The sequence below is a fragment of the Mesoplodon mirus genome (assembly GCF_964341445.2).
Source record: "Mesoplodon mirus genome assembly, chromosome: 2".
Classification (NCBI taxonomy): domain Eukaryota; kingdom Metazoa; phylum Chordata; class Mammalia; order Artiodactyla; family Ziphiidae; genus Mesoplodon; species Mesoplodon mirus.
The window spans coordinates 137,401,462-137,545,640 of NC_138977.1; the positions used below are offsets into that span (position 1 = coordinate 137,401,462).

A 144,179-nucleotide genomic window follows, 5' to 3' on the forward strand; every position below is an offset into this window, starting at 1 on the left:
CTTGTTGTAGATACTGAATACTGTTTTGCTAGAGACTCCTTTGCTTATATTTGTCTTATGTTGTTTGGGTCATAATATTACTAAGAAGGAACAAACATTTAGTTCAAGTTTGGCTATATTAATCAAATGTTACATGGGTTTTCTGCGTTTAGAATAATACCTCTTGAACATAACAAGTGATTAATTTTTAAGACTTTTATTGTGAAGTAAAAAATATTTGGAAATGATTTTAAAAATTTCAGTTAGAGTCAATAATTCAATAATCTTTATAAAAGAAAGCACCACCTTAAAATTTACATTCATAAGAAACAATCTAAAATGCATATGCTAAAATGATTTAATAGTACTTACAACATTATCAAATCATGAAATTCAGAAACGTTTTTTAACCACAGATCTAAGTCGGGGTGTCAGGCTCAGACGTCTTCAGGGCTAAGTGGGAAACACAAAGTAGTGAAGTAGTCTAATACAAGAGCTCGGAGTCTGGTGGATTATGGCAAACTGGGGAATGCATACCCAGTCTAAAGACTTTTCGAATTCAAAAATTTTGGAGATATTATGCACACTGAATAAAACAACTGTGGGACAAGCTGTCCTGTACTGATTGCCAGTTTGCAACTCTGGGCTAAATGAATTTCTAGCAATTTATGTACCCAATCTTCAAAATGGCAGACAGCACTCCTTTAGGCAGTTGTGTGGATATATTCTTAGAACATCTGGATAAGAGAAGAAATTTTAAAAACACCTCTTTCACATTTATTTGGGAGAAATTAGTTATGCCTAAGAGTAATAAAGCTGAAATGAAATTTCATTCTTTTACCAATAGAAAGTTACATACCATAGTACATTATTGCTTAGTAGGAAATATTTATGTGAAAAATAAAGTACTGGTTTCACTAAAGCCATTGCTCAGAAAGCAATCACCTCATTAAATACATAAGAAAATACTTGTAATTCAGTTAACAACAAGGTTTACTTTATCTTTAAAGGGTATTTTGTTGGAGAACTTTAGTAGATTTCATACTTTCAGTGAAAAGTAAAGGTTCTAATCTGAACACGTAAAATTGCTATAGCTCAAATGGCTGTAACCATGTTTGTTTGTTATGTCAAAGTAGTTTTTACAGAATTTACAACACTGTATGCCATCAGTGACTTCACATTAATCATTTAAAAATAGTTTTTAAAAATTAAGGTGATGGAGGCATTAGAGGGACAAATAAAATCTCCTTTAAAAAGCTACAAAGGCATCTTATAATTCAAATATCCTTACTAGACTAGGAATACATATTTTAAAATAACCCACAGGCACCACACCACATATTTCAAAAAAATAAAACTCAAATATATTTTTTCTAAACCCCAAATATTTTCTACTTTTAAAAACATTTTAGTTCTTGGCTTGAGAAGTTTAACATAAAAAGAAAGCACCAGGAATTCCCTGGTGGTCCAGTGGTTAGGACTCTGCACTCTTGCTGAGGGCCCAGGTTCAATCCCTGGTCGGGGAACTAATATCCCACAGGCCGTGCAGTGCAGCCAAAAAAGTTTAAAAGTAAAATAAAATAAAAAGAAAGCACCAAGTGTAGCCATATAATATTCCATTTTAAAAAGTTACTAGTTATCATACCTTTTCCGTAAAATAAAGTTTATACAGACAGATCAATTTTATATGTGGCCATTAATTTCTGAAATTAAAAAACCAAAGCTGTTAAGTACTTGGCCTAAAGTTAGATGTTTAGCAAATTCAGAGTTTGTATACAAGAAAACGTTAAGAAACAGTTATTAATTAATGCAATAGGTCTTTCATTATTTCAGTGTTCATGAATTGAATCTTTTCAAGTAGGGGAAAAATGTTTGGCATTTTTTTCTAACCTAATATTTGGCAAAGTTTTAAAGTTTAGCCAAGTCTTATGCATCCTATCTGCATTCTCACATTCAATTTAATTATTAAAAGTACTTAAGTAGAAGCAAAAAGGATTTTTTAGTATTAAAAGTTAAAACTGATTTTACACATGATAAGTATCCATGGCAGAAAATTAAAGTTGAAAATAAGATTATAAATTCACTGTGGATCCATAAAAGAAATAAACATGTTTCTCGAATCAAGTCAATAATAGAAATGTCATGTAAGGGCATATATACAGTACAGGGTGACATATTACAAACTAAGTTTGATTTAGCATTTCTTTAAAAACCAATAGGGTTTCTATGAATACATTTGTTTTAAATTATTAAATTATTCATAATTAAAAATTTAAAGTTTACATAAATAGTAACAACAGACTAGATATTGATTTTATGGGATTCCCACAAATAGTACAAAACAGTTCAGCATTATTTCATCCAAATATTGGTTTACAATTATTCAAATGTATTTAAAGATTATAGTTGACTGATCTGTAACACTGAATTCCAGACTAAATTGACAGCAGTTAGATATATAGTGCTGTCTGCTTGTTCTTCACATCATCAAAGGATCAAACTCCTTCCGTAAGAAACATGATGGCTGCACTGGTTACATATGTGATCCCATTAGTTAGCGTATTTACGGAGGAAGCGTTCAAATGCATCATAGATGGCGCGCCTAAAATTAAATATGAAAGAAAAACTACAAGTAATTAGCAAAAAAGGGGGACAGACAGTGTTTTTACTATAAGTTATTTCCAAATAACCTGTGTCTTGCAAGCTGACCTCCTCTCCAAATATCAATAGCTGTGGAAGAGGCAGGTATGTGAGGCTGAGTGTTTGGATCCATGTAACTTCACCAGTACTGGAAAACTTCAAATGTACTTCCAGCCGATGGTTCATAAATGCCATCTTTTCCTATGAAGCACTTTTTTGCACCTTTAAATTTATATATGTATACATTTATGAATAAAATATGAAATGATAAAATGAAAAGGAACTGGTTTCTTTTTATTCTGTTACTTGTTGAAAATTAACTGGCTATAGAACTTTTTAAATGTAATATTATTCAATCTACTGCATAGATTATGATATAGCAACTGAACTTAAAAGCCTTAGTTTCCTACATTAACACCACTAGGTATTGTAGTATTTTAATTGGAAAGGAAGAGTCAAACTGATCTGGCCCAGGTTCATAAGATATTATTTTTAAGGCTTATTTTTTTTCCTATTGTCAAATACATTTTCATTGTAGAAAATTCAGAAAAAGGGAAAAAAGTCATAATCCCATCACTCTAAGATATCTACATTTAATCTTTTCCTACAAGCTTTTTTTTAATGCTTATGTCTGTATTTTCACCCAGTTTAAATGATAACTGAGATCATATTAATCCTGTGTTATACTTGTTTGACTAAGCATTTCCCCACATCCTTAAAAAGATATTAAGATTGGTCTTCCCTGGTGGTGCAGTGGTTGAGAGTCCGCCTGCCGATGCAGGGGACACGGGTTCGTGCCCTGGTCCGGGAGGATCCCACATGCCGCGGAGCGGCTGGGCCCGTGAGCCATGGCCGCTGAGCCTGTGCGTCCGGAGCCTGTGCTCCGCAACGGGAGAGGCCGCAACAGTTAGAGGCCCGCATACCGGAAAAAAAAAAAAAAAAGATATTAAGATTAACTTTAAAATTGGCACCTGCTACAGACTGTGATTTCCAATTTGTTGGAAAGACAAAGCTTTGTATAATGTTTGTGTGTATTTGGCTCAAAAATCTATAAAATGAGGTCTAAGGTTACAATATGGGCTTGTGTACATGGTATGAGGAGGGTTAGTAAAGATATACATATGTATTTTAAATCATTTGAATAGTGTCTTATTCATTTGTATTATCAATCAGTTCTAAATAACTTAACCCAAATTATTAGAGCATATAAAGGATTGGCTTGTTTTATTTTTAAATCTGGGGAATGAATATCCTGAATTTGTAAAATTCTACTACTCCAATGTCATCTAAACTTTTTTTTTTTTTTTCTGGTACGTGGACCTCTCACTGTTGTGGCCTCTCCTGTTGCGGAACACAGGCTCCGGACGTGCAGGCTCAGCAGCCATGGCTCACGGGCCCAGCCGCTCCACAGCATGTGGGATCTTCCCGGACCGGGGCACGAACCCACGTCCCCTGCATTGGCAGGCGGACTCTCAACCACTGCGGCACTAGGGAAGCCCTAAACTTCATTAGTTTTGAAGTGACTAGTGGGGAGTAGGAGAGGCTAAATGGCTTAGCAGTTATTCTACCAGAGCATGTTATTTAATCTTTTTAATTTCCTGTGTTTCTGTGTAAAGGTGATATTAAAAATAACATATGAAACAATTGCTCTAGTACCTGGCACATGTTGCTAGCTAACATTTATCTCTTTTTCAAATGAAGCCTTCAGATTAGCACTTATGAGTTTTTACTTCTGACTTCTATTCTTCCTAATGCCTCTCAGCCACACTCCCACGTAGATACATAAAATAGTAAAAGAAATTTGACAACGATTTACTAAAACAAGCATGTGCGTTCCCTGCATTCACATGTGTAACAGAACTTTAGACTCTTGAGCAACCCTAGCAACACTAAGTACTCACAGTTTTCGTTTGTTTTTGTCTTAGTTTTGCTGTGCCAGAGCGTCACTTGAGTACTGGATAAGTAGTCTGCTAACTCACCAACTAACAGGGACTCAAATGCTTGATACATGAGTATTTTTTTTAAAGATCATACTATAAAAAGAAAGGGTTACTATATTCCTGAGGACATTACAGACTTGGAGAATTAGACTGTACCTCAAAAAGGTGATATCTATAAACTGAACTACATAAGCAACAACATACAAAGAATTATTTCTTAGGTTAAAAAGAACTAAAACATGTCAAACATACAGCACACGCAGTCTTCTATTATACCACTATCCAGCTGGCAGTTTTGGAACACTGCACAGGGCACTAGTCTAAGCACTTTATGTGAACTAATTTAACCATTAATGATAAATATTCCAATGATACCTGTTACAATCAAATCTGAATAGAAGTAGAAATAAAACAGCATTATCAAAAAACTAGAATAACAGCAAAAAGACTTTATAAATTTTAGCAAATACCAGAGTCATATAAGGTTATTAACAATAAAACCAGTATTTCACTTCTCTTTTAGGGTTTAATATTCACCTGCTACTGAAAAACATTGCTAGATTATTCCACAGATACTCAGGTCATTCTGAGAGAAGAACATTAGAGTGGAGTGAAAAATTCACGATGAGCCAAAGTGAGTTTTGCAAACCCTAATGTTCCTCCTTACACCCTAAAACACCTGGCTATTAATATTTGAAGAGGGTAAAACCACACAACAAAGCATGCCTATCATATGCTATTTCCTATTTCTCTAGAAGGAAAAGAAAATAAGAAGACAAGATAGGAAAGAGTATCACAATGGGAGAATTGAGAGAGGCAGGAAGGAAATAAGAGGGCTAAAATGTATAATAAAAATACCCAATCTTTATATTTGTTGAGCCAAAAAAGTCCCCAAAACAAACAACAAATAAATAGACACCTGTTAGACCAATCATCTTACCTGAAGAGTCCTTGTTTAAAAAGATAAGCACTAATATGACCCCCTTCTAGATATCGGATTTCACAACCAGGCCAAATTTCTTGTAGACTTCGAACTCCTGTTCGTGGAATATAGGCATCTTCTTTGGCTTGAACCACTATGATGAGGCTTGGGTCAACTGGAACTAGGTACAGGATTTTTTTAAGATGCAACATATATACTTTTAAGAACCTCTAAGAATTTTATATAAATACTAGTAATAATACTGGAAAATAAAATACACCATACAATGCAGTAAGTAAAACATTTGCTGAACTAAAACTTTTGCTTATTAAGTTAAAAAATCAACTATACTATACCATAACATTATAATATTCATCTCTAATACAAAATTGAGATGAATATTCTAAAGAAGACACAAAACCCAATGTTTTTAAAGAACTAATAAAATGGTCTTAGATTTTCATGGATAAAATTTAAATATGATACATTTACATAACCAACTTATCTTAGAAAACACATTGTGGAGCCAACAATAAATATATTCTTGAAAATATTAAATTATCTTGTAAAGCATCCTTAAAAATATTTCACATATTTTACATATCATCAGCATGATTATCACATATCATCAGCAAATATTCTCAATTTCATATAAAAATTAATACCTGAGAAATTTGCTACATGAGTACATTCATCCATAACTCCTTTCATAAATATTAAAGATTCTTTCTGAAGAGTGTTTCTTCTTCGTTCTTTACTGAGTAGGTGGTGTGACTGAGGATTACAACGCATATAACTACTTTTGTTGGTTGAAAGTGTTTGATTGAAGCACCCCATCCTAGAGGTATCTTGCAACAAGAGTCCTTCTGATGTGGCACTGATAGATGTTTTACTAGATTTATGGCACTCAGCAGCTTTTTGGGACACAACTTTGTCCGCCATATCTAAATTTAAAGTTCTAGAAACCAGGTTAAGGTTAGTTAGCTTGTCTGCACTGCTAGGGAAGTGTTTCAGGAACTCTTGTCCCATTTTGAAAGAATCTGTCTGATTATATGAAAGAAAAGAAAATGTCATTTAATAAAAAATAGGATTTTATTTAACAACCTTGTTAAAACAGAGAAAACACAAATGTCCATCAATGAATAAATGGATAAACAAAATGTAGTATATACATACAATAGATTATTATTCAGTCTTAAAAGGGAATGAAATTCTGACACATGCTACAACATGGATGAACTTTGAAGACATTATGCAAAATGAATAAGCCAGACACAAAAGGACAATATTGTATGATTCCAATTTTATGAGGTACCTAGAGTTCTCAAATTCATACAGACAGAAAGTAGAATGGTAGCTGCCAGGGGATGGGAAGAGGGGTGAATAGAGTTTTGTTTAATGGGTACAGAGTTTCAGTTTAGGAAGATGAAAAAATTCTGGAGATGGATGGTGGTGATGGTTGCACAACAATGTAAATGTACTTAATACTACTGAACTGTACACTTAAAAATGGTTAAAATGGTAAATTTTATATTGTGTATATTTTACCATAATAAAAACAAAAAGAGAAAAGAGATGTCAAAATTTAACTGAGAATGAAGATAAATGATACTTTATTGCTGAATGTTTCTTACTAAATAGTAAAGAGTATCATTTAGCTTGTGACATGTGTTTTGTTTTGTTTTGGCCTGCAGGATCTCAATTCCCTGACCAGGAATTGAACCTGGGTCCCCAGCAGTGGAAGCACGGAGTCCTAACCACTGGACCTCCAGGGAATTCCCACCTGTGTCATGATTTTTATTGCCAAAGTTTTGAAATCCATGATTTGCTTTAACCTTAGAACTTCTAAAATTCTTATGAGTGCATCCTGGCAGTAATACACCAGCCACCCCAAATCCCTTTCTCAGGCTGAACTAAGAAAAATTAAAAATTATCAAGGTTGGACGTCCCTGGTGGTGCGGTGGTTAAGAATCCACCTGCCAATGCAGGGGACACGGGTTTGAGCCCTGGTCCAGGAAGACTCCACATGCCACAGAGCAACTAAGCCCGTGCGCTACAACTACTGAGACTGTGCTCTAGAGCCGGAGAGCCACAACTACTGAGCCCATGTGTTACAACTACTGAAGCCCGTGTACCTAGAGCCCAAGCTCCCCAAAAGAGAAGCCACTGCAATGAGAAGCCCACGCACCACAGCAAAGAGTAGCCCCCACTCGCCACAACTAGAGAAAGCCCGCGTGCAGCAACGAAGACCCAATGCAGCCAAAAAAAAAAAAACTTATAAACACGTTCAATTTCACTTATCCTTAAGTAAATTTTTTTTTTTGCTGAGGGATGCAGGATCTTAGTTCCGTGACCAGGGATTGAACCCATGCCCCCTGCAGTAGAAGCGTGGAGTCCTAACTACTGGACGGCACCACCAGGGAAGTCCCTACTTAAGTAAATTAAATAAAAACTATACCAAATTTCCCTGTCTGGTTGACCAAAAAACCATGTAAGTCTGATAACACACTGAATTTGTGAACTTATGGGGAAACAGACACACATGTTCCTGCTGGTAGTGTAAACTCACACAACTATAATTAGACAAAATCTAAGATTACAACTGCTTATACCCTTCTACTCAGCAACAACATTTCTAGGAATTTGCACTTGTGAACTGATGTATGTACAATGTTACTCATTGCAGAACTGTTTGTTAATAGTGAAGGATGAGAAGCAACATAAATGCCCATCAACAGGATACTGGTTAATAAATCATGGTACATCCGTCCATATAATAGGCTGTTATGCAGCAGTGAAAAAGAAAAAGGAAACATTTGTGTATTGTCCATAAGAAAAGGGAAGAGAGAAAAGTTGAGATTTCTTTCGGTTTGAAAAAGTCCTTGAAATACTAAATAATATAGTGGGTTATTTGTTGACAGAGATAGGACCTAGGCAAACTGGGAACAAGGGTAGGAATTGTTTTACTATATTTCTTTTTATGCTTTTTGATGCTTGAACTATATGACCATACAACCTATTTAAAAAATAAAAGAACGGGGCTTCCCTGGTGGCGCAGTGGTTGAGAATCTGCCTGCCAATGCAGGGGACGCAGGTTCGAGCCGTGGTCTGGGAGGATTCCACATGCCGCGGAGCGGCTAGGCCCGTGAGCCACAACTACTGAGCCTGCGCATCTGGAGCCTGTGCTCTGCAACAGGAGAGTCCACGACAGTGAGAGGCCCACGCACTGTGATGAAGAGTGGCCCCCGCTTGCCACAACTAGAGATAGCCCTCGCACAGAAATGAAGACCCAACACAGCAAAAATTAATTAATTAATTAATAAACTCCTACCCCCAACATCTAAAAAATAATAATAATAAATAAAAGAACGAAAAATGGGTTGAAGGCAAGGGAAAACAAACAAACCACAACAACCTGGTTAGCAGAACAAATCACTAAAGCTATCCAGCTCACAGAAATATAAAAAGGAAGGAAAGGAAGTTTAGTAACATCGGGAAATGGAAGATCAAAGCATCCTAGAATTATTCAGAGCAGTACATCAACAAATTTAATTTCTTTTGATTGGGAATACACAGTTTTTAAAACAAAAAAAAGGAAGCTGGCTTGATATTTCTTGAATATTCATAACTGTGAACTAGTTCTAACTAAGACAAAAGGACTCTTGTATACAATCACCAAGAGTCTCAGAGAAAAAGGTCTGGAGAAGAATACACTGTCATTTCAGACAGCCAAAATTTATGAACCTCCCTTAAAAAATGCATGTTAGGTTTTCTCATAAGCTCTCAAATATAAGTATCTTTCTGATTATATGTATAGTGGGACACAGGAACTAGCTAACAGGGAGAGTTATTTTGTAATAAAGTTCTTAGGCAAGTAGTAACTGCCCTTTGAGACTCTGCAAAATAGACCTATTTTACAAGAGTGAGCCGCCCTCCCCCCTGCCTCCCTTCCCCCCTCCCCCGCCTTCTCCTTCCCCCACCCCCTCCCCCCACCCTGCCGCCTCCCTCTCCCCCTTCCCCGACCAAGCTGCGCAGCACGCTGGATCTTCTTCCCGACCAGGGGTCAAACCCGTGCCCCTGCAGTAGGTGTGCAGAGTCCTAACCGCTGGACTGCCAGAGAAGTCCCCTAAAAGAGTGAGTTTTATTTTGATGTAATTACAAATAAAAAGTCCTCGTTGATAGTAGAAAGATTCCTTTTTTTCCCTGAGGTTTCTTGAGGTTCTCAGTAACCTTTAAACTGAATGTGCAAAATTTTTAAATTCATGAAAAGAAAAAAACATTTCTGAAAAGGATTGGTCACCTTAGGAGAATAATAGAGAACCAACTAATTTCCCTGATAACTGGTAAATTAAGGTATATGAAATGAACTATGAGGTAACCAAATAATTGATAAGGGAAGTGGCTTTTTTTTAAATCAAAGTATTCCTATTAATAAATGAAAAAAGAGGTTAGAATTAGAGTATCAGCATTTTGCAACACTCAATATAATAGACACAGACATTAAGCATCAACGGCTGCTTACACCACAAAAAAGAGCAGCCACACATTATCTGCTTCCTATACTCCTACCAAAGAATGATAAACTGAGTTTAATCAAGCCTCTAGACCTAGTTGCCAATTTGCAGGCAATAGAGAGCACGGAGGAATATGCTAAAGTGTACCATGAGAATGCAAACAAAAATCTAGACTGTGAGAAACTCTACAGATAAATAGCCCAAATTCTTCAATAGGTAAATTATAAGGAAAAGAAAAGTATGAAAGGGAACTTATAGATAAAAGACACTTAAAAGACCCATAAAATAAAAGAACTGAAGTGTCCAGGGATGCATATTTGACAGAAGGAAGTCATCACTATAAAAATCAGGATAATGATAACTAAATAGTAGGGGGAGAAAGGTCTTCTGATTAGGACACGTGAAAGTGGTTTGTGGGTTGGGTGCTAAGTTCTGAACTGGGTGGTCAAGTTCTATTCCAATGTGTTAGCTATTTAATAAATGTAATAAGCTATGCACTTGCTTTGCATGATTTTCTATATTTTATTTTAAAATGAAGAATTTTATTAAGTAAAAAATAGTACTGTTTTTTAAAAATCTGCAATTCAGGGAATTCCCTGGCAGTCCAGTGGTTAGGACTCCGCGCTCTCATTGCTGAGGGCTGGGTTCAATCCCTGGCTGGGGAACTAAAATCTCACAAGTCACGTGGAGCGGTCACACACAAAAAAGTTATATTTGTTAAAAAAACAAAACAAAACTGCAATTCTTTTTAAAAATCTGAATCATTAAACATGATCAACATTTCCCCCACAATGTTCTGCAGAAGTTAAAAATACTTACTCCACAATATTCAAGCATGTGAATAATTTCTTCTTCATAAACTGTCTGTGTATAATACTGCTTTTCTAGCTCCCTCCAGTTAATCGATTTACTTAGCACGCCCTGCAATAACAAACTAAATTAAGATCAAATCACACGTATAAAGCATGTTGTCCAATAGTTTTTATTATTATTACTGTGCAGAAAAAACTTAACAAAGCAGACTTGAGATTTCCTATCTTTAAACAAGCCTGGGGCTTCCCTGGTGGCGCAGTGGTTGAGAATCTGCCTGCTAATGCAGGGGACACGGGTTCGAGCCCTGGGCTGGGAGGATCCCACATGCCGCGGAGCAACTAGACCCGTGAGCCGCAACTACTGAGCCTGCGCGTCTGGAGCCTGTGCTCCGCAACGAGAGGCCGCGATAGTGAAAGGCCCGCGCACTGAGATGAAGAGTGGCCCCTGCTTGCCACAGCTAGAGAAAGCCCTTGCACAGAAACGAAGACCCAACACAGCAAAAATAAATAAATTAATAAACTCCTACCCCCAACATCTAAAAAAAAAAAAAAAAAAAAAATCTATTTGTAAACAAGCCTGCTTGTGAGGTTGGCCCTTGACTAGAGTCTGGTAACTTGACTAGTAAACAGTTCTTTACCCTGATATAAAACTTCCAAAATGATAAAGTGGGTCACTGTGCCTAAACTGCTTATACAAACAATGTAGTTTCTACGGAACACCTGCTTTCCTTCTGGAATTTAGTACATGCTAGGCAGAGGGTGCCTAAGCGACTGATATAAAGCGACTGATATAAACCCTGGACTCCTAGGCTCAAATGAGCTTCACTGATGGACAACACTTTGCACATATTGTCATAACTCATTGCTGAGGGAATTAAACACAACCTGAGAGACTCTACTGGAAGTTTATGCCTGGTTTCCTCTGGACTTTGCCCTGTGTGCCTTTTCCCTTGATTGATTTTGTAGTGTATCCTTTTGCTGCAATAAGTTTTAATTGTGAGTACGGCTATATACTGAGTCCTGTGATTCCTTCCAGTGAATCAGCAAGCCTGGGGGTGATTGTGGAACCCTGCAAGCAATTACCGTTAATTATATATAATTATCTAAACATTAATTGCAATTAAATTACCGTAGTGAAGACCCCAGATGCTGTGGACCAAGACAGACATGGAATCAGTGGCATGGGCTTAGGCCAGCTGGATACTGCTAAGGAAGCCATCTGTAACATGATAACAGAGAGGTTCAGTTTAAAGTTTACATTCACTAAAATGAAAAATATTTAATATTAAGAAGTACTTTGTATAGTAGTTGATGAGACAAGACATGAACACAAAGTCTCTTAAACACTCATGAGAATGTCTAGCAAACTCTCCAAATTCCCCAAACCATAAAACTCAACAATGACATATAACTGCTCCCTAAAAAAGCAATAAAATGTATTAGGAAATTTTAAATACCTTAAGACCCATCACAGAAAGCTACTTTCTACTGATAAATATAGAGCAAACATGCTGGGATGTAGATCCTGGGCAGTAGGCTAAGCACACTCATTATGTAAGTGACCTGCTCAGATAGAGCAAAATCTCAACCATAAAATCTCAGGCTTTCGACTGAAAGATGTCAAGAATTTGGTGAACTACAAAGCAGATTATAACTGATATAAACTGATATAAAATGATGTAATATGTTTAGAGAAGGGAAATGTTATTTTTGGCTAGAGGAATCAGAGAAAGCTTCATGAAATGGTTGAGTCTTTTAGGGGAAATGAAAGATGGGGTGTGGTCTTCCATATAAAGGAGACAGTATAATCAAAGGCAAGATGGTGAGAAACACAGGGTCTGGTAGGGAAACAGGCAATATACTTCAGTTATGCTGGTCAGTAGGGCACATGTGGCCAATGGGGTAGGGGAGATAGGTAGGGCTAGAAAGACTGATCAGGATCAGATTAGAGGTCGCTTTGTTCTGTAGATAATGGGGAATTAATAAAGAGACCTGAGCAAAGGAGTGTTATTGTCAAGTGATTCAATGAAGCTAAATAGTATTTTATAACATTGATTAGAGAGGGTGAGATTTGAGGTAGGGAAACCAGTTTATAGGTAGTAGTCCAGCTGACAGTTATAACACTCCAACCTAGGTCATAACAATGGAAACACTATGAGTTAGGAAAAGAAATCCTTTCCCACTCTTCAGTTTCACTGTCTTTAGTTGTTTTGAATTTGAGTTTTTGAAGCTAATTTTATCAGTTTCACTCTTTGGTAGTTGTTTTGAATTTGAGTAAGGTTTTACACTTAATTTTATAATTCAAATGACTTACACAATATATTTTAATGTACTGTATGACTAATATGTCCAGAAAATGAACCAGAGCATGTTCCTGGCCCTCAATGAATCAATTGCTTTATAGAGAAAACAGACTGCTAGACAAGTAATCACAGTAAAATGAAATAAGTACGTGTTATTGAGAAACGAAGTATAGTCTGGGATAAGGCTGGGAATCTGGAAGAGTTTCTCACAGGAAGTAAGCTCTAATCTGGAAGCGGAAGGACAAGCTCTTACTCGGCCAGGTGAAAGGGAATGAGGGAGCACTAGATGGGTGCCAGCACCTGGCATAGCTAGTGCCCAGTTCAATAGCAAAACCTGTGGAAGGTTTTAAGCAGGAGAGAGCAGAGATCAGATTTAGGAAGACCACTCTAGTTAACAGTGTGGAGAAAAAGCCTTAAGAAAAAGGTTAAGGAGTGAGAAGACTAGACAGAGAAACCAATTAGGAGGCCGTTTTAGTACACTCTAGAAAGCAAAGGTAAAACAGCTTGATGGAGAGAAGAGATAAAGGAAAAGTGTCTTCCAAATTAGCTATCTTCACCAATTTAACAGCAAAATAAGGCATTTATAGTTGACACTTGAAGTTAAGTTTATAATCAACTTTTAATAAAATATTAAATCTAACACCTGAGATATAGCTGTGGAGTAAGTAGTATAATCAGTGTCTACATAAATCATACAAAAAATATCATTACTTCATAATTGGAATGAAAGTTTAGAATCTGTTTCTGCTTTCACCAAAACTAAAATTAATTCTACACCTAAAGTGAATTTTTAAATAAATAGATTCCCTAGATCTTCCCCCCACCTCCCACACTGTACAGCCCCTTTCAGTGCTCACAGCCCACAGGTAAGGAGACTGGGCAATGGTTCAAGGCTGCAATTTTCTCTGGCATGTGTACACTATGAGAGGCTCACAGAGGAGGATGTGCCATAAATCCATTAATTTGTTTGATTCCCTAGATTTTATAAACATAACCACAATTAAATATCAGTTAAAATGAAAATGCTTACGTGTCCTCCCATGGATATTCCAGTCATTCCTAGAGGTCCATAACCCTCCCTCTCCAGCCAGTGCAAGAGAGCTGCAGATTCTAAAACAAGAGCTCCTCCCATCACAAAAAGATCAGACACGTTTTTTAAGCTGGACCTTCTAGCCTCACAAAACAAAAGAGAAAATTATTTATTTTATGTATTTACATTATAATATATGCAAATTTACAACAGGCAGACAGAATACATGTTTTTCCTTTAAAGGACCAGATAGCTAAGTAAAACAATGGAATAAATGGATGGAATTGGAATGCTGCTAACATTGTTCTGCATATTAATCACCTAAAACTTATTTTTTTAAAAAGCTGTATCTAAGGACTTCTCTGGTGGTACAGTGGTTAAGAATCTGCCTGCCAATGCAAGGGACATGGGTTCAAGCCCTGGTCCAGGAAGATCCCACATGCTGCGGAGCAACTAAGCCCATGCGCCACAACTACTGAGCCTGCGCTCTAGAGCCCGCGAGCCACAATTGCTGAAGCCTGCGTGCCTAGAGCCTGTGCTCCACAACAAGAGAAGCCACCACAATGAGAAGCCCACACACCACAAGAAAGAGTAGCCCCCGCTTGCTGCAACTAGAGAAAGCCTGTGCACAGCAAGGAAGACCCAACGCAGCCAAAAATAAATTAAAAAAAAAAAAAAAAAGCTGTGTCTGCTCTACAACATATAATTTTCATTGAGTTTCAACTACCAAACTATTTTAAAGTCCAGAAAAGAATGTCTTATTTACTTGATATAACTGAAAACTGTTAAAATATGTATGAGAAAATAATATTTCTATACTGTCAATTTTTCATTAAATTACCACTATTGATATAAGGAAAAACAAATTTATAGTTGTCCCTTCTAAGAAAAAAATAATTACAATAGAACATAAAGCACATTTTTTTAAAGCAGTGTAAAATAATTCACCGAATACTAGGCATTTTTCACAGAACTAGAGCAAAAAAATTTTTAATTTATATGGAAACACAAAAGACCCCGAATAGCTAAAGCAATCTTCAGAAAGAAAAATGGAGCTGGAGGAAGCAGACTCCAGCTGATCAAAACAGTATGGTACTGGCACGAAAACAGAAATACAGATCAATGGAATAGGATAGAAAGCCCAGAAATAAACTCATGCACCTATGGTCATTTAATCTATGACAAGGGAGGCAAGAATATACAATGGAGAAAAGACAGTCTCTTCAATAAGTGGTGCTGGAAAAACTGGACAGCTACATGTAAAAGAATGAAATTAGAATATTCTCTAACACCATACACAAAAATAAACTCAAAATGGATTAAAGACCTAAATGTAAGACCAGGTACTATAAAACTCTTGGAGGAAAACATAGGCAGAACACTCTGACATAAATCGCAGCAATATTTTTTTCTATCCATCTCCTAGAGTAATGGAAATAAAAACAAAAATAAACAAATGGGACCTAATTAAACTCAAAAGCTTTTCCACAGCAAAGGAAACCATAAACAAAACAAAAAGACAACCCACAGAATGGGAGATAATATTTGCAAAGAAAGCAACTGACAAGGGATTAATCTCCAGAATACACAAACAGCTCTTACAGCTCTGTGTCAAAAAAACAAACAATCCAATCAAAAAATGGGCAAAAGATCTAAATAGACATTCCTCCAAAGAAGACATACAGATGGCCAAAAAGCATATGATAAGATGCTCAACATCACTAATAATTAGAAAAATGCAAATCAAATCCACAGTGAGGTATCACCTCACACCAGTCAGAATGGCCATCAGCAAAAAGTCTACAAACAATAAATGCTGGAGAGGGTGTGGAGAAAAGGGAACCCACTTATACTGTTGGTGGGAATGTAAATTGGTACAACCTCTATGGAGAACAGTATGGAGGTTCCTTAAAAAACTTAAAATATAACTACCGTATGATCCAGCGATCCCACTCCTGGGCATATCCAGAGAAAACCATAATCTGAAAGGATACATGCACCCAAATGTTCATTGCAGCACTATTTACAATAGCTAAGACATGGACGCAACCTAAATGTCCATCAACAGAGGAGTGGATAAAGAAGATGTGGTGTATATATATATATATATATATATATATATAATGGAATATTACTCAGCCATAAAAATGAAATAATGCCATTTGCAGCAACATGGATGGACTTCAAGATTATCGAACTAAGTGAAGTAAGTCATACCGAGAAAGACAAATAGCATATGATATCAATCATATGTGGAATCTAATTTAAAAGAAGATACAAATAAACTTATTTACAAAACAGAAACAGACTTACAGATATCAAAAACACACTTACAGTTACCAAAGGGGAAATGTGGCGGGGGAGGGATAAATCAGGAGCTTGGGATGAACATACACACACTATTATACATAAGATAGATAACCGGGACTTCCCTGGTGGTGCAGTGGTTAAGAATCCGCCTGCCAGGGCTTCCCTGGTGGCGCAGAGGTTAAGAATCCACCTGCCAATGCAGGGGACACGCGTTTGAGCTCTGGTCTGGGAAGATCCCACATGCCACGGAGCAACTAGGCCCGTGTGCCACAACTACTGAGCCTGCACTCTAGAGCCCGTGAGCCTAGAGCCCGTGCTCCGCAACAAGAGAAGCCACCGCAATGAGAAGCCCGTGCACTGCAACGAAGAGCAGCCCCCGCTTGCCACAACTAGAGAAAGCCTGCGTGCAGCAACAAAGACCCAACGCAGCCAAAAATAAAAAAATAAATAAATTTAAATTAAGAAGAAAAAGATAGATAACCAACAAGGACTTACTGTATAGCACAGGGAACTCTACTCAATATTCTGTGATAACCTATGTGAGAAAAGAATCTAAAAAATAGTGAATAGATGTATTTGTATAACTGACTCACTTTGCTGTACAGCAGAAACTAACACAACGTTGTAAATCAATTATACTCAAATAAAATTAAAATCTTAAAAAAAGAAACAAGGCAACAACAACAAAAAATAAAATAAATAGCAATGTAAAAGAATTCAAATACTAGGCTCATGTATTACCGAAATCTTAAATGTTGCTTATTTTCACAAAATACATGATTTATGAATATAATGTTAGAAAATTTTTATAATACATGTTTTGATTAATTTAAATACACACCAATTCAATTGAAACTTTCTGTTTTAGAAACTGATTTTATGTAAGTACATTTCTTTATAAGAAGCACTTAAATATATATTTTTAGAATCCAGAACTATTCTTATATAATTATAAAAAATATGATTTTATTACTAAAGTGACCAAGTTACAATCTATCTTTTTAAGTCTTTATTGAATTTGTTACAATATTGCTTCTGTTTTATGTTTTGTTTTGTTTTGTTTTGGTTTTTTGCTGTGAGGCATGTGGGATCTTAGCTCCTTGACCAGGGATCGAACCCACACCCCCTGCATTGGAAGGTGAAGTTTTAACCACTGAACTGCCAGGGAAGTCCCTATAATCTATTTTTTAAAATTTAATTCATATAAAGACATACTCACATAATTAGCTCCTATATGAAACCTTGCCAAAGTGTACAAAAATTCATTTTGTCAATGGTTATTTATTATACGCCCATGTAGAATAATTATGTGCAAAGATCCAGGTACCACAAGAATGCAAGGGGGCCAGAATTCTGTTTTTCAGAAAAGATGGTTAGGCTACCAAAAATTTTAAGATGGCTGAAAATTCAGCATAAAGACTGGAAAATGAAGATAACACATACTTACATTTGGTCCTTGGGTTTCCTGCAGCCATTTAAGAATGTGGGTCAAAGAGAAAGTTTTTAAATAATTAAACACACTCTGTGTCTCGAAACACATTAACTTAAGCAAAATAGTTAAACCTGAAGGCAATTTAATGCTGAAATAACTATTTTCCAAATAGGCTGTTTAGGAGTTCTCAGGTTTTTCAACTTAATTATTTTTCTTTTTTAAAAAAGCTTCATTGAGACATAATCACATACCATACAATTCACCCATCTAAAGTGTACAATTCAATATTTTTAGTAATTCAACAGGGTTGTGTAATCCCCAACTTAATTTTAAAATGAAGTTTATTGGTTTCTTTTTTTCACTTATAAAAAAATCTAGAAAAGTCAGAAAATCATGTTAGAAGAAAAACTATTTTATCTACAGACAACCATATTAATATTTTGTTGTATTTCTTTCCAAAATTTTCCCTTAGGCACAGTTTCCAAATAGAAAATAATGGATTTTCTATTTTAGGTTTTTTGCATACCTATGCCATACCATAGAGTTTTATATCTTTTTGCATTATAAATACTTTTCATTCATTACTGTAAACTTTTTAATAATAACTGTTAAAATTTACTGCATCCTTATTATTTACCAGTATTAACTATTCTAATACTCTGAATTATTCCCATTTACCAAGGAAAAGTTGAGGTACTAAGAGGTTAACTAACAGGTTCAAGGTCATACAAGTAGTCAGTGGTAAAGTAATAAACATAACACAACTAACTGTACAACATTCCAATGCTATGAACCACAATTTACGTAACCATTTTTCTATTGTTATACATTTAAGCTATTTCTAATGTTTTACTTTTATAAGTTATAAGCTATTAAATATCTTTCCTCTTTTCTATCATTTTCTCTTTTCTTAATATTTTATCCTTAGAATAAACTTCCCAGAATCAAAATGTCAAGGGATGTGAGATTTTTAAAGGTTCCTGATGCATATAGTAAAAATGCTTTCCCAAAGGGTTGAACTGATTTTCACAGTCATCAGTAACAAGAGTGCCCATTTCACAATAGCCTTATGACTACTGTGGTTTATTTTTTAAATCTTTTGTAACTGTTCTTTTAACTTTACATTTCTCTTATTACCAGCAACGCTGAACATTTCTTTATATCTGTGCATCAGTTTCATTTCTTCTTCTGGGAATAGTCTGACATAATCTTGAAAATTAAGTTAAGAACTGTTCTAAACCTCAACTGATACTTAAATGTAAATGTGTTTAAAACATGAGGGTTTCCTTAATAAGTCAAACACTTGACTTATTAATATTAAAATCCAGTATAAATCTCAAAAGAAACAGAAGAGCAGTTTATCTTCATTATACAACAGAAGCAAAATCCTTAAATTGCCTTTTAAAAAGGTGTGAAACAATTTTTCACTTCTTTTCATTCTTGCTTCTTAATTCTTAAGCATTTTCTGAACTGACTAAATTTAACTGGTTTAGAAAAGCTGGTTACTATCATTCCTTTTGATGACTAAATCTATAAATAAATAAATAAGAGAAAAGATTTCTAGGTATCACAAAAGGATATAATAAGGGTTTTCTAACAGCAAAGAAGCCATTCGGGCTTCTTTAATCATAGGACGAGCCATTAGTGTTCGTCGTCTCCAGTAATGCTGAGGAAAGAAAAGATGATGTACTTAGAGAATATAATAGATATATTAGGAGTGTGGGATTAACATATACACACTACTATATATAAAATAGATAAACAACAAGGACCTGCTGTATAGCATCAGGAACTCCTCTCAATATTCTGTAATAACCTGTATGGGAAAAGAATCTACAAAAGAATGGATATATGTACATGTATAACTGACTCACTTTGCTGTACACCTGAAACTAACACAATATTGTAAATCAACTGTACTCTAATATAAAATTAAAATTAAATTAAATTAAAAAATATAATAACCACATCTGTTAAGGAGAGTAACTTAACAAATTAGGGATTAAGATGTTATAATAAAGTCTTACATGATCTCCTGTTCCAGCAAGATGAATGCATACAGGTCTATATTTGCTGTTCCATTCTTTAGGCACAATAAATTGGAACCTATTTAAAATAAAACATATCAGTGAAACTAAAAGCCTTTTAATACAAACTTTGAATTCTTAAAAGTGTCAAAATTAAATTATTTGGGAGAAAAGGTCATTCAGAATTTTGACATTCAAACTGTAATTGACTTGCTGTTTTCCATGTCCTGTTGGATGAAAGTACAGGTGCTTTATGGCATGATTATTCATCTATAAATTCTATTTCAATAGATATTAGCAATGTAGAATTGTGTATTTAAAATATCATGATCATTTAGTAGTTTAAAAAATCTGAGTTTTCAGGCACTGATGAATTTTCATTATCATTTATTTATTTATTAAAATGCATTAAAATTCTGTTATAATGGTTATGGGAATGTAATAAAAATAAACATATGTTTTGGTAGAAAAACAAAACAAAACTGTAATTGACTGATTAAACTAATGTTTGCCCAACTGGCAACAAAGATACTGTAAATTTGCTTGGTGTTACGGTATTAAAAATTCAATTACAATATAAGAACAGAATTTATTGCAATCATTTTTACCTTATTCAATATCACAACTTTATATATGCATAATGAAATTTTCTTATTTTTAAAGACATCAATATATATGATTAAGTCCTAGAAAAACAATTCTTTAGATAGTTCCACTTTTTCTCCTTGCAGGAATAATGCTTGGCTGTACAAGCTGTTGATATCAATAACATAGTTCATGTTATCTTTTTTCAACTTGGAGTGTATAACAGGATCTGATTTATTAAAACTTTTATGTTTGGAGGTAAAAGCAAACCACACCAGAAAAAATATAGTCTTCTCTATTTGTAATCTTCTTATCGTAGTATCTTAGTCCTCTCATTCAATGTTTTTTCCTATATGACTTCTTTTTTTATCATTGTAGTAAAATATATATAACATAAAATTTACCATTTTTACCATTTTTAAGTGTACAGTTCAGTGACATTAAGTACACTTACATTGTTATGCAATCACTACCACCATCCATCTTCAGAACTTTTTTATCTTCCCAAACTGAGTTACTTCTCCTTTCAATTTCCTTAGCAGTTGACATTTTGGAATTATTATCACAGTAGAACACTGCACTCTGTCAGCTCAAGGTTTGACCTTAGGCGGTTGTGTTCTCAGGCAACATAAACCTGAATTCTGAGCTTACTTTGCCTGGGCAAGGGAAAATATCACTACTTATCTATTGTCAATAAATTGTTGAATAGAACATAGACAAGAAAATTTAGGATGGTTTAATGATTATATCTGTTTTGTGCTCATGAAAACTAACTCTTAATTTTCAGTTTCATAATCAAAACTACCAACGTTAACAACTCTGCTTCATTTAGCATTCCCAGCACTGTCCTGCTTCTTGAAATTTTGAAGATTAAGCTGATAACAACTTAAGTTCAAATGTATACTAAAGTTCTGTATTTTTATTCCGTCCCACCCCACATTTAATGGAAAAATGCTAAATAATTATTGCAATTAATAATAAATAATTTGGGGCCTCCCTGGTGGCGCAGTGGTTGAGAGTCCGCCTGCCGATGCAGGGGATACGGGTTCGTGCCCCGGTCTGGGAGGATCCCATATGCCGCGGAGCGGCTGGGCCCGTGAGCCATGGCCGCTGGGCCTGCGCGTCCGGAGCCTGTGCTCCGCAACGGGAGAGGCCACAACAGTGAGAGGCCCGCATACCGCAAAAAGAAAAAAAAAATAAAATAAAATAAATAATTTGAAATAATATGGCATTGATATTATTGTAATTGTATAAGTGAACGTAAACAACCTACTACTTTAACTTTCTGAATAAAAATACTTACCTTGCAATAACAGATTCAACTGGCATGATATCAGGCACATAGTGGGCCATGGGGGAAACAAAGTGTCCATCTAGGATCTTACAGTCTGACTGCTCTTCAATCTAAAAAAAAGCAAAACCAAGATGTATACACAATGACAGTGGTATCTAGGTCTATCATAGATGTTTTCTGTTAAAAAGTTCTATTCAATTGTAACTTTTTTTTTAGTGCCTACTAAGTATCCTTTTGCTCCATTCTGCTTTCTAAAGGCTCCTACACACATTTCATTTCCTTCTACGTTCTCTACTTGAGTCTACTTGGGAAAACAAACTATAAGTAAACCTTATTTGTACAATGACATACAATAACAAAATAAAATATTTGTTACAAGAATTCAACAATATAAAGATAAATATAAAAACAATTTACAAACAAATTATAATTTACCACAATCAAATAAGGGTTGACATTATATATGTTAGAATGGCTTGTTTTCAGGTAACCTATTGATGAAATGAGTCATGTCAACACATTAAATAAGGAGAAATGTGATAGTTACATATGTAGCAAAGGCATTTCCTAATATTCAACACCTAAGTTTTTTTTTCCACCTCAAATAGTTATTTTTTAAATAAAAAAATCTTTATCAGGCCAATAGTCAAAATTAAATTAGCAGTAAAGCATCACATATTTTCATTCAAACCAGAAACAAAAAACTGTATTTTTAGAAGCTAAATATATCAACCTCTTTAAAAAACACAAATACTAACCAGTTGTTTCAACATCATTCATTAAATAATCCACATTTTCTTTGCAAATGACTTAAAATACTACTTTATCATGAAGTAAGTTTCCATAAATTTTTTTTTTAAATTATTTTTTGGAAAATAATTTGTAAAATTATTTTCAATCATTTATCAGGTCTCATTAGCATATCTTTTATTTCTAAACCAGTGTCAGGCTGTGCTGATCATACTGTGCCTTACAATACCCATTGATATATGACTGAGATAGATTTTACTTACCACTCTTCCTTTTCTAGTATTCCTGATCTGACTATACTTCCCAAATATATATTTGAGTTCTTCCCCAAATAATTTTAGGATCTTTTTATGGACCTTAGCTCTAAACTGAATATTTTAATTGGGATTGCATTGCATTTTTTGAAAATGGTAAGGAGACCTAACGTGTATAATACAAAATTTTTAATCCAGGAAGTGTTTACATTTTAGTCATCTTTGTGCCTCCTACAGTTTTAAAGTTTTCTTTTATCCATTTTAGAAGAATTATTTGACAAAAGAGGCAGCACAAACTAATGTGAAAGGGAATAATAATTCAACAAATAGTGTTGGGATAAATGGCAATTTGGTAAGAAAAAAACACTTTCAGAGCCATATATAAGACAGATTTAAAAATTAAGCAAGCTACAACTCAACACTAAAAAGAGGAATAACCCAATTAAAAATGGGCAAGGGTTTCACAGATATTTCTCAAAAGAAGATATACAAATGGCCAATAAGTACATGAAAGGATGCTCAACATCACAGTCATTAGGGAAAGACATATCAAAATCACAATAAAATATACTTCACACCCACTAGGAAGGCGAGGGCAAGTAGAAATATTGGTAAGAACGTGGAGAAATTGAAAGCATTATACACTGCTTGTGGAAAAGTAAAATGGTGCACTTTGGAAAACAGTTGACAGTTTGTTAAAAATTTAAGCATACAATTACCATGTGACTGAGCAATTCCACTCCTAGATATATACCCAAGGGAACTGAAAAAAATATATCCACAAGAACACTAGTACAAGAATATTCATAGCATTATTATTCATAACAGTTAAAAAGTAGAAACAACTCGGGACTTCCCTAGTGGTCCAGTGGTAAAGAATCCGCCTTCCAATGCAGGGGACACAGATTTGATCCCTGGTCAGGGAATTAAGATCCCACAAGCCACGGGGCAACTAAGCCTGCGCGCCACAACTACTGAGCTTGCACACCTCAACTAGAGAGAAGCCCGGGTGCCTCAAACGACAGAGCCCATGCACTCTGGAGCCACAACTACAGAGCCCACGCACCCTGGAGCCTGAATGCCACAAGTAGAGAAGAGAAACCCCCGCATGCCACAACTAGAGAGAAGCCCTCATGCCACAACAAAAGATCCCACATGCCTCAACGAAGATCCCATGTGCCGCAACTAAGACCCGATGGAGCCAAAAAAAAAAAAAAAAAAAAAAAAAGTAGAAACTCAAATGCCCATCAACTGAATAACGGATAAACAAAATGTTGTACATATACACAATGGGATATTATTTAGCCATAAAAAAAATGAAGCAGTGGTACATGGGACAACATGGATGAACCTTAAAAATTTGCTAAGTGAAATAAGCCAGAAACAAAAGGCCACATGTTGGATGATTCCATTTATATGAAATGTCCAGAATGGGTGAATCCACAGAGACAACAGATGAGTGATTATCAGCAGGTGGGAGGCTGGGGAAGTGGGAGGTGACAGCTAATGGGTACAGGGTTTCTTTTGGGGGCAATAAAAATGCTCTGGAATTAGATAGTGATAGTTGCACATCTTGAGAATGTAATAATAAAAAACAACAACACTGAATTGTACATTTTAAAAGGCTAATTTTTCTGTATTTGAATTATATCTCAATCTTTAAAAACCAAGAGTGAGAAAGCAAGAGAGAGAAGGTCGGGGAGAGGAAGGATATCTGTAAGAAAGCATTCTAAAATCCTAACAGTAATTCCTCCTTGGGAGGAAAATGGAATTAGGAGGTGGAAAGTGGCATAAATTAGTTTTGATCTTTACTTGGTATGTTTTAAATTTGTTCAAGCCTATGACTTTTTAATAGGAAAAAAACAGAGAAAATGGAAATATTTAGCAAAATTTGAGGGAGAAATGTTCTAAATCCAGAAGATACAAAAGGAACAGCTATGTGGTATAGAGGAGGGATTTCCAATTTATAAGATCCTGTTTTTAGCAGTGAAAGTCTTTTGAAAAATGAAATCTGCTAAAGACATCCAATATATAAAAGCAACGAAAGTAGTTACTGTGGTTGAAGGCCATGAGGGATGTGAAGCCTACCCAGCTGCAGGCCCTCCCCTACAGCGCTTCAAGTATCCAATTACATAAGCCTAGAAGTGTTTTACAGGAAAACATGGCTGCTTAAAAACAAAACTATTTCAAATATATTTTTTCATATTGTCTAATTTTATATCATTTTCTTTCTACCCTTCTCTCAGCAATTAACTATATCCCATAACATTTCCCTGATGTTATTTAACAGTTGTTTTGCTAGTAACTTCTCATGTGCTGATTCTCTCAATAGAGCACTTCCCTGTATTACTTGTAATTCTTCTGAATGTTGAATAACTTAACTCTCTTGAGCCTAAAGGTAAAAGATGAGGCTCAAAAAGATCCATCCCTAAATATTTTCTTGTATTTAGTTAAGTATTAAATATATGCTCCCATATAAACATGCATATAGTTATTATAAGCATTCAGTTAGGGTACATGATAGCATTTAAAAAATATTAAATGAAAAATCTATATTGTACTCATGTTTTAGAGTTTACTGTTATTATACTCCAACATTCAGCGCACTCTTGCCACACAGTTATATAAAACCTGAATTTCTATAATTGCATTTCTTTCATCTGAATACCTTATCGATGTATATTGGATAATCACTTGAAACCAGATTCTGACATCTTTCTCGATTTCCAATAATCTTTCTGAATTCAAAGAGTCTATTATGGGAAGGGGGGGAAAAAAGGAAAAACTTCAGTATTCCCATTATATTGAGACTGATGAAAAGTAATTAAAAATTAGCAAGTCCAGTTCATAAACCATGTTAAAATTTAATTTTAATAATTAAGAAAAAATTAGGCTTTGGTTTTTTTCAAGCTTGACATTTTGTCTCAGAAAAAACATGAGAAATATCATTGCTCCAAAAGTAATTAACATATTCAAGACTCAAAATTAAAGGCACAAATCCCTAAAATTATTTTTCACAAGTTCAAGTACTTCCATGAGCTACAGTATATCACAGTTTTATAGTCATTACAAATTCAAGTTACCCAAGAAAGTTTAGTCCCTGAAATCTGTAATCGATAAAAAAATTACCAAAGTTAAAAATCTATGTCTGAGAGCTCTTTATTTTTAAGTCTGAATTACTTTTAAAACAGTTCAATTTATGATTATATGGGTTAAAACTTAAGAGTAATAATTAGATAAAAGAGAAAAGGAAATAATTTCTTTCTTATAGAGTAGTTAATGTTTAATTTACCAATCAATTTATAGTAAAGGATTTTATAACTGAAATGAAGTTTCAAATGTTTACTAAAACAACAAATTTAGAAGAGGCATTCAGAAAAAATGCTTACCTTTTGAGATCCTCTGGCCTTCCCCATCCTCTGATAAAAAGTTTTGTAAGGAGAAGTCTTCGATATAGAATATCTAACTTGCTCACACCCATTAGTAGCAAACAAACATCTATAAAACAAAAATTTAAATGACTTTAAAACATTTTATTTTACTCGGCAGGTCAACTTTCTAACCACCTCTACAAATATCAGGTAAAAATTAAACATCGATCTACTCTCTTGGCAACTTTTAAATACACAACACAGTATTGTTAACTATAGTTACCATGCTGTACATTATATCCCCACAACTTATTTATCTTAGAGACCTTAAAAGTACTCATTACAAGAAAAAAAACTGTAACTATGTGAGGTGATGGATGTTAACTAAACTTATTGTGGTAAACACATCACAGTATATACATATATCAGGTCATTATGTGGTATACTTTAAATAATACAACATTATCAATTATATCTCAATAAAACTGGGGGGAAATTTAAAAATGAGATTAAACTAGAACTTTGAATGTATTCTCTTGGAAATAAGATACAAGATACAGGAAAAAAGAACTTGGATGAAAGTAGAGAAGATGAAGTAGAGCCCTGAGCTACAGTAAACTCTGAATTCCTCTAGGGCAGGACCTTCCCATCCTCAGTACAGTGACTGACAGTAAATATTCAATATTTGTTGAATAACAATAGGAGTGGCTAATACCTATGTAGTACTAATTTATCTGCCAGGCACCATTTAAAAACTACACACACACACACACACACACACACACACACACACACACGTACGTTCTTGCTTAAACCTCCCGACAATCTTATGAAGATATAGTACCCCAAGACAAGGAAACTGAGGCACAGAGAGGATATGATTTACTTAAGGCCACACAACAAGTGGGAGGCAGACCTAAGACTGAATCTCAGGCACATGGCTGAAGATCTGCTATACTATACTGCCTGTCTTCTACTCTACAGTGCATGAAAAGTAGTAATTAATCAGTGCTACTACTTATGTACCACTTATCTGTCTTTCCCAAACATTTCTGAAGTTTTAAAAAAATATCTGCCTCCGTCTTTTCAAACTGAATGGTGTAGTTTTGATTTCCAGGCAAAATCTGATTCAGGTTCAGGGTTTATTCTACTTAGAAAAGTGGAAAATGGAAATTTGCAGCTCCATCAGTGAGCTTTAATAAGGGCTTATCTATTACTTTGAATGCTTTTTGGGGAACCACCATTTATGTCATATTTTTACTCTTTGATTTGTAACAAACTACAACTTTAACTTAATGCTCTTCTTTGTTTGCATAAGTGTACAATCTAACCCACCATCAGTCGGACTGGCACTTTATTATTTTTATGACTGGACCAGCAAAACCAAATCATTCATACTGCCCCTTACAATTCTCAGGACCAAGAATAAACATTTACTAGATAATATACTTGTTAGGCCAGCGGTCCCCAACCTTTTTGGCACCAGCGACCGGGTTCGTGGAAGATAGCTTCTCCACGGATGGACAGTGGGAGAAATGGTTCAGGCGGTACTGTGAGCGATGGGGAGTGGCAGAGGAAGCTTTGCTCGCTGGCCTGCCTCTCACCTCCTGCTGTGAGGCCTGGTTCCTAACAGGCTTCAGACCAGTACCGGTTCACGGCCCAGGGATTGGGGACCCCTGTGTTAGGCAATACAATCAATAGCCAGAGTATAGTATCTAGTATTTTTTAAAACTGCCCACCTCTCTTTTTCCCAATTTCCATGTGTTATTCATTTTTTATTCTTGATTAAATTTGCTTTTGCATAATAATGCTAGGAAAAAACCCATAATGCATATCCAGCTCTGTTTATTACACTATTCATATCTACTACTATAAATAAACAAACTGGTATTCTAATTACTAGATTCCTATGAATTATCATTAATCAGTTCACCATAGCTCAGCCATTATTGGATGGCCTAAATGTAAGTTTCTGAATTTTTAAGAATGAGTATTACTTTTTTCATTCATGCAACAGTATTTATTAAGTGCTTACTCTATGCCAAGAATTATTTTAGGTCCTGTGCTACAAGATGATCAAGGCACGTTCTTCCTCTCATGGATCTTATACTTCAGGGAAAGAAAACAAATTATTTTTAGGAAAAAAAGTAAGCAAGACTAGATGATGACAACATTATTATCATAATATAACAAGACAACATGATAAAGACCAGAGGGCTCCTTTGATGGTCAAAAAAAGCCTCACTTAACCAAAGAGGTAACATTTAAACCAAGACCTACATGACAAAAAAGAGCTGCCAAATCTTTAAACTGCAAATCTCATTAAAATCATGTAAGTTCTGAAGTCTATTCATGTACTATGTTCCAATGAAATTAGTTAAAAACTATCTAGTCAGTGAATAAAGCACAGGAACAGATAACTTATACAAGAAGAAAGGCAAGTGAGAGTGATCACATATTCTCTTCTTCATTTTCTAGTTTAAAAAATGTTCACTGTAACATATTAAAATTCAAATAATACAGAAGTATGTATAGTAAATTAGGGAAAAATAATCTTCCTGTTACCTCTAATTCTACTTTTCAGAGATATTACTGCTAACAGTTTAAATTCTGTCCTTCCTGACCTTTTTCTTGTTGACATTATTTATTTACATATACACACTTTAAAAAAATTTTGCTTGAGTTATGTAACACATTTTTGGCAGAATTCAAACGATATAAAAATATACAGAGTAGGGGCTTCCCGGGTGGCGCAGTGGTTGAGAGTCCGCCTGCCGATGCGGGGGACGCGGGTATGTGCCCCGGTCCGGGAAGATCCCAGGCCCACATGCCGCGGAGCGGCTGGGCCCGTGAGCCATGGCCGCTGAGCCTGCCTGTCCGGAGCCTGTGCTCCACAACGGGAGAGGCCACAACAGTGAGAGGCCTGCGTATCGCAAAAAAAAAAAAAAAAAAAAAAAAAAAAAAAAAAAAAAACAGAGTAAAGCTAAGAAGTCTCTCTTCATTTCTGCTAAGCTTCCTCTCCTCCCAAAAGGTAAGTGCTATTAATGCTGTACTCTTGTGACTCCTTGTTCTATCCATTTATATACATACACATATTTTAGGGATTTTGGTGTGTGTGTGTGTGTGTTTAGCTATTTTATTTTATTTTAAAAAAGATTTATTTATTATTTATTTAATTTATTTTTGGCTGTGTCGAGTCTTATTTGCGGCACGTGGGATCTTTGTTGCAGCGTGCAGGGTCTTCATTGTGGTGTGCGGGTTTCTCTCTAGTTGTGGCATGCGGGTTTGGGGTTTTGTCTTCTCTAGTTGTGGCATGCAGGTTCCAGGGCACGTGGGTTCTGTAGTTTGCAGCACGCAGGCTCTAGTTGAGGCGCGCGAGCTCAGTAGTTGTGGCACCAGGGCATAGTTGCCCTGAGGCATGTGGGATCTTAGTTCCCTGACCAGGGATCGAACCCATGGCCCCTGCATTGCAAGGCGGATTCTTTACCACTGGACCACCAGGGAAGTCCTGGTGTGTTTCTTTAAACAACTACAGTATTTGTATTTTTTGACATTTCTTCCTCACCCTGATTATTTATAAATATCTGCAAAGCTCTTTCAATTTCAGGATATACAGGCCTACCTCATTTTTTCTATTAATGGGTGTTTAACCTATTTATATTTTATTATTATGATAATTTTTCTATTTTTTTTGTTTTATTGACTTCAGTTTTTTTATCATTCATATTTGTTTTACATTTGAGTGTATGTAAATTTGAAAGTGATACATTTAAGATGCAATATATCATAACAGCTAAAAGCATATACTCTAGAGGCAAACTCCCTTGGTTGAATCCTTTACTATGTGACTTTGAGCAAGTCACTTATCCTTTCTGTAACCCATCTGTAAAACAGGGATAATGACAGTACTTACCTCAGATTGGTATGAGAAATAAATGAGTTACTATACTTGAAGCACTTTAACAGCACTTTGCAAATTTAAGTGCTATACTTACTAATAATAGCAACATTATTATTGATTATCCTTATAACTCTATTTAATACTCAAACCTGTATTTCCATGTTCTATATAATATTTATTAACTCCTGATGATAACTAATGAAAGATATATTTGATCCCTTCTCCCTACCACCCAAGTTTAGTTGATATTTTTTTACTGCTTATCTTTATAACTTTAAGTATACTAATATCTCTAATCCTTAAATGATAGCTCTATAACTGATTGTGAAAGCTGAGGAAATCTGTGTACTTTCTTTTTTTTTTTTTTTAAGAAGAAAATTTTTTTTCAAACAGGTTCAGTGGTATGTGTGCTACAGCAAAGGCTGATTGTAGCAGTTTCCTTTCAAACCTGCATTGATGTATAAATTAGACGTTTTTTGGGAATGATTAATTTCTGGTAAAATGTAGATTCAATCCAACATTACACCAATTTTTACATTTATTGTAGACCCTATTTTAGTACTAGAGGTTAAATTTTCATCACCAAAAAATGAGAATATCCTTACAGCTACTCCTAAGGTAATGAGCTGTGAAATTAATTCCTCGCTATTGCTTTGAAAATATACCCCTAGGTTGTTAAGAGAAATTCCGACTTCATCCAAATCTGTTATTTAATTCTTCAGTCATCATCTGCTGTTGGCTTGATTGTCACTCTTCTTATTTGACCCCAACCAATTAAACGCCAGTGTTTCTCAACTCTTTGGCTAAGGGCAATTTTTTCTCCTACTTCTGTGCACACAGGATTAGCCAAAACGATTTTGCCCAAATCAGCCTTGACTGCACTAACTCTTCCTCCTGTCAACAGGGATCCTATGTTCACCATAAGTACTTCATTCTTAGACAGCTTTTGCACTTTTGCTGCTTTCTTGTCTCCTTCAGTGAGTACACCTAGAAGCCATCTAAGCAGGAAATAGGAAATTTCCAATTCTGTGAAGACCTCAGGTAAAGCTCCAAGTGCACCAAGTACCTGCCCCACCATTCCGTCAGCCTGGCACAAAGTGTGATCAATTTTTGTTCCAACTCCAATAAGACCTGGAGCAGCATACTGAAGATCATTATGCTGTGTGAAAAGTGATACAATTTTGGAAAAGATGGGTTTACACATGAGTTTTCCTTCACTATCTTTGGAAACAATACCAGGTCTGACTACTATCTCCTGGCCCACCTTTAATACTCCTTTTAGAATACTACCACCAGCTACACCCCCCTTAAGGTCATCAACTTCACAGCCAGATTTGTTGACATCAAAGGATCTAATAACAATAAGTTGGTGTTCTGAAGTATAGTCTCTTGGGGGTACTGGAATTTTCTTTACTATGTACTCACAGACAACTTCAATATTGTATTTTAGCTGAGCAGAAATTGGAATAGGAGCTCCTTCTGCTACTGTACCTTGTACAAATTCAAGGATCTGTTCATACTGTTCTTTAGCCTGGCTTTTACCATTTCAATTTTATTTTGTAGAATCAAAATATGCTTCAGTTTCATGATTTCTATCACAGCCAGGTGTTCACAGGTCTGAGGCTGAGGACAAGACTAGTTACCAGCTATCAAGAGAAGAGCTGCATCCATCACTGTGGCACTGGTCAGCATAGTAGCCATCAAAATATCATGGCCAGGAGAGTCAACAAAGGAAACATGTCTGACTAACTTGAAGTTCCCTTTGGTCCCTGGAATGTCTGTAGGAAACTCATCGGGTGTACTACTTCCACAGGATCTATAAAATTCTGGCCGAGGACAATTAGGGTCGTCAAGTTTATAAATCTTAGCATTGGCATAGCCAAGTTTGATTGTAATATTTCTTTCTAGTTCATTTTTGAACCTGACAGAGTGAACTCCAGAAATAGCTTTTACAACAGTAGATTTCCCATGAGCTACATGACCAATTGTACCTATATTAATTGTGGCCTGTCTGCTGATAACTTCATGTGAAAGTGGCGTCAACTTGGTAACACCGAAGTGTTGAGATCTTGCTGAGAAAGGTGCGACTGTCCTAAAGTCACACCAGCCTCACCTCCCTGCCATCTTGCCTGGAGAGAATCTGTGTACTTTCTACCTTCTCTTTCTTTTCTGCCTCTAACTCTTGTAAATTATATCAATTCTACATTGTCAGACTTTACATTCATATTCTTAGTCTTAGAGAGAGTTGTATTCAATGATCATTACCATTCCTTTTGCAGCAATTAATAAAATAGAAAATTTAAAAAAAATCAATGAGAACCCAAATCATTCTTTGAGAACACTAATAGATACTTCAGATGGGTTTATGGTAAGAATGTAAGAATATTTTAGAGTAACTTACTACATTAACTAAACAGAAAAAAAAAACATGTCTTAGCGATATAAAGAAAACAAGCAAAAAAAAACCCTCCTAGCATCTGATTCAATTCAGCATCCAGACATAATCATAAAGAAAAAAAAATCTAGGAATATAAGAAAGCATCATTAACTTGATGTAACATATCAAACAAAAATGTACAGTAAACATCATATTTAATGATGAAATTTTAGAAGTATTCCCTTAAAAGTGAGGGACAAGAATTTCCACTATTATCACTTCCATTCTAAAATGGTACAGGATATCCTAAGCTGAAAAAAGAATAATAAAAAGTTTGAAAGATTAGAAAAGGGGGAGAAAACCTGCCATTACACACAAAGGGTGTGACTATTATTGAGAAAATCCAAGTGAGTCAACAAAGTATTAGAACTTATTAGTTATTACTAAGTTCAATAAAAGGTGCCAGGGCAATTGGTTATCCATGTGGGAAAAAATTAAATTAAATCCCAACACATCATACTAAGTACACAAACAAAAAATCCATGTGGATTAGGATTAGAGACCTAAGCATAAAAAGTGAAACTGTAAACATTCAGAAGAGTACACGAGAGACCATAATCAGATAAAATAGAGCAAATATTCCAAGACTTTAAAGAAAATGGTTGATTCTACAAACGCTCATTGAAAATGAGCTCCATTAAGAAATGAAAAGACAAGCCAAAGACTGTGAGACAATATTTGCAAAACATCTATTTGATAAAGGACATGTATTCAGAATATACAAAGAACTCTTAAAACTCAGCAATAAGAAAAGAAACAACCCAATTAAAAAATGGACAAAAGAGCAGAGAGGACTTTTAGGGAAACTACTTTGTATGATACTGTAATGGTAAATACAGGATATTATATATTTGTCAAAACCCACAGAACTGTATAACACAGAGTATATTCTAAGGTAAACTATGGACTTCAGTTAATAATAATGTATCAATATTGAGTTCATCAAGTGCAACAAATGTACCACACTAATGCAAGATGTGAATAGGGAAATTGTGGGATAGGGGAAGAATGGATATGGGAACTCTCTGTACTATCTTGATCAAGTTTTCTGTAAACCTAAAACTGTTATAAATAATAAAGTCTATTAATTTAAATTTAAAAGTCCAAAAGATGATTTCTCATAAGGTTTTTAAGAGTAGTTCTACATACCTTTAAATGTGAAGAAATTCCATTAGGATTCCACACAGAGCTTCTGTCACCATTATTGTATCAAGATATTATCATATCACTGTAGCAGTTTTAGTATATCAATGTGTTGAATGAATCTATCAAATATCAATCATATAGGATTTCTGTAGACTTTATTCATTATAGTTTATAGGAGGAAAAACAATTCCATTTAAAGAAGAGGACAAAAGCAAAAATCAATTTGACAAACCCTTATGTACTCATTTATTTGCCACTTCCTCTGAAAAAATATATTTTTAAAAACTTCCTAAAACATTCTAAAAATTTTCAATAGTCACCTTGAAAGTTAATCCAGAACTGAATGACATAAGCTTCCAAGTAGCTTATACTTACAAATGATGATAAAATACATTTTCTGGCTTTCTTTAACCACTTTACAAAAATATAGTCAATATTGTATTATAAATATAGTCAAAATTTAATGTTAAAGGAAAAATGTCGATAATCTTCAAAAACTGATTTCCATAATTTTTCTACTCAATTGATTTGCATTGCTAATCAGAGAGGGGAACTCCTGTTATTAATTTTTATGGCAATGGTTAAAGCCTTTATGTGTTATTACTTAAACTTACCAACTTTTGTTTTCAACTTAATCTTATAGGGGTAAAAAAACTAAGAATCCCTTTACCTTAAGGCACCAACCTCTTAAATGGCTTTTTCTGACTGAATGATTTTAAAGATTTGTTATGAAATTATACACTATTTTCAAGCTTTCCTTAATTACACGTCTCTACATATTTTACAACTCTGTGGTATTCTAACATTAATATAGTTTGCTGAAAAATCCTTTGCTGTTGCCTAGTGAAGTCCAAGTACAATAAGAATTATCCTATGAAGTATGAATATCCAGACCCAAACTACCAGCAAAGAGCTATGATGAAAGGCTACCATCACTTGAACATGTAGAGAGGCTGCAGAGATAGTGCAGAAAGGTAAAGTTTGGAAACATTTTCCCAAGTAAAGATTTAGGAGTTCACTACAGTTTGTTATTGTTGCTGTTTGTGTAAATTTTTTATAACCTGAAGTATAACTTAAGAGTAGAAATCATAAGTATAACTTGATTTAGTTTCATAAAATGAACAACCTACATTTTATCTGTGATGATTATAGTTAAAGGTGGTAGCAAAAGAGCAGGAAAGGTTGTATAGAAAAATCGAAGTTTTAACTGAGTCTTCAGAGATTCGTTTATATAATCAAACCAGTCCATTGCACCACATCCAAGAGAACTCCCTAACACACTGCAGTTAAGTGGAAAATTCAGGTTTTTTTAATGTTAACTTCCTCTTTCTCATTGGAGGTCACTTGGGATTTTGCTTAATGGGGGTTCATAGTTGGTACCTCTATCAGCAAACTGAGTACTAATGCATCTGTGAAAACTATTCTTAGCTTGCAAGCCATACGAAAAACAGGCAGGTTGGCTCATAGGTCATAGTTTGCTTACCCCTGAGCTAGAAAATCAAATAAATCATAGGTATGTCACAAACGTCACAATGCAAAGATACAACTATAAAACCCTATATTTATTACAATTATAAATTATCCAAATCCTATAAAATAGCATAAGTACAATGCAGGTATTGATTTTAAGAGAATTCATTATGTCACAGTGTAGACCTAAAATTTGTATTCGATCTAAAATAAACACTAGTTTTTTAATTAGCCATGTTCTCTCTGTCTTCTTAAAATTTAGAATTTGGTAGCTAAAAAGTGGAAGCAACCCAAGTGTCTATCAATGAATAGGCAAAATGTGGTATATATATATATATATATATATATATATATATATATATATATATATATACCTACAATGGCACATTATTCAGCCTTAAAAAGGAATGAAATTCTAACAAATGCTACAACACTGATGAACCTTGAGGACATTAGCCTAAGTGAAACAAGCCAGTCACAAAAAGACAAATATTGTATGATTCTACTTTTATGAGGTACCTAGAGCAGCCAGATTCATAAACAGAAAGCAGAATGGTGGTTACCAGGGGCTGAGGGGAAGGGGGATGGAGGCGGGTAATGGGTATACAGTTTCAGTTTTGCAAGTCGAAAAGAGTTCTGTAGATGGATGGTGATGACAGTTGCACAACAGTATGATTGAACCTAATACCACTGAACTGTACACTTAAAAATGGTTAAGATGGTAAATTTTATGTGATGTGTATTTTACCACAAAAAATATGAAAAAATTTTAGAAACTGGAGTTAATTTGATAGCTTCTCAACAAAATTTTTCAGAGGAAGTAAATTGACACTTTCCCTCTTAACAACTTCCTCAGTAAGCAGTTCATTATTCTATTGACCCTAGAACAGAATTCAAGGCTCTTACTATTCTCTTCAAAAAACACCACTGCATAATTTAAATATTTGAAGGTTTCACTGAGACCTTTAAATAAAAGAATTTGAAAAACAAATTTTGAATCTAGTTGGTTCTCCCCCCACTCCCCCAATCTTCTCACTTTCTTGAGGATTAGTTCCAAGAACACAGGCTACTTGCATTTCTGCTTCAGGGTGTCATCTAGCTTCAATCAAGGTGTTTGCTGGGCTGCATTCTCATTTGGAAGCTTGAATGGAGAAGAACTCGCTTCCAGACTCACTCAGGTTGTTAGCAAAATTCATTTCCTTGCAGCTATGTGACTGAGAGCTTCAACATTTTGCTGTTTATCAGCCAGAGGCCATCCTCAGCTCCTAGGGGCTATTAACATTTCCCTACCACATGGCTCTCTTCATAGGAAGTTCACAACACAGCAGCTTACTTCTTTAAGGCCATCAGGAGAGTGAGAGTGAGTGTGATAACAAGACAAAGTCTTAATGTAACCATGGGAGTGTTATCCCATCAACTTTGCCATATAACATAACATAATCATGGAAGTGACATCCAATCACCTTTTCCATATTCTATTGGTTAGAAGGCAAATCAGAGGTCCTGTCCACACTCAGAGGGAGGGGATTACACAAAGGAGTACACATCAGAGGATAGGATCATGAGGGCCACCTTAGAGACTGTCTGTCACGCTGGGAGAAACCAATTGTACACCTCAGCCTTTGAGTTAGATGTCTGGGCTGACACCCTCAGGGCTTTCAATGGCAGAGGTGACAATTACCATCCTCTTATTTTCCTACCAATAGGAAAACTAAATAAATTCCTTAGACCTTAATAAACATTTGTTTACAAGCAAGTGAGCTGTTGAAAGTTTGCCTAAATCATGTTTATATATTTCCACTCACTCAAAAACAGTTGCCCAGAAAAACAAACAAAAACCCCCCAAACAAAATAGAAACCCTTGCATCTTAGTATTTTTTTGGTAGCATTTTGTTTTTTACTCACTAAACAAAGGATAAAAGGCAAATTGGCTTCTGAATTGCTGTCCTCATTATGTACATTTTCTAATTTAGTACAATTATTTTTTAAAAATTAATTATTTATTTATTTGGCTGCACCAGGTCTTAGCTGTGGCATGCGGGATCTTCGTTGCGGCATGTGGGATCTTTAGTTGAGGCATGCAGGATCTTTAGTTGTGGCATGAGAACTCCTAGTTGTGGCATGTGGGATCTAGTTCCCTGACCAGGGATCGAACCTGGGCACCCTGCACTAGGAGTGCGGAGTCTTAGCCACTGGACCACCAGGGAAGTCCCTAGTGCAATAATTAAAATCAAGTAAGTATATATAGTATATGTTTAAATTGTTTGACCAGCTTTTTCATTTTCTTTTTTTTTCTTTGAAGGGTAAATGTCAGTATGGTATAATAAAGAATGTATCTGGTCCTTGACCCCAGTTCCTGGGGTGGAGCTCCTAAAACTCTTGGAATTTTCTGAGTGATAGGAGTGTCTTTATGCTAATGAAATGACTCATGGTGGGACTCTAGATAGATTCAGGATAATTTCTGGCTGGCCACTAGAAAGACCAACCATTTGATTAGAGGGCTGACTTTGGGCCAGCCTGACCTCTAGGAGGGGAAAAGAGCTGGAGATTGAGTTGAATCACATGGCTAAGGATCCAATCAATCATGAACACCCCAATAAAAACCCTATAGACACTGAGGCATGGTAGAGCTTCTTGGTTAATGAACATATGTTGGAGGGTGATGTGCACTGACTCCAGGGTAAAAGGGAATGGAAGCTTCACATTCCCTCTCATAACTTGCCTTATTTGTCTCTTCATATGACTGTTGCGAAATTACATCCTTTATAACGAAGTTAGCAGAAGTATAGTATAGTGGTTTACTTAGTTCTTTTGAGTTGTTCTAGCAAATTATTGATCCAAGGGGGTTACAGGAACCTCCAAATCTGTAGCCAAGTCAGTCAAAAGTCTGGCTGGCATCAGAAGCAATGGCATCTGGAGAACTGAACCTTTAACTGGTGGGACCTGCACTGACTCCTGTAGTGTTAATCTATGGGTGATTAATATCAGAGTTGAATTGAGTATACCCAGCTGTGGTAGAAATGGAAGAGTTTATTCTTTACCCAAATAGCAAAATTCTGAATTAGTGTTCTGTATTTCAAATAAGAGACCAACTCTTTTTATGTATTAAGATATGCAACTCTATTCAGGGGGGTTCTAGAGCATAAGGAAAAAATTCCAAGTGATGATTTTAATTATTTTACTCTTTGTGAAACTGTGCAACTCAGATTGATATTTGAACCCATGGGCCAGGGCTTGCACCCAGCCAAAACCCAGATTGGGACTCGAACCCACAGTCTCTTAACTGAGGTCACACACCTGGTCTCAGGACTTAATGAAGCTCAGGTTCTTGATGTCTCACTGCAGAAAGAATTCAGGGAGAGACAAAGTGAAAGGTAAGAAGTGTGTGATTTTTTCTAAATTTTTTTATTTAGAGAGAAAATTTTTTCTAAATTTTTTTATTTAGAGAGAAACACAATCCACAGAGTGTGGGCCATCTCAGAAGTCGAGAGCAGCACCAGGGTATGGGATTGTCAGTTTTTATAGGGGTGGGTAATTTCATAGGCTAATGAGTAGGAGGAGTATTCCAGCTATTTTGGGGAAGGGGTGGGGATTTCCAGAAAGTGGGCCACTGCCTACTTTGTGACCTTTATGGTCAGCCTTGGAACTGTCATGGCGCCTGTGGGTGTGTCATTTAGCTTGCTGATGTGTTAAAATGAGCATATCCTGAGGCTTCAGGTCTAGTGGAAGTCGACTAGTCTGCCATCTTGGACCTATTTGGTTCTAATCAGTTTATGTCATGTCCTCAGGCTTTGCCATTCTTTTAAAGGTTGTGCCCTGCCCCCTTCCCTCCTGTTTCACTTGGGTCTTTCTGGAATTGTTCAAAAAATAGCACTGATACATTTTCATGTACATTTATTAAACTGCAGGAGAACAATGGCATGTCATTACAACACAGGACTTCATTATCTTTTTTTTTTTTTTTTTTTTTTTTCTTTTTGCGGTATGCGGGCCTCTCACTGCTGTGGCCTCCCCCATTGCGGAGCACAGGCTCCGGACGCGCAGGCCCAGCGGCCATGGCTCACGGGCCCAGCCGCTCCGCGGCATATGGGATCCTCCCAGACCGGGGCACGAACCCGTTTCCCCTGCATCGGCAGGCGGACTCTCAACCACTGCGCCACCAGGGAGGCCCTACAGGACTTCATTATCTTTTGCAAGTATTATAGACTACTTATTTTCTCTACAGTGGCAGGAAAAGAATGGGGGGGGGCCAATATCTTCCTTTGTAACATCCATGGCTTCAAAAGCAATATGCATATTCCATGTTAGTGTAAAAAAGAACAAAATTCCAACACTCATGTTTTACAGTAAGAAGAAAAGTACTAAACTATTCATGAGACAATCCATTTTTCTACACAGTATTCTTCTGGGGTGGTAACAGATAAACAAGCTAAGACAAACATGCAAAAGTATAAAGTTGACAGAGAATAGGAAAAGACCTGAGAAAAATGAACTCTTCAAGTATTTTGTAAAGTTCTATATTTATTAGGTGCCTAAATTGTTTAGGCTTTCTAATTTTCAACTCTATACTAGGAAAGCTGCTGAACCACTTTAATTTCATGTAATATAGGCCATAAGAGTCAGCACTCCAAATCTAGAGCCAGCATTTTCCTTGCTACATTTACCTGACAGTAAACAACTGACCAATCATGAACAGAAGGCAAATCAAACACACACATAGCTTATGATAATCTTCGTTCTGGGAGTCTGGGGTTACACAGATCTTCTTAAATCCCATTTCAGCCCCAAGAACGATATAAAATACCGGGTTTTCTGGGATGCTCTAAACATGGAGGTCTTTCTAGGCAGGGCTAACTGCTATCCAGTGCCACCATGAACAGATCATAATCCAAGCCCAGGGTAAAGATAACTCTAATATACCAAGAGGAGGCCCCATCTGGAGCCACATCAGATACTTTTTAAAGTCCCCACATTAAGCTGAACTGACACCAGTGAGCTTCTGCAGAAATAGGACCCACTTTTGCAGTGAGTATCAAGCCAAACTGACACAATTGTCATCTATACTTTTATATAGACAATGAAAAAAAGAAAAACAAAGTGAAACAAATATAGAAGTTCTAGTACAGTGCCAAGGAATGAAAAGTCTTTCTTAGAAATGAGCTTTATTGCTAAAATGACACTCAACGTCTATTTATGCCATCCAGTACTTTTATCGCCTATCACTCAAGTACTTAAGCATTTAAATGCCACACTAATTGTTCTGGACTTTTATCCTCATATAGTTGATACATATATCAAAGGCATATATGAAATAAAAAAAAATACCACCATGTACGACAACTTTACTCCACAAAAAAAGAAAAAAAACTTTACTCCTAATTTTTATCTTATAACTTCACTTTTAAATCACTTATTTTCAATGCAAGTTTAAGTAGCAACTTACAGTAGGGTTTAGATACACTGATATCCACTATTAAAATCTATTACCCTACCTCAACAAATTTAATTCCTTTTCATCTTAATTTGGAGAAGAATAAGAAAACAGGAACTTTATTTATTTGTTTGGAGAGGTATCTATTCTAGCTGTCTATCTATCTATTCTATTCTAAGCAGTCATCTACGGAAATACAACAGGTGGACTGTCTCATATGCTTATGTGAAACATTTAGCAAATAATCAAATCTCTTTTCAAATTTAGTTCTTCTTTTCCATGGGCCTTAAAAGAAATAATTAGGTTTTTAAACAAATTTTTTAAATGTTTACTGTGGATGTTGTATGTTTCTAAGAAATGATTTGTTCCTTTTTTTTTATTGATACAATACACAGAGCTTATTTAGATTTCACCAGTTGTACATGCATTCATCCCATGTACTTCTGCTGTCTAAAGTCATCACTTGGAGGCAACAATGGAAAATAGCAGTGTCAGAAGACCTGGGTTCTTCACTAGCAGTGTGACCTTGAATAAGCCACCTTTAACTATAAAAGGGGAATAATAGCTGGCCTAATACATAATAGCAAATTATTTCATTTATATAAAAATTGATTACTTGTTTTGAAATATTTTAAGAGATATGGGAAAAGAATCTTGACATTCTTTTCATAGGAAGGCTGGTGGTGAAAAGCACAGGCTTTATAGTCAGGAGTCCTGTGTTTCTTGGATTCCAGCTCTGTTGCTAATTGGAGGTGTGACCCTAGGCAAATTATTAATCTCCATACTTTCAATTTCCTTGTATGCTTGAGACAATCCCACCTCAGAGGATTGTTGTAGGGATGAAATGAGGTAATTCAATAAGTGTTCATTCAACATATATTTATTTAGTAATCATTCTGCTTGGTGCAATACTGGTTAAAAGTTCCTTTATCAAATACACACACACACACACACACACACATATATGCCATACTCTGTGCTAGACGCCAGAGATTTAAAAAGAAGCTGAAGATACAGTAAAGCAACATTATGACAAAAAATACTAATTTTACCCATGTACCTTCTTGGAAACAATCACAGGAAACTGATTTTTTTTTTTTTTTCGGTATGCGGGCCTCTCACTGTTGTGGCCTCTCCCGTTGCGGAGCACAGGCTCCAGACGCGCAGGCTCAGCGGCCATGGCTCACGGGCCCAGCCGCTCCGCGGCATGTGGGATCTTCCCGGACCAGGGCACGAACCCGTGTCCCCTGAATCGGCAGGCGGACCGTCAAGCACTGCGCCACCAGGGAAGCCCTCTGATATGTTTTTGAGAGCTGTTACAAACAAATTTGCAAGACTGAATCCAAGTATACAATGTCAGGTCTGGATTCAGAAGATAATTCTGAACTAGTAGAAAACACATTTCAAGTTTAGCTGTTCACCAGTGGAATGTGTCTAACAGGATACACACAAGGTCACAAACAAGACAAAGATCAGAGTCATGGCATATACCATACAACACATAACCAGTATAGTGCCTGGCATAGGATAAGTGCTCCTAAATATTGATCTAAAACAACTGAATTTGGGTGTCAACTCTGACACTTTCACACTGAGTGATTCTGGGTAAGTTATTAACTTTTCTAAACCTTAGTTCTCTGTAAAATAGAAACGTGTCTGCTTTACCTGTCATAGGAGAGTTGTGATCAAATGAAATCACATAAGAATGTATCTAATGCTTAATAAAACAGTAATTGTGACACACATGACTACTGCTACCAATTAGCTTACAAGCCTGCTTGTAGGGGTAAGACGTTAATATGTAAGCACCAGGAAAGGAGCAGCACCAAGATCTACTGAAAACAAACAAAAACAACCCAGAACTTATTTTCTAAAAATGTCATTTTCCTTGTGATGAAAAGATCTGGTCATTGTCAAACTGGTACTGTGGCTTTTCTAACCCCCAGGTTACAGCAGCAGGCTCTGCTGAGTGGCATCTTGCAAGGCGGAAGCTCTCAGTCCACGCAGGCGGCGGTGGGTTCGAATTTGACGATCATCTTCATCCCAGGTCCTAATAAGGCACTACGGGTAAGGTGCCTTTGTAGTTAGCCGAGCAAGAAAACCACAGCGCGTAGCCACCTCCACCTTCCACAGAGAGAAGGGACAGCCCGCCTGCCCACCTCACTCGGCCCGGGACCCCCGCATCTCCCGCCAAGCCTTGCGCTCTCAGTCCTGCCTACTGGCACGTAGGCAAGCGCGGCAAGAGGCTTGGGAAGCGCGGCCGGGACCGTCTACTTACTCAATGGCCGCTTGGTGGGCGCCTGCTGGCCGAGACTCCGAACACCGCGGCTCTCTAGCCTCTCGGGACTCGCCTTCGTTCTGAGCCCTAACCGCAGCTACAGCAGCCTCTCCAGGAACTGAGAAGCGTCGAGGAGCTGACAGGGAAGCTGGGGAGGAGGACGAACCCTGGGCGGGGTGGCTGTTTGGACACGCCCCCGAACCCTCCCCGGCTCTTCCGCGCGTTGTCCCTGGAGGCGGAGAGGCACGTATCCTGGAGGAGGATAAGGACTTAGGGACCCGCCCTTAACCTTCATCATCCTCTCGGCACCGCCCCTCCTCCTGCGGGCCCCCGCCTCTGACCTGGGGTGCTCCGCCCACTCTGGTCGCTGGGCGTGCACGCGCACTTGCTGGCCTGTTTTGACAGCTTTAGGCCGCCTGGAATGGGAGGGAGCAGGAGGTATCGCGAGAGTTGGCCCCAAGCCTTGTGGGAGCTGTAATTATGGCGAGCTTGGGGGTAGAAGCTGAGCAGGAGCCGCTCTTAGGCCACAGCATATCCGGAAGCAGGTGAGCGGATGTTGGGGGAAGGCCTTCTGACCCTCCTGCGCTATTGGGACTGGTCCCTTTCCCTGCGTCAGGCTCTGTGGGCCGAAGGAGGGGTGCCAGGGTGGCGGGAACCGGCGGCAGGTTGCGCGAGACTTGGAGATGCGCTCTCACTTCCGCGGGGCGCCTTGAGCCGGTGGGTTCTGGTGAAGGTGTTGAAGAAACGCAAACTGCCTATTGTACCTTTACTCCAACTCTGATGAAGCAACCAAGCCTCTGCATTTGGCCCTTTACAGAACTGATTATACGTTTCACACAGTTTTATTTGAGACTTGAAGATACCGGTCTCAGTATTCACTTAACTAATTGCCTGATAACTTCTTGATACTTTTTTGCAAGTAAACCTAAGATGAGCTCCCCTTTGTCCTATGTCAAATGTATAAATAAAGACTATTTTTTAATCATTTAAGGGATGAAGTGTATTTTGACCCTTATTATTCGGGTTATTTTGACCCTGGAATTGTTAGAGTTTGTTTCTTACTCTGCAGTTATGTATTTAAACCTTTAGGAAAACGAAGTTGGGTATTATTTTAAACATATAATTATTACAGTAAATTAACTAAATTCACAGGTAAACTTCAGCTGTCTATGACAGCTGTATATATGTGGAGATATGTCCCAATGTCCCAATTCATCCCACTGCCCCGCCAACCATAAGTTTGTTCTCTGCATCTGAGACTCTATTTCTGCTTTGCAAATAGGTTCATCGCTACCATTTTTCTAGATTCCACATATAAGTGATATCATGATATTTGTTTTTCTGACTTACTTCACTCTGTATGACAATCTCTAGATCTGTCCACGTCTCTGCAAGTGGTACTGTTTCCTTCTTATTTATGGCTGAGTAATATTCCATTATATATATGTTCCACATCTTCTTTATCCATTTTTCTGTCGATGGACATTGAGGTTGCTTCCATGTCCTGGCTGTTGTAAATAGTGCTTCAGTGAACATTGGGGTGCATGCATCCTTTCAAATTATGGTTTTCTCTGGAGGTATGCCTAGGAGTGGGATTGCTGGATCATGTGGTAGCTCTATTTTTAGTTTTTTAAGGAACCTCCATACTGTTCTCCGTAGTGGCTGTACCAATTTACATTCCCACCAACCGTGTAGGAGGGTTCTCTTTTCTCCACACTCTCTCCAGCATTTATCGTTTGTAGAATTTTTGTTGATGGCCATTCTGACCAGTGTGAGGTGATACCTCATTGCAGTTTTGATTTGCATTTCTCTAATAATTAATGATGTTGAGCATCTTTTCATGTGTTTGTTGGCCATCTGTATGTTTTCTTTGGAGAAATGTCTGTTTAGGTCTTCTGCCCAGGTTTTGATTGGGTTGTTTGTGGTTTTTTTTGATATTGAGCTGCATGTGCAGTTGGTATATTTTGAAGACTATTCCCTTGTCAGTTGCTTCGTTTGCAAATATTTTCTCCCATTCTGAGGGCTGTCTTTTCGTTTTGTTTATGGTTTCTTTTGTTGTGCAAAAGCTTTTAAGTTTAATTAGGTCTCATTTGTTTATTTTTGTTTTTATTTTCATTACTCTAGGAGGTGGTCAAAAAAGATCATTCTGTGATTTACGTCAGAGAGTATTCTGCCTATATTTTCCTCTAAGAGTTTTATACAATAGTATCCAGCCTTACATTTAGGTCTTTAATTCTTTGAGTTTATTTCTGTGTATGAGCACCAAACCTTTTTTAAAAATCACTTTGTTTGAAACCCTTTGGAAAATCTATTTGTTAGGTCCCCGATTTACTAAATGGAATATATGGAATGTAATTTTGTTTACATTTTATCTTGAGATCATTAGAATGAATGTCACTACTGAAATATATTGTGATAGAGTGACAACCTCCGGACCTAATAAGGCATTTGGGACTATGTGCTGCTATACTGATTTGTTCTACAGTGCTATACTTTTCACATCTATTTTTCATTTTTCAGCCTATTCTGTTTCTGGCAGACTGTTCCTCATCATGTTTTTGTTATCTGTTGGCAACCTCTGTTTTTGTTGCTGTCTGCAGACTTCTCTTCTCCCAACTTTTCTTTGGGACTTCTAGTTTGCTGTGGCTTTGAAAATCATGTATCTAAGCTTAATAGAATTGTAGGGAGTTAGAACATGGAAGCTCTGACTGAAAGCTAAAGATCTCTCGTATTAATCAAGTGCATGAGCTTGAGTACATGGACTTTGTGATTTTTGGATTTCTCAGCATTGTTTTTGCTTCTTCCTAATTCTTGGTTGTTTTCCAGATAGATTTCAGGATCCTTGAGTTATGGTTAGATGTATTCTTATGGTACATTCTGTCACTTTGTCCAAATAAACCTACTTTAAAAGGGGATTTTTTTTTCTTTCTCTTATGTCAAGTAATTGATGCTCATTAGGGTCCATTTAAATTCAGATGTTCTGCCTATCTGAATTTAATTTCTAGATTTAGCATTTTTAAAATAAAAAGGGAGTATTTTGAGAATAATTCAATAAGTGTACTGTCTTTAAAAACGTAGATTCCCTAGTAAAGAGAACATATGTAAAACTAACTGGCAAGCCCTGTTCACTTTGAGTAAATTGCAAAAACATGAGTGTAGTTCACCACCAACCTCAGCCTTTCATCAAGTCCTCAGGAATCCCCACTGACCCTATCCATAGAATTTAAGAGACCAGGGTTGGCAGACTTTTCCTATAAAGGCCCATATGGTAAATATTTTACGCTTTGCAGACCAGGAGGCAAAATCAAAGTTATTATATAGGTACTTAGATAACAAGAAAGAAAATAAATTTCCACAAAATTTTGTAGTAATGAAATTTAAAATGTAATAATAAATGAGTACAATTTTTTGTAATACAAGACTAATGATGAGAGGAATAGAATTCTTGCTGTGGGGGAAGTTGGCATTTTGTTTAATTGGAGCTCAAAGTTAATGTTTTCTGTCATGAAATTGATCACAAATATTCATCTGTAAAAACCATTCTTATCTCATGGGCTACACAAAAACAGGTGGTAGGCCAGATTTGGCCTATTAGACTGTAGTTTGCTGATCCCTCTCTTAGAATATCCTAAAGTATTATAGGTGCTTAAAATTTTTCTTTGCAACGTTAGCCTAGTCTCTGTAAAACAAATATTACTAGAACTTATGATTGTATACAAGATACTTTTATAGAACATTCTCAATTTATTTGTCTTTTAATTTCCATAACTTTTACACCGTTACACTATTTTGTCAGTGACCACACACTGCTTTCTCTTATCCTCTTTCAATATGTGTTCTTTTTTGCTGTTCAGTATTTCACAGATGCTCTCTCTGGTAAAAGTACAATTTTATTTTTCCCCTCAGTAAATCCATGTGTATTCCTCATAGTTTTTGAGTCGCCACTTTGATAAACATGCTATCATTTTATTTATTTATTTTATTTTTGGCTGTGTTGGGTCTTCGTTTCTGTGTGAGGGCTTTCTCTAGTTGTGGCAAACGGGGGCCACTCTTCATCGCGGTGCGCGGGCCTCTCACTATCGCGGCCTCTCTTGTTGTGGAGCACAGGCTCTAGACACGCAGGCTCAGTAGTTGTGGCTCACGGGCCTAGTTGTTCCACGGCATGTGGGATCTTCCCAGACCAGGGCTCGAACCCTTGTCCCCTGCATTAGCAGGCAGATTCTCAACCACTGTGACACCAGGGAAGCCCCATGCTATCATTTGAGGTATAGTTTGTAATGAAAATTTTGGACAGGACAAAACCCTTTAGCATTGCAACTTTACTTGAAGGAGAATCTCAAATGGAGAACTAATACCAGAATACAGCAATGATAATATAAAGGAATCAAAATATTAAACAAATCACGTTGGAATGTAATAAAAATGGTAACTTGATTGAAGGACAGTTATATTCTCCTATGTTCCTACTATCTCCAACAAGGAAGAAAGATGCATTTCTTCACCAAAGTTATACTTTTTAAAAAAATTTTTTATTTATTTTTTGGCTGCATTGGATCTTCATTGCTGCGCATGGGCTTTCTCTAGTTGTGGAGAGCATGGGCTACTCTTCATTGCAGTGTGCAGGCTTCTTATTGCAGTGGCTTCTCTTGTTGCAGAGCATGGGCTCTAGGCACGTGGGCTTCAGTAGTTGCAGCATGCAGGCTCAGTAGTTGTGGCACACGGGCTTAGTTGCTCCATGGCATGTGGGATCTTCCCCGGCCAGGGATCGAACCTGTGTCCCCTTCATTGGCAGGCAGATTCTTAACCACTGCACCACCAGGGAAGTCCCAGTTATACTTTTTGAATTAAAAAGAAAGAAAAGTAGGCTTCCCTAGTGGTGCAGTGGTTAAGAATCCACCTGCCAATGCAGGGGACACAAGTTCGATCCCTGGCCTGGGAAGATCCCACATGCCGTGTAGCAACTAAGCCTGTGTGCCACAACTACTGAGCCTGAGCTCTAGAGCCCGCAAATCACAACTACTGAGCCCATGTGCCACAACTACTGAAGCCTGTGCACCTAGAGCCCGTGCTCCGCAACGAGAGAAGCCACGACAATGAGAAGCCTGCGCACCGCAACAAAGAGTAGCCCCCCCCACCGCAACTAGAGAAAGCCCGCACACAGCAACGAAGACCCAACACAGCCAAAAATAAATAAATACATAAATAGATAAATTTATTTTAAAAAAAGAAGGAAAAGTAAAATTTTTATTTTGAAACATTTTAAATCCGTACAAAAATTGAAAAAACAGTTCAATAAATACCTGATTACCCTGTCATTGTTAGCCTTTTCCACACTGCTCAAATCTTTCTACACACACACACACACACATACACACACACAACCACCCCTCTTTTGCCAGACTACCCAAAAGTAGGTTGCAGACATTATGGCACTTTATCCTAAATATTTGAGTCTGCAGCCTACATCTCCCCAAAACATAGACATTCTTTTACACAGCTATGTCACTGTTACCACAGCTAGAAAGACACTACTAATTCAAAATATCATGTACTATACAGTCTATACTCATATTTTTCCAGTTGTTCCAAAAATGTACTCTACAGCTATTCTTTTTTTTTTTTTTCTGGTATGCGGGCCTCTCACTGTTGTGGCCTCTCCCGTTGTGGAGCACAGGCTCCAGACGCGCAGGCTCAGCGGCCATGGCTCACGGGCCCAGCCGCTCCGTGGCATGTGGGATCTTCCCGGACCGGGGCATGAACCCATGTCCCCTGCATCGGCAGGCGGACTCTCAACCATTGCGCCACCAGGGGAGCCCTCTACAGCTATTCTTTTTTAAACAGGACCTGATTAATGTTCAAGCATTGATCCTTATGTCTTTTTAGACTCCTCCAACCTAAAACTGTCCCCTGACCTTCTCTTTTGTTCTTACTAACATTGAATCCTCTGATAAATCTAGATTAGTTTTCTGTTTTCTTTGGAACATCTCATGTTCTGAATTTGTGGACCATTTCTGGGTAGATCCTGGTCAAACATTTCTGGCAAGAAAATCCCATGGCTTATGTTGAGAACATCCCAGTGTATTCTGTCAGGAGGCATTGGATGCCAGGCCATCCCACTGTCGGGGATGCCACGTTTGACTACTTGGTTAAGAGGATGACTGTTATATCTCTCAATTATAAAGGCTCATTTTCCATTTTCTGATTAGTGGATCAACAAAAGAGTGATACTTTGAGTACTTTTGACCTTCCAACCAGTTATTTTAGGATTCACTGATGATCTTTGCTTTCATCCATTATTACATGGAAGGTAAATGGTGGTTTTCTATCATCCCTTCAATATTTAATAGCTGTCATTAAAAGAAGAAAGATTTTTGACTGACCTTCAAGTCAAAGTCACTCAAACAATATTATTACATTTTTTTTCAGAATCGGATTATTTACTTCTCTTAGTTCCATAACTTAGATAAGATATGAGCAAATTGGTTATTTGAAAATGTTCAGGCTTATTTTAGTGATAGTTCTTATTCGTGATTATCAGTTAGATTTCTGATCTCCAGAAAATAAGAATGAGTTCATTAAAACTATAATAGTAACCCAGTACTTTAAAGTGATACCAGAATTCAGTGCTGTGGGATTGAATGGTGTATACCTTTTGCTGATATGTAGTAATAGCAAGTGCCCTACATACGAACAAGTTCCATTCTGAGAGCGCATTCGTAAGTCCCTAGGTACCCAATAACACAATTGGCTATGTAGTACTATACTGTAATGGGTTTATAATACTTTTCACACAAATAATACATTAAAAAAACAAACACAAAAAATAAAGAAAACACTTTAATCTTACAGTGCAGTACCTTGAAAAGTACAGTAGTAGAGTACAACAGCTGGCATACAGGGGCTGGCACTGAGTGAACAGGCAAGAAGAGTTACTGACTGGAGGAGGGAGAGGAGGTGGGAGATGGTAGAGCTGAAGGATCGTTAGCAATAGGAGACGGAGGGCAAGCTGCAATTTCACTCACACGTGATATTGATGGCACAGGTTCTGGTTCCTTGCTGGATTCAATTCTATCTACCCCCTTGAAAAAAACGATCCAATGATGTTTGGGTAGTAGCTCTTTTTTTTCTCGTCATGGATGACACGGTAGCACTGGATTGCATTCTGAATGGCTGCTGCAACCTTCATATAATGTTCTACATTCAGGTCCTGTGCCTCACAAACTAACAGTGCCTCCTCAAATAAAGAGAATCCCCTTGCCATTTCCTGCTACGTGAATCTCTTCGGTTCTTCAGTTACTTCTCCTTCCTCTTGTCTCTCTTCGTCCTTTCTCTGGGTCTCCAGTTTCATCAGGTCTTCCTTAGTAAGCTCCTTGTGTTGCACAGCAAGGAGTTCAATGAAGTCATCCTCTTGCAGATCTAGCTCCGGCTTCTCGCTGAGGGTCACTAAGTTGCTGAAGACCTCTTTGGATTCCTCATCCAACTTCTCAAATCCATGAAAATCATGAACAAACTGCAGGCAAAGTTTCTTCCAAACCCCATTCATGGTGACGGCCGTAACCTCACGCCTTGTAGATGTTATAGTCCTTCCAAAACTGTCGCAAGGTTGTTCCTGATTCGTCAGTCGCCTTTACTGCCTGACTAAAAGTGTAACGTGAATAATATTTCTTGAAAGTGGCTGTAACTCCCTGGTCCATAAGTTGGATGTGGGACATAGTACTTGGTGGCAGATGTGCTACTTTGATGTTGGGATGAAAGTCGTTCATGAATGGGGGGTGGTCTGGAGCATTATCGAGCAGCAAAAGAACATTGAATGGGACGTCCTTCTCCAAGCAATATTTCTCTACCTCCGGGATAAAGTGGTGGAAAAACCAATCCTGGAAAATGGCCTGTGTAACCCAGGCTTTGGGGTTACTCTTCCACACAACAGGAAGAGAGCCCTTGGCTATATTTTTAAGGGCTCTTGGGTCCTCTGAATGACAAACTAAGAGAGGCTTCAGCTTCATATCGCCGGAAGCATTGCCACCAGACAACAGAGTTAGCTTATCCTTTATTGCTCTATAGCCTGCCATTGAATTTTCCTCCTTACTGATGTAACTTTGGTCTGGCATCCTCTTCCAGTACAGTCCTGTCTCATCCACAATAAGAACCTGCTTGGCTGAGTACGTGCCTTCATCAATAGTTTCTCAAAGCGTTTCAGGAAATTCCCAGGCAGCTACTGTATCTGCACTCGCTGCCTCGCCACTTACTTTTACATTGTGAAGGTTGGCTGTAGCATTGAACTGATGAAACCAGCCATGGCTGGCATTAAAAGATGCGCCCTTTGATTCTTCACCGTGTTTCTTCTTCAAGTCTTCATAAAGTCTTTTGGCTTCCACTTGAATCAGCATTAAGCTGAGTGGGACTCAACACTGATACTGATCCTGCATCTACACCCTGAGAACTTTCTCCATCTCCATCATTTTTCCACACTTCTTTGATATTATTGTCGACATCATTGGCACATCAGACTTCATGTATTCCATGATCTCGTCCATGTTCTTAGAATCGTGCTGATGGTTGAACGATTCATGTTATAAGAATGAGCGACGTCAACCATCTTTTTGCCTTGCTCCACTCTCTCAATTATTTTCACTTCTGTTCCTATCGTTATCACTTGACACTTCTTAGCGGTACCAGACACATCACCGCTGATTTTACACTTGCTTCCGGACATCCTGGGCTTGAAATAAAGATACTGTACTACTGTACTCTATACAGTACTGTACAGTAAAGTACACAAAAGCACAACCACTTTTAGAGGATGCACACATGTGACACTGTTTGCCAGACATGTGAACTAACTTATGTGTTTGGACATGCGAACGCATGTTCGCATCTTTGAAAGTTTGCAACTTGAAGGTTCGTGTGTAGGGGACTTCCTGTATCTGCATTATGTATTCCAAATTTCAATATATTGATTTGCAAATACGAGCATCTGGGGTTCTGCTATTTTTCAGGTATGCGACATTACAGTCTATTTTTGTGGAACAGCGTATACAGTGTTAAGCACTTCATATATATTATACCAGGAACTGATATATCTGGCACATAATAGATCTAATAAATGTTATTTCTTTTCTTCATTCCCTCTCTAACATTCCCAGTCACGTCACATTTAAAAAAAACATAGTTTCTTTTTTGAAGACTAACAGTTCTAAGTCTATTTTAGAAAATAATGTTGGAACATAAGATGGCATTTTGTCTGTTGTGCTTGTTTTAATTATTTGAAAACATAATGCTTATATTACGGTAAATTTGTTAACTCTTTTTGTGTGCATATGTGAAAATGTAATGGGTACACATGCTAATGTTATCACCTGACAGAGGTAGGCTACGTGGTTAACATACTTGCCCTTAATCCAGGTCAAGGGTGATAATGAAAGGTCAGCCCAGTCTGGAGGGGCCTTGGTCTCTCTTTGGTCCACTAACAGAGCTTGTCTGGTAACCTGTGTTGGAGCAAAGACAAATGTTTCAGGAAGTCCCAGAGTTATGAATGTCTTAGGTCACATCAAACCTTCCTGGTGTCACCTTTATATTAATTTTGCTGAAAGTACCCAACTAAAATAGCTTCCTACAGCAAAGTTAATTTGCTGTCATCAAGTAGAGCATGTCATAATGATGACAGTTATTATCATTTAATAGTTACTAGTTGTATATCCCACCTGTAGGAGATCTAATGGTTGTAGCTATTTTATTTTATTTATTTTGATGTGCTTTATTCATTTTGTCAGTTTAGCAAATTTAAACATGCTTGATTCATAAGTTTATAGCATGCCAACAATAGCAAAATAATTGGTTCACAAAATGTTTTGCCTTTTTAAGCTGCCTCATGTCTCCCAAGTTTCTATGCACAGTGATCCATAAATATAATCCATGGAAATTAAAAGATATAATAATTATTTATAGATGAATTAGTATAGTAAAAACCAATATTAGTAAATTATACCTCTATCATATAATTTTCATGACTTTAGGAGAGAGAAAATAAAATTGTGCCACAGAAAGATTTGCATGTACTGAGATAACTTTATACTACTTTTTTCTTCTTTATACCTAGAGAATGGGATATTATAGAAACTGAGGAGCATTATAAGAGCCGATGGAGATCTATTAGGATTCTGTATCTTACTATGTTTCTTAGCAGTGTAGGTAAGTATTAGAAATTATACATAATTTTTAAACTTTAGATAAAAAATATTTTAATGTCATTTAATTAAAATTATTTTTTATTATGGTAAAAACCACATAACATAAAATGTACCATCTTAACCATTTCTAAGATCAGAGGTGTTAAATATCTCTACATGGTTGTATAACCAATCTCCAGAACTTTTTTATCTTGCAAAATTGAAACTCTATACCCATTAAACAACAACTCATCTCCCCTTCCCTCAGCCACCATTGACCATCATTTTGCTTTCTGTTTCTATGAACTTGACTACTCTAGATAGTTCATATAAATGAAATCATACAGTATTTTTAATTTTGTGATTAGTTTATTTCATTTAGCGTAATGTCCTCAAGGTTCATCCATGTTGTAGCATGTGTCAGAATTTCCTTCCTTTTTAAGGCTGAACAATAGTCTGCTGTATAAATTCTAGGAGAGGGAAAACTTTTCCTTTACTTTGTTAGGTTTTATAGCTAAGAAAGTAAAGGAAAGGTTTTTAATTTGGGGCCTGCAAATTAAACTGACAAAAGGCAGATCAACAGGAGAAAAGCATAAACATTTATTTGATGTTAATATTTTCATGTGAGATATGGGGCTTCATAGAAAAGTGAAAACCCCAAAGAAAGGGTTAGACTCAGGGACTTATATACTATTTTAACAAGGGTCTCTAATTATGGAGAGGTGACTAGACAAAGAAAAGGGGCTGGCTTTCTAGGGATGGTAAATTGTGGGAAAGTGACTAGGAAATACATGGGGTAACTAATGGAGGATGAGGGTTATTTGAGTAAGGTTTGTTTGTGCAGACTCATCTCAGCATTGATGCTCCATCTGTAGTTATAAGAATGTTTTCTTCTTCCTGGTACTGGAGGAGCACATTTCTCAGGGGAAATTTATGCCCAGTTTTTAGGCAGAAAGGGGGAAGACAGAAAGCCCTTCTGTGTCTGCTGTTTGTTAGTTGCCTTCAGCTCAAAATAATCAATATGCCAAATTTTGGGGTAGCATGTTCTGATCCCCTTCAGTATATACCACATTTTGTTTATCCATTTATCTGTTGATGAACATTTGGGTTGATTCCATATTTTGTTTCTTACAAATAGCTGCTGTGAACATGGGTGTGCAAATACCTCTTTCACATCCTGCTTTCAGTTCTTCTGGGTATATATCCAGAAGTGGAATTGCTATATCATATGATAATTCTATTTTTAACTTTTTGAGGAACTGCTATACTTTTTTCCATAGCTGCTGCTGCATTTTACATTCCAATCAACAGTCAGGGTTCAGATTTTTCCACATCCTCACCAACTCTTATTTTATGTTTATTTGACATTAGTCATTCTAATGGAGTAGTAGCTTATTGTGGCTTTGATTTGTATCTCCTTGATGATTACTCACGTTAGGCATCTTTTCACGTGCATATTGACTATCTGTATATCTTCTTTGGAGAAATGTCTGTTCAAGTCCTTTGCCCATTTTTTAAATAAGGTTTTATGTTGTTGAGTTGTAGGAGTTCTTTATATATTCTGAATATTAATCCCTGATCAGATATATGATTTGCAAATATTTTCAACCATTCCGTGACTCTTTTTTTCACTCTGCTGATTGTGCCCTTTGAATCACAGAAGTTTTAAATTTTGATGTAGTTTAATGTATTTGCTTTTTACTTTTGTTGCCTGTGAACCTCATTTAACTTTTATATTGACACATACCAATAGTAAAGTCCAAGAATATTGATCTGTATAGCTTGATTATTTTAACCTATTAACATTATTTCTGAAAACATATTTACTGAAAAAGTTAACCTTTATGAGGAAAAAAATTTAATATTAAGAACTGTAATTATGTTAAAAATGGTAAGGAATGAAAATATATAGGAATTCTCAATACTGTGATAGTTTATAAAGGAATGTTTTAGGGAATCAATTTTTTTTCCAAGCATGGACTCTAAGTCCATAGGCAATAATTTTACAAATGGTTTCTTTCCCTGAGATGGATTTAGTGAAGGTCATTTGACTAAGTTGTTTTCCATATCCTTTCCATTTATCCCAGGTCACCCTCTTATTCTCTCTCTCTTGCCAGTCTTCTTTATGATTCAACATTGAGTAAAAATAGATTTTAAATAAAGCTAAAACTAAAGAAAAGTACAAAATAAAGTTTTTTGGATTGTATATCTATTATTATGCTTTCCACAAATATCAGGAAAAAATGTTGATTCAGATTGGCTTGAACAGTAATTTGTATTTTCTTATAAGATATCCATAGTGGGACAACTCCAGGTGAAGTTCACTGGCTCTGCTTCTGAATAAGTTTTTTGGTTTTGCTCTCTTCTGCATATTGCCATCATTCTTAGGCTATAGGAGGGATGCAGCAGCAGTTCCACGTGTCACATCCTCCACAGTAATTTTTATTGATTGAAAGGGACTTATTTTTTAAACCTCCAAAGATATGAGGAGTCCTTTCTTGGAGGTCCCAAAGTAGACCTCCCCTTATTTTTCACTGGTCAGAATTGGGTTACCTGTTAATTTCTAAACCCATCATCAGCTGGGATAGTGAGATCTAATCAGGATCTAACCTCTGGATTTTGGGGTGGACACAGTGTCCTCTAAAGCCTGTGGCTTTGTGGAGGAATGATGTATGATGTATACCTCAATACAACCAGGATTCTATCAGAGAGGAGGAAGGGGGCAAATGAATGTTGTTTAGGTAACAATCTCTGCAACAGATTTTTTTTTTTTTTTTTTTTTTTTTAGCGGTACGCGGGCCTCTCACTGTTGTGGCTTCTCCCGGTGCGGAGCACAGGCTCCGGATGCACAGGCTCAGCGGCCATGGCTCACAGGCCCAGCCGCTCCATGGTTTGTGGGATCTTCCCGGACCGACCGGTGCACGAACCCGTGTCCCCTGCATCGGCAGGCAGACTCTCAACCACTGCACCACCAGGGAAGCCCCAGATTGTTTTTTTATTTAAAGCACTTCTAATTTTTGTACTCATTTATCTAAAATATAAGTAATAATTTCAAATTTAACAGAAATAAGTTTTTTAACTTTAGATTTTAATTGGCATGTGAAACATTTTACCTGTTTACAAGTTACTTGATTGTGAGATAGTAGTCTTATTTTCAAACATTAGTTGATTCTTTTCATCAAGTCAATGTGTTAATTCAAAATACACTAAGATGAAACTAATAATTAAATTATTTTTTAAAACAGACTTTTAAAAAGGAATGTAGTACTGATACTGCTACAACATAGATGAACCTTGAAAGCATTATGCAAAGAAAGAAGCCAGACACAAAAGACCACATATTGTGTGGTTCTATTCATGTGAAAGTCCAAAATAGGAAAATCTATAGAGACAGAAAGTAGATTAGTGGTTGCTTAGGGCTTTTGGGGAAATGATAGAGGATAGAAGAGTATAGCTAAAGGGTCCAGGGTTTCTTTTTGAGGTGACTAAAATATTGTAAAATTGACTGTAGTCATGGTTGCACATATCTGGCACACTAAGAGCCATTGAATTGTACACTTTAAATGGGTGAATTCATTGTGAATTATATCTTAATAGAGCTGTTTTTTTTTTAAAACAGCCTTGATAGAATTGTGATTGGATGTGCCTAATATTTAAAATTGACAAAAAAATTGGAGTTTATCATTACAGTTCTCAAGCAATAAAAGCTAGCAGAGATAATTTTCTTTTAAGGTATGCCCATCTTGAGAAATTCTGGTTCTTTATAGCCACTGCCCCCTTTAAAGATCATTTTCCTTCTTCTTAGTCCTCCCTGCAGTGAATTATCTCTCCCAAACAACACAGATTAGAAGTCTAGCAATTCGTCTATAACAAAGTAGCCTTATCTCCATTCATTTCTGCTATAAAAACTTAACAAAGCTGTCAGTAATTTTCTTTTCTTTTTTAAAAAAAATAAATTTAGGGCCTCCCTGGTGGCGCAGTGGTTGGGAGTCCGCCTGCCGATGCAGGGGATACGGGTTCGTACCCCGGTCTGGGAGGATCCCATGTGCCGCGGAGCGGCTGGGCCCGTGAGCCATGGCCGCTGAGCCTGCGCGTCCGGAGCCTGTGCTCCGCAACGGGAGAGGCCACAGCAGTGAGAGGCCCGCATACCGCAAAAAAAAATAAATAAATAAATAAAAAATAAAAAAATAAATAAATTTATTTATTTTTGGCTGCATTGGTTCTTCATTGCTGTGCATGGGCTTTCTCTAGTTGTGGTGAGCAGGGGCTACTCTTCGTTGCAGTGCGCGGGCTTCTCATTGCGGTGGCTTCTCTTGCTGCAGAGCACGGGCTCTAGGTGCACGGCTTAAGTAGTTGTGGCATGCGGGCTCAGTAGTTGTGGCTTGTGGGCTCTAGAACGCAGGCTCAGTAGTTGTGGCGCATGGGCTTAGTTGCTCCACGGCATGTGGGATCCTTCCAGATCAGGACTCGAACCCATGTCCCCTGCATTGGCAGGCAAATTCTTAACCACTCTGCCACCAAGGAAGTTCCAGTAATTTTCATTTACAGTAAAGACACGTGAATAAGGAGAAATAGGTCCTCTGCTTTTATTATGTTAATTGTGGTGAGGGACTGTCATTATATATATGTTTTCTAGCCTTTAATATTTATTTTCCTTTTGATAAATAAAACCCCATTGCTTAATAAATTAGATGTTTGTGGTCATAAGTTTGTAAATTCAGAATGATGTTTTAAAATCCATGCTATAGTTCAAAAATTTGTATCTATAGTGATGAAATTATTATAAGCATAAATAACAGAATTTGTCTCTTCACAGGATTTTCTATTGTGATAATGTCAATATGGCCATATCTCCAAAAGGTTTGTGCACTTTATTCATCTCTTATGTAGCTGTAGTAGTAATAACTCTTATGTAGTTAAGAGTTTTCTAGAGACTCTCTTTGGTATTCTGAGTTAATCTTTATTAAAATAACTTGAGATAATAATTCTTCAAAAGAGGCTTATAAGTAAGGTAACTGTATGCTTTATTGTGCAAACCAGAGCACTCTTGAAGTGAAAAGAGTGCTTTAGCAGGAAAATAGGATTATATCCAGACAATTGCAGGCAAATGTAGATGTATGGTCACCTACTTATTAGCCACTTTCCCATCCCATCCACACCCCTTCCCAAATAAAAAGGAAACTAAGCTAGACATAGTCTGAATTCCTATAATGTGTAAGTGATATTGCTATCGAATAACTTGATGCTTTCTGATAGAATTAATTTGGGATGTCAGGTGACAGTGTGAAAAGAATAGACAATATATGTATTTTGATGCTGTGGTTACTACATGGGAAGGAGGGAGTGACAAGAAGATGCAAGTTTGGTGGGTACTCTGACATCAGTTGATCATCAGTTGATGATCAAGTCCTGTCAATTCTACCTTTTTAAAAAATATATTTGACATATAACTGTCAGTTCTATCTGAAAATTCCAGTAATGAATTTATTAAAAATCAGTATTTAAGTTGAAGACATAATTAATCTATAATAATATTTCAGTTAAGGTTCTTGAAGGAGTTCCTCTGTGCTTCCTAACTCTTCTTCACTCCTTATCCTGCTACAATCTGATTAACTCCTCTGCTACCCTACAACTGCTCTTGATGAGGTCTCCAATGACTTAATCGCTCACCAAATAGTAGATACTTTTCAGTCCTTACTTTAGGTGACATTGGGGTAGTGTTTGACATTGTTGTCCTCTCTTTGCTTCTTGAAACTGTTTCTTAGCTTCCATGACATTACTCTTAACTCTTTATTCTTAAATTATTTTGTGTATTTTTCTTTATCAACTTGCCCCTTATATTTTGGTTTTCTCCAGAGGAGAGAGAGAGAGAGAGAGAGAGAGAGAGAGAGAGAGAGAGAGTGTGTGTGTGTGTGTGTGTGTGTGTGTGTGTGTGTTTCAGCCTAGATCCTGAGCCTTGGCCAATATTAGATCTATAGCCAGTAATTTATTATATCATGTACTTTGATGAACCTAAGGTCCTCAGATCTTTACATTTTTTCCTCCTTTTTTTTTCTGGAGTGTTTTCCTTCCCTCCATCTCTCCTTTCCTCTGCCATTCCCTTCCTCCCTTCTTCTCCACTATTTTTTATTAATTCTTCAAGGCTTTGCTCCAACGTCACCTCCTCTGAAAAGCCTTTTCGTACTGTCCCTCACCCCAGTTGGCATTAGAAGGTTTTCCTATGTGCTTCCATATCCCTTTATCATTAATACTTATCATTGAGTGTTGTAACAGCATGTTACAGAGAGTTTACCTAACTTCTCTACAAGATTGTTAGAATGGTTGGATGGCTTCAATAAAAATAGTAGACACATTTGATGAATATTTAGGGTTTAAAAATTATACCTATTATATAAGAAATTTATTGACATCTTATATTTCATTTTAGATTTTTAGGTTTTATAATTTTTAACTTAAAAATACTATTTTCTTATGCTATCTTTTAAAAGAAATATAGGAAAAAAATACACATTTTACTTTTTAGTGATTTAATGCCACATTTTCACTGCCATTTTGAAAATTAATTTAAACTAATTAAAAACTTATTTTACATGAAATCATTACTCATGACACTAAAAATTCTTTCCATACTGGCAGAATTATTAGAATTGGAACAGAATATTTAACAATTCTGGAGCAATATCTTCTGTGCTAAAATATGTATTTCCATGTATCAAAACTCTTGATTTCTATGGTCCCTGTATCTAGTTTGTTTAACCTCAAAATTCTCAAAAGAAAGGTATTTACAAAATTGGGTCTACTCAGCATAGTAAGTTGAATTTTGAAAAGGTACACTCCTTTCTCCAGATATTTGTAATCTCTTCAAAGGTAAATTTATTGAGAGCACATGAACATCCCTAGTTCTTCGGCAAGACAAGCATAACATTTTCACCAAAAACCTTGTGAGTTAATTTTCTCAAGTTATTTCATAATAATATTGATAGCTCATTGTGTGCCAGGCACAATACTAAATCTTTCATCTAAATCATCTTTTGATCTTTATAACAACTCTGTGAGATGGTCATTATCACTCCTGTTTAACAGATAAAGAAACTCAGACTAGAGAAGTTAGGTAGCTTGCCCAAGATCACACAGCTAGAAAATGGTAGAATCAAGCCTATCTGAAACCAAAATCTGACTCTACAGTGCTATGTTACCTACTGTCTTAAGATTTTTCATTCTTTTTTAAAAATGTTATTTGTTTATTTATTTTATTGAAGTATAGTTGATTTACAATGTTTCAGGTGTAAAGCAAAGTGATTCAGTTATACACACACACACACACACACACACACACACATATACACATTCTTTTTCTGATTCATTTCCATTATAGGTTTTTATAAGCTACTGAATATAGTTCCCTGTGCTATACAGTAGGTCATTGCTATTTATCAAAATTTTCATTTTTAATTTAAGACTACTATCTCTTTTAGGATAATATGTTACCAAATATTACTTAGCTTAAAAGTCATCTGTGAGAAAGATAAAAAGCTAGGCCAAAACCACCCCTCTAAAACCCCCAAACAGTAAGTTATCTGTCTGAAAGGAATTTGGCACTGCTGTGAATCTCTGATTTGTGCTTCTGGCCCTGGCTGATAGACAGCTATCAGCCCAGTGATTCCATAGCCTGTGTTGCCCAGAGTTGTGATTGATTTCCAGGAAAACTCATATTCTTTTTTTTTTTTTTTTTTTTTGCTGTACGCGGGCCTCTCACTGTTGTGGCCTCTCCCATTGCGGAGCACAGGCTCCGGACACCAGGCTCAGTGGCCATGGCTCACGGGCCCAGCTGCTCTGCGGCATGTGGGATCTTCCCGGACCGGGGCACGAACCCATGTCCCCTGCATCGGCAGGCGGACTCTCAACCACTGCGCCACCAGGGAAGCCCAAAACTCATATTCTTAAACTCAGATTTTAAATTGGAATGATAGGTTATCTATAGGCCCAGGGACATAGTGGGACTACTCATGCATGTTACAATAAAATATAATAATAAAACCGACATATCAGTAAAAACAAAATACCAAGAAATACTAATTTTTTATGTATAGGTAACATTCATGTAGTGCATACTATAGGCAGACATGACCCTAGGCACTATACATGTCTTGACTTAAATAATTCTCATAACAACTCTGTGAAGTTACCCCCATAAAGAATTAAAGCATGCTGGTGTTTTTCCTCAGCTACTCAAAAATGTAGGATTTTTCAGAATCAGATAAGTAGAACCTGGTTTGGAAACTCCTTGATGGCAAGAACTGTGTTTATTCAATTTGTGTTCATATTGCCTCACACAGGTTTTGTCGCAGAGAAGGCCTTAGTGACTGTTAATTGGATGAATATGCAATAATCTATAAGTAAATAGTTGAGGAGGCTTGGAACACATCTCAGCTCCCATAGCGAAGCATTAAGAGTTCTAGAACTTTGACTTTGTCAATATTATTAACATGTTTAGAGAAGAATATTTTGAAATTCAGTACTACGCACTGTGGACTTCAAGTTTACAGATTATTACCATACAATATGAGTGGGTAAAAGCCTAAGAGCATGATGTGTGAGTGTGTGTACGTGTTCACAGGGGAGAGAGAGCCAGAGGGAGAGGGAGAGAGGCAGAGAGAGACAGAAGGAGTGGGGGCTGGGGGAGAGAGAGACATACACACAGACTGACACAGACAGACAGACATGGGGGTTAGGGAGATGTTGCTGATCCAGACTAAAGAGATCCTGGAAGATTTCCCAAAAGCAGTTACATCTGAGCTGAGTTTGGAAGGCCTACAGAAACTGGTCACCAGAAGGGGCAGTCTGGGCCACGGAGTAGGAGTTTGGAAAGGCATTCCTGATGGAAGGGGCAGTAGAGGATCCTGTGCAAAGGCCTGGAAGCAAAGAGCTTGACTCAATTTGGAAACTTCAAAAAGTTCTGTGTGGCTGGAAGTTAGAACTGGGGGGAGGGAGCATGCAGAGAGATGAAGTTCGAGAGGAGAGACAGTGACCAGCTTGTGAGCTAGTTTTACATAATAAGTAGTTTAGACTTTATCCTGAAAACAATATGATAGAGATCATTAGAGGTGGCCAGAGGATTGGAAACAACATGCTGTTATTACTATAAGAGAGAGAGAAACACACAGGAGCACAGATAACAGTTCAATTACTGAACTGATACCTTCTGTTGTAGTATAGAACCTGTATCTTCCAAACCATTTTACTTTCCTGTTACAATTCTAGCAGAATTCTAGCAGATTCCAGTTTTCCAGTCATTGTAAAGAATAGTATCCAATAAAAATAGCAAATGTTGTTAAAATTGTTAGAGCCGTCTTCAAGAGTCAGCTCACTTCTGTCAATGAAACGGACACTTGACTATTATGATCAATTGATATCCTGAGAAGACACTTTTTTCCTCTTGCTTTCAAACCACTAGACATTTAATATTAAAATTGTTTTCATTGCTTTTTTTAAATTAATTTTTAAATTTATATGACATGAAGTCATTATACTTATTCACTCTTATTTCTCATCCCACACGAACAGAAATGTACCTAAATATCTTCATTTTAAGCTTTTTAAAAATATCTTTGGAAAAGAAAAGGCCATGGTTTTCCTTATTAAGTTGTTCTACCACTTAACCTATATATGTTTAAACTTATGTCCTAAAATTTAATGACTCTTATTTTTCCAAATTATTATATAACCTACCATATTTTAAAAAACCCAATCTGTTGATTTATTCCATAGTCCCTTTTGTAAGCTAAAATTTTCTGTTTTCTGAAAGTATTTTCTGAGTTGTAATCATTTGGTTTTAACCTCAGTATTAATGATATATAAATCCTCTTTGGTAGAATCCTGGATTGTCTATGCTGAAAGGAAGAATTAGTAGTAGGTTTAATGAGAGAAATTTTATTATTGTCTTTAAGTATTTGATTATTGTGCCCAGTTAAAAAAATAGATTCACAGTGCTAATGGTTGTTTAGTTTATAGAGTAGCATAAGGTAAATAATTGTATTTACTTTACAAGAATTAAAGAATGGCATATTATTTTTATGATGTTATTGTTAGGTATATAATGTGATTTTTTTAACAAGATTTTTATGGCAGAATTTCTATAATTGTTCTAAAAGATGAAGTTTCCTAAACATTTTTCCTTGTGTATAGTGAATTGTTAACACATTTAATTGTAATGTCAGAAGTTTGAATTCCTTACTGTAAGTAATGGTGTTATAAAACTTATGTGTTAGCATTATTGTTTTTATTTTTTGAATAAGAAATGTTACACGGTCAGAAAAAATGTATTTAGATTTTTAACTTTACTTTTCTTGGATAACAATTCTTAAAGCATTGTACTTTTTTTCCGCAGATTGATCAGACTGCCGATGCAAGTTTTTTGGGCTGGGTTATTGCTTCTTTTAGCCTTGGCCAAATGGTAGCTTCACCTATATTTGGTTTGTGGTCTAACTATCGACCAAGAAAAGAACCTCTTACTGTTTCCATTTTCATTTCGGTGGCAGCCAACTGCCTGTATGCATATGTCCAGGTTCCAGCTTCTCATAATAAATACTACATGTTGGTTGCTCGTGGATTGGTGGGATTTGGAGCAGGTAATATGCATGGATGTATATTTTTGGTTGTGTTGGACTCACATTCATCCTGACATTTATGGCCTTCTCTCATCTAGGGTCACCTCTTCTCAATCTCCTATACGACAGTCAGCATACAGATGTCTCATTGCAAATATTTTTCCTATCATTTTGCCTTTGCTTATGATGTTCCCATTACCTATAGTTTCTCTCTTCTGTTCCCATGATTCTTCATCCTTCAAGATTCAGTTCAAGTTCCACCTCTTCCATGAAGCTTTCTTAGGCTACACTACTGTTTCTCCAACATGTCTCTGGCATTTGCTTATATATTGTTTTGCACTGTTTTCATCCCTTATCACCAACTAGCTAGTAAACTTAGTGTAATTAGAGACAATCTATGACTTTTGAAAATATTCTCTAGCCCCTAGCAGAGTCTCTTCAACATAAAAGCTCAGCAAATTTTTTTGACTCAAATTTTTAGGATTTGTTTTTATAAACATGCAGAGAGGGTAGCATATTTCTTTTAAAACAGTGTAGCAATTAGTAGTACTCCATTCACTCAATGCTTTCTCGGTATTTAATGATGAAAAAAAGTTTCTTTCCTGTATGCCATTTTTTCATTCATTCACATCTTTAACTGTGTTTTCATATTAGTAAAAGCAATATTTTCCATTAATTGATACATTTGTTCACTATACATACCTTGTATAATCATAAAGAGGAAGCAGTAACTATGTTGTAGGTTAATATTTCTTCTTCTGTATAGAGCCAAATTAAGTTGAATTTTTATAAACTGGAGAATATTTTCTTTTACTTTGCATTATTGTGTCTTTTCTTAGGAAATGTAGCTGTTATTAGATCATATATTGCTGGTGCTACCTCTCTTCAGGAAAGAACAAGTTCCATGGCAAACACAAGTGCATGTCAAGCATTAGGTTTTATTCTAGGTCCAGGTAAGTGTTGTTCACTTATCATTACTTGGATTTGAATTGGGAAAACTTTTGAGGTTCAAATGTTAGATGCAATTCAGTTATAAAACCTCATAGCTGAATGCAAAGGGAAGGAAACTGATATTTTTTGATCTAGCAGTGAGGCTAGGCTCTTTATATGTGTTAACTCATGTTCCCTAAATTAAATGTTATTAGTCCCACTGTACAGATTAGGACACCAAGGCATAGAGAATCTAAGTAAATTATCCAGGCTCACCCTGATAGTAAATGGGAAATATGATATTCAAACCTCACTGTCTGATTCCAAAGTATACGTTCTGTCAGATAATCATTTACCTTGACATCTCAGCAAGAGTTTGCTTTTTTTTTCTGTTTATCAGAAACAAAATTCTTTTAATTGAAGGATTTGAGGAAAGTTATAGGAGGTTTTTTCCCCTTCTGCCCATACCTTTAAGACTTTTCTAAGGTTGAAGAAAATGAAAGAGTTTAAAAAAGATTTACTAGTCTCTTCTTCTTTCCAGGCTTTCATACTTTAATGAATATAAAAATATATTAATGAGATTTAATATTTCCCTAAGGCCAATTAATTTTCTGCTAAATGAGTAGAGAAATGAATTTTTTATGCCTAGCATAACTTTGAAAAGCCATATAATTGGCCCATGCTTTTAATATTGCAGTTATGAATAGCATCAATTTGAATCCAACTCAGTTTACTTCATCATTAACACCCCAACCTCCAGTTTCCATTACTTCCATTACTTCACTTCAACAGAAGAAAGCCTAATTCCTAATCCACCAAAATCTAGTATTTTAGTTCAGTGTTCTGGAATAAAATATAAGCAGAAATCTAGAACAGTTGAACCTATTGCCTTACTATATACATGAGGGCATAGTCTGGGTCTTTTTAAATTTACCATTCTACCCTCAGTTTCTAGCACAGTACATGGTATAGGCTTAGGTTCTCAGTAAATATTTTGGCAATCTAAAAAGCATTTTAAAGTTTATTCACGGGGCTTTCCTGGTGGTGCAGTGGTTAAGAATCTGCCTGCCAATGCAGGGGACACGGGTTTGAGCCCTGGTCTGGGAAGATCCCACATGCTGCAGAGCAACTAAGCCCGTGTGCTACAACTACTGAAACCCGCGCTCCTGGAGCCCATGCTCCTCAACAAGAGAAGCCACTGCAGTGAGAAGCCCGCGTTCGCCTCAACTAGAGAAAGCCCACGTGCAGCAATGAGGACCCAACACAGCCAAAAATAAATAAATAAGTAAATAAAAATTAAAAAAAAGATTATTCACTAAAACATTTTGTATTAAAGATGAGTAAATGTAGGCCTGAAAAGATTAGATGACTTTTCCAATAATAACCACATCAATAAGCACAAACATTTATTGACTGCTTACCATATGCTAGATGCTGTTCTAAGTGCTTTAGGTGCAGTATTTTACTTAATCCTCACCCTAAGGTTACATGTAAAGTCCTGGCAGAACGAGATATAGAATCTAAATCAGGAGAGCAAACCAGTACTTACCCAATCTGATTTTTACCACAGATCCAAATTGAAAATGATATTAAATATGTATAATTTAAGTACCATATACACAGTAATATTTTAAAATATTGAGTTAAAATGTCACAGTTTCTTATAATGAAATTGATTAAACTTTAATAATTTACTTATGGAAGAAATTGTATAACTTAAATTTCATACAGAGATGTATTTTAAAAAAAGAAAATACTGACAAGTTATGTTAGGTATAATCCCTTGTGAATGCCTGTACATCAGTGCTTCTCACCGATTTTTATGTTATTGTCTCCCTAAGGAGGCTTTTTAGAAATTTCTTTCCTAATCACTCCATCCCATGAAATTTTAATACCACAGACCTATATTGTACGTGTTTTATGTACTGTATGCATATCTGTGCTTTATACAGAAAAAGAGTAAATGTTTTGCCTCTCCCCACCAAGAACCAATTTTCTTGCCCCTGTTGGGATGTCTGATGCAGATGGATGATTCCATATATTACTTCCAATTCTCTGGTAAATATTTCTCACATTTATTTTAGCCTGTGCCTCCCATATAATAATTAATCTGTATACATTTTATTTTAATAAGTTTTTCAGACTTGTTTTGCACTCATTGGAGAAAAGGGCGTGACATGGGATACCATTAAGCTGCAGATAAACATGTACACAGCACCAGTTTTACTTGGCGCCTTCCTGGGAATTTTAAATATTATTCTGATTCTTGCTGTATTAAGGTAATTAGATAGAAATGATAAAACTACTCTTATAGATTGTGAAATTAAATAAACATTATCATTGTTGGAGAATTATTTCTATGATGTCTTTAATTGGTTTTTAATGTCTAGTTGTGTTCATATTTTCTGATCAGCTAACGCATGTGGTACTGATAACTAAAATAATAGATGATGAATAAGAACAGATTATAAGGTCTTTAAAGATTCAAGGTTTGGTCTTGGTTTACTAATGATAGATTTCTAAGTAGGGGAAATGGCATGAAAGCAACATTTTAAGTAGATTAATGATTAGGTTCAACCTTAGATACAAAAGTTACTCATAATGTGTATCTCTTATCTTTTATATATTAGAAAAAAATTTATAAAACTACAGAAGTTTTGTTACTTTATATTTCTTTGGAGTGTTTTATCCAAGAGTCCAAAATGTTTATAAATCATGTTAAAAATCATTGGAAAACTTCAAATACTGATTAAGGCAGCTCATGTGTGCTTTTGGATGAATTGAGTTTTTTTTCATTTTATATGATAATATAATAATTGTAACTTGTATTTTAAAAATTTTATCGGTTATATATCATAATAATTTCATTACTCAGAAGACAGTAAAAGAAACTATACCAGAATGTGAAAAAATAGAAAGCTAGTAATAAATTTAAACTATTATCTATTATACTAAGCCTTTCATGGATACAATATTTATGTTTTTCTTTTAAGAGAACATCGTGTGGATGACTCAGGACGACAGTGTAAAAATATTAATTTTGAAGAAGGTACTATTAACCTGTTTGACTAAATTACTATAATATTACAAAGTGTTTCTAATGATTCTGTCTCTTTGATATTCACTTGAATTTTGTCTCTGAGGACAATACAATGGGTAATTGGGGAAGATCTTCAAAGTTGAAAGTTAGCTAAGTTGATTTTTTTTAAAGGCATGCCTATATCAGTGACTTGGTGTGCACAATTGGTAAGGTTAAAACCATTGCTAAAAATCACTTCATCTTGTTTTCAAAAAGCCAGTATCCTAAAATCCTTGAGATCTTTGGAATGATTTCAGTATTATTGCTACCAAATGTATCTTTCTGTTTCAAGTATTTCTTTTTTTTTTTTTTTTTTTTTTGCGTTACGGGGGCCTCTCACTGTTGTGGCCTCTCCCGTTGCGGAGCACAGGCTCCGGACGCGCAGGCTCAGCGGCCATGGCTCACGGGACCAGCCGCTCCGCGGCATGTGGGATCTTCCCAGACCGGGGCACGAACCCGCGTCCCCTGCATCGGCAGGCGGACTCTCAACCACTGTGCCACCAGGGAAGCCCCTCAAGTATTTCTTTATTTGCTTAATCATGGGAATAAGTATGGTTTCTCTTTTGTATTTTTATTCTTTTGGTATACTCTACAAATACACATTTTCATCCTTCATATCTTTCTCTGACTCATAAATAGGTACCCAGTCTGGTAAGTAGGTATATTTTACTAAGTAAACCATTATTTAAGTACTCCTTGTTATGTCCTCCTTGGCGATTGTCCCCCCATGCAAAAGAATGCAATTTAGTCCTTGTCCTCAAGGAGTTTATAAAGTTTTGGAAAAGACACTGTTAATTTTACCAAGTTCTTTGATAGACATTTTATTTAAATTTTTATTTAATTTTTACAACAAAACTTGTGGAAGGTAAAGTTAAAAGTAAAAAAGTAAAAGTAAAAGTAAAGTTAAAAGTAAAGTTAAAAGTCGGGTGGGGCTTCCCTGGTGGCGCAGTGGTTGAGAGTCCACCTGCCGATGCAGGGGACGCGGGTTCGTGCCCCAGTCTGGGAAGATCCCACATGCCGCGGAGCGGCTGGGCCCGTGAGCCATGGCCGCTGAGCCTGCACGTCTGGAGCCTGTGCTCCGCAACGGGAGAGGCCACAGCTGTGAGAGGCCCACATACCGCAAAAAAAAAAAAAAAAAAAAAAAAAAAACGTAGTCGGGTGGAGAGCAGAGTGGTGAGGAGCTATAGCAAATTTTGAACAAAGGAGAAGTATGATGATAGCCAGATTGCAAGTGAGGCTAATCCAGATATGTAAAGGCCTGAACTACAGCAGTAACTGAGAATGGTGAAGGGATGAGATATGAGCTTTTGAAGAAAAAAAAAAAGATTCTGACAGGTTGGATAGGGAATACTAAGGAATGGAGGGGCTTGTTGAAGATGTCTGCTGGGTTTTGATTCTAGATAATTGAAAGAATGAAAGAAGAATTTAAGAAGGGACACTGGCTGAAAAGATAAGGTGATTTCAATTTGTTTCAAGCCAAATATAATGCTACCCTAGAACAACTAAAAAATTCCAGAGGCATCTGTAATTTTGGCAGTAGAGATCAAAGCTAGAGATAGAAATTTGGGAATCATCTAGTGAAAAACAGTATAGCAACAAAGAGAGAGTGACAGAAGGGAGGAAAGGAAGGGGTAGATGAATCAAGTGTGGCAAAATATTGTTGAATCTAGGGCATAGATGGATAAGGATGTGTTTGAAAGTTTTCAAAATAAAAAGAAAGAATGAGTGGTGAGGAAGTGCCGGCAGTGGGTTTAAGCTACTTTTTTGAAAAGGTGTAAGACAGGATGCTAACTTAAAGGACCTATTTCTCTACCTCTTTAAAGGTAAAGAGAATGAGCAAGTTAAAGAGGGTGAGGTTGAGGGGCTGAGAAAGGGAAGATACACAAGAAATCTTTCATAAGTTGAAGGGGATAACCATATAGATCCTTGCTTTATTGACTTTAATATGCTTAGAAAGCACCTGGGAACCTTGTTAAAATGCAGAGTCTGTTTCAGTAGGCCTGGGGAGGGAGAATCTACATTTATAACAAGCTCCCATGGGAACTGATGCTTCTGGTCTATGAACCACACTTTGAGTAGCAAAAACATACAGCTATATTGTCCAGTGTGGTAGCCACTAGTCATATTGGGCTGTTTAAACTTAATTACATTTAAGAAATTCCTCATTCTCACTATCTCACTAGCTATTTTTTTTCTTTTTTTTTTCTGGCTGTGTGGCGTGGCTTGCAGGATCTTAGTTCCCTAACCAGGGATTGAACCCGGTCCACATCAGTGAAAGCGAGTCCTAGCCACTGGACCTCCAGGGAACTCCCACACAAGCTACATGTCAAGTGCTTAGTTAATGGGTATATGTGACTAACAGCTAGCTGTACTGGACAGTAGAGAGAAAGAACATTTCCATCACGTCAGAGTTCTATTGGACAGCACTGCTCTAAAGCACAAATGAGAGTTTAAAAAGGAGAGATCTATTTTCTTTCATAAGATTTCTAAGTCCTTCAAAATAATTTTTTTAAAACAAAGATCATTTTTAAATTTCAAAAATGTTTAGATAAAACATATCAAGTTGTTCCTATTATTAAAGATGTTATCATGGGATAGGATTTAATTTCCAATTACACAGTTTTTTAATCAATATGTAGTGTTTTCTTAAAATTCTTATAATTAGGATACCTAGTCAGTTCCCACAGTTTAGGATGCAACATTTCTGAGTCTCCCCACTAAAGCTAGCACTGGTTGGAGGCTGCAGAAAACTAAACACATATGAAGTAAACTCCAGTCTAACTTGGGGCAATGTTGATATTTGATTCAAAGGAGTAAAGACTGGCTTCTAGGTGGTGATTGAGAATCAGGGAGGTCTATCCAAAATAATTCAAGGCCCACAGGGACCAGAGTCTACCCCAGAAAAGGAACTGGACAAAGGTGTGACTGGTTTTCTTTGTGTGAAAGGGAGGTCATAGCCCTATGTCGAGTGTCCAAGGTGCTTAATTGCCCCCAAGTATAGCAGACTATTTTCAAATCTCACTTATTATTGGAGGAAGAACTCCTCCTCAGGAATCCTGAGATATAAAGGCAGGCACTATTATGAAAAAATTATAGAAATTTATTGTGTCTTAGGAAAATCACCCCACTTCTGCTACACATACAGTTAAAGATAACATAAATACATTCTTGTATTACTTACCTGGTTTACTCTGAATTAGTGGGTAAATTATAAAATAGCATGATGGATGTGTATACATACATGTATCAATACATGGCTTCACATTTCTCAATTACATCAGATATAGCTTATATTGAGTGTGTTACTTAACCATGTAGTTCAAGATAAGTGAATATCTTAACTCATTTGCCTTCCTAATTTATAAAACCACCATCAAATCTTGGTAGTTCTTTGCAAAAAATATAAATGATAACATAAGGACTTAAAAAATTGTGGTTAAAAAATAAGGATATTTACTAATAGTAATTCCACATACTGTTAAAATTCAAACTATATATCCATTGAGGTGAATCATAGAACTGAGAACTTATTTAATAAACTCTTTGAGGTCTTCATGAAATCCGTGTAACTTTAAAATTTAGGTAAGGTAGAAAAAAATCTGCAACTGAAATTTAAAGCAAATGTAGTATTTAGTATGAGATCATTTTATAGAATTCTATGGACATACATTTCTGTTTTTGCTTGAGAGACGCCAAATAGAAAATTTGAGCATTTCCTGTAGGTAACAGAATTGAAGTGTATGTCCTGGGAAGAAAATTAACTTTAATTTTAAATGCCATTTAAAAGTTATTTCTGTTATGTAAATTGTTAACTTTTAAATTGCTTTGAAAGCCTAAAAAATGATTTTAAATGTTTAGTCATTGAATTTGCTATGTATAATTTTACAGTATTTTAGTGTCATAAGAAAAATTAGCTGTGTAGGTAATATAATTTTTCTTCTGTTTACTACAGCAAGTACAGATGAAGTTCAGGTCCCCCAAGGAAATATTGATCAAGTTGCTGTTATGGCCACCAATGTTCTGTTTTTTGTGATTCTGTTTATCTTTGCCCTTTTTGAAACGTAAGTTTTTTTCTGTTTTCATCTAAATCTGATTGTGTAAATAACCTGTATTTCTTAATGCAATATTAATCAGGAATATAGATGTTCTCAAAACCTTATGTAAGGCATATTTTTCTTATCATCATGTAAAAAGCATATATAAATTTTTTGCCTTTAACTTGAATGTAGTTAATTCTCTGTCTGTAATCTTACTGCCTTATCTTCCTTCCTTATAAGGGAGTCTGTTTCACTAGTCTTTCTCCCTTTCCTCTGAGTTTTATGATAAATATACTTATAAAACTTTGTGTATTAATTTAATTTACTTTAAGCTATATAGCTCCCTACATATGTATGTTGGGTTCAATCTAGAGATTTTAACTCTGTTTAAGCCCTGATCCTGAAAATACCTAGTATATTGCAGAATCTCTGCCTTGTGTAGGCTTTGTTGACCATTAGTTATCACATGGCTTTTTTTGTTTTTTAATTGGAGTATAGTTGCTTTACAGTATTGTGTTAGTTTTTGCTGTACAATGAAGTGAATCAGCTATATGTATACATACATCCCCTCCCTCTGGGGCGTGCCTCCCACTTCCCCCATGAAACCACCCACCTAGGTCATCACAGAGCATCAAGCTGAGCTCCCTGTGCTATATACAGCAGGTTCCATTAGCTATCTATTTTACACATGGTAGCGTATATAAGTCAATCCTAATCTCCCAGTTCATCCCACCCTCCCCTTCCCCACCGTGTCCACATATCCGTTCTCTACATCTGCGTCTCAATTCCTGCCTGAAAATAAGTTCATCTGTACCATTTTTCTAGATTCCACATATATGCGTTAATATACGATATTGTTTTTTTCTTTCTGACTTACTTTACTCTGTATGACATACTCTAGGTCCATCCACATCTCTACAAATGACCCAATTTTTTATGGCTGAGTAATTTTCCATTGTATATGTGTACCACATCTTCTTTATCCTTTCATCTGTTGATGGACATTTAGGTTGTTTCCATGTCCTGGCTATTGTAAATAGTGCTGCAGTGAACACTGGGGTACATGTGTCTCTTTGAATTATGGTCTTCTCCAGATATATGCCCAAGAGTGGGAATTCAGTGTCATATGGTAGCTCTATTTTTAGTTTTTTAATGAACGTCCATACTGTTCTCCATAGTGGCTGTATCAATTTACATTCCCACCAACAGTGCAAAAGGGTTCCCTTTTCTCCACACCCTCTCCAGCATTTATTGTTTGTAGATTTTTTGATGATGGCCATTCTGACCAGTGTGAGGTGATACCTCACTGTAGTTTTGATATGTATTTCTCTAATGATTAGTGATGTTGAGCGTCTTTTCAAGTGCCTCTTGGCCATCTGTATGTCTTCTTTGGAGAAGTGTCTATTTAGATCTTCTGCCCATTTTTTGATTGGGTTGTTTGTTTTTTTTTTTTGATATTGAGCTGCATGAGCTGTTTGTATATTTTGGAGATTAATCCCTTGTTGGTCATCACTTCATTTACAAATATTTTCTCCCATTCCGTGGGTTGTCTTTTCATTTTGTTTATGGTTTCCTTTGCTGTGCAAAACCTTTTAAATTTAATTAGGTCTCATTTGTTTATTTTTGTTTTTATTTTCATTACTCTAGGAGGTGGATCCAAAAAGACATTGCTGTGATTTATGTCAGAGAGTGTTCTATGTTTTCCTCTAAGAATTTTGTAGTGTCTGGTCTTATATTTAGGTATTTAATCCATTTTTAGTTTATTTTTGTGTATAGTGTCAGAGAATGTTCTAATTTCGTTCTTTTACATGTAGAGGTCCCATCACCCAGCACCAGTTATTGAAGAGACTGTCTTTTCGCCCTTGTATATTCTTGCCTCATTTATCATTGATTAGGTGACCATAGGTGTGTGGGTTTATCTCTGGGCTTTCTCTCCTGTTGCATTGATCTATATTTCTGTTCTTGTGCCCGTACCATACTGTCTTGATTACTATAGCGTTGTAGTATAGTCTGAAGTCAGGGAGCCTGATTCCTCCAGCTCCATTTTTCTTTCTCAAGATTGCTTTGGGTATTCGGGGTCTTTTATGTTTCCATACAAATTGTAAAATTTTTTGTTCTAATTCTGTGAAAAATGCCATTGGTAATTTGATAGGGAATGCGTTGAATCTGTAGATTGCTTTGGGTAGTATAGTCATTTTTACAGTATTGATTCTTCACATCCAAGAACATGGTATATCTCTCCATCTGTTTGTGTCATCTTTGATTTCTTTCATCAGTGTTTTTTAGTTTTCTGAGTACAGGTCTTTTGCCTCCTTAGGTAGGTTGATTCCTAGGTATCTTATTCTTTTTTGTTGCAATGGTAAATGAGATTGTTTCCTTAATCTCTCTTTCTGATTTTTCGTTCTTAGTGTATAGGAACGTAAGAGATTTCTCTGCTTTAATTTTTATCCTGCAACTTTACCAAATTCATTGATTAGCCCTAGTAGTTTTCTGGTGGAATCTTTAGGATTACCTATGCACAGTATCATGTCATCTGCAGACGGTGACAGTTTTACTTCTTTTCCAATTTGTATTGCTTTTATTTCTTTTTTTCTCTGATTGCCATGGCTAGGACTTCCAAAACTATGATGAATAACAGTGGTGAGAGTGGACATCCTTGTCTTGTTCCTGATCTTCGAGGAAATGCTTTGTTTTTCACCATTGAGAATGATGTTTGCTGTGGGTTTGTTGTATATGGCCTTTATTATGTTGAGGTAGGTTCCCTCTATGCCCACTTTCTGGAGAGTTTTTATCATAAGTGAGTGTTGAATTTTGTCAAAAGCTTTTTCTGCATCTATTGAGATATGATCATATGGTTTTTATTCTTTAATTTGTTAATGTGGTGTATCACATTGATTGATTTCATATATTGAAGAATCCTTGCATCCCTGGGATAAATCCCACTTGATCATGGTGTGTGATCCTTTTAATGTGTTGTTGGTTTCTGTTTGCTAGAATTTTGTTTAGGATTTTTGCGTCTGTGTTTATCAGTGATACTGGTCTGTAATTTTCTTTTTTTGTGATATCTTTGTCTGGTTTTGGTATCAGGGTGATTGTGGCCTTGTAGAACGAGTTTGGGAGTGTTCCTTCCTCTACAATTTTTTGGAAGAGTTTGAGAAGGATAGGTGTTAGCTCTTCTCTAAATGTTTGATAGAATTTGCCTGTGAAGCCATCTGGTCCTGGACTTTTATTTGCTGCAAGCTTTATAATTACAGTTTGAATTTCATTACTTGTGATTCGTCTGTTTATATTTTTTAATTCTTCCTGAATCAGTCTTGGAATGTTGTACCTTTCTATGAATTTGTCCATTTCTTCCAGGTTGTCCATTTTATTAGCATATAGTCGCTTGAAGTAGTCTCTTCTGAGCCATTGTATTTCTGTGGTGTCAGTTGTAATTTCTCCTTTTTTCATTTCTAATGTTACTGATTTGAATACTCTCCCTTTTTTCTTGATGAGTCTGGCTAATGTTTTATCAGTTTTGTTTCTGTTCTCAAGGAACCAACTTTTAGTTTTATTGATCTTTGCTATTGTTTTCTTCATTTCTATTTCATTTATTTCTATTCTGATCTTTATGATTTCTTCCTTTCTACTAACTTTGGTGGTTTTTGTTCTTTCTCTAGTTGCTTTAGGTGTAAATTTAGATTGTTTATTTGAGATTTTTCTTGTTTCCTGAGGTGAGATTGAATTACTATAAACTTCCCTCTTAGAGCTGCATTTGCTGCATCCCATGAGTTTTGGGTTGTCATGTTTTCATTGTCATTTGTTTCTATGTATTTTCTTAAATTTCCTCTTTGATTTCTTCAGTGATCTCTTGGTTATTCAGTAGTGTATTGTTTAGCCTCTATGTGTTTGTGTTTTTTACAGTTTTTTTTCCTGTAATTGATTTCTAATCACATAGCGTTGTGGTTGGAAAAGATGCTTGATATGATTTCAGTTTTCTTAAATTTTCCGAGGTTTGATTTGTGATCCAGGATGTGATCTATCCTGGAGAATGTTCCATGTGCGCTTGAGAAGAAAGTGTATTCTGCCGCTTTTGGGTGGACTGTCCTATAAATATCAGTTACATCTATCTGGTCTGTCATGTCATTTAAAGCTTGTATTTCCTTATTTATTTTCTGTCTAGATGATCTGTCCATTGGTGTAAGTGGGGTGTTAAAGTCCCCCACTATTACTGTGTTACTGTCGATTTCCCCTTTTATGGCTGTTAGCATTTGCCTTATGTATTGAGGTGCTCCTATGCTGGGTGCATAAATATTTATAATTGTTATATCCTCTTCTTGGGTTGATCCATTGATCATTATGTAGTGTCCTTCCTTATCTCTTGTAACAGTCTTTATTTTAAAGTCTATTTTATCTGATATGAGTATTGCTACTCCAGCTTTCTTTTTTTTTGCGGTACGTGGGCCTCTCACTGTTGTGGCCCCTCCTATTGTGGAGCACAGGCTCTGGACGCGCAGGCTCAGCGGCCATGGCTCATGGGCCTAGCAGCTCCGCGGCATGAGGGATCCACCCACACCGGGGCACGAACCCATGTCCCCTGCATTGGCAGGCAGACTCTCAACCACTGCACCACCAGGGAAGCCCTCCAGCTTTCTTTTGATTTCCATTTGCATGGCACATCTTTTTCTATCTCCTCACTTTCAGTCTGTATGTGTCCCTAGGCCTGAAGTGGGTCTCTTCTTTTTTATTATTTTAATTAATTTATTTATTTTTGGCTGTGTTGGGTCTTTGTTGCTGTGTGGGCTTTCTCTAGTTGTGGTGAGCGGGGGCTATTCTTTCTTGTGGTGCGTGGGCTTCTCATTGCAGTGGCTTCTCTTGTTATGGAGCACAAGCTCTAGGCACATGGGCCTCAGTAGTTGTGGCATGAGGGCTCAGTAGTTGTGGCTTGCGGGCTCTAGAGTGCAGGCTCAGTAGTTGTGGCTCACGGGCTTAGTTGCTTAGCAGCATGTGGGATCTTCCCAGACCAGGGATCGAACCCCTGTCCCCTGCGTCGGCAGGCAAATTCTTAACGATTGTGCCACCAGGAAAATCCCTGGAGTGGGCCTCTTGTAGACAGCTTATATATGGGTCTTGTTTTTGTATCCATTCAGCCAGTCTTTGTCTTTTGGTTGGAGCATTTAATCCATTTACATTCAAGGTAATTATCGATATGTGTGCTCCTATTACCATTTTCTTAATTGTTTTGGGTTTGTTTTTGTGGGTCTTTTTCTTCTCTTGTGTTTCCCTCCTAGAGAAGTTTCTTTAGAATTTGTTGTGGAGCTGGTTTGGTGGTGCTGAATTCTCTTAGCTTTTGCTTGTCTGTAAAGCTTTTGATTTCTCTGTTGAATCTGAATGAGATCCTTGCTGGGTAGAGTAATCTTGGTTGTAAGTTCTTCTCTTTCATTACTTTAGATATATCCTGCCACTCCCTTCTGTCCTGCAGCGCCCTACTTATATATGTTGGGTTCAGTCTAGAAATTTTAGCTCTGTTTAAGCCCTGATCCTGAAGAAAGCTAGTATATTACAAAATCTCTGCCTTGTGTAGGCTTTGTTGACCGTTAGTTACCATACGGCTTTTTAAAAAATATATTTATTTATTTTTTAAAATATTTATTTATTTATTTATTTTGGCTTTGCTGGGTCTTAGTTGCAGCAGGTGGGATCTTTTTAGATGCAGCACGCGGACTTCTCAGTTGCAACATGTGCACTCTTAGTTGCAGCATGCGAACTCCTAAAAGTTGCAGCATACATGCGGGATCTAATTCCCTAACCAGGGATTGAACCCAGGCCCCCTGCGATGGGTATGCAGAGTTCTACCCACTGGACCACCAGGGACGTCCCTTGTCATATGGCTTTTTAATTTTTAAAATACCTTTCCATTATATTATTAAAATAGTATATTCTTGTAAATATTCCAAACACTACAACTGTATTTCCACATCCACTTCCTTCCCTGGAGGTAACCACTGCTAATACTTAAGTGTGTGTTGTATTGAAACATTTTTTTCTATACAACTGTAAGTATTAAGGGGTGTGTGTGTGTGTGTGTGTCCCCATCCTTTAAACCAACAAGAATATGTGATATTATCATTTGACAACTTGGTTTTTTCACTTTTTGATATACTGTAACATTTTTATGCCAGTACATTTTATGCCAGATATACTTGATTTTTTTTTTAAATTATTGAGATACATGGAATTTTTAGCTCATCTGATTTTGGGAGTATTTATTGTATTATGGTAAATATACATAACATAAACTTACCGTTTTAACTTCTTTTTTCAATTTAAAGGATATAATTTATTCTCTTGTATATTTATTTCCCATTTTTGAACCATGTTATTGGACATGTATTAAACTTGTAGTCTGCTATGATTCTTAGAGCTTTTCTGCCATATTTTCTTTTGTTTTTATTGAGGCCATATTTGTATATAATAATGTGTTTGTTTCAGGTGTACCATTTTAATTACTTTTAATTGCACAATTCAGTGGCATTAAATACATTCACAGTATTGTGCAACCATCACCATCATCCGTTTCTAGAACTTTTTATCATCCCAAACAGAAGTGCTACACCCATTTATCACTAAGTCCCATTCCCCCTCACCCAGCCCCTGGTTTCCTCTATTTGCCTTTCTTTGTTTATGATTTGTCTATTTTAGGTACTTCATATGAGTGGAATCATGCATCCTTTGTCGTTTTTTGTCTTGTATGTTTCACTTGGCATGATGTTTTCAAGGTTCATCCATGTTGTAGCATGTGTCAGAATTTTATACCTTTTTATGGCTGAATAATATTCCACTGTTATTTATATACCAATTTTGTTTATCCATTCATCCATCAGTGGAAATGTGGGTTACTTCCATCTTTTGGCTGTTGTAAGTAATGCTACTATGAACATTAGTGTACAAGTATCTGAGTCCCTGCTTTCAGTTCTTTTGGGTATATACCAGGAAGTGGATCATATGATAATTCTATGTTTCACTTACTGAGAAACGAGTGAACTATCTTCCAAAGCAGCTCATCTGATTTTAAAATTAAAAATGGTGATTTTTTTTAAAAAGGATGAATATTTTGAATATTTTTAAATTCCTTTTTGTAGCCATTTAACAGAAGGAGACAGAAAGTAGGAAAAGAAGCTTGGCAAGGAAGGAGACAGATAGTCATATAAAGGAAGAGCAGCAATTGGAGGTAGAGAGAAAAATATGTACATTCAAAGATAGGTATGAAAGAGACAGAGGAAGAGAAAAAAAAATCCCAGAAGTTTCTAATAACTTAATCATAGTAAGTTAATAACTTAATCATAGTAACATTATTTCATTGAAAAGAGACCAGTTTAAATCAAAATACAACCATGATCTTTTAATTATATTAGAATGTTAGGAATTATGGTTGGTTTGTTTCCTTTTCCTGTTTTTCAAACTTTTTGCAGTGTTGGACATGTTACTTATATAATTACAGTAAATATTAAAAAATAAAAATGCAAACAGCCAAACTTAGTAGCTTGTGCATGTTACAACAAAATGTACTTAAAATGTCTTAAAATTTTTGTTTATGTAGATCTGGTGTCATTGTTAAAAGGGATGCAGATTCTTGAATGTGTTGGTATCATTATTAAATCTTACTATTTCAACTTTAAGTAACAATGCCTATGATTGAAATAAAATAAGAATAATTTCTTTTTTATTTTTCTTAGCATTGTTACTCCATTAACAATGGATATGTATGCCTGGACCAGAGAACAAGCTGTGTTATATGATGGCATAATACTTGCTGCTCTTGGAGTGGAGGCAGTTATTATTTTCATGGGGATAAAATTACTTTCCAAAAAGTAGGTTATTTGTCTTTGGTTTTATTTCAAGTCTTTTTTTTTTTTTTAAAGTGAAACATGAAACAGAGCTAACAACGTAAATGAATATATTAGTAAAATAATATAAAGCTTTTCTGTCATTATGCATGAGTTTTAGTCCTTGAATGTTTGCAAACAGATTTAAAATTTATTAAGGGAGCATATTTCTGTACCATGTAGTATATTCTTTGGTAAAGCAAGATATTTTACAAAGTGAATAATTGTCTTCTAATGTATCTATTGTATATTATGTTTTATTTAAAGTATTTCTATAAGTGTATTTCATAAAACATTGTTCTGCTGTGAAAGATTAATGGTTAAGTGTGGAAAATTCTGGTTAAAATCACCAAACTTCTTTACTCTAAAACTTCTAAATCTTCAGTATATATACTATATCACCTTCATGACAAGAGTACGTAGCATTTCTCAAAGTTATTTGTAACTTTGATCACAGAACACTTTTTTAAAGAAGCATTTTGTAAAAATATAACTGTAAAGAACACACTAAGGAAAATACTTGTATAAAATTAAGTTCATTCATATAGTCTGGAGTGGAACATTAGTTGATAAATTTAGACAGTTCTAACGATTTAATTATTCCTAAAGTATTTTAACAATACTTTAGAACTTTAATAAAGTTCTAAAATCAATTAACAAATATTGAGTCAGTGTATAGGGTTAGGCGTTATGGGGAATACTACAAAGATTCCTATCCTTATAGAGCCAAGTAAAGGGGTCAAGATACAGATATAGACATAGACATAGATTCATATTCAAAGTTAAATAATAGTACATGCATTACATCTTGCTACAGAAGTAGAGTGGTCCTGCTGATAGGCATTCTTACAGATTATCCAATTTCATATCCTTCAAAGAGCTTGTATTCTACTGGGGGGAAAGCTAATAAACACAAATGTGAAATCAGGTCATGGGAAGTACTATGAAGAATAGAGCAGAGGAAGAGAATAAAAAGTGGCAAGGCAGGGTTGGGAGAGAGGGGAAGTGTTGTTTTGACTGACTGCTCATGGAGGGCAGCTCAAACGGAAGTTACATCCAAGCAGAGACCTCAGTGAAGTCAGCGAACAGCCATGCAGTGGCCTGGAACTCTCTTGCCCCAGAAGACTGAGCTTTGTACGTTTAAGAAACAAGCAGGAAGGCCATTTTGGCCAGAGCAGAATGAGAGAAATGGCAAATGGGAGAAGATCAGGTTGGAAAGATGTGAAGCCTTGTAGGTATTCTGAGGGTAATGGGAGATGTTGTGTTTGTTTGTTTTATTTTAGGAATCTTTGATCTTGTTTGTATATTTCATTTTAAAAATTAATTAATTAATTAATTAATCCGTTCATTCTTGGCTGCGTTGGGTCCTCGTCACTGTGCGCAGGCTCTCCAGTTGCGGCGAGTAGGGGCCACTCCTTGCCGCGGTGTGCGGGCCTCTCATTGCAGTGGCCTCTCCCGTTGTGGAGCAAGGGCTCCAGGTGTGTGGGCTTCAGTAGTTGTGGCACGCAGGCTCAGCAGTTGTGGCTCGCGGGCTCAGCTGCTCCACAGCATGTGGGATCCTCCCGGACCAGGGATTGAACCCATGTCCCCTGCATTGGCAGGCGGATTCCCAACTACTGTGCCACCAGGGAAGTCCCTGTATATTTCATTTTTTGTTATGGAAAATTTCAAACATATACAAAGGTATAGAGAGAATCATGTACTGAATGTTTAATATCTGTTGCCTAGCTTCAACAATTATAACCTTGGACAATCTTGATTCATCTATACCTCCACCTACTCCACACTGCCTATCCCCTACACCTGGATTATTTTGAAGCTGATGTTAGACATCATTTCATGTCTTCATAAATATTTCCGTATGTATCTCTAAAAGTTAATGATGACAGCATTATCACATCTAAAAAAATTAACAGTGATTTCTAAATATCATCAAATATCCAGGGAGTATTCACATTTTCTCCACTGTCTCAAATTTTTAAAAAAATTTGTTTTGTTTTATATTGTTTTATTTCACAGCTTACTCACTTGACTCAGGCTCTTACATTTCGTAAGTCTCTTTTAATCTATAAGTTTCTTTTACATCTCTTCCATCTCTCTCTTTTTCTCCCTTACAAATTGAAGCAACCAAGATGTTTGCCCTATAGTTTCCCACATTTTGGATCTTGCTGAATAAATCCCTGTGGTGTCTTTGTTTGTTTTTTAATATTTTCCTGTGTTTACTATATTTCTTGAAAATTGGTACTTAGATCTAGAAGCTTGATGAGATTTGAGTTCAATTTTTTGGCAAGAATGTTTTATAGGTGGTGGTATGTGCTTACATCAGGAGAAATGTAAAGTTTTGTTTATCTCTTTTTATGATGTAAGTGGCCATTGACCATTCCTTAGATCCATTAATTTATTAATAGATCAGTGCAAAATGCTGGTATTTTAATTCTATCATTCCTTTATTTATTTTCCATCACTACCTATTTGGTTATCCTAAGGTACAGTTTTTGTAGGAGAGACAGGGTGATCCTTTCCTTTTATTAACTGATTTTTAAAATAGTGAGTGGGTTCCCTAACATCCTCTAAAAATGACCAAGAGTATTTTATTTTAATATAGTATGAATTTATAAATAACATTTTTATGTGTTTCAAGCCATTGTCATTACTATTCTTTTTGGTGTTCACATTGTCATATTTTTAGCCAGCTTCCTCAAATTGGCTCTGAGTCCATTTTTTTGGTGGGGGGCCATGCCATGAGGTCTTCAGGATCTTAGTTCCCTGACCAGGGATCGAACCCGTGCCCCCTGCAGTAGAAGCTCACAGCCCTAACCACTGGACCTCCAGGGAATTCCCTCTGAGTTCTTCTAATCATGACCTAGTAGTCACTGGTAATTTCTGTTCTGTCTGGTATGATAAGATGTCCAGGCTCATCTTATATATTTTCTGTCCCAGACCTGATATCAGCCAGTTTTCAGAGGAGTCCTGGTTCCTTTTAGTGGGAAATTATATTTTGCATTCGTTTTAATTAGTATATCACAAAAAGTATCAAGATATTATTTTATTTATAGTTTTAAAAATTCTAAAAGTAATGAAACTGTTATAATACAATGTTTCATTTTTTAATTACAGTTTCTGTCCTTTAACAGGGTTGGCGAGCGTGCTATTCTACTGGGAGGACTCATTGTTGTATGGGTTGGCTTCTTTATCTTGTTACCTTGGGGACATCAGTTTCCCAAAATACAGTGGGAAGGTATAGCTATACATAATTCTATAATGTTAGCCCCTGTTATTCATTTAAATTAACAAGTAATACACTGTACTGATTTTGTTCTTACAGATTTACATAATAATTCAATCCCTAATACCACATTTGGAGAAATAATTGTTACTCTTTGGAAGATTCCAAGAGATCACAATGAAGGACCAACTGGTTGCCCAGTTGAACAAGCCTGGTGCCTCTACACCCCCATGATCCATCTGGCCCAGTTCCTCACATCAGCTGTGCTAATTGGAATAGGCTATCCATCCTGCAATGTTATGTCATATACATTATATTCAAAAATTCTGGGGCCAAAACCTCAGGTGAGTCAGCTAGCATGACACTGCAATTGTGTGAGGTATACTTGTAAGCACTCACATTTTTTGCTACCATTCTGTGTTTTTTTGTTTTGTTTTTGGCTGTGTTGGGTCTTTGTTGCGTGGGCTTTCTCTAGTTGCTGCGAGTGGGGGCTACTCTTCGTTGCGGTGCGTGGGCTTCTCACTGGTGGCTTCTCTTGCTGTGGAGCAAGGGCTCTAGGCGCGCAGGCTCAGTACTTGTGGCGCACGGGCTTAGTTGCTCCACGGCACGTGGGATCTTCCAGGACCAGGGCTCAAACCTGTGTCCCCTGCATTGGCAGGCAGATTCTTAACCACTGTGCCACCAGGGAAGTCCCTGTAATCTGCTTTTTTTTTTTTTTTTTTTCTGTACGCGGGCCTCTCACTGTTGTGGCCTCTCCCGTTGCGGAGCACAGGCTCCAGACGCGCAGGCTCAGCGGCCATAGCTCACGGGCCCAGCCGCTCCGTGGCATGTGGGATCTTCCCGGACCGGGGCACGAACCCGTGTCCCCTGCATCAGCAGGCGGACTCTCAACCACTGCGCCACCAGGGAAGCCCTCTGCTTTTTTAAAGAAATATAACAATACGCTGTAAATATTCTCCCATGACATTTAATTTTCTTTTAGGGAATTATTTTTAATAGAGACATATTCCATCTTATGTATGTACCATCACTTATTCAGTCATTTTCCTATTATTATATATTTAGCCTATTTCCAGGTTTTACTTCTGACTTTTCTCTTTAGTAGCAATTATTTAAATGGCAACAAAATGAAAATAGTATCTTGCTCTTTATAAAAATTAAATTGATAGTTTTACATTCTCAAGGTAGAAATTAGTGTTTATTGAAATAAAGCAAAGAGAAAATTAACATCAGTGTTTTAAAGCTATAATAATAGGTAAAACATTTTGGTAATTTCTGGGTTTTTTAATCTATAAAGTTATATTTTCACATTTTCAAAATCAACAATAAAAGCATATTAATTACAAAAACAATACATGATGGTTGTAACAAAATTCAAGTAATTTGAAATGTATATAGCAGAAAAGGAAGGCTCTCCTTACCTGCATCACACTAAAGTCAACCACTGTTTACTTCATTTGTACACTTCACAATATTTTTTATGCCTTTTCAAACATATCCACCCTCATGTCTTTTTAAAAAAAAGATAAAATGAATTATATCTCATGTATATAAACCTTTTTTATATCTTGGATTTTTTTTCCCCTTAACACACCATGGCCTTCTTTCCATGTCAATGTGTATAGAGATGTTATTCTTGTTATAAGATCTTATTCTGTACAAGACCATATTCTTTTAAGCAACTGTTTAGCATTCCATTTATTAAATGTACCATAGTTTATTTACTTAATCCACGCTTGACAGGTTATTTACAATTGGAGCATATTAAAAGTAATGCTGCATTGCACATTCTTGGGTATATTGTATGGGCTATAGTTTTGGATACAGTAGTTGGAGCAGTGACATTGTGGTATAGTGGAAATTAATACAGTGGAGTCAGCCAAACAGGGCTTCATATCTCTTGGATAAGGTACTTGAATTTTCTGAGCTTTAGCTTCCACATTTGTTAAGTGGGGATAATACCAATCATAGAAATTTGTGAACGTTGGAAACAATATATGTAAAGCACCTGACACAGTGTCTGGAAAATAGCAAGTACAGAATAAATGGTAGCCTTAAAAAGTAAATTTATGAATCATTTCAGCAGACAGTGTTTGTTCTTTTACACTTTTATTTTCCTAAACAGTATATCAAATAAGTTTATTGCTCATTATTTGCTGTATTTATAGAGAGGTACTTTATGTTTAATTTAAAAATAACATATGGAGGAAGTGATTCTCGTGTTTGTCATAGTTTGGTAATATTAGCATCATCCTTGCTTTTAAAATAACTACACCTGAGTATCAGTCTGCTTCTCCCCCAACAGGGTATATACATGGGCTGGTTAACAGCGTCTGGAAGTGCAGCACGGATTCTTGGACCCGTCTTCATCAGCCAAGTGTACGCTGCCTGGGGTCCACGATGGGCTTTCAGCCTTGTGTGTGGAATGGTGGTGCTCACCATCACACTCCTGGGTGTGGTTTACAGAAGACTCATTGCTTTTTCTGTAAGGCATGGAAGGATTCAAGAATAACCTAGCTAAGACTGTGGTGGAAAGTACTTGCTGTGTGGAGCTTTCTCTTTTAAGGCTCTGCTAGACGATTGCTAAGAGTCAGTTTCCTAAAGTCAGGTTGTAGATATTGCATATGTTGAATAACAAGAACATATATTGAATAAAATAGGGAATTCTATGTGTAATTATGAATAGCAAGATAATATATAAATTCTGGATCATAGTTTCCTTATCTCAAAAAAGAAATAGTCTTCATATGACATTTTTTTGGGGGTGGCATAAAGTCATGAGTGAATAGACAGTGGTCTATAAATGTGAAGTTATACTCTTAAGTCAAACTGCAGAGGCGTCATTAAAATAACAAGAGAATATCTATGCAGTGAAATCATAAGGAGAGTTCTATATGAATTACCTGTAATAGAATGAAATTATAGAAATTTTTTACCTAACAGAGGTACCTTTATTCATAGCTATCTCCTTTTTATTTATTAAAAATGCATTTTTCTGTTATAAAGTTTTCCTTATGAAATAAAATCATGACTTAAATTTTATACTTACCATGCCTTCCATCCTCCCTTAGCTTCTATAAGTCATGATTTTTAATACTACACTTTCCATCTTATTTTAGTTCAGGATCTTACTAATTAACCCCTAAGTTAATGGATGTGTATGAATAATGCTCATATTTGAGCAATAAAGAGGATCAAGAGATTAAGATGGATTTTTCTACCTGTAGTACAGATAACTACTTTTTTCTTTCAAGTCCTAATAAATAATTCACTTTAGAAACATAAGCCAGATATGTGTTATTATATACATATACTGAACAGAAAACTGTTAAAATTATTGGCGTTTTCTAATTCCCTTAAATTCTAGAGAAAAACTATTACCTTATTTATTTTTTCTCTCTCAGTAGTGGTAGGGAAGACCCAACGGTTTTCAATCTGTGTCTGCATAGCTACTCAGAACTGCAGAATTTTAAATTTGGATAGGCCCGACAGCCCCAATATAGGCAGGCTAATAAATCTGAGGTAAAATAGCTGTAATCTAACAGTTTACCAAGTTTACTAGAAATTGGCTAAATCACACTATGTATACTTTACTACCTCACATAAGTTGAATGCTGCTAAAAGGGACTAGTACAGAACTATCTATATGGATAATCAGTATTACCCAAAAATGCAAAAATATTTCTAAATACTTTTCCAAATGTTTCCTACTCTAAGTTATAAATATTTTCAAATCTAAGAGTAAACACTATAATTTTCACTTTATATTGTTTGTTGTACTTTTTTTGGGGGGGTGGCTTGAATAAGAAAAATTTATTTTTCATAGTTCTGGAAGCTAGAAGGCTTGAGATCAAGGTGTCAGCAGGGTTGGTTTTTTCTGAGGCCTCTTCTTGGTTTGTAGATGCTTATCTTTTCCCTTTGTCATTTGTTTTTTTCCAGCTTTATCGAGATATAATTGACATATGACATTGTATACGTTTAAGGTGTACAACATATTGATTTGATACTTACATATTGCAAAATGATTACCACCATAGCATTAGCTAACACCTCCATCATATCACATAATTACCATTTCTTTTTTTGTGGTGAGAACATTTAAGATCTACTCTCTTAGTAACTTTCAAGTATATAATACAGTGTTATTAACTATAATCACCATGCTGTACAATAGATCCCTAGAACTTATTCATCTTATAACAGGAAGTTTGTACTCTTTGACCAACAACTCCCCATTTCCTTCACGGCCTAGCCCCTGGCAACTGTCATTCCACTCTCTGCCTCTAATAGTTTGTCTCTTTTAGATTCCACATACAAGTCATATCATATAGTATTTGTCCCTCTCTTTCTGACTTACTTCACTTAGCCTAATGCCCTCAGGGTCCATCCATCTTGTCACAAATGGCAGGGTCTCCTTTCTTATGGCCGAATAATATTCATACACACACACTTACATTTTCCTTATCCATTCATCTGTTGATGGACACCTAGGTTGTCCATCGTATCTTGGCTGTTGTGAATAATGCTGCAATGAACACGAGAGTGCAGATATCTCTTTGACATCCTGCCTTCATCTTCTTTGGATATACACCCAGAAGTGGATTTGCTGGATCACATGGTAGTTCTTAATTTTTTGAGGGCCCTCCATACTGTTTTCCATGGTGGCTACACCAATTTACATTCCTATCAGCAGGGCATGAGGATTCTGTTTCTCTACATACTTGCAAACAGTTGTTATATTTATCTTTTTGATAGCCATTTTAACAGGCATGAGGTGATATATTTCATTGTATACCTCTGTTTGACTTTATTTTTAGGCATTCTCCATTTTGTGGCTTGTCTTGCCAAAAGGACCCAGGAATCAAATAAAGGGACTTATACTAGCCAAAAATGGGACAATTAAAGCATTGAGAAGAATAATATCTACAGCCAATTTAAACACATCGAATGTGTGAAAATCTATGAGTTCATAATGATATTAAAAGTAAGAAACACACTGGTCACCTTTGGAGGTTGCTAGGGCTTTAACTCTTTACTCTAAAAACCAGGAAATAAAGACTTAAGCTTCTCTTCTGCCTTTCCTGTATCTAAACTTCAGGGTAATAAAATATTGATGAGGGAAAGTTATTTCCTATAGAATAATCCAAGCTAATAAATACAAGGGAATAATAGAATTAGAAAAACCCCCATCTAGCATCCTTTAGTGAAATAATATTATAGATATGGGCACCATTCATCAGTGAATGATAAAACTACTGAGGTGGAAGATTATTGAGGAACCTTCCAAAGGATGGATGAAGCCGACAACACCTGAATGCACTGATCACTCTTAACATCATTAAAAGTGGGTAAGCATTACGTGCCTCCTGATTTGATGCAGCAAGTACTCAGCACCACCTATGAAAGTGTTCCTGCCAAAAAACATTGAGTCAGAATCTAATCAAGCCTGTAGATATAAACTACCAGTTTACAGGAAATACGAAAGATACAACTAAAAGCCACCTCTAGAAAGTAATCATCTAAGCCCAGAAGATGATATATTCTATAGACAAATGGTCCAGTTGCTTAAAATTAAAAAAAAAATGGCGTGGAAAAAATAATAGTTGAGAGGTAGCAGTCATAGATGAAAAGAAACTTCAGATATATAAATCAAATGCATTATATAGATCTTATTTTGAATCTTGTTTTAAGTCAAATGTAAAAGGGTATTTTTGAGGTAACTGGAGAAATTTGAAACTGGACTCACCATTAAATGATATTAAGGAATTACTGTTAATTCTGAGATGTGTGTTATTGGTTATGCTTTTAAAAGCTCCTTATCTGTTAAAGGTACTAAAGAATTTATGATAGAAATTATATGATTTCTGGGATTTGCCTCAAAATACTCCAGTGGGGGAAGGATATCAGTAAGAGAGATGAAACAAGATTGTCAAAATATTTGTTGAAGTTGGGTGGGGGACACATGGAGGTTCCTTATCCTGGTATATCTGTACTTCTGTGTGTTTTTAAATTTCCACAATTAATTTAACATAAGTTAATAACATAATCAGCTGTGTATTTTAGAATGAGCTGGCTGCAGTGTGAAGTATGAATTGGAATGGATGTGGAAGACATTTATCATGTATGTGACCACTCTTCATTTCCTGCAGACCCTTCTACATTTGGAGAATTTCTCACATTGAGCCTCTCCTTTTAGATAGAAGCCAAAATGTATTCGTTCTCTCTACCTTTGCAGCCAAGCCATGAGCTTGTGTTTCTGGCTCTGCCAGTACACTCCTCCAATGTGAAACTTCATAAGGAACTGAGCAAAAAGAGGAAGTGAGCAACATAAGCAAAACTGACTTTAGTGAGGGAGCAAGGTCAGTGGCTAAATTCTGGAGAAAGCAGTCAGAGGTCCCAGAACCTAGTCCCCTAGCTTCATCAGCATGGCTGTGGGATCTGTGCTGAGCAGGGTTGTTAGGATGTCTTCTTCTGGGGAAGCTCCTACATTGTGATTCAGCCATTGTTATTAGCTGCAAAGCCTGAGTATCTTTCCCTCCTCGAGGGTCTGTGAGCTGATATCCTTTAATAAATATATTCTCTGTGTAAGCTAACTAGGTTAGATTTTGATGTTTGCAAGTAAAAACCCTGATTCATATAGGAAGCAAGAGTAGATGTTTAGAGACAAGCAGGAGGCTATTGCAGTAGTTCAGATGAGTGATGCTGGTGACTTGAATTAGGGAACTGACAGTGGAATTGGGAATTTAAAGCATGTAAAATATATTTTAGAGGTAGAGTTGGCAGGATTAACTGGTGATTAGATGAGGTAAAATAAGGTGTTAAGCATGAGTTCCAGGATCCTGACATGAACAGCTAGTGATGCAGATGCCATTTACTGGAATAAATACTGAGGAGAAACAGGAAAAGTGCAGTTGAACTAATGTTATCATAGACAACAAAGGCATGCCAGACAGATATGCCCATAAAACAGATAAAAACAGAATGTATTATAAAATGAGATGAAAGAAATTACAAAGTAATGGAAAGATTAAAAAATAACATCGTAATTTGAAAAAACTGAGAAATGGGAAAATTTCCAAATGAACTAGAGAAATAAGATAATAGGAAGTTATGAAAATATTGCTGGCAGAGCTCAAGAAAGAATAAGAAACTTAAAAAATAATTTCAGACATGAGCAAATTAGAAGGAACACAAGAGTAAATAAGATGCCATAGATAACTTCTTAAGGGAAATTAAAGATGGAGGAAAATTAAAATAACAGAAATAAAGAGGAAAAAATGATGTGGAGAAAGTGATGGATATAAAAATTAGGCACAGGTGATTTAACATACATATAGCAGAAGTCCTTGAAGAAGAAAACCAAAGCAATGAAACAGAACAAATTCTAAAAACTTTAATTCAAGAAAAATCTGCTGAAAGAAAATTTAAATATGCATATGAAAAGGAAATTCAACGTGAAAGAAGGGAGGAAAGGAAAATAAAAGCAAAGAAGTATGGTTAGTAGAAAACAGAATAAGATGGGAAGTAAATGCAACAGAACTGTAATGACAAACATGAAAATAAATCAGAAATAATAAATGTAAACAAAGTAGACTACAGAGCTTATTACATTAGATTGAAAAAATTCAGCTGTATAATATGTATAAGAGAAATACCTGAAACATAAAGACACATTAAGACTTATTGAAAAGGAGATGATAAAATAAAAATACACCTAAATTCTGTCAAAGCAAAATGTATTTGAGTCTTCAGCCTTCAAAATTAAGCTAGGACTTCCTTTAATTATTTCCAGTTTTAAGAGGAAATTCTTTCTTCTAATCATACTTTTATCCCTAAGAGAAGGGTTTACATAATTTTCCTCCCCAAAGTTGGATTACCTATGTATTAAAATAATTCTAATAGATATTGCCAAATTGCTTTATCATTTACACTGTAATCAACAACACCTGAGAAAGCCCTGCTCATCATACCACTATTATTATTTTTTACGAATCTTTCATAAAGGGAAATGATTTTTGTTTTAATCTTTTATTTCTCCAACTACAGATGTGGTTGAGTATATGGATTTTGATTCGTTATATGGATTTTCTCCTTTGTGAATTATCTGTTCATATCTTTTGCCTATTTTTCTATTGGGTTGTCTTTTTCTTATTAACTGTGCAACTTATGTTACAAATTATTATTTTTCTTCTCATTGCGGTAGGTAACAACCTCCAAAACAATGCTGAATAATTGTGACATTGGGTATTCCTGACTATTTAATGGAATTGGCTCCAATATTTCTCTGATTATAAAAATCAGCAGGGAGCATTAACAGTCCTTATATTTAAGTAGTTTCATTCTATTCCTATTTTACCTTGAGTATTACATTAAGAATTGCTGTCCCACTATCAAATATTTTTTCCTCATGTTAAGTTAATTGCATTGTTGAGGTCTTCAGTGTTAAAATGTTTATCATTAAAATATACAAATATTTTCAGATAAAGGTAGAGAAACAATGTACTTACCATTTTGAAAAATTAATTTAAAAAATTTAATTGGCTCTTAAACAGGAAAAAAAACTAAAAACTGAGTTTACTATGTAACTTATTTTAAATTATATATTTTTCTTTTTTTAAAAAAACTTTTGGCTGCATTGGGTCTTCATTGCTGCATGCGGGCTTTCGCTAGTTGCGGCGAGCGGGGGCTACTATTCGTTGCGGTGTGTGGGCTTCTCATTGCGGTGGTTTCTCTTGTTGCAGAGCACGGGCTCTAGGCGCACGGGCTTCAGCAGTTGCAGCATGTGGGCTCAGTAATTGTGGCTCGCAGGCTCTAGAGCACAGGCTCAGTAGTTGTGGTGAACGGGCTTAGTTGCTCCATGGCATGTGGGATCTTCGTGGACCAGGGATTGAAGCCCATGTCCCCTGCATTGGCAGGTGGGTTCTTAACCACTGCACCACCAGGGAAGTCCCTAAATGAAGTATTTAATTAAATAAATCAAAAGATAAAGTAACACTGTATTATTTTTTTAATAAAATGAACTTTCAGAAATGTCTCATCACAAACTAGTGCTACAAAAATAAATATAAAATATACATGTTTACATGTTACTTGTAACATAAATATACATTACTTACATGTTCAAAATTCAGAAACTCCAGCGTTTTTTTATTTTTTTTTATTTTTTATTTTTTATTAGTTTCTGCTTTATAACAAAGTGAGTCAGTCATACATATACATCTGTTCCCACATCCATTCCCTCTTGCATCTCCCTGCCTCCCACCCTCCCTATCCCACCCCTCCAGGCGGTCACAAAGCACCGAGCTGATCTCCCTGTGCTATGAGGCTACTTCCCACTATCTATCTACCTTACATTTGGTAGTGTATATATGTCCATGCCTCTCTTTCGCTTTGTCACAGCTTACCCTTCCCCCTCCCCATATCCTCAAGTCCATTCTCAAGTAGGTCTGTGTCTTTATTCCTGTTTTACCCCAGGTTCTTCATGACATTTTTTTCCCTTAAATTCCATATATATGTGTTAGCATACGGTATTTGTCTTTCTCTTTCTGACTTACTTCACTCTGTATGACAGACTCTAGGTCTATCCACCTCATTACAAATAGCTGTTTCGTTTCTTTTTATGGCTGAGTAATATTCCATTGTATATATGTGCCACACCTTCTTTATCCATTCATCCGATGATGGACACTTAGGTTGTTTCCATCTCCTGGCTATTGTGAATAGAGCTGCAATGAACATTTTGGTACATGATTCTTTTTGAATTATGGTTTTCTCAGGGTATATGCCTAGTAGTGGGATTGCTGGGTCATATGGTAGTTCTATTTTTAGTTTTTTAAGGAACCTCCATACTGTTCTCCATAGCGGCTGTACCAATTCACATTCCCACCAGCAGTGCAAGACTGTTCCCTTTTCTCCACACCCTCTCCAGCATTTATTGTTTCTTGATTTTTTGATGATGGCCATTCTGACTAGTGTGAGATGATATCCCATTGTAGTTTTGATTTGCATTTCTCTAATGATTAATGATGTTGAGCATTCTTTCATGTGTTTGTTGGAAGTCTGTATATCTTCTTTGGAGAAATGCCTATTTAAGTCTTCTGCCCATTTTTGGATTGGGTTGTCTGTTTTTTTTGCTATTGAGCTGCATAAGCTGCTTATAAATTTTGGAGTTTAATCCTTTGTCAGTTGCTTCATTTGCAAATAGTTTCTCCCATTCTGAGGGTTGTCTTTTGGTCTTGTTTATGGTTTCCTTTGCTGTGCAAAAGCTTTTAAGTTTCATTAGGTCCCATTTGTTTATCTTTGTTTTTATTTCCATTTCTCTAGGAGGTGGGTCAAAAAGGATCTTGCTGTGATTTATGTCATAGAGTGTTCTGCCTATGTTTTCCTCTAAGAGTTTGATAGTTTCTGGCCTTACATTTAGGTCTTTAATCCATTTTGAGCTTATTTTTGTGTATGGTGTTAGGGAGTGATCTAATCTCATACTTTTACATGTCCCTGTCCAGTTTTCCCAGCACCACTTATTGAAGAGGCTGTCCTTTCTCCACTGTACATTCCTGCCTCCTTTATCAAAGATAAGGTGACCATATGTGCATGGGTTTATCTCTGGGCTTTCTATCCTGTTCCATTGATCTATCTTTCTGTTTTTGTGCCAGTACCACACTGTCTTGATTACTGTAGCTTTGTAGTATAGTCTGAAGTCAGGGAGCCTGATTCCTCCAGCTCCGTTTTTCGTTCTCAAGATTGCTATGGCTATTCGGGGTCTTTTGTTTTTCCAAACAAATTGTGAAATTTTTTGTTCTAGTTCTGTGAAAAATGCCAGTGGTAGTTTGATAGGGATTGCATTGAATCTGTAGATTGCTTTGGGTAGTAGAGTCATTTTCACAATATTGATTCTTCCAATCCAGAAGCATGGTATACCTCTCCATCTATTTCTATCATCTTTAATTTCTTTCATCAGTGTCTTATAATTTTCTGCATACAGGTCTTTTGTCTCCTTAGGTAGGTTTATTCCTAGATATTTTATTCTTTTTGTTGCAGTGGTAAATGGGAGTGTTTTCTTGATTTCCCTTTCAGATTTTTCATCATTAGTGTACAGGAATGCCAGAGATTTCTGTGCATTAATTTTGTATCCTGCTACTTTACCAAATCCATTGATTAGCTCTAGTAGTTTTCTGGTAGTATCTTTAGGATTCTCTATGTATAGTATCATGTCAGCTGCAAACAGTGACAGCTTTACTTCTTCTTTTCCAATTTGGATTCCTTTTATTTCCTTTTCTTCTCTGATTGCTGTGGCTAAAACTTCCAAAACTAAGTTGAATAAGAGTGGTGAGAGTGCGCAACCTTGTCTTGTTCCTGATCTTAGTGGAAATGGTTTCAGCTTTTCACCATTGAGGACAATGTTGGCTGTGGGTTTGTCATATATGGCCTTTATTATGTTGAGGAAAGTTCCCTCTATGCCTACTTTCTGGAGGGTTTTTATCATAAATGGGTGTTGAATTTTGTCGAAAGCTTTCTCTGCATCTATTGAGATGATCATATGGTTTTTCTTCTTCAATTTGTTAATATGGTATATCACATTGATTGATTTGCATATATTGAAGAATCCTTGCATTCCTGGAATAAACCCCACTTGATCATGGTGTATGATCCTTTTAATGTGCTGTTGGATTCTGTTTGCTAGTATTTTGTTGAGGATTTTTGCATCTATGTTCATCAGTGATATTGGCCTGTAGTTTTCTTTCTTTGTGACATCCTTGCCTGGTTTCGGTATCAAGGTGATGGTGGCCTTGTAGAATGAGTTTGGGAGTGCTCCTCCCTCTGCTATATTTTGGAAGAGTTTGAGAAGGATAGGTGTTAGCTCTTCTCTAAATGTTTGATAGAATTAGCCTGTGAAGCCATCTGGTCCTGGGCTTTTGTTTGTTGGAAGATTTTTTAATCACAGTTTCAATTTCAGTGCTTGTGATTGGTCTATTCATATTTTCTATTTCTTTCTGATTCAGTCTTGGCAGGTTGTGCATTTCTAAGAATTTGTCCATTTCTTCCAGGTTGTTCATTTTATTGGCATAGAGAGAAACTCCAGCATGTTTTGTCCATGATTCTTAATATGTCTAAGAAGTAGGGAAAAAAATAAATGCAGAAATATACCACACACCATTTATATTTTTGCTTTAAAAGATTGTTCAATACAAATATGTGAACACAGTAATTTTAGGGGTATATGTTCTAAGAGCAAAGTTAGGTGTCCTATTTTAGTCTACGACCACTACACCTTGTAAGTGACTCAAGTTTCATTCTGCTTTGTTCTCTCATTAGAATACATCCATTATGGTATAGATTAAAATTCTCTTTTATAGAAAGGCTTCCTGAAGAAGTTTTTTGAAATGAAAAAAGTCACTTTACTTGAAAGCCAACAAAAACGTTATTTATTAAACATATATATATCTAAAAGGAGCTTTAATCAATGAAGACTAGGAGTTGGATTAGAAAACATCAAAAGGATGGAAGAAAGACACTGTAATTTCTTTCTGATGTATTCTGGTAATTTTTCATTTTCTCCATACCTAAGTGAAGCAAAAGAGAAAAAGATAAAATTATAACTTAGTCACTTGGTTTGTAAGAGTACCAAAAGGCACATTATATTTTTCAGTAATTCTTCCATGGCAAAGGCACTTCAGAGAGATCATACAAAATTATTTATTAGATACTTAAATTAAGCATACACAATTTGTTTCCTTTACTTATTTTTATTTTTTAAAGATTTTTTTGATGTGGACCATTTTTTTTTAAGTCTTTATTGAATTTGCTACAACATTGCTTCTGTTTTATGTTTTTGTTCTTTGGCTGTGAGGTATGTGAAATCCCAGCTCCCCGACCAGGGATTGAACCTACACCACCCTGCATTGGAAGGTGAAGTCTTAACCACTGGACTGCCAGGGAAGTCCCTGTTTCCTTTTATTTATTTATTTATTTTTTTTTTATTTTATTTTTATTTTTTTTTCTTTTTGCGGTATGCGGGCCTCTCACTGTTGTGGCCTCTCCCGTTGCGGAGCACAGGCTCTGGATGCGCAGGCCCAGCGGCCATGGCTCACGGGCCCAGCCGCTCCGCGGCATATGGGATCCTCCCAGACTGGGGCACGAACCCGTATCCCCTGCATCGGCAGGCGGACTCTCAACCACTGCGCCACCAGGGAGGCCCCCTGTTTCCTTTTAAAATAGACCAATTTCTAAATGTATTTAAATAATAAAAAGAAAATAGGTCAAAAAACTTGAATGGACTTTATAATTTCTAAAGCAAGCTGAAAATCTGGATTCCTCATTAAATTGAAGACACTAAAGAAAATACTAAGCTAAATGCATTATAAATACATTTCTATTAAATATTAAAAATTTCCAAATGACCATATCAAGTAAAATCTGAACTTTTATCTTCTGAACATGGGTTCTACCCATTTTATATCTGTATCCTTCCACTTTCTGGAGCATTTGAAAGAGTTGATTTAACAAAACCTCTCACTTTATGAGTTCTTTAAATGATGGTACTGCATATATACACACAAAAGCAGTTGGTAGATATCCACAAATTATATCTGTACCAAGTATTTTCTCTACAGTATGCACTTTTCATAAAGTATCGTGTTTGTACTGGCACTGTCGGCACCCTACCTCTTTTCAGTAAGTTATGGTTTGAAATGTGGAGACCAAACTACTGCTTATTCTTACTATTCCCAGATCCTCCTTGTTAGCATACTTATTAGCCTGGCATACATCCTCATTTAGAAGGAATATATACATTCAAAAAAGTCTTTTAAACATGAATCACTTTACATTAGATCAGGGGATACAGCCTTTCATTTGGGAAAAATAATCTGGTTACCTTTTAAAAGAAAGCTTCCTTGTTTCTATGTTCTTTTATGTAAATTGTCTAAGTATATTTGAACTTAGAAGTCCATTACTTCTGAAAAGGGCCAGCCTAGTTAGACTGAAGGAATAAGAAGGCTAAAGGAATCTAACCACTTGGAGTGGATAATCCATACCAATTACCCTGCATTCCTGTAAATATTCATAAAATATGCATTAAAAAGACTATATGAGCTGCTATGAATATTTAAGTTTAAATAATAATATGAACTTTGTCAACATGAAAATAGTAACTTTATTAAGTCATTTATTTCATCATATAGATAAAACAAAATTAGAGGAAAGAGCTGAATCTCAACCAGTATTTTAAGAACTTACCTAGTTGTTTGACCATCTGGAGATGAATAACTAATAGAAGACACTCCTGCTTGCACGACCAACTGGGACCCATCATTAAACTGAACCCACACAGCTCCACTAGTTAACTATAAAAGTAATAAGCAAGCAAAATTACTATAGAGGATATGAAGTTCTTAAAAGGTACCCATGTTTAACAGGATTTTCATATAGTTTAAAAAACAAAACAAAACAACCCTTCAGGTAACTACAAATTTGGGGCTGTGATGGTAGTAACATTTGAGAATACTCATATCTTTTACAGATTATTCCTTTAATGGATAGGGCATCATAAATTAAAATTATTCTACATAAATCCTGTTTCCCATTCATTTCCACTAGGATATCTGAGCAAGCTGTTTTTTTTTCCTTTCCCATAGTATTTCTAACCAAGAAGAGATTTAGGAAATAACCAAGCAACACTTTCTTAAATTAGAATTTCCCTCTATTCTTTGTTCTTAGGCCAAAAGAATTTCTATTCTGCTTGAGAATGTTACTTCTTTGCTTTTGAAATTGGTTTCTTTAGTCACTGATGTTTACAATGTGCCACTCCAAACAGAGAACAGAGAAGACATGGACACTGGAATCAAATAGACCTGGGTTTACATCCAGATTCTGCAAACTAACTAGTAGGAATGTGCAAGTCAACCATCCATTATGAGCCATAATTTTACTATCTATGAAAGGAGATAACATCAACTTTACTAGGTTTTATTTTGGGAAATGAGACAATGTATATGGAAAACATGGTACCACATAGCATGTACTCAACAAATGCTGAGTTCCCTTCCCGTTATTTCCTACCCCCCATAAAGGACTAGGCTGTTATTTTACTTCACTGGTAAGTAAAAATTACATGTGCTGTGCTCAAACATCTCCAAAGTTCAAGCTTTCAGAAAATATACAAATCTAAGTTTACACCTACATAAAATTCTTTAAGTTTGAAACTCAATGTAGACCTAATTTTCAAATGCAAAAATTCTTTTCTGCCAAATAAAAGTTACTCTATTAATATAGATTACAAATACTGTTTAAAACTTACGACACCCTGGTCATTCTCAAATCCTAATGTTTAGCCATCATCATGACTTCTACTTTAAAAACAAATGGCAAGAACAGGTCACCTAGGCCCTAGCAGGCAGTTTGTTATCAACAATATCTAGAGCTTTCCATCTGTATGCAAATAAAAAAATGTGAAAATTATTAATGATCTAATCAATGCAAAAAAGGTGTAAAAACTGTCTTGCAAAGAGAAATCTAACTTCTCACCTGTGTAGCCCAACCAACATTTTTCACAAAAACAGACTTGAAAAGTTGTGCTGATTTAGGGAGACAATCTTTTAGACTACTAGGAGAGCTGTTAGTTCCAGAAGCTGCACCTGCAAGGCCAAGTCCTTCATTTGTAACCATCTACAAACAAAAAAAGAAAGGAAGATACTATTCCTTAGCATTCTAATAAGCCAACTTCAGCAAAAGTAGATGATGACTGGATTTTCATTATCTTAAATTAATTTTTAAAAGACAAAATTAAAAAAATACAATCACATTACAGAAAATTAGAAAAAAAATCACACAACTACTGTTTTGATTTTGGTAGATTTCTTTTGTCTTTTTTTCCCAAAGTATAATTTTTCATAGCTGCAATTATATATATGTATGTTTGTGTGTGTGAATACACACATACCCATATACACAGAGATCTATTTCTTTAATCTTGCATTTTACTACATTGCTATATAGTTTTTATTGGCATGATAGTTCATTGAGTAAAAATATAAGTTTGTTTAACCATGATTCTATCATGGATATTAAGGCAGTTTATGTAAAAATAAAACAATATATGTTAATATATTTAGCTTTTTCCCAGAGGAGTCAGGTTATGCCTTGCTGAGGTAATATTTAAACTGAGTCCTGAAAGATGAGAAAGAATTAGCCATTAAGAGGTTTGGGAAAAGAGTTCCAGGTCAAGTGAACAGCATGTGGAAAGGCCCTGAGAGTTTGGCTTAATCAAGGAACTAGGCACAGAGAGTGTGGGGTAGCTCAGGATGAGACTGGTAAAGTAGGTAGGTGATAGTAAGGCCACAGTAGGGTGTTTTAGTTTTATATCAAGGACATTAGGCAATCATTGAAGAGTTTAAAGTACAGAAGTGACATATATTTACTTACAGAAGGATTAAGTATTGGTGCCTGTTCTGGAGAAGCTGCACTATTTATGATCATTCTGTTCAGAGATGGTGTCTCTCTCATTGGGTAGTTTGGATCCACAGAAGGAGGAGGTGTTAAGGCCTTAGGTGAACTAGTACTACTAAGTTTTCTGAAGGAGAAAGATATGTCAAATACATTCCTTTAAAGCTTTCAATTTATAGAAAACAAAAGAATGTTCATAATGTAAACATTAAACTTTTTAAAAAAAAACATTTCTACACATTTTAGCCATATTTAATAAATTTTCAAACATTTACCTTCCTACGATTATTGGGAAAAAGGAAGCACTTCCACTTTTCTTTTCCTCTTCTGAAATTATGGATTCCAGTGCTAAACAAATACGGTGGCCCTATTTCAAAAGAGTGCTTTCTGTCATTACTTCGTCTATGTCATTTGTATTATTATTAATTGTTAAGAAAAAACCTACTAAAAGTCGGTACATACCTCATTAGCATGGTTCATATACATTTTTATTTCCTCTTTCAAGCTATTAACTTCACTTTCACCTTTTAAGGTGTAAGATTTGCCAGTCTTTTCGATCACCTGAATTAAATCTTCTGTTTTGTGTATCTTTGCTCCTTAAAAATTAAGCAGAAAACCCTTTATTATTTCTTTAAATATTACTAGATTTATATTCATTATCACACCCCAGTACATAATGACTCCCAGATCAAGGTAACATTTACATTCACTTATTGGCCATTAATAAAATGAGGCTCTCAAAGTAGTATTCAAAAAATATAGGCCATTTTTCTTTTCCACATATAACTGGCTTAAGTTTGATACTTTTATATTTTTAAAAAACCACTACTCTCATACAAAAACATAACTGAAGGACAGCTATAAGTATGTGTACTGTGTGAGTGTATGTAGTATGTGTCTCTTAAAGGAGGAAATTTTACAGATTAAAAAGTAACATCTTTATAGATTTATAAAATAAAATTCTCTGGTTCAACCTTATCCTTTTGTGATATTTATTATTCTAAAAATTTGGTATGTGTCCGTTTAAATTTCTAGTAAGAAACAGGATATTGTTTATTTCATGCTATTTTTTATAATATCAATCAGAATGTTGTTAAACTGGAGCCAAAAGGGGAAAGAGAATTAATATACGTATTAGAGAATAAATTGTTTACAAGCAAGTATATATAAATTTTGATTAACATTTGACATAGAGTATACTGTGCTGTATAATTTTTATGTATGGATACACACACACACACACATACACACACACACACACACACAACTCGCTGTGTTGGGGAGTTCCCTGGTGGTCTAGTGGTTAGGATTCAGAGCTTTCACTGCTGTGGCCTTGGTTCAATCCCTGGTCGGGGAACTGAGACCCCGCAAGCCATGCAGTGCAGCCATAAATAAAATAAATAAATAAAGCTCACTGTGTTGAATTTACAAAAACCAAAAAACCCCACAACTTCTAAGTTACAAACTAAAGGGAAAAAAATTACCACTTCTAAATGGCACTTACCATCATAAAACCAAACCTCAAAATCAGCACCAGGGGAATTCTCCATCAAAACACATTTAGCGTATCTTGTAAAATAAGTGATTTTGGGAGATTTAGATCTTACAAGCTGCACAAATCTGGAAGCATATTGATATTTTCGCCAGTACTTTTCTAGGGAGAGAAAACAAAAAAGTTACCTAACATTAGGGAATAAAGTGTTGACATAAATTCCATAACAATCTAACATTTATTTCTACTCTTCCTCAAAAATTCAAGTTGAAAGTTAATAATCCCATTACCCAAAGTTAACAGTCCCATTACCCAAATACAAATATTTTAGAGATGTAAGTCTACTATTTTAATGAAAACTAAAGACAGTATAATAAAATTCCTAAGAAGTATATAACAAAATCTGATGATTAGTATCATTATTTATTAAAGTTTTTTTGATGTGGACCATCTTTAAAGTCTTTATTGAATTCGTTGCAACATTGCTTCTGTTCTGTTTTGGTTTTTTGGCCATGAGGCATGTGGGATCTTAGCTCTTCGACCAGGGGATAGAACCCGCACCCCCTGCATTGGAAGGTGAAGTCTTAACCACTGGGCCGCCAGGGAAGTCCCAGTCTCATGATTATTTAAAAAATCTCTTATTTGAATCACTGACTCCTTATTAAAAGTAAGATAATGACTCCAGGAAAGTTTTAATAAATGAAATGAAAAGAGTTCTACCTGAGATAACAGAACCAAATGACTTTAGGAAAAGAAATGTAGCACTTTTTATATTAGTAAAACATAGAGTAGTAAATTTTAGCAGTTCCCTGTAACTATGGTCATTTATAATATTTGATAGTCTTGTCTACGTGTCTTAATTTCTAACAGAGTTAGATAAGATAGGTTCTCTTATTTGTTTCTAAGTTATCTTAGGGAAGTCTTACTACTCAGTACTTAATTTCCCAATTCATAATATCCAGAAGCTAAACCGGGAGCCAAATTTGGTTAACCACAATTACAAGTGATCATTATGTAGCACAGTAATGATTTCAAAAGTCAAAAACCAGATACTTCATGTTGAATTTTTAACATGATTCTAGACAAATTGTAACTATACAAGTGTACAAATTATATTTGTGTGACACATGACTAATATTCTAGAGTTAGTTTTTACTTAAGTAAACAATAAAATACCATTATAACACAGAATATGACTAAACATTGGATTAGTAAGGTATAGCACATCTCACCAGATATAAAGTTATAAGAACATAACCTGCATCTCGACTGAAGCCAAAATATTTACAATTTATGATACCCACAGTATAGAGTTTATGTATATATAAATCCATTATCTAAATTTATTCCCTGGTAAATTTACATACCTGGTAAATTGTCAAAACTGTACCTACTGATGTTGTCAGTAGGTGAGGGCGGTCTATCTGCAAGAGGAAAACCTCTTCCGTCATTTGGATAATAAATAGTGATCTGGCAAAAAATTTTTAAGAATTCTGATTATATGCCATTAAGTTAGAGCACTATATTTTGTTACTAAAATTATAAAAAGAGCTCACATGTATATTATTTTTATTGAAAATGCTAAATATTCTCTAAAAGTAATAATTTTGCTTTTTAAACTTAAGCCTAAAGTTTAGATTTTGTTCCTGGTTATAATTAGTTTTTACACCACACTAATTTATTTAAATGTATGTAGTATGCTATTTTAGTTTTTGAATTCCAGAGATACTATCATATCAGGAAAAGTGACTAAAAATTGTTTTTTAAATATCATTATAGAATGAATGGAATGCTAAATGCTTAAGTGATGAAGCTGCAAGATAATAAAGGAAATCCACATTACCATATTTCCATCACTAGATATTTGAAGAACTTCTTTCACATATTCTTGAGATGCATACTCCTTTAGAAGCTCCACACATACCTCCTCTGAATCAAGTATGCTCACCTAAAAAAAAAATAAAACTAAAATCAGTAACAATTCTCTTATTTACCAGAACAGTTCTGACATATATATTAGTTAAGAGAAAAGTACTTAACCATGGCAGAAACAAAAATTAAAGTAAAAATCAAATAGCTGCTTCACTGCAATTGTCTAGACCACAGGTGTATTTCAGCACAACTGTGAAATATAAGGTATAATGAAGTGTGAAATGATAACCAGTGAGCAGAAAGAAAGCAGAAGGTAGGGTGGAGAATTTAAGAGCTTGAAAAGACAATAGCACGCCAAATAAAGGCAAGACTGGGTGAAAGGGACAAAAAGGATGAAGACAGAATTAAAAAATCAAAATCACCATTCCCAATGCACACATGACATTAAAAAAAGGCTATACTTAATTTTGTGCATACTCCTTTTCTTTAAATAGTTTCAGATGTTAAAAAAAGTTATGTTTTCTAGTTTATCTTTTTGAGACTAGATTAAATGTAGAAACAATGAAAACAAAAGCAAAAGATAGTATTAAATATTAACTTAGTTATTAGGATTGTGAATAATATTTAACACAGTATTTAGCCAGTATTACTTTTAAATGTTTTTCATTATCAATAATTTAAAATTCAAAAATTACTATCAATTCACCATTCTTAAAGTACCCAGAAGGAAACAACAGCTATTTTTTCATAAACACCCAGTCTCTTTTAAGTGAGTTTATCAAGTACGTATCAAAAATACAGGGACATTATAGGGAACTGAAAAGATATCATTATGTTTGATACCAGAAACCATATACTCAAGGAAAATATCATCCAGTGATTTAGAAAAATAATGGACATACCACAGCCTTCTTCGTTTTCTGTCTGATTGGTTTTAACCTGTAAGCAGTCAAAGGAGATGTAATGCTTCTTAATGTATGTTTCTGATAACCCAGTGGTGGCTCCATACCCCTTGTCTTGCTTTGTTCGGAAGAAGGATCTAAGCCAAAAATAGATTCTTGTTGAATTATCTCAGGTTTACTGTGAAATGCAGTCATATATTTCATGGTATTCAACTGTTTTGCAGAATGTGCATTATCAGAAGCATCAGGGCTCTTTTTGGCTCTTATATCAGTCCATGCATTTCTTGATGTGTCCTGCAAATCTGGATGGCCCTGGAAATCTCTGTTTGGGCTAATGCTGTTGCGCTCAGTAGTTTCTCTTAAATGAGCTATAATATACATAGAATAAAGCAATTTAGTGAATAAAAAGTCAAGTCTACACAAAACAATGTCATGCTGGTTACAGTAGCATTCTTTTTTCCTGAGGAACAAAAGAAATCTAGTTTAAAAAAAAAGCTTGTAATTTTTCAGTTTAAGATATGGCATAAGGGAATTCCCTGGTAGTCTAGTGGTTAGGATTTGGTGCTTTCACTGCCAAGGGCCCAGGTTCAATCCCTGGTTGGGGAAATAAGCTGCATGGCTCGGCCAAAAAAAAAAAAAAAACAACAAAAAGATATCGCATAATAAAATAGTGACTTTAAAAGGACATTTTAAGCCAGCCTGCAAAGGAATAACTTGTCTAAGACTAAGAAAGAAAAGATATTAATATGAAATAAATTTTTCAATCAAAGCAAAAACTAGGGTCACCTACTAATACTAAAGCAACTGCCAATGCTGCAACAAATACAGATTTGAGAGGAGTTCCCAGGTAATAATTCTACATAACATGTAAATTCACTCTCTTTAAGCTAAGGACTATTTCATCTTTACTTACAAAATATGCAACTAAAACCAAAACACTCTAAAATATATGAAATAGGTTTATTATTAATACTTAATATTACAAATGTATTTGTACCCACATTTCTAAAACAGTTCTTGAACTTTACCCATTTAAATTTTATATAGTTTTAGAGTTCACGTGGGAACATTATTTTTTTTAAAGCCCTTAAAATGATTAGACTATATAAAACTTTGTAAGGCAATTTTTCTAATGCTAAATTATAAAAATCTATATCTCAGCTTTCCCCTTAAATGACTTTTAAGTGCCTCCCTCCATAACTCCCATTATGACAGAAAATATCTTATATCAAATAATATAACTTTAAAATTGTAGCAGCACTACTAGAGTATTATAAACAAGGTTATTTCAGACATGTCCCTGTTACCAAATAAAAGTATCTATAAACACAATAGAAGGTTAAGTGCAAGATTAAGCACATGGCAGTTTTGTAGTTTTAAAAAACATAAACTTGAATTATCATCTTTAACAAGTACACATGAGAAGATTAATTCTCTTTTGGGCCCTTGAAAATAATATACATGAAAAAAATAGACTCTTGAGGTGACATAACAACTCTCTGCTTAAATTACAGCCATATTATGCACTTTGTCTGAGGTAACATGATACTTAGTAAAAAATTCTCTCCTCCTCTCCATATGTTTCTTTTCTTTTTCCATCATTATTTTCCAACCCACCTTCTGTGAATGTCATGTTCAATAATGAGAAATGTTTAACTTTCAAACTCTGTATCTATAAATAAAATAATGACTTGGATGACAGCTGTTTAAAAATGTTTAGGTTTTAGTAGCTGTGTATTTTAGTGTATGTGAGGTCCCATTGGTACACTATGATGGTCTACATCACCTTCTACTTAAAAATGAAGTCAACCATCTTTTGATTATTTTATAGGCACTGATAGTAGGTACTTATTACAGAGAGGCTGCAGGAGCGGAGGGGTTAAGAGTAAAGTCTCTGAGCCAGACTGCTTGGGTTATACTCCTCTCTCTTGTATTTATGGACAGTGCAGCTTGGCAAATTAACCTTTGAGCACTACTATTTCCTCATTTGTAAGACAGGGCTAATAATAGTATCTTCCTCATATGGTTTCTGTGAGAATATTAATAAGTTAATAATATATGTTAAGCATTAAGGACAGTGGCTGATACAGTAAATACTCAAACTGTGTTAACAGTAATTATTACTATTATTGTAACAGTTTATTGAAAATGCACTATTTTCTTAAGAAAACCCAAATAGAAAACTGCAATGCTTGGTAAGTGGCCAAGTCATTAACTTTTTATTAGATAGCCCATTAAAAACTCACCATTTATTTGCAGATTCCCAAACCACTGTTGCACCATTTCAGTCTGAGCTGTCTGGTCTGGAAATGGAAAAGGAGTTTTTCCTGGACAAAGATGATTGGAGCTAAACAAAGAAAAAAATTTCCCATAAACTAATAAAAAATTATCAGGTACTAACCTTTTAAGGTAAAAAAACACTAAAAAAGGGAGCTCTCTTCTGATATGAATACCTAAAAATTTTTACAGTAACTGTAGAACCCAACATTTGCATAACTAAATTGTGTCTATGAAGCTAAATTCCCATGCCAAAATGCCCATGGCACTATGACAACATTTCTATATGGCTACTGTCCTCTTTTAATTTAAACATAAAAATCAAAGATCAGAAAAAGAAAAACACTAGTCACTAAAAACTTGCCTTCATGTGAGAAGCAGTCAATAATATGATTACTCATCACTTAGGGTCAACTTCTCTTTCTCTATTTGTGTGTGTGTGTGTGTGTGTGTGTGTGTGTACAGTTACTGTTAAGAGTACTTTAGGAATCAGACATGTTTAATATATGATACATTGCACTGGAGACCTGCTTCATATAAAATTTAAAATGACACTAGAAATTCCCAAGTATTAAACACATACTACAAATAAATTCATGAGCACATACACTCATTTTAAGAGATTCTTAACCACAATTCAAAATCATCATTCTGATTCTCTTCCTATTAAAAAACAGAAGTCATAGTTAAAAGTGCCCCAGGAATATCTGACAAGGTTAGAAAAAAGGTAACCCTTAGTTAGATGCAGCTTCATGTTTGTGCTAATACAATGTTTATCGAAAAGTAAAATGCTTTTTGATAGAATTATTCTTACAGTGCTTGATTGTTATCAGGTCTTTCAAAAGATCCAGGACCATTGGATGTCTTTTCTTTAAAGAAGTGAAGAATATTAGCATTGCTGTTTGTGGATGAGTATCTTTCTTCATTTTCATCTACTCCTGATCTTTTGGATTTTGAAGGCATTTCTGCTGAGTAACACCGTTCCATTGTATATGTTTTCGCTCGCGACTGACTATTAGAGATGCCAGATCTATCAGAGGAATGGGCTCTACGAAGGTATCGAGAATGTGGCCTTTCTTCTGCCTCTTGGATTGCTCTTCCCCTTCCACTATTACTGGTTTCTTGTTCTTGATTTCCCCACTGAGTATAAAGGCTGCTTCCATCTCCTGAAGAAGAAAAATCACTTGAATTTTTATTCTTTGGAAATATAGTCATTTTATTTGGGAGTGGCTGGTCAATCAAAAGTCTTCTTCTGTCAAATAAACTACCACTCATACTGGTACTGGAAGAAGCCGTAATTGCAGTAGAAATTGTAGCATGTCCACTATCAATTGAGTCTTCCACAGTTCCTAAATGTTTACTTTTTGTTGAAGAATTTCGGGACATAAAAGGATGGTCTAATACTGAAGACAGACTTAAACGATCTGCTGGATTTCTACGAAGTAACTGGTGAATAAGGTCCTTGGCTTCTCTTGACAAGAAAGTTGGCATTTCATAATCTGCCAGTACAACTTTATTTAACGTGTTCTTGATGGTGTCAGTGTCAAAAGGTGGTCTTCCAATAAGTAACGTATAAAACATACAGCCCAAGGACCAAATATCAGATTCAAGTCCATGTGCACTTCGAGTTGCAATTTCTGGGGAAATGTAATTAGGAGTTCCACATAAAGTATAGTGCTTTTCGTGTGGCATTTTCAATTGAGTGGCCAGCCCAAAATCAGCGATCTTGATGTTCATATTACGCGTAAGTAAGAGGTTAGAAAGTGTGAGGTCCCGGTGTAATATACCATGAGAATGGAGATACAGCATTCCTGTGATGATCTGGTGCATGAAGTGTCGAGCTGTTAGAATGCAAAAAATAAAACTTACAATTTAGAAAATCTGAAGATTCAGTATTTAGAATACATTATGAAACCCAAGTACATATGCCAGTATGACAATTAGTAAACTGGTTTGTAGCTTAGTTTTACCAGCCAAAATACCACTCTGATAATTTCATAATATTCTTTAATAATTCCCATTAAGACAACTAGGCACTCCTTTTAAACTCTGTCCTTTCCAACTAATGAGTTTTCTAAATACAGTTAAGGGAAGCTTAATTTTATTAGGAATTGGGAGTGACTAGAGTTAACTAGGGTAACCAGAAGTCCATAGAAAGAGAAAATATTTATAATTAAACAATTCATAAATAATTCAAATTGTAAAAAAGAGAAAAAAAGAGAAGCAAGCTGAATTTCCTTTGATGTCCTCCCAAACCCTCCTAAAAAGTAGTCACTATTAACAGTTTATATATATTCTTTTAAACTTTTCTTCCATGTGCTTATGTACATTTAAATCTATAGAAATACACTGTAATAAATGTTTTTAAAATATAAAAATGGTATAAAATATACTTTATTACTTTTTTTTGCCACTTCACAATATTTCTTGGAGATATTTCTATGTCAGTACACATAGATCTCCATCTTATTAAATTGCTATTGGTTAATATTTGGGTCATTTCAAGATTATAAAAAAATATAGCAATAAACATTCTTGTACATGCTTGTTTTCTTGTGCATACATATGGGGTGCTTCATTATGGTAAATTCAAGAAGTAGAATCACTAGGTTCAAAGATAAAATTTAGTATTTTAATACTTTGCCAATCGCCCTCCAAAAGGCTGTTATTTTCAAGCATATCCTTGTTGAAATTAGGTAGTCTCAATCCAATGGGTAAAAAAATGGCACTCATTATTTTAGTTGGCATTCTTATGATTACTACTAATTTTGAGCATCTTTTCGTATGTTTATTGGCCAATTATACTTTCTCTTCTGTGAACAGTCTGCTTACATCCCCTGTCCATTTTCCTATACAATTATCTTTTCTTTTAAGGCATGCCTTATATTTTAAATATTAATTGGACAGCCATTTGTTATACAAATATTTTCTTCCTATCTTTAACTTTTAAATTTGTTGACAGTATCCTTTGTCATACACATTCTTAATTTTAATTAGTCAAATTGGTAATTCATTTCCTTCCTATCTTTTGCAAGTTGTCTTATTTAAGAAGGCCTTACTATTATACAGTATTATGAAAAATGCAGTACTCATCATCAATATGTATATGAATTTATTTTTTTATTATGTATTATGTTCTTATTTTCAGTCTAAGGATATGAACATTTCCTTAACTCTTAACACATATGACCAAATTGTTTTCCAAATGGGTTAAATATAGATCAAATGGACAAAAAGCCTATCAGCAACCACCTTTCTTAGCTTTCAATCTTAGCCTGCAATGTCAGTTAGCAGGGTAAGATAATTTGAAAACAATCATTTGTGTGATGATATACGGACCTTACTTGATCCTGATCTGAACTGTAAAAAAAGTTACTTATAAGAAACCGGGGAAGCTGAAACTGACAACGTATTTGATAGCAAGGAATTATTAGGTGTGATAGTGACTTTGTGCTTACTTTTTTTTTTCTTTTTAAAGTCTGCATCGTTTAAAGATAAAAAGATTCAATATACTCTGAGGAATTGGGGGACTAAGAAGGGTACAGATGAAACAATGAGTTGATAGTTTTGGAAGCTCAGTGGTAAGTTCATAGGGGCTCATTATATTACTGTCTCAATTAAGTGTTTGACATTTCCTACAATAAATGGTTTCAACAGGTACTGTGTTTGACTTAGAAACTACTTTATAGTCATCAACAGCATTCTAAAAAGCTTTTTCTAGATTTGAAAAGATACACATACAACTGTGACCAATGACTTAATTTAAAATGTTTTGGCAAAAGATGGATAGCAAATTTCTTCTTCTACTTTACTTCTGTAATGCCTGAATTATTTATATGGATTAACAGCTTTTTTAATTTGGGGGGGGGAAATCTCTTTTTATAGCCCAAAATAATAATTGAAACAGTTTTACTGAATATTATAAAACAGTACATTCTTCAAAACTACAAAGAGTAAAATTTGTATTTTCTAAAAAAAATTTTTTTTAAGAAAAATGAAAGAAAGAAAAAAAGAAGCACAGCCTACCTTCATTTTCTGAGAATGGTTTTCTTCTGTTTTTTAGATACCTGTTCATTTCTCCATTATGGCACATTTCTAATACTAGGTACACATAATTGTTATCTTCAAAATAGTTATACAGCTGAAATGTAAAAGGGCATAATAAATTATAATACAGAAAAATTCAATGCCCTTGGCCACTTTTACAAAATTTGTATCTTACCTCCAAGATAGAAGGATGTTTCAATTGGCAGTGTATTTTCACCTCATTTTGGACTCTCTGTACCATTCCAGCTTTGTACATGGCTTTCTTATCTATCTAAAAATAACACGAGAGGTTTAAATGTTGATGATAAACTTTCAAATGTGAAGTTGTCATGTTAACTTTGAAAAGAGAAAGTATACTTTAAAATATTCTGAAGTCCTTTTATCTTCTTTTTGAGATCAATTTATTTCGTTGTCTATTTTCCCCATGCACCTAGCCGAGTGCTTGACAGAGTGGACATTCAATAAACTTGCCCAATGCATTCTAATACACTCTACCAACTTAAAGAATTTAATAGCTCAACCATCATATCTATGATAATAACAACGAATAAAATTTAGCAAAGCTTTAAAACAAAACTTCTCTTCCCTTTTCCTACTGGTTTAGGTGTTTCTTAATTTGCTTATGTTACTCCTATTAGACTGACTTCTAACAATCAAGAATAGTACTTTAGCTTTTTACAGTGTAATACAGAACTATGCACAAGTGTATTCTTCTTATTATAAACAAATTATTTGTTCTTTGACTGCTACCAATTACTCTAAGTTACGTATAATTAGAACAGATACCAAATCTAATGAACATGAGTAAAGACAGAACACTTATTTAAGCATGGTTAAGGATCTCCTAAGAGATCCTTAAGTTTAACTGTTGGAACTACTGTCTTCTACCTAAGCAATGGGTTTTTTACAGCATAAAGAAAAGGCTGGCAGGTAAGGAGTTTCTAACATCTCAAGTAGCAAACCTCTCTAGTTACTTGCAAAGTAGAAGTGAGAAGCTGATTAACATATTCTTACCATTTTGATTGCAACTTCCAAACCAGTGTGAATGGACTCAGCTCTATAGACACCAGCAAATGATCCTTTACCAAGCAGATTTCCAACTTTAAAATCCTTAAAAGTTAAAATTAAAGAAAATGTGTGATGATTTTCGACGTAGAAAGGAAGAAAAATAGGAAGGGGCCGGCAAAAAGAGGCTAAAATGGATCGGGAGGAGAATTTGCATTCAAAATTCAAGCAGGTATCACACCTCGATACAGCAGGTGTCTGGGGTGGACAGCATGTTGACGCCTTGCGGGTCTCTGAGCTTCCAGGCTGGTCTCTGGATAGAGCACCCTAATGATCTGGTTCCTCAGCCTCAGCGTAGCCTCAGCATCCTCGTCCCACCTCCAGCCAGCCCCCGAGGGCTAAGGCCCTGAACGGAATCCCGCCGCAACTCCCGCCGGAGGTAACCGCCATCCCCTTGGAGAAGGGGAAGATAGCCTTGCCCTGCTCTAGCGCGGCAGCTCCGGCGGGATCGCTGACATGAAGCCGCGGTGTCTAGGGACAGAAGGGCGGGGCCACGAGCAACACACCTGTCCCACCGCCCCCGCGTCTCAGAGGGGCGGGCCGCTCTCCGCCCACAAAGAGCCGGGCCCCCGGGGGTTGGGACCCTCCCAAAGCACTCCGGCGTCCAACCTGCAGCCGTTAGCTGCGCTCTATCCCCTTCCAGCCAGGGTCTCGACGAGTCCCAGCACTCCGACTCCCACCCGCCCTACTGAGGACTGCCGAGTCTTTTCACCTCGATCTTCTCCCCGATGCAGGTCGCCATATTTCCAGGCCGCGGTCCGTGCTCCCCGGATTAACTCCCTTCACGCAGTCCTTTAGAGGCAGCGCTCCAAGCAGGCAGTGTGTCTTGGCGTCCATCAGGCTCGGCTCTCTAGGCCGCCGCTCCCGGCGACGACACCACAGCCACCGAAAGGTCTCCCGGGCACCTTCCGAGGCCTGGGCGGCGCCTCCGCGCTCCCATTTTGAAAAACTCCCGCCGGTTGACGTTCTAGCGAGGTTGGAGGGGACGTAACGAGGCGGGGCGCTCCGCAGAGGCTGCGCCGGGCCGCGCATGCGTGGCAGGCTCCTTATCCGCTGGCCTCCGGGCCGAGGACCGGAAGTGCTTCGGCGGCCTAGAGCTTGGTTGGGAGCGCTGGCAGTTCGGCTCTTGGAAGACCCGCTCAAGACGGATAAAAATGGTAGCTTAAGATATGAGACATTCACAACTGGTCAGTTACTCACTTCACGGTCTGAAAACCTTACTTCTTCCAATTCTGTAAAGGGTTTAAAACAATTTTTGAATTCCAAATGCTTAAACTTGACGGAACAGCATAGGGGAAAAAAGTCAGTACCTGACTTAACCGCCCGTTTACACCTCTTTGCTTACTCCAGTTTTTCATATCGATAATGAATGGATACGGTGCTTTAAGAAAATGGACTCCATTATTTATTTTGGTAAATTTCTATTAATTGTAATGCCATTTGTAGAATAGCACATTTGAGAGTTCTCGCACACATGCGATAATGTATTGATCAAAAAAGACCTCCGAGGGCTTCCCTGGTGGCGCAGTGGTTGAGAGTCCGCCTGCCGATGCAGGGAACACAGGTTCGTGCCCCGGTGCGGGAAGATCCCACATGCCGCGGAGCAGTTAGGCCCGTGAGCCATGGCCGCTGAGCCTGCGTGTACGGAGCCTGTGCTCTGCAACGGGAGAGGCCACAACAGTGAGAGGCCCGCGTACCGCAAAAAAAAAAAAAAAAAAAAAAAAAAAAAAAACTGAAATTTTTAGAAATTCATGAAAATCTTATATGTTCTTGTATAATGTTATAAGTCATAATTCTTGTTATTACTTTAAAATGTAGATCTCAGAAATAACTAAAAAAAAGAGACCTCTGAGGTTGGTATGATACACTTTATGCAGATGAGAAGATGGTGATATTCAGCAAGGATATGTAACAAACTGAGAACTACTCCACAAACCTAGGACAGTTTCTAAATGGAAAGCTCTTTTCTTCTACATTAATGGATATATCAGGTTTACGTAAGTCTGTCTACCTGCAAGCTGTATAAAAGCTGTTCAGAGAAAAGTCAACTTTTCCCTTCGTTCCTGGAAATCCTTCCTTTAGGGTTATATATTACAATGCTTGAGCTGTTGGTTCCAGAGTACAGTCTTCCAATTAGACTTGCTTTTGCTGTTAAACTTTCAGAAGTTCCTGTAATTTGCTGTCATTGTGGGGGATTTTTTTTTGGAGGGGGTGGAGGTTGTGGTGTTTATCCTTTATTCTGTTAGTATCAGGGATTATATCGACTTTAAAAAAAAAGAATTTTTTTAGAGCGGTTATAGGTTCACAGGAAAACTAAATGGAAGGTACTGAGAGTTCCCATATACTCCCTCCTCTCAAACATGCATAGCTTCCCCCATTATCAACATCACTCACCAGAAAGGTACATTTTTAGTAAGGATGAACCTACTTGACTCATCATAATCATGCAAAGTCCATAGTTCACCTTAGGATTCATTCGTGGTGTTGTATATTCTATGGGTTTGGACAAATGTATAATGACATATATCCATCATTATAGTATCTTCACTGCCGTAAAAATTCTCTGTGCTCCTCCTATTCACCGCCCTCACCCCACCCCAGCAACCACTGATCTTTTTACTTTCTCCCTAGTTTTGAATTTTCCAGAATGTTGACTAGTTGGAATCATATAGAATGTAGCCTTTAAAGATTAGCTTCTTTCACTTAGTAATGTGCATTTAAGTTTCCTCCATGCCTTTTTATGGCTTGATAGCTCACTTCTTTTAGCGCTGAATAATGTTCCATGGTCTGGATATATTACAGTTTACTTATCCATTTACCTATTGAAGGACATCTGAGTTGCTTCCAAGTTTTGGCAATTATGAGTAAAACTGCTATAAATGTCCACTTGCAGGATTTTCTATGGACATGTTTTCAACTCCTTGCAGTAAATACCAAGAAAAGCAATTGCTGGATCTCATGGTAAGAGTATATTTTAGTTTTGTAAGAAACTTCTAAACTGTCTTCCAAAGTGGCTGTACCACTTTTCATTCCCACTAGCAATGAATTAGGATTCCTGTTCCACATCCTCACCAGCATTTGATGTTATCATTGTTCTGGATTTTAGCCATTCTAATAGCTGTGTAGTTGCATCTTGTTTTAATTTGCATTTCCCTGATGATATATGATGTAGGGCATCTTTTCATGTGTTTATTTGCCATCTGTATGTCTGTCTCCTTTGGTGAGATATGGATTGAACTCTTTGCCTTGGTTTTTTAATTGGGTTGTTTGTTTTCTTATAGTTGAGTTTTAAGAGTTCTTTGTATTTTAGATAACAGTCTTTTATCAATGTTTCTTTTGCAACATCCTCCCAGTCTGTGGCTTGTCTCTCATTATCTTGACGATGTCTTTCAAAGAGCAAACGTTTTTCATTTTAAAGAAGTCCAGCTTATCAATTATTTGTTGCATGGATTGTGTCTTGGTGTTGTATCTAAAAAGTCATTGTCATACCCAAGGTAATCTTCTTCTCCTGTGTTATCTTCTAGGAGTTTTATAGTTTTATTTTTAGGTTTGTGATCCATTTTGAGTTAATTTTTGTGAAGGCTGTAAAGGCTGTGTATAGAGTCATTTTTTTTGCATTGTGGATAACCAGTTTTTTAATCACCATTTGTTGAAAAAACTAGCTTTGCTTCATTCTATTGCCTTTGCTCCTTTGTCAGTGATTAATTGACTGTATTTCTGTGCATCTATTTCTGGGCTGTCTATTCTTTACCATTGATCTATTTGTCTGTTCTTTCACCAATACCACACTGCTTTGATTACAGTAGATTTATATGACCCAATACCCTTAGTAGTATCGGTCCTCCACCTATGTTCTCCTTCAATATTGCACTGGCTATTCTGGGTCTTTTGCCTCTCAGTATACACTTTAGAATCAGCTTGTTGATAGCCATAAAATAACTTGCTGGGATTTCAATTGGGATTGCATTGAATCTGTAGATCAAAGTTAGGAAAAACTGACATCTTGACAATATTGAGTCTTCCTATCCATGATCACAGAATATCTCTCCATTTAACTAGTTCTTCTTTTATTTCTTTCATCATAGATTTGTTGTATTCCTCATATAGATCTTGTACATATTTCATTAGATTTACACCTAAGTGTTTCATTTTTGGGATGCTACTGTAAATTGCATTGTATTTTAAATTTCAAATTGCACTTGTTCAGTGCTGGTATATAGGAAAGCAATTGACTTTTGTATATAAACCATATATCCTGCAACCTTGCTATAATCACTTATTAGTTCCAGGGAGGTTTTTTGTTGTCGTTTGGTTTCCTACATAGGTGATAGAATAATCTGTGACCAAAGACAGTTATGTCTTCCTTCCAAACCTGTACATGTTTTCTTTTCTTTTCTTGTTTTATTGTAGTAGCTAGTACTTCCAGTATGATGTTGAAAAGGCATTATGGGAGGGGACACACTTGCCTTGTTTCTGATATTAGTGGAAATGCTTCTAGTTTCTCACCATTAAGTATGATGTTAGCTGTAGGTTTTTTTGGCCATGCCATGCAGCATGCGGGATCTTAGTTCCCTAACCAGGGATCAAACCTACACCCCCTGCATTGGGAGTGCAGAGTCTTAACCGCTGGACCACCAGGGAAGTCCCTGTAGGTTTTTTTTTTAGATATTCTTTATCAAGTTAAGAAAGATCCCCTCTACTGCTAGTTTATTGAGGGTTTTTATCATCAGTGGGTATTGGATTTTGTCAGATACTTTCTCTGCAACTATTGACATGATTATCCTGTTGATGTGATGAATTACATTAATTAAATTTTGAGTATTGAATCTCACTTGGTCATGGTGTATAATTCTTTTTATATAATTTTTTAATTCAATTTGCTAATATTTTGTTGAGGATTTTTGCATCTGTGTTAATGAGAGATATTGGTCTGTAGTTTCTTTCCTTGTAATGTTGTCAACTGGTTTTGGTGTTATGGTAATGCTGACCTAAGAGAATGAGTTAGGAAGTACTCCCTCTGCTTCTATCTTCTGAAGGAGATTGTAGAGAATTGGCATAATTTCTTCCTTAAAAGTTTGATAGAATTCACCAGTGAACCCATCTGGGCTTGGTGCTTTCTGTTTTGGAAGGTTACCCATATTGATTCAATTTCTTTAATAGATATAGGCCTAAACATTGTCTGTTTCTTTTTGTGTGAGTTTTGGCAGATTATGTGTTACAGAAGTTGGTCCATTTCTTCTAGGTTATCAAATTTGTGGGCATAGAGTTGTTCAAAGTATTCCTTTATTATCCTTTGTATGTCCATGGCATCTGTAGTGATGTCCTCTCTGTCATTTCTGATATTAGTAATTTGTAACTTCTCTCTTTTTTTCTTAGTTAGCCTGGCTAGAGTCATATGAATTTTTTGATCTTTTCAAAGAACTAGCTTTTGGTTTTGTTGATTTTTCTCTATTGATTTACTATTTTCAATTTCATTGATTTCTCGAATTCTTTTTTTTTAATATCTTTATTGGAGTATAATTGCTTACAGTGTTGTGTTAGTTTCTGCTGTATAACAAAGTGAATCAGCTATATACATATGTATATCCCCATATCCCCTCCCTCTTACGTCTCCCTCCCACCCTCCTTATTCCACCCCTCTAGGTGGTTGCAAAGCACCGAGCTGATCTCCCTGTGCCATGCAGCTGCTTCCCACTAGCTATTTTACATTTGGTAGTGTATATATGTCAGTGCTACTCTCTTACTTTGTCCCAGCTTACCCTTCCCCCTCCCCGTGTCCTCAAGTCCATTCTCTACGTCTGTGTCTTTATTCCTGTCCTGCCCCTAGGTTCATCAGAACCATTTTTTTTTTCTAGATTCCATATATATGTATTAGCATATGGTATTTGTTTTTCTCTTTCTTACTTGCTTCACTCTGTATGACAGACTCTATGTCTATTCACCTCACTACAAATAACTCAATTTCGTTTCTTTTTATGGCTGAGTAATATTCCATTGTATATATGCGCCACATCTTCTTTATCCATTCATCTGTCAATGGACACTTAGCTTGCTTCCATGTCCTGGCTATTGTAAATAGTGCTGCAATGAACATTGGATTTCGCTAATTCTTATTGTTTCTTTTCTTTTGCTCACTTTTGATTTAACTTGCCCCCCCTTTTTTTCCTAGTTTCCTGAGGGGAAAGTTCAAATGATTTTATTTACTTAATTATTTTATTTTTTTCTTTTCCATTGTGGTTTATTACAGGATATTGAATATAGTTCCCAGTGCTGTACAATAGACCTGTTGTTTATGCATTCTGTATATAATGGTTTGCATCTGCTAGTCCCAAACCCCCAATCCATCCCTCCCCTACTCACCCTCCCCCTTAGCAACCCCAAGTCTGTTCTCTGTGTCTGAGTCTGTTTCTGTTTCACAGATAAGTTCATTTGTGTCATATTTTAGATTCCATATATGTGATATCCTATGCTATTGTCTTTTTCTGACTTACTTCACTTGGTATGATAATCTCTAGGTCCATCCATGTAGCTGCAAATGGCATTATTTCATTATTTTTTATGGCTGAGTGATTTTTCATTGTATATGTACACCACATCTTTATCCATTCATCTGCTGATGGACATTTAGGTTGTTCCCATGTCTTGGCTCTTGTAAGTAAGTAGTGCTGCTATGAACATTGGGGTGCATGTATTTTTTTGAATTAGAGTTTTGTCTGGATATATGCTACAGAATGGGATTGCTGGATCATATAGCAACTCTATTTTTAGTTTTTTGGGGAACCTCCATAGTGGCTGCACCAATTTACATTCGCACCAACAGTGTAGGAGGGTTCCCTTTTCTCCACACTCTCTCCAGCATTTATTATTTGTAGACTTTTTACTGATGGACATTCTGACCAGTATTAGGTGATACCTCATTGTTGTTTTGATTTGTATTTCTCTAATAATTAGCGATGTTGAACATTTTTTCATGTGCCTATTGGCCATCTGTATGTCTTCTTTGAAGAAATGTCTATTTAGGTCTTCTGCCCATTTTTTGATTGGATTTTGTTGTTATTATTGAGTTGAATGAGCTGTTTGTATATTTTGGAGATTAACCCCTTGTTTGCTTGACTTGCAAATATTTTCTCCAAGTCTATAGGTTGTCTTTTCATTTTGTTTACTGTTTCCTTTGATGTGCAAAAGCTTGTTTTATTAGGTCCCATTTGTTTATTTTTGCTTTTATTTCTATTGCCTTGGTAGACTGATCTAAGAAAACATTGGTATGATTTATGTCAGAGAATGTTTTGCTGTGTTCTCTTGTAGGAATTTTATGGTGTTATGACTTATATTTAAGTCTTCAAACCATTTTGAGTTTATTTTTATATATGGTGTGAGGGAGTGTTCTAATTTCATTGATTTACATGAGGCTGTCCAGCTTTCCCAACACCAGTTGCTGAAGAGACTGTCTTTTCTCCATTGTATATTCGTGCCTCCTTTGTTAATTGTCAAGATTAATTGACCGTAGGTGTATGGGTTTATTTCTGGGCTCTCTATTCTATTTCATTGATCCATATGTCTTGTTTTCTGACAATACCATGCTGTTTTGACTACTGTAGCTAATTGTAGTATTGTCTGAAGTCTGGGAAAGGTATGCCTCTTGGTTTGTTCTTTTTCCTTAGGATTGCTTTGTCAATTCTGGTTCTTTTATGGTTCCATATAAATTTTAGGATTATTTGTTGTAGTTCTGTGAAAAATGTCATGGGTAATTTGATAGGGATGACATTAAATCTGTATATTGCTTTGGGTAGTATGGCCATTTTAACAATATTAATTCTTCCAAGAGCATGTGGGATCCTCCCGGACCGGGGCACGAACCCGTGTCCCCTGCATCAGCAGGCGGACTCTCAACCACTGAGCCACCAGGGAAGCCCAGTATTTTATTTTTTGATACCATTTAAAAAGGGATTTTTTTTTACTTCCTCTTTCTGATATTTCATTGTAAAGAAATGCAACCAATTTTTGTATGTTAATCTTGTATCCTGCTACCTTGCTGAATTTGTTTATCAGTTCTAGTAGTTTTTATGTGGAGTCTTTAGGGTTTTCTATATATTAGTATCATATCATTTGCATATAATGATAATGTTACCTCTTCTCTTCCAATTTGGATACCTTTTATTTCTTTTTCTTGTCTGATTGCTGTGGCTAGGACTTCCAGTACTATGTTGAATAGAAGTGGGAAGGCCTTCAGCTTTTCACCATTGATTGTTAGGTTGGCTGTGGGCTTTTCATAAATAGTTTTTACTATGTTGAGATATGTTCCCACTACACCCACTTTGGTAAGAGTTTTTATCATGAATGGATGTTGAATTTTGTTAAATGCTTCTTCTGCGTCTGTTGAGATGACCATGTGGTTTTTGTCTCTTCTTTTGTTTGTGTGGTGTATCATACTGATTGATTTGCATATGTTGAACCATCCTTGTGACCCTAGGATGAATCTAACTTGGTCATGATGTGTGATCTTTTTTATGTGTTGTTGGATTCAGTTTGCTAATATTTTGTTGAGGATTTTTGCATCTATATTCATCAAAGATATTGGCCTGTTATCTTCCTTTTTGGTAGTGTCTTTGTCTGGTTTTGGTATTAGGGTAATGGTGGCTTCATAGAATGACTTAGTTAGTATTCCCTCATATCCAGTCTTTTGGAAGAGTTTGAGAAGGATTGGTATAAGTTCTTCTTCGTATGTTTGGTAGAATTCCCCAGTGAAGCCATCTGGTCCTGGACTTTTGTTTGCGGGGATATATATATAAATATATATATTTTAAAATTACAATTAAGTTCAGGTTTGTCCTTACTGACTTCTTCCTGCTGTATATGTTCATTTCTAAGAGAGTGTTTGAAGTCTCCAACTATGATAGTGGATTCGTCTATTTCTCCTTGCTGTTCTGTCAGTTTTTGTCTCACCTAATTTGTGCTCTGTTGTTAGGTGTATACACATTAAAAATTGTTATGTCTTTTTGGGGTATTGACCCTTTTATCATTATGTAATGCCTTTCTTTATCCCTGATAACTTCCCTTACTTTGAAGTCTGCTTTGTTGCAAATTAGTATAACTCCTCCTGCTTTCTTTTGACTAGTGTTAGCATGATATATTTTTCTCCATCCACTTACTTTCAATCTATGTGAGTCTTTATATTTAAAGTGGGTTTCTTGTAGGTAAGTTTAGATAGTTGGGTTTTCACTGTGACAATCACTTGTCTTTGAATTGGTGCATTTAACTATTGAGCTGCAAAGTAATTGTTGATATATTTGGATTAATATTTACCATATTTGTTGCAGTTTTCTATTTGTTGCCTTTGTTCTTTGTTCCTATTTTTGTCTTCTACTCTTTTTCTGCCTTTTAGTTTTAATTGATCATTTTATTTGATTTAATTTTCTCTCCTTTCTTAGCATATCATTTATACTTTTTTTTTTAAACATTTTTTACTGGTTTCCCAGAGTTTGCAGTATACGTTGACAACTAATCTTAGTCCATTTTCAAATAACACTACACCATTTTGCTGTAGATTTAATATTTGTGTCCCTCCAAATTCATATGTTGAAAACTTATGGTATTTGGAGATGGCACTTTTGTGTGATGATAATGCCATGAAGGTGAAGACCTCATGAATGGGACTAGTTCCCTTATAAAAGAGAACCCAGAGAGCTCCCTTGCCTCTTTTACCATGTGGAAGTGAGAAGACAGGCTGGCTCTGAACCAGGAAGCAGTTTCTCGCCAGCCACCAAATCTTCTAAAGAACTTCTTTTAACATTTTTGCAAGGCATTTTTGTTTTCAAACTTTTTATTTTGAAATAATTTCAAACTTACAGAAAAGTTACAAAAGTAATAGAGAAATTTCTCTATCAGTGACTTCACTGTGTAGCCCCAGGTGTGCTGTGTACTCTCCAGGACCTGTGAGTAATAAACCTTGTTGTTTTTTTCAAAGTTTCCTGATGTTTATTGCTGAAGGCATCTTGCAATCATAATAAGAACCACAAGGGCTGATCCAGCCACAGCAGTGGTTCTGAAAGGGGAAATGTCTGTGTGTGGGACTCACTGTGGGCCTGAGTGAATGCCCTGAGGCATTTCTAGCCCATAGCATCACTATTGATATGCTGATACTGGTGCAAAACACACATATGTTTTATATCACAGGTTACTAACAAACAACAAAGAAGCATCCAAAAGCAGCCATTTCTGCTCCTCAGGTGCATCCATCTTCAATTCATTTAACACCTTGTTTTTGTATATTTTACCTTATTACTAAATAACATGCTTATGTTCTTTGTTGATTTTTTAGTTTTAGATTTAAATCTATTTTCTATTGTAGATGAGGGATTATGTATTTAGTTGTTTTTACTTTCATCCTTCTCTGTCCTCCCTTCATCTAATCTCATCTTCCAAATGTAGTTACCTCAAAATTTTTGTTTATCACAATATTCAGTTTATATTACAATTAAGTAAATATTACTAACTCCCAGCTGAGACATAAAATCCTTTTTCCTTTATTTATGTAACTTTTGGGTTTCCCTACAGTTAAAAAGAATGTGAAACAATGCTAGTACCCTGAACAATGCAAAGAATAGTGATGTATAGCTCTGAGGAAGCTATTTTAAGAACATCTCTCCTTTAAACTTATTCAGTGATGTATGTCAATTATTTCTCAGTAAAACTGGGGAAAAATATCTAATTTCTTAGGACAATTAGTTTCCCTCTGAGGTAGCCCAAGTCAAAAGATAAGAGTACTTTATTACGACAGTCTATTGGCTATATATAGTAGTTACGAATAAATGTGAGGATTGAAGGGAAGCTTAATTTTCTACCTTCTGTAGCCTATAATTTTTGAAATATTTATGTTGAACATAATTCCCTCTCTCACTCTCTCTGTCTCTCTCTTTAACCAAGGGCTGGGTTCTCAGGGTAAATGCTCCTAGTTGAAATAAATGTCCTCGAGTGGCTTACCTATGTGTCTCTGTCCATGGGTGACTTTGAAGTGTGCGTGCTTTTTCAAGGAGGATCATGCTGTATTTTATGAGACTAACTTTTTTCTTTGTGGTCTGTGGCTTAGTAACTGCTCTTATTCTATAGCAAATGATGAATGAGGACAGGCAAAAATGAGTTTTCATGGCTGCTTGTCTCAGGATGTGAACAGACTGTCTCCAGCAGCTGAAAACATTTGTGTCCATACAACAGGCCACCAGGCCTGGGTGCCGAATCTCCCTTACATGGCATCATTTGCCTCTAATCAGGATACATTTTACTCTTGTGGAGTGTTTGGTATAGAAAACTGGTATGGGTAAACTGACTTTCTCCACTGCTTATAATCAAATATTTCAGTTGACTTTATGAGGTGAAAACAGTTTTCATTTGGTGAGCTAATCAGTTAACAGCTACACCAAGTGTCTTTTTTGCAAAGGATATAGACACCTCAAACAGATTCATTGGAAAAAGATGCTGTCGTTGATTAGTTATATATGCCTAGGTATATGTAGAATGTAGCATATGTGCTAACTCTTATATAACACCCTTATACAGCTCTTATTATATTCTAAGTGTCTTACATACATTAACTAATCTGATCCTCTCAATAACCATATGCAATAGTTATTATTTTACAGATGAGGAAACTAAGGCATACAGATGTCAAACAACTTCACCAGGGTCACATAGCTAGTAAGTGGCCAATCATGATTTGAATCCAGGGAGTCTAGGTTCAGAGTTTGGGTTCTGAGCCACTATGTCAAACTGCATTTCTTTGTATTTATTATCCCATTTTGATCAAGACAGACTACCTGGGTCGGCCTGGTTCAGTAAAGGCGTCACATTTTTTCCTGGCCTAGAATGCAAGAAGCAGTCTTCTCCACTGTGATGCTTACTAAACATGAGCTTCATAGGTCTCTATCACCCTTCTTTCCCCCCAGGCTGATGAGAATTTAGATTCCTTACCTCACAAAATGAGGTGACTTTTTCAAACAGAGAAAAGTAGCACCCAGAATGAATAGGTGCTCAGAGTGCACGATGGTGACAGTTCACCCCAGGTCTCTGAAATGCATTATGTCTGAAAGTGACAGGGAAAGTTGAAGACAATGCTATAGTGTAAAATGTTTCAAGCCCATTATTCACCCCAAGTTAGGTGACTCCTCTGTCTTTTTAGTGATCATTTATTAAGTGCTAAGTGCTTAACTGCATTATTTCATCTTATCCTCGCAACAGCACTTGTAGGTTGTGGTTTATCTGCATTACACAGATGAAGAAACTAAGACTCAGGGAGATTAAGTAAATTTTGTTTGACTCCAAAGTCCCTTTCAATGGTATCAGAAATTTTCAACTTCATTTGTTTTTGTTGCTGCTGAATCCTAAGTTTAATGAAAATCCCAATAGCAAAACAGACAGTGGCAGTGGGGTCCCAGAAGTTCACCTGTTAGCCTCATAACTCTCCTTTCCCAGACTCTCTAGTCCTTCACAGACCACATTTGGGAAACCACTGAATGTCCCCTGCAGTTTAACAGCTGAAAATCCCATCCTGACTTGGTGTGGTTGACTGTGGTTGATGTCTCCTCTTGTAGGAAGATTTTCCAACCTGGGGCACTTTGGGGACATTCCCCAGCCACTTAAATGTAGACTCCCCTTTTGACTAAACAGGAAGATACAGAAGGAAGTACACCTTTCTTGTCTACAAGGTTTTCAGACTTCTCCAGCACCAGGTGGTTTTTTCAAATTTCATTTTAATTTGTATGTAATATACTATTATTTTGAAAATATTTGTTAAACTATTACTCTCTCTTAGGTAATCAATGTTAACTTTGAAATGGTTCCTTCCATACCTTGCTATTTTTGTACAAATATATACATATTTCCTGTTACTTATAGAAATGGGATCATTATATGTACTGCAATTTATATTTTTAAACTCCCAGTGTATCAAACTGATTACCCAAGATCACCACAAATAAATTAAACTTATAATTTCCCATAGTATGGACATACCAAAAGCCTGATATTTTCATATAAGAACTTGTCACATTGGCTACTGGAAGTCTAAGGCCTTGTATTTTTGGTACCCCCTCCTTTTTTTTCCTGAGAGAATTCTGAGTGGGGCTTCTGAATATTCTTGGGGCTAAGCTGCTTACAACATAAAGCTGGTGACCCCAGGAATGGGGGACTGACCTACCTTCCATGGTGTAAAATGCAGGATACCTTCTTTTCAGGCACTTTCCAGTATCCCCTACATTGGAGGGACCCATTGTCCCCTCCATACCTATTCTTTTTTTCTTTTTAAAATTTTTGTTTAACCTATTTAAACTAAAAAAGAAAAAAAAAGCACCAAAAAACCCCCCAGTTCATCTATTTCTCCTACCCCCACCACCTGCCTCTTGGAACCACCAGTCTGTGTTCTGTATCTATGACCTTGTTTTTGTTCATTTGTTCATTTTTTGTTTAGATTCCACATATAAGAGAAATCATGTGGTATTTGTCTTTCTCTCTCTGACTTACTGACTTATTTTACTTAGCGTAATGTCTTTTGAGTCCCTTATGTTATCAATTTGTGCAAGATTTTTTCTTTTTTATGGCCAAATAATATTATATATGTAAAATACTATATCTTCTTTATCTAATTATCTATCAGTGGACACTTAGGTTGTTTCCATATTTTGACTATTGTAAATAATACTGCAGTGAAACATAAGGGTGCATGTGTATTTTTGACTTAGTGTTTTTGTTTTATTTGGATAAATACCCAGAAATGGAATTGGTAGTTCTATTTTTAATCTTTTAAGGAAACACCATACTGTTTTCAATGGTGGTTGCACCAATTTACATTCCCACCATCAGTGCACACGTGTTCCCTTTTCTCTACATCCTTGCCAACACTGGCTATTTGTTGACTTTTTGATGACAGCCATTCTGACAGGTGTAAAGTGGTATCACATTGTGGTTTTGATTTGCATTTTCCTGATTAGTCATGATGAGCATCTTTTCATGTGCCTGTTGGCCATATGTATGTCTTTGGAAAACTCTTTTCAGACCTTCTACCCATTTTTCAATTGGGTTGTTTGTTTTCTGGTGTTGAGTTGTGTGAGTTCTTTCTATATTTTGGATATTAACCCCTTATCAGATATATGATTTGAAATTATTTTATCTCATTCAGTAGGTTGCCTTTTTGTTGACGGTTTTCTTTGCTGTGCAGAAGCTTTTTAGTTTGATGTTTTGCCATGTGTTTTTCTTTTCTTGGCTTTTGCTTTTGGTGTCAGATTTAAAAAATCATCACTAAAACCTATGTCAAGGAGTTTACCACCTATGTTTTCTAATAGGAATTTTATGGTTTCAAGCCTCGTGTTCAAGTCTTTAATCCATTTTGAGTTAATTTTTGTGTATGATGTTAGATAGTGGTATAGTCTCATTCTTTTGCATGTGATTGCTCAGTTTTTCCAACACCATTTATTGACAGATTGTCCTTTCCCCACTGTATATTCTTGACTACTTTATCATGAATCAGTAGATTGTATAGGTGTGGGTTTATTTCTGGGTTCTTGATTCTGTCCCATTGATCTATGTGTCTTTTTTTTTTTTTTCCTGCACTGCTTAGCCTGTGGGATCTTAGTTCCCTGACTAGGCATTGAACCCAGGCCATGGCAGTGAAAGCGCCAAGTCCTAACCACCGGCCTGCCAGGGAACTACCTATGTGTCTTTTTAAATCCCGGTGCCATACTGTTTTAATTACTATAGCTTTGCAACATAGTTTGAAATTAGGAATCATGATGCCTCCAATTTTCTTATTCTTTCTCAAGATTGCTTTGGCTACGTGGGTTCCTTTGTGATTCCATACAAATTTTAAGATTGTTCTATTTTTTGTGAAAAATACCATTGGAATTTTGATGTTTTAACAATATTCTTCCCATCCATGAGCATGACATCTCTTTCCACTTATTAGTGTCTTCAGTTTCTTTCATTAATATCTCGTAGTTTTCAATATATAGATGTTAAATTTTTGGGTCAAATTTATTTCTAAGCATTTTATTCTTTTTGATGCAGTTGTAAGTGGGATTGTTAATTTCTTTTTCTGATAGTTTGTTATTAGTGTATAGAAATGCAACTGATTTTTGTGTATTGATTTTATATTCTGCAACTTTACTGAGTTCGTTTAGTTCTAACAGTTTTTTGAGGGAACCTCTACTGTTTTCTATATATAATATTATGTCATCTGCAGATACTGACAGTTTTATTTCTTCCTTTACAATTTGGATGCCTTTTATTAATTTTTCTTGATTAATTGCTCTGGCTAGGACTTCATGTACTATGTTGAATAAAAGCAGCAAGACCGGGCATCCTTGTCTTGTTCATGATCTTAGATGAAATGCTTTCAGCTTTTCACCTTTGCGTATGGTGTTAGCTGTGGGCCTATCATATATAGCCTTTACTATGTTGGGATATGTTCCCACTGTACCTGCTTTGTTGAGAATTTTATCATAAATAGATGTTGAATTTTGTCAAATGCTTTTTCTGCATCAGTTGAGATGGTCATATGATAATCCTTCATTTTCTTAAAAAAGTTATCTGTATCACATTGACTCATTTGTGGATGTTGAAACATCCTTTCATCCCTGGAATAAATCCCACTTAATGATGGTGTATGACCCTTTTAATGTATTTTTGGATTCAGTTTACTAATACTTTATTGAGGATTTTTGCATCTCTTTTCATCAGGGTTACTGGCCTGCAATTTTCTTTTCCTTTGGCATCCTTGTCTGGTTTTGGTATCAGGGTTATGCTGACCTGTGAAATGTGTTTATAAGAGTACCCCCCTCTTTTATTTTTCAGAAGATTTAATTCTCCTTTTAATGTAAAAATTTATCAGATACTAAAAATTTTCAGATACCATAGAATAATAATGATTTCCAGTAGTCAACAAAAATTTTTAAATGTGTGATGGAGTGAGTTTTTCTTTTTTACGGAGAAAAAAATAGCTCAAAAATTCCCAAAGCTTTTGAAAGACATTATTAAGTATACATATTCAAGAAACTCTTTAGATCCTAAGCAGGAAAAAATACCATGAAAACCACACCTAGGCACATCGTAATCAAGCCTATGAAAACTAGAGAAAATGAGAAAACTTTGAATGCAGCTAGAGAAAGGCAATATATTGCTTCAGGGAAACAATGATGTAAGTGATGCTGACTTCTCATGAGAGATAATGGAACAGGAAGACAGGGAATTGACATATTTCAGTGCCCGGGCAGGGTTGGTGGGCAAACCCTGCCAACTCAATTCTGTACCTAACAAAATATTAATTCAGATGAATAGAAACAAAGAGAATTCATCATCTGCTAATGTGCACTACAAGAAATGCCAAAGGAACATTTTCAGGCTGAGTGGAAATGATACCAAATAGAAATTCAGATCGTCAGAAAGGAATAAAGAACACCAGAAATGGGAAATATATGGATAAATATAAATAAATATCACTTTTTCTTAATTTCTTTAAAGTTTACATCAGTAATTAAGGTAAAAATCAAAACCTTTTACTTTGAGTTTTATGCTGTATATAAATGTAATATATATGACATTTACAGAATAAATGGAAATTGGGTAAGTTAAGTATGTTTGGAAGGTTCTTTGAAGTGAAGTGGTACAAAAGTAACCCCCAAATAGACTATGAAAGTTAAGGATATATATTGCAATCCCTCGGGTGACTGCTAAAAACAAAAACAAAAAATAATGCGAAGAGGTGTGACTAGTAATGTCAGTGTAAATGGTGGAGTAGGAAACTCTGGGGTTTTATACTTCCCTAGAAACACCCACAAAAAACTGGCAAATTGTCAGGATCAAATTTATTGGAATCCTGGAAGATAGTCAAAGGTTTATAGCAATGAAGTGAATGCTTTATTAGGAAAAGGGTGACTGAAGCACATAGGAGAGCTTTATGGCATTTTAGTTACCTTTCCCACACTTTTCTGTTCCCAGGTTAGTCCTAGTTTTGAAGGCATCAACCTGTGTTCTTGGTGTGGGTTCCTAGTCCCAGAGGGAACAGAATAGACCTTGTTCTCAAAGAATTTTGATTGTCTGTTTCGATTTGTCTTCTGGCTCCTTGACCTATAGATGTTTGCCTTTGTTTCACCCAATGTGGAACTCTCTGGGTGAATTAGCTCCATGGAAGGCATCCCTTAAACACATTGAGAGACAAATGAACAAACCACTGCCACAAGTGAACAAGATGCTGTGGCAAAAGATAACAGTTGGGACAAGCAATAGTTGCACAGTAGTCACACAACCTAAGAGGACAAACTGGGAATAAGATACTTTGGGGCAATAGGAACTTTCAGAATTTCCTTTGTTTACCAGGGAATCTAAAAGGTTATCCACATGAGCAGGGCAGAACACATACAAAATACTTGAGAAGACCCTAGCCTTTCAATATTGGTTGATCTTTAGTCTCAGCACAAGCAGGAAGTGAAGGCTAGATTAGAGTTTTATATCGCCCGGCTAAATGTTGAAGGAGTGCCCTCAAATATGAAAAAAGAGAAGAATTCTTTTTAATCTTGTTTCTTTTCTTGGCTCCAGCATCCAGAAATCTCTGTCAAAGCATTAGCTGAATACTAAGCTAAAGAAACATACTTCTGAGAAAAAAGTATAGTCTTCACAAAAATAATTTAGAAAGTTTACTAAACAGTCAGTTACAACCCACCACGAGTAACAACAACAAATTCTGAGGAGGGGGTGGTGAGAGAATATTATTTCCAGAGATACCACATTATAATACTAACATGTCCAGTTTTCCACAAAGAATATGAGGAATGCAAAGAAACAAGATATGGCCCATTCACTGGGAAAAAAATTCACAGAAACTGCCCCAGTGTCTCAGGAAGCCCAGACATTCTACTTACTAGACAAAGACTTAAAATCAAATGTCTTAAATATGCCCAAAGTGCTAAAGAGAACCATACACCAAGAGCTAGAGAAAACCAGGAGAATGTTGAGAGTGTCTGAACAAATAAAGGATCTTAATAAAGAAACAGAAATTATAAAAAAGATTCAAATGAGAATTCAGTAAATAACTAAAATAAAATTTCACTAGAGTGTTTCAACAACAGATTTGAGCAGGGAGAAGAAAGAATCAATTAACTTGAATAGGTCAATTGAAATTATCCAGTTTGAGGAGCCGAAAGAAAAAAGCATGAAGAAAAATGAACAGAGGTTAAGAGACCTGTGGAACACTATCAAATATTCCAACATATACATAATGAAAGTTCCAAAATTAGAGGAGAGAAAGGGACAGAAAGAATATTTGAAGAAATAATGGCTAAAAACTTCCCATATTTGATGAAAGACATGAACCTTCACATCCAAGAAAGTCAACAAAGTTCAAGAAGAATAAATTTAAAATGATCCACACTAAGACACGTTATAAACAAACTACTGAAAAACAAAAACAGAGAAAATCTTGAAAGCAGCAAGAGAGAAGTGAACACCACAAAGAAGGGATCCTCAATAAAATTATTTATTATTAGAAACCGTGGAGATAGTGTAGTGACATATTTAAAATACTGATAAAAAAAAGAAAACAAAAATGAAAACCCTGTACACCAATACTTCCACATCTGGCAAAACTATTCTTCAAAAATGGAGAAAAATGGGCTTCCCTGGTGGTGCAGTGGGGGCTTCCCTGGTGGCGCAGTGGTTGAGAGTCCGCCTGCTGATGCAGGGGACGTGGGTTTGTGCCCCGGTCCGGGAAGATCCCACATGCCGCAGAGCGGCTGGGCCCGTGAGCCATGGCCACTGAGCCTGCACATCTGGAACCTGTGCTCCACAACGGGAGAGGCCACAACAGTGAGAGGCCCGCGTACCGCAAAAAAAAAAAAAAAGAAAAAAAAAAAAAAGAAAACAAGACGTTCCCAGATAAACAAAATCTGAGGGAGTTTGTTGGTTATAGAACTGCCTAAAAGAAATGTTAAAGGGAATCCTTTGGTTAAAAAATGAAAGGACAGGGACTTCCCTGGTGGTCCAGTGGGTAAGACTCTGTGCTCCCAATGCAGGGGGCCTGGGTTCAATCCCTGGTCAGGGAACTAGATGCTGCATGCATGCTGCAACTAAGAAGTTTGCATGCCACAACTAAGACCCAACGCAACCAAAATAAATGAATAAATAATTTTTTTATTTTTAAAATGAAAGGACATTAGACAGTAATTTGGAGCATATGAAGAAATAAAGAATACTAGCATGGATAAATTACATAGTTAAGTATAAAAGATAATATTTTTTTGTTAGTAAATTTTTTCCTATGTAATTTAAAAGACATGAGTAAGTGATAATAATAAGCCTATATTAATGGACACACCATGTATAAAGGTATAATTTGTGACAGGAACAACATAAGAAGAGATGGAGCTATAAAAGAGTAGATTTTTTGTATACTGTTGAAGCTAAGTTGATAGTTATTGGAACTAGGTTGTTATAAATGTAAGACATTAATTGTAATCCTTAGGGTAACCACTAGAAAAATGACTTAAACTATATATATTGAAAGGAAATGAGAGGAAGTAAAAACAGCATGCTATATAAAAATTCATTAAACACAAAAGGAGGCAGTAATAGAGGATAAAAATGATATGACATACAGCAAACAAACAGCAAAATGACAGAAGTCCTTCCATATCGATAATTGTTTTGAATGCAAGTGAAGCTGAAAGGATTTTAAAAGATAATCAAGTATATACTGTCTATAAGAGACTCACTTTAGATTGAAGGACACAAATAGGTTAAAAGTGGAAATATGAGGATATTCCATGCAAACAGTAACCAAAAGAAAGGTGGGTGGCTATACTAATAGGAGATGACATAGACTTTAAGTCTATGTCTGTAGTTCTAGGAGGAGGGGGATCAAGATGGCACAGTAGGAGAACCTGGAGCTCACCTACCTCACAAACATCAAAAATACATATACATGTGACACAACTCTCACTGGAAACTGGCAGATCTCCTATACAACCAAAGTTGCAAGAAAGATCTCCATGTAACTGGGTAGGACAAAAGAAAGAAAAAAAGGGCCTCAGGTTGGGACTGGTGCCCCTGGGAGGGGTCTGGAAGGAAAAGGAGGTCCACATGGATAGATCCTCACACTAGGGAGCTCCCTTGCCTACTGGTAAATCCACTGAGGCAGATAGAAGGGCTGGAGAAGCCTAGACTCTACTCAGGAGCAGTGTCACACGTGCTGGCTTGCTAACAATCAGAGTGGAAAGAGACTTACTGTTAGCTGCCGCCTTGCTGCATTTCCCAATCTGAAGGGGTGAACACCCCCATCCCCCTCATTTCACACCACAACCTGGCACAGATCAGGGCAAAGATTCAGTCTCTCTGTGTAGAGACAGACCAGGTTGCCTGGGATGTGATCTCAGTGGAACCCCAGAGAACATTGTCAGTGCACCTAGCGGGGTGGCTGGGCAAGCCAGGCAGATGCTGTCAGTGTGCACATGGGGTGGTACCACAAGAACACACAGCAGCTAAGTGCCGAATCTCAGGCAGACAGGCCCTGGCAGAGGACTCATCTAGCCATGCAGAGACAGCCTGGAGGGCCTGGGGTGTGATTCAGGGGGAGCTGAGGGGCTCTTTGTCAGCCTGTGCATGATGGTGGGCCCAGCCACAGCACACATTGTCAGCACGTGCACTGAGCAGCACCACAAGAATGTGCAGCAGCTAGGTGCTGAATCTCGGGTAGTCAGGCCCTGTGCAGTAGCATGTGGCAATTTGTTTCCCAGCAGGAGTGCCCCAGTTCTGCCCACTCTATACCACAGCTTCATGCCAGACCTGGGGCAGATGGGTTTTGGGAGAGGTCGGCCAGAGGCAACCCAGGTCTCAGGTGGCAGCACAGCCACAGTGCCTCAATCCCCAGCCACAGCCTATTCCATGCCACAGCCTTTCACTACATCTGGGATGAACACAATGGAAAAAGAGGTGCTACCTTGGGCTGCTGAGCAGAACCATGGATGCCTGCACAGGCAGCGCATAGGGTCACTGTGACCACACGGGCCTCATTTGCTTCAGCAATCACCTCATTTGGGGTAGGGCACACACTCAAGAGGATGGAGCCTGATTAAACCCAACCCTCAGGGCTTCTACTTCAACAACTGAGGAGTAGACCCTGCCTCCAACAGGGTGGTGACAGCCACAGAACAAAGAGGAGGCCCTGCCTCACATCCAGCGCAAGCTTTGAACACCACAGCAGCAGTCACACCCCCTCTCAAGGGGATAATGACCAGCACACATTGAAAAAGACATGGCTGGCATTCATACCAAAACCAGCCCTTGCACCAAAAGTATTGGACACACACAGTCTACACAGGGACACTCCTACATAAAAACACCCCTTCAAAACCATAGTGGGTAACTGTTTCTCGTAAATTAATAGAGACAGAGAAAGTTAAGTAAAATGAAAAGACAGAGGAACTACTCCCAATTAAAGGACAAGAGAAATTCCCTGAAAGAGAAGATTCTAAAGGCAGCAAGAGAAAAACAAGGAGTTACAAGGAAACCCCCAGTTCCCCAATCAGTTGAATTTTTTGCAGAAACATTGCAGGCCAGAAGGGAGTGGTATGATGTATTCAAATTCCTGAAAGGGAAGAACATGCAACCTAGGATACTCTGCCCAGCAAGATTTTCATTTAGAATAGAAGGAAAAATAATTTCTCAGACAAGCAAAAACACAGAATTTAACAATGCTAAACCTACCCTAAAAGAAATATTGAAAGATCTCTAAAAAAGAAACAAGAATCTAAAGAAAAGGGGAAAATCCCAGTAGGAAAGGCAAATATATGGTTGAAGATCACTTAAGTCATTACATAGATTTAAAAAAATCAAATAATTTTTTTTTTTTTTTGCGGTATGCGGGCCTCTCACTGTTGTGGCCTCTCCCATTGCGGAGCACAGGCTCCGGACGCACAGGCTCAGAGTCCATAGCTGACGGGCCTAGCCGCTCCACGGCATGTGGGATCTTCCCAGACCGGGGAACAAACCCGTGTCCCCTGCATTGGCAGACGGCCTCTCAACCACTGCACCACCAGGGAAGCCCTCAAATAATTTTTGTAAAACATTATAACTACAAGTAGCACTAAAAGATAATCATGAAAATGTAAAATAGGACATTAAAATAAAAAAATATGAGGGAGAGTACAAAAATTTAGACATTTTAGAATGTGTTTAACTTGTATGACCGTCAGCTTAAAGCAAGCAGATATAGTTATGGGTCGGCATTCTTGAAATCCAGAGTAATCACCAATCAAAACCTTACAATAGATTCCCAAAAACCAAAAAGAAAGGATCTTAAACATACTATTGGGCTGACCAAAAAGTTTCTTTGTTCTTTTTTTTTAAAATAAATACATTTATTTTATTTTTGGCTGCATTGGGTCTTTGTTGCTGCACGCAGGCTTTCTCTAGCTGCGGCGAGTGGGGGCTACTCCTCATTGTGGTGCACAGGCTTCTCATCACCATGGCCTCTCTTGCTGCAGAGTACAGGCTCCAGGCGCACGGGCTTCAGTAGCTGTGGCTCTTGGGCTCTAGAGCGCAGGCTCAGAAGTTGTGGCACATGGGCTTAGTTGCTCCGGGGCATGTGGGATCTTCCCGGACCAGGGACTGAACCCATGTCTCCTGCATTGGCAGGCGGACTCCCAACCACTGTGCCACCAGGGAAGTCCCATTCCTTCAGTTTTTAAGTAAAAATAAAAGCCATTTTTCATTTTCACCAAGAACTTTATTGAACAACATATTCACCATTTTGTTCTACTACCTTCTACCATTTTTCACGCAACTTCATAATTCCATCTTCCCAAAATTTTTTATCTTTTTGAGCAAAGAACTGTTCCAGGTGCCTTTTACAGTCTTCCAGAGAATTGAAATTTTTTCCATTAAGAGAATTTTGTAAAGACAGAAATAAATGGAAATCAGAAGTTGCAATGTCTGGTGAATATGGTGGTTGAATCAGAACTTCCCAGCCAAACTGTAACAGTTTTTGCCTGGTCATCAAAGAAACATGCAGTCTTGCATTATCCTGATGGAAGATTATGCATTTTCTGTTGACTTAATTCTGGATGCTTTTCGTTGAGTGCTGCCTTCAGTTGGTCTAATTGGGAGCAGTGCTTGTTGGAATTAATTGTTTGGTTTTCCAGAAGGAGCTTATAATAGAGGACTCCCTTCCATTCCCACAATATACAACATCATCTTCTTTGGATGAAGACTGGCCTTTGGTGTGGTTGGTGGTGGTTCATTTCGCTTGCCCCACGATCTCTTCCATTCCACATTATTGTACAGTATCCACTTTTCATCACCCATCACAATTTGTTTTAAAAATGGAACATTTTTGTTACGTTTAAGTAGAGACTCATGTGGAAATAAGGTCAAGCAGGTTTTTTTTGCTTAACTTACGTGGAACCCAAACATCAAAGCGATTCACATAACCAAGCTGGTGTAAATGATTTTCAGTGCTTGATTTGGATATTTTGAGTATGTTGGCTACCTCCCGCATGGTATAACATTGATTATTCTCAATTAATGTCTTGATTTGATCACTGTCAACTTCAACTGGTCTACCCGACTGTGGAGCATCGTCTAGCAAGAAATGTCCAGCACGAACCTTTGCAAACCACTTTTGACATGTTCGATCAGTCACAGCACCTTTTCCATACACTGCAGAAATCTTTTTGTACGTTTCAGTTGCGTTTTTACATTTCTTGAAATAAAGCATAATATGCCGAAAATGTTCTTTTTTTCTTCCATCTTCAGTATTAAAATGGCTACACAAAAATTCACCAATTTTTAAAATATCTTTATTGGAGTATAATTGCTTTACAATGTTGTGTTAGTTTCTGCTGAACAACAAAGTGAATCAGCTATATGTATACATATATCCCCTTATCCCCTCCCTCTTGAGCCTCCCTCCCACCCTCCCTATCCCACCCCTCTAGGTCATCACAAAGCATCAATCTGATCTCCCTGTGCTATACAGCAGCTTCCCACTAGCCATCCATTTTACATTTGGTAGTGTGTATATGTCAATTGTACTCTCACTTCGTCCCAGCTTCCCCTTCCCCACCGTGTCCTCAAGTCCGTTCTCTACATCTGCATCTAGAGTCTGTCATACAGAGTGAAGTATGACAGAAAGAGAAAAACAAATACCATATGCTAACGCACATATGTGGAATCTAAAAAAAACGGTACTGATGAATCTAGTGGCAGGGCAGGAGTAACTTCACCAATTTTGATAAGTTTTTTAAAAAATGGACACTGATATGACAGCTGTCACAATACAATCTAACAAAATTGTTTCAAATGAAGTTAAAGTCAACTAAGTGCTACTAGGCCCATCTTACGGAAAAAACTGAACGAACTTTTGGGCCAACCCAGTGCAAAAGAAAACCATCAAACAACTAAAGGAAAAACATGAAGAAATGAACAAAGAAGAAATACAAAAACATCTGGAAAACAAGGTTCAAAATGGCAATAAGTACATACCTATCAATAATTACTTTAAATGCCATGGACTAAATACTCCGATCAAAAGACATAGAGTGGCAGATTGGATAAAAAAACAAGAACCTACAATATGCTTCCTGGAATAGTCTCACTTCAGGGCAAAAGACACATGTAGATCTAAAGTGAAGGGATGGAAAAAGATATTTAATACAAATGGAAATGAGAAGATAGTGGGGGTAACAATACTCATATCAGACAAAATACTTTAAAACAAAGTCCATAAAAAATACAAAGAATGGCATATAATGATAAAGGGACCAATACAAAGAGAGGATATTACATTTGTTAACATATATGCACCCAACATAGGAGTGCCTAAATATATAAAGCAAATACTAGTAGGCACAATGGGATAAACTGATAGGAATACAATAATAGTAAGAGTCTTTAACACCTCATAGACATCAATAGACAGATCTTCCAGACAGAAAATCAATAAGGCAATAGAGGTCCTAAATGACACAGTAGGCCAATTGGATTTAATTGATATCTATAAGATAGTGCATTCAAAAAACAAAACAAACAGAATACACATTCCTTTCAAGCACTCCTGGAACATTCTCTAGGATAGACCACATACTAGGTCACAAAAAGAGCCTCTACAAATTTAAGAGGATAGGAATTATTTCAGGCATCTTTTCTGACCACAATAGGAATCAACCACAGAGAGAAAACTGGGAAAAGATGAACATGTGGAGACTAAACAAAATGCTACTAAAATAATTTCAAAATGGGTCAAAGAGGAAATCAAAGAAGGAATCAGAAAATACCTCAGAACATATGAAAATGAAAACACATAACAAAATCTATGGGATGCAGCAAAAGCATTTCTAAGAGGGAGGTTCATAGCAATACAGGCCTTCCTCAAGAAACAAGAAAAATCTCAAACATCCTAACCTAAAAGTTAGAAAAAGAAGAACAAACAAAACCCAAAACCCAAAGTAAGCAGAAGGAAAGAAATAATAAAGCTCAGAGAAGAAGTAAATAAAATAGAGATTTAAAAAAAATATATATATCAATATAAACAAGACCTGGTTTTTTGAAAAGATCAAAAACAAAACAAAACAAAACAAAACAAAAAACCAAAAAGGCTGGCTGCTGGGTTCGCGGGGGATCCGGTGGCACAGCCAGGGAGGGTCTTGGGCACTGAGCCTCGCTCTCCCAGAGCCGCTCTCTGACCACCCCTCAGCACCACCACAGCCGAGGCCAGTTGAAATATTTACAGGACAGAGCAATTTGATGACTAATGGACATATTTAAAGGCCATCTGATACATCAGAAATTCATCTACACGTGGAACAACTCCTACAGAACACCTCCTGAACGCTGACAGAAGACCTCAGACACCCCAAAAGGCAAGAAACTCCCCACATACCTGGGTAGGGCAAAAGAAAAAAGAATAAACAGAGACAAAATGATAGGGATGGGACCTGCACCAGTGGGAGGGAGCCGTGAAGGAGGAAAGGTTTCCACACACTAGAAGCCCCTTTGCGGGCGGATATTGCAGGTGGCGGAGGGGGAAGCTTCGGAGTAGCGGAGGAGAGCACAGCAACACAGGTGTGGAGGGCAAAGTGGATAGATTCCGGCACAGAGGATCGGTGCCCTCAGGCACACACCAGCCCGAGAGGCTTGTCTGCTCGGCCGCCGGGGCGGGCGGGGCTGGGAGCTGAGGCTCGGGTATCGGGTTTCAGTCAGAGCGCAGGGAGAGGACTGGGGCTGGTGGCAGGAAGAGAGCCTGAAAGGGTTAGTGCACCACGGCTAGCCCGGAGGGTGTCCAGGGAAAAAGTCTGGAGCTGCCGAAGAGGCAAGAGATTTTTTCTTCCCTTTTGTTTCCTGGTGCGTGAGGAGAGGGCATTAAGAGCACTGCTTAAAGAAGCTCCAGAGACGGGCGCGAGCCGCGGCTAAAGGCGTGGACCCCGGAGACGGGCGTGGGACGCTGGGGCTGCTGCTGCTGCTGCCACAAAGCCTGTGTGCGAGCACAGGTCACTGTCCACTCCCCCTTCCGGGGAGCCTGTGCAGCCCGCCACTGCCGGGGTCCCGGGACCCAGGGACAGCTTCCCCGGGAAAGCACATGGAGTGCCTTGGGCTGGTGCAACGTCATGCTGGCCTCTGCCGCCGCAGGCCCGCCCTGCACTGCGTGCCCCTCCCTCCCCTCGGCCTGAGTGAGCCAGAGCCCCCGAATCAGTGGCTCCTTTAAACCCGTCCTGTCTGAGTGAAGAACGGACACCCTCCGGCGACCTGTGCGCAGAGGCGGGGCCAGGTCCAAGGCTGAGACCCGGGAGCTGTGAGAGCAAAGAAGAGGGAAATCTCTCTGTGCAGCCTCGGAGGCAGTGGATTAAAGCTCCATGGTCCGCTTGATGTGCCCTGCGTCTGTGGAGTGTATGAGTTGACAGCGAATCATCCCAAATTGAGAAGGTGGACTTTGAGGACAAGATTTCAGACTTTTCCCCCTTTTCCTCTTTTTACAATGAATTATCCCAAATTGAGGAGGTGGACTTTGAGAGCAAGATTTTCGTTTCCCCCCCCAAGTTCTCTTTTTGTGAATGTGTATGTGTATGCTTCTGTGTGAGATTTTCTCTGTATAGCTTTGCTTCCACCATATGTCCCAGGGTTCTATCTGTCCGTTTTTTTAATAATTACTTTTTAATTTTAATAACGCTACTATATTTTATACTTTATTCTATTTTACTTTATCTTCTCTCTTTTTTTCCTACTTTCCCTTCCTCCCTCCCTTGCTCCGCCCCCTCCTTTCTTTCTTTCCCTCTTTCTTTCCTTCCTCCCTCCTGTCTTTCTTTCCTTCTTTCTTTCTTCCTTTCTTTCCTTCCTCCCTCCCTCCTGTCTTTCCTTCTTTCCTTCCTTCCTCCCTCCCTCCCTCCCTTCTTCCTTTCACTCTTTCTTTTTCTTTCCTTCCTCCCTCCCTTCTTCCTTTCACTCTTTCTTTTTCTTTCTTTCCTCCCTCCCTCCCTCCCTCCTGTCTGTCTTTCTTCCTTCCTTCCTTCTATCCTTCCTTCCTTCCTTCCTTTCTTTCCTTCTTCCTTTCTTTCTCTCTTTCTTTCTTCTACTAATTCTTTCTTTCTACTTTTTCTCCCTTTTATTCTGAGCCGGGTAGATGAAAGGCTCTTGGTGCTGCAGCCAGGGGTCAATGCTGTGCCTCTGAAGTGGGAGAGCCAACTTCAGGACATGGGTCCACAAGACACCTCCCAGCTCCACATAATATCAAGCGGCGAAAATCTCCCAGAGATCTCCATCTCAACACCAGCACCCAGCTTCAGTCAACGACTAGCAAGCTACAGTGCTGGTCACCCTATGCCAAGCAACTAACAAGACGGGAACACAACCCCACCCATTAGCAGAGAGGCTGCCTAAAAACATAATAAGGCCACAGACACCCCAAAACACACCAACAGACGTGGACCTGTCCACCAGAAAGACAAGATCGAGCCTCAACCACCAGAACACAGGCACTAGTCCCCCCAACCAGGAAGCCTACACAACCTACTGAAACAACCTTAGCCACCAGGGACAGACACCAAAAACAACGGGAACTACGAATCTGCAGCCTGCAAAAAGGAGACCCCAAACACAATAAGATAAGCAAAATGAGAAGACAGAAAAACACACAGCAGGTGAAGGGGCAAGATAAAAACCTACCAGACCTAACAAATGAAGAGGTAATAGGCAGTCTACCTGAAAAAGAATTCAGAATAATGATAGTAAAGATGATCCAAGATTCTATTGCCAAGATCCAAAATCTTGGAAATAGAATAGACAAAATGCAAGAAACAGTTAACAAGGACCTAGAAGAACTAAAGATGAATCAAGCATCGATTAAAAACACAATAAATGAAATGGAAAACACTCTAGATGGGATCAATAGCAGAATAACTGACACAGAAGAACGGATAAGTGAGGTGGAAGATAAAATAGTGGAAATAACTACTGCAGAGCAAAATAAAGAAAAAAGAATGAAAAGAACAGAGGACAGTCTCAGAGACCTCTGGGACAACATTAAATGCACCAACATTCGAATTATAGGGGTTCCAAAAGAGAAGAGAAAAAGAAAGGGACTGAGAAAATATTTGAAGAGATTATAGTTGAAAACTTCCCTAAAATGGGAAAGGAAATAGTTAATTAAGTCGAGGAGGCACAGAGAGTCCCATACAGAATAAACCCAAGGAGAAATATGCCAAGACACATATTAATCAAACTGTCAAAAATTAAACACAAATCATATTAAAAGCATCAAGGGAAAAACAACAAATAACACGCAAGGGAATCCCCATCAGGATAACAGCTGATCTCTCAGCAGAAACTCTACAAGCCAGAAGGGAGTGGCAGGACATAATTAAAGTGATGAAGGAGAAAAACCTGCAACCAAGACTACTCTACCCAGCAAGGATCTCATTCAGATTTGACGGACAAATTAAAACCTTTACAGACAAGCAAAAGCTGAGAGAGTTCAGCACCACCAAACCAGCTTTACAACAAATGCTAAAGGAACTTCTCTAGGCAAGAAACACAACAGAAGGAAAAGACCTACAATAACGAACCCAAAACAGTTAAGGAAATGGGAACAGGAACATAGATATCAATAATTACCTTAAATGTAAATGGACTAAATGCCCCCACCAAAAGACACAGATTGGCTGAATGGATACAAAAACAAAACCCATATATATGCAGTCTACAAGAGACCCACTTCAGACCTAGAGACACATACAGATTGAAAGTAAGGGGATGGAGAAAGATATTCCATGCAAATGGAAATCAAAAGAAAGCTGGAGTAGCAATTCTTTTATCAGACAAAATAGACTTTAAAATAAAGACTATTACAAGACACAAAGAAGGACACTGCATAATGATCAAGGGATCGATCCAAGAAGAAGATATAACAATTGTCAATATTTATGCACCCAACATAGGAGCACCTCAATACATAAGGCAAATACTAACAGCCATAAAAGGGGAAATCGACAGTAACACACTCATAGTAGGGGACTTTAACACCTCACTTTCACCCATGGACAGATCATCCAAAATGAAAATAAAAAAGGAAACACAAGCTTTAAATGATACATTAAACAAGAAGGACTTAATTGATATTTATAGGACATTCCATCCAAAAATAACAGAATACACATTTTTCTCAAGTGCTCATGGAACATTCTCCAGGATAGATCATATCTTGGGTCACAAATCAAGCCTTGGTAAATTTAAGAAAATTGAAATTGTATCAAGTATCTTTTCTGACCACAATGCTATGAGACTAGATATCAATTACAGGAAAAGATCTGTAAAAAATACAAACACATGGAGGCTAAACAATACACTACTTAAAAACGAAGTGATCTCTGAAGAAATCAAAGAGGAAATAAAAAAATACCTAGAAACAAATGAGAATGGAGACATGACGACCCAAAACCTATGGGACGCAGCAAAAGCAGTTCTAAGGGGGAAGTTTATAGCAATAGAATCCCACCTTAAGAAACAGGAAACATCTCGAGGAAACAACCTGACCCTGCACCTAAAGCAATTAGAGAAAGAAGAACAAAAAAACCCCCAAAGTTAGCAGAAGGAAAGAAATCATAAAGATCAGATCAGAAATAAATGAAAAAGAAATGAAGGAAACGATAGCAAAGATCAATAAATCTAAAAGCTGGTTCTTTGAGAAGATAAACAAAATTGATCAACCATTAGCCAGACTCATCAAGAAAAAAAGGGAGAAGACTGAAATCAATAGAATTAGAAATGAAAAAGGAGAAGTAACAACTGATACTGCAGAAATACAAAAGATCGTGAGAGATTACTACAAGCAACTTTATGCCAATAAAATGGACAACCTGGAAGGAATGGACAAATTCTTAGAAATGCACAACCTGCCAAGACTGAATCAGGAAGACATAGAAAATATGAATAGATCAATCACAAGCACTGAAATTGAAACTGTGATTAAAAATCTTCCAACAAACAAAAGCCCAGGACCAGATGGCTTCACAGGCAAATTCTATCAAACATTTAGAGAAGAGCTAACACCTATCCTTCTCAAACTCTTCCAAAATATAGCAGAGGGAGGAGCACTCCCAAACTCATTCTACAAGGCCACCATCACCTTGATACCAAAACCAGGCAAGGATGTCACAAAGAAAGAAAACTACAGGCCAATATCACTGATGAACATAGATGCAAAAATCCTCAACAAAATACTAGCAAACAGAATCCAACAGCACATTAAAAGGATCATACACCATGATCAAGTGGGGTTTATCCCAGGAGCGCAAGGATTCTTCAATATATGCAAATCAATCAATGTGATACACCATATTAACAAATTGAAGAAGAAAAACCATATGATCATCTCAATAGATGTAGAGAAAGCTTTCGACAAAATTCAAGACCCATTTATGATAAAAACCCTCCAGAAAGTAGGCATAGAGGGAACTTTCCTCAACATAATAAAGGCCATATATGACAAACCCACAGCCAATATCGTCCTGAATGGTGAAAAACTGAAACCATTTCCACTAAGATCAGGAACAAGACAAGGCTGCCCACTCTCACCACCCTTATTCAACTTAGTTTTGGAAGTTTTAGCCACAGCAATCAGAGAAGAAAAGAAAATAAAAGGAATCCAAATTGGAAAAGAAGAAGTAAAGCTGTCACTGTTTGCAGCTGCCATGATACTATACATAGAGAATCCTAAAGATGCTACCAGAAAACTACTAGAGCTAATCAATGAATTTGGTAAAGTAGCAGGATACAAAATTAATGCACAGAAATCTCTGGCATTCCTGTACACTAATGATGAAAAATCTGAAAGGGAAATCAAGAAAACACTCCCATTTACCACTGCAACAAAAAGAATAAAATATCTAGGAATAAACCTACCTAAGGAGACAAAAGACCTGTATGCAGAAAATTATAAGACACTGATGAAAGAAATTAAAGATGATAGAAATAGATGGAGAGGTATACCATGCTTCTGGATTGGAAGAATCAATATTGTGAAAATGACTCTACTACCCAAAGCAATCTACAGATTCAATGCAATCCCTATCAAACTACCACTGGCATTTTTCACAGAACTAGAACAAAAAATTTCACAATTTGTTTGGAAAAACAAAAGACCCCGAATAGCCAAAGCAATCTTGAGAACGAAAAACGGAGCTGGAGGAATCAGGCTCCCTGACTTCAGACTATACTACAAAGCTACAGTAATCAAGACAGTGTGGTACTGGCACAAAAACAGAAAGATAGATCAATGGAACAGGATAGAAAGCCCAGAGATAAACCCATGCACATATGGTCACCTTATCTTTGATAAAGGAGGCAGGAATGTACAGTGTAGAAAGGACAGCCTCTTCAGTAAGTGGTGCTGGGAAAACTGGACAGGGACATGTAAAAGTATGAGATTAGATCACTCCCTAACACCATACACAAAAATAAGCTCAAAATGGATTAAAGACCTAAATGTAAGGCCAGACACTATCAAACTCTTAGAGGAAAACATAGGCAGAACACTCTATGACATAAATCACAGCAAGATCCTTTTGGACCCTCCTCCTAGAGAAATGGAAATAAAAACAAAGATAAACAAATGGGACCTAATGAAACTTAAAAGCTTTTGCACAGCAAAGGAAACCATAAGACAAAAAGACAACCCTCAGAATGGGAGAAAATATTTGCAAATGAAGCAACTAACAAAGGATTAATCTCCAAAATTTATAAGCAGCTCATGCAGCTCAATAGCAAAAAAACAAAGAACCCAATCCAAAAATGGGCAGAAGACTTAAATAGGCATTTCTCCAAAGAAGATATACAGACTTCCAACAAACACATGAAAGAATGCTCAACATCACTAATCATTAGAGAAATGCGAATCAAAAGTACAATGAGATATCATCTCACACCAGTCAGAATGGCCATCATCAAGAAATCTAGAAACAATAAATGCTGGAGAGGGTGTGGAGAAAAGGGAACAGTCTTGCACTGCTGGTGGGAATGTGAATTGGTACAGCCGCTATGGAGAACAGTATGGAGGTTCCTTAAAAAACTAAAAATAGAACTACCATATGACCCAGCAATCCCACTACTAGGCATATACCCTGAGAAAACCATAATTCAAAAAGAGACATGTACCAAAATGTTCATTGCAGCTCTATTCACAATAGCCAGGAGATGGAAACAACCTAAGTGTCCATCATCGGATGAATGGATAAAGAAGATGTGGCACATATATACAATGGAATATTACTCAGCCATAAAAAGAAATGAAACTGAGCTATTTGTAATGAGGTGGATAGACCTAGAGTCTGTCATACAGAGTGAAGTAAGTCAGAAAGAGAAAGACAAATACCATATGCTAACACATATATATGGAATTTAAGAAAAAAAATGTCATGAAGAACCTAAGGGTAAAACAGGAATAAAGACACAGACCTACTTGAGAATGGACTTGAGGATATGGGGAGGGGGAAGGGTTAGCTGTGACAAAGCGAAAGGGAAGCATGGATATATATACAGTACCAAACATAAGGTAGATAGCTAGTGGGAAGCAGCAGCATAGTACAGGGAGATCAGCTCGGTGCTTTGTGACTGCCTGGAGGGGTGGGATAGTGAGGGCGGGAGGGAGGGAGACGCAAGAGGGAAAGGATGTGGGAACAGATGTATATGTATGACTGATTCACTTTGTTATAAAGCAGAAACTAATAAAAATAAATAAATAAATAAATAAAAATCAAAAAGGACAAACATATATCCAAGCTCACCAAGAAGAGAGAGCACCCAAGTAAAATAAGAAATGAAACAGGAGAA

General features: G+C 36.5%; 3 protein-coding genes and 1 pseudogene across 11 annotated transcripts; 1 reads left to right on the forward strand and 3 right to left on the reverse strand.

The window, feature by feature from the left end:
• Positions 1 to 250: 250 nt before the first annotated feature.
• ABHD18 (abhydrolase domain containing 18) lies at positions 251 to 43,072 on the reverse strand (the record flags this gene model as incomplete). 6 transcript variants are annotated; one of them, XM_082611748.1, is made up of 14 exons in its annotated part: positions 42,827 to 43,072; positions 28,199 to 28,272; positions 26,182 to 26,290; positions 25,461 to 25,545; positions 21,798 to 21,898; positions 19,910 to 19,988; positions 19,462 to 19,548; positions 17,898 to 17,923; positions 14,141 to 14,279; positions 11,937 to 12,026; positions 10,815 to 10,916; positions 6,147 to 6,525; positions 5,500 to 5,662; positions 251 to 2,581 (listed from the first exon to the last, which is right to left on the reverse strand). In XM_082611748.1, exons 3-14 carry the CDS (start codon positions 26,271 to 26,273, stop codon positions 2,530 to 2,532), a joined length of 1,395 nt encoding a protein of 464 aa, XP_082467874.1. In that variant the 5' UTR covers positions 26,274 to 26,290; positions 28,199 to 28,272; positions 42,827 to 43,072. The 6 variants fall into 6 exon arrangements, with proteins under 6 accessions (XP_082467874.1, XP_082467873.1, XP_082467878.1 ...); XM_082611747.1 differs by lacking the exon at positions 28,199 to 28,272 and having other exon boundaries at positions 42,827 to 43,071; XM_082611752.1 differs by lacking the exons at positions 28,199 to 28,272; positions 42,827 to 43,072 and adding an exon at positions 27,636 to 27,770.
• LOC309796076 (eukaryotic translation initiation factor 2 subunit 3-like) lies at positions 30,418 to 31,651 on the reverse strand (annotated as a pseudogene). The gene has a single exon. The product of its transcript is annotated as a eukaryotic translation initiation factor 2 subunit 3-like (transcript).
• Positions 43,073 to 43,154: 82 nt separating the features above from the next.
• On the forward strand, positions 43,155 to 86,501 carry MFSD8 (major facilitator superfamily domain containing 8). Of its 2 annotated transcripts, XM_082611745.1 has the most exons (12): positions 43,155 to 43,371; positions 52,923 to 53,014; positions 57,809 to 57,852; positions 63,380 to 63,620; positions 64,439 to 64,552; positions 66,664 to 66,808; positions 67,523 to 67,578; positions 71,561 to 71,669; positions 79,361 to 79,495; positions 82,645 to 82,748; positions 82,836 to 83,080; positions 85,042 to 86,501. In XM_082611745.1, exons 1-12 carry the CDS (start codon positions 43,307 to 43,309, stop codon positions 85,246 to 85,248), a joined length of 1,557 nt encoding a protein of 518 aa, XP_082467871.1. In that variant the 5' UTR covers positions 43,155 to 43,306; the 3' UTR covers positions 85,249 to 86,501. The 2 variants fall into 2 exon arrangements, with proteins under 2 accessions (XP_082467871.1, XP_082467872.1); XM_082611746.1 differs by lacking the exons at positions 43,155 to 43,371; positions 52,923 to 53,014 and adding an exon at positions 56,232 to 56,724.
• An 8,629-nt stretch (positions 86,502 to 95,130) lies between these two features.
• Positions 95,131 to 111,787, reverse strand: PLK4 (polo like kinase 4). Of its 2 annotated transcripts, none has more exons than XM_082611753.1 (16): positions 111,544 to 111,787; positions 110,781 to 110,876; positions 109,942 to 110,037; positions 109,746 to 109,860; positions 106,534 to 107,560; positions 105,689 to 105,789; positions 103,443 to 103,810; positions 102,512 to 102,616; positions 102,036 to 102,138; positions 100,681 to 100,830; positions 99,639 to 99,772; positions 99,452 to 99,543; positions 99,156 to 99,303; positions 98,259 to 98,399; positions 96,972 to 97,078; positions 95,131 to 95,296 (listed from the first exon to the last, which is right to left on the reverse strand). In XM_082611753.1, the coding sequence occupies exons 1-16, from the start codon at positions 111,571 to 111,573 to the stop codon at positions 95,194 to 95,196; spliced, it is 2,916 nt and encodes a 971-aa protein (XP_082467879.1). In that variant the 5' UTR covers positions 111,574 to 111,787; the 3' UTR covers positions 95,131 to 95,193. The 2 variants fall into 2 exon arrangements, with proteins under 2 accessions (XP_082467879.1, XP_082467880.1); XM_082611754.1 differs by having other exon boundaries at positions 103,443 to 103,579; positions 111,544 to 111,786.
• Between the last annotated feature and the right edge of the window lie 32,392 nt (positions 111,788 to 144,179).

What these genes read in the sequence shown, in the direction of transcription:
- MFSD8 (XM_082611745.1), top strand. Translation starts at nt 43,307, where the DNA reads ATGGCGAGCTTGGGGGTAGAAGCTGAGCAGGAGCCGCTCTTAGGCCAC. An exon ending in TATGGCCATATCTCCAAAAG is followed by an intron (nt 57,853 to 63,379) that starts GTTTGTGCACTT and finishes TTTTTTCCGCAG; the next exon opens with ATTGATCAGACTGCCGATGC. An exon ending in TCCCAAAATACAGTGGGAAG is followed by an intron (nt 82,749 to 82,835) that starts GTATAGCTATAC and finishes TTGTTCTTACAG; the next exon opens with ATTTACATAATAATTCAATC.
- PLK4 (XM_082611753.1), bottom strand. Translation starts at nt 111,573, where the DNA reads ATGGCGACCTGCATCGGGGAGAAGATCGAG. An exon ending in AGAAAACGAAGAAGGCTGTG is followed by an intron (nt 102,617 to 103,442) that starts GTATGTCCATTA and finishes TTTTTTTTTTAG; the next exon opens with GTGAGCATACTTGATTCAGA. An exon ending in CCAGATGGTCAAACAACTAG is followed by an intron (nt 95,297 to 96,971) that starts GTAAGTTCTTAA and finishes TGCTTCACTTAG; the next exon opens with GTATGGAGAAAATGAAAAAT.